Source organism: Bufo bufo, chromosome 1 (genome assembly GCF_905171765.1).
Source record: "Bufo bufo chromosome 1, aBufBuf1.1, whole genome shotgun sequence".
Taxonomy (NCBI): Eukaryota; Metazoa; Chordata; class Amphibia; order Anura; family Bufonidae; genus Bufo; species Bufo bufo.
The window spans coordinates 713,369,432-713,513,610 of record NC_053389.1 but is presented as its reverse complement, the minus strand read 5'-3'; the positions used below and the strand labels follow the sequence as shown (position 1 = coordinate 713,513,610).

The window sequence follows — 144,179 nt, the reverse complement described above, 5'->3', positions numbered from 1 at the left end:
GAGGGGTAAGGATAGGAAGACCCGAGCAGTCTAACCAATACCCTAGTCAAGTGAGGCCGGACTAAAAGCGGAGCTAAAGGGAGGCCAGCATGACGCTGGTTTGGTTGGCGAGGAGTCAGGCGGTGGAAGGGTTAATTTAGGTTTGCAGCCGGGAGATGGAGGGGTTGCCGGGGTAACGAAAGGGGGTGTGGTGAGGGGTATATATAGTAGGGGGGAAGAGGGGTTCGGGGTGCCATTTTGTTTGGGCGGTTTAGCCAACTCCCACCCACCCGCCCTTATTTGCAGGGTATCGGGGGGACGGTATTTTTAAAGTAAAAAAAAAAGCATGGGGATAGTGAGCGAGGGTGGAGGAATGGTGGCATGGAGATGGTCTGGTATTGTCGCAGCAGTCGTGGCGGTGGGAGGTCCTAGAAGTTGGTGGATATGGTGTTAGTGGAGAATGGGAGGGCCCCCACGGGTGGGGCTGGACTCTCATCGGTTATCAGGAATCAAGGATTAGGCGCCCATCACCTGGTGCCTCCGAGCTGGCGTTCATCGGCTGGGTGCAAGATGGAGTTGCCATTTGGTTTGGTAATTTATCTTATGTGGGCTTCTAGGACTTCCCTCGTCATTTACTTGGTACTGGAGTTAATGTTAAATTATTCATGTGCTGTTATGTTATGTAAAAAAACGGCTGCTGTGGCCGAATTTAATCCGATTCTTGAGTCTGACTCTTATTTGGTAAACAGGGTGTTGGTAAGAGGGGTAAGGATAGGAAGACCCGAGCAGTCTAACCAATACCCTAGTCATGTTTATAAACCTGTCAGACCTCTGTTCTGCTAGGCATAAGCTGTCTAAAACCACTGCTAACACTTTCTGCCCCCCGACATGACCACACAGAAGACAACCAGTGTCAATGCGCCACCACATGTCACAGAAAAGTATACAAAAGTCACAATAATATTGCAAGGAGGTCAGCAAGGATAGTATGATCACAGGGTCGTTACCAGTTGCTGACCTGCCTGCAACAAGCAATACAAGAAACAACTGACAGTGGAGCAGCCTATACTGACCAGGAGAGGATGAGGTGATGGCTCCTAGCCCGACGCGCGTTTCGCCTTGCTTCTTCAGGGGGCGTATACAGGGAGTGCAGAATTATTAGGCAAGTTGTATTTTTGAGGATTAATTTTATTATTGAACAACAACCATGTTCTCAATGAACCCAAAAAACTCATTAATATCAAAGCTGAATATTTTTGGAAGTAGTTTTTAGTTTGTTTTTAGTTTTAGCTATTTTAGGGGGATATCTGTGTGTGCAGGTGACTATTACTGTGCATAATTATTAGGCAACTTAACAAAAAACAAATATATACCCATTTCAATTATTTATTTTTACCAGTGAAACCAATATAACATCTCAACATTCACAAATATACATTTCTGACATTCAAAAACAAAACAAAAACAAATCAGTGACCAATATAGCCACCTTTCTTTGCAAGGACACTCAAAAGCCTGCCATCCATGGATTCTGTCAGTGTTTTGATCTGTTCACCATCAACATTGCGTGCAGCAGCAACCACAGCCTCCCAGACACTGTTCAGAGAGGTGTACTGTTTTCCCTCCTTGTAAATCTCACATTTGATGATGGACCACAGGTTCTCAATGGGGTTCAGATCAGGTGAACAAGGAGGCCATGTCATTAGATTTTCTTCTTTTATACCCTTTCTTGCCAGCCACGCTGTGGAGTACTTGGACGCGTGTGATGGAGCATTGTCCTGCATGAAAATCATGTTTTTCTTGAAGGATGCAGACTTCTTCCTGTACCACTGCTTGAAGAAGGTGTCTTCCAGAAACTGGCAGTAGGACTGGGAGTTGAGCTTGACTCCATCCTCAACCCGAAAAGGCCCCACAAGCTCATCTTTGATGATACCAGCCCAAACCAGTACTCCACCTCCACCTTGCTGGCGTCTGAGTCGGACTGGAGCTCTCTGCCCTTTACCAATCCAGCCACGGGCCCATCCATCTGGCCCATCAAGACTCACTCTCATTTCATCAGTCCATAAAACCTTAGAAAAATCAGTCTTGAGATATTTCTTGGCCCAGTCTTGACGTTTCAGCTTGTGTGTCTTGTTCAGTGGTGGTCGTCTTTCAGCCTTTCTTACCTTGGCCATGTCTCTGAGTATTGCACACCTTGTGCTTTTGGGCACTCCAGTGATGTTGCAGCTCTGAAATATGGCCAAACTGGTGGCAAGTGGCATCTTGGCAGCTGCACGCTTGACTTTTCTCAGTTCATGGGCAGTTATTTTGCGCCTTGGTTTTTCCACACGCTTCTTGCGACCCTGTTGACTATTTTGAATGAAACGCTTGATTGTTCGATGATCACGCTTCAGAAGCTTTGCAATTTTAAGAGTGCTGCATCCCTCTGCAAGATATCTCACTATTTTTGACTTTTCTGAGCCTGTCAAGTCCTTCTTTTGACCCATTTTGCCAAAGGAAAGGAAGTTGCCTAATAATTATGCACACCTAATATAGGGTGTTGATGTCATTAGACCACACCCCTTCTCATTACAGAGATGCACATCACCTAATATGCTTAATTGGTAGTAGGCTTTCGAGCCTATACAGCTTGGAGTAAGACAACATGCATAAAGAGGATGATGTGGTCAAAATACTCATTTGCCTAATAATTCTGCACGCAGTGTATATACTTTTGTATACTTTTCTGTGACATGTGGTGGCGCATTGAGACTGGTTGTCTTCTGTGTGGTCATTTATAGGTATTCGTTACCATCTATCACATCAGCACAGACAATATTCTGTCTCATTCGGCCTTGCATACTATCTGACTTACCAGCTTAGGACTATTGGTGGCTCCGTGCACTTGTCACTTTATCCTCCTGCATTTTTTATCACTGACTGCAAACCGCTGTATTTGTATTACTTGTCATTTGTTGTCTTTCTATTAATAAAGATTAATTAACTATATATGTGTGAGACTTTTTAGGTTTTCTGCACATTTATTGGCTGCATAGCAGCCAACAAATGTGCGGGGAGGAGATTCGAGCATCGCGCTCGAGCACACGCGCTATTCGGCCAAACACTACTCACTAACTTTTAAGCACCACTGTAGCTTGTCACTTACAGTCTCATGTGGGACTGTGCTTTGAATAAAATTGCAGCGTCCCACTCATGTACATGGGAACTGCAAAGTTGTTATATTAAATGTTGTATAATGCTGTATTGCACTCTTGTATAAAGATCCCTGTTAAGAGGCTGTTAGGTGCACTACACATATTCCACCACTAGATGGGGATAGCACTAATATACAGTCCTGATCAAAAGTTTAAGACCACTTGAAAAATGGCAAAAAATCCTATTTAGTATGGCTGGATGTTAACAAGGTTCCAAGTAGAGCTTCAACATGCAACAAGAAGAAATGGGAGTGAGACAAAACATTTTTTGAGCATTCAATTTAATGAAAACAACAAATAAACTGAAACAGGCTGTTTTTCAGCTGATCAAAAGTTTAGGACCACACCTCCAAAAAAAAACGAAACCCCCCCAAAACAGAAATCCAACTTCCAAACATGAACTCAGTAATGAGTAGCTCCGCCGTTATTGTTGATCACTCCTGAAATTAGTTTCGGCATGCTTGATGTAAGCGTTTCCATGAGGTGAGTGGGAACATTTCTCCAAGTGGTGAAGACGGCCGCACGAAGGCCATCTACTGTTTGGAACTGTTGTCCATTTTTGTAAACTTCCCTTGCCATCCATCCCCAAAGGTTCTCAATTGGATTTAGATCAGGGGAACACGCAGGATGGGCCAAAAGAGTGATGTTATTCTCCTGGAAGAAGTCCCTTGTCCTGCGGGCATTGTGTACTGTAGCGTTGTCCTGTTGAAAAACCCAGTCGTTACCACACAGACGAGGGCCCTCAGTCATGAGGAATGCTCTCTGCAACATCTGCACATAGCCAGCGGCCGTTTGACGCCCCTGCACTTCCTGAAGCTCCATTGTTCCACTGAAGGAAAAAGCACCCCAGACCATTATGGCGCCCCCTCCACTGTGGCGCGTAGAAAACATCTCAGGTGGGTTCTGCTTGTCATGCCAGTAACGTTGGAAACCATCAAGGTTACATTTTTTCTCATCAGAGAATAAAACTTTCTTCCACCTTTGAATGTCCCATGTTTGGTGCTCTCTTGCAAAGTCAGTGGCCAGTGGCGTAGGGATCGCCATAGCAGCCATAGCAATGGCTATGGGGCCCTACGCCACTGGGGGCCCGCCGCCGACTGAGGATTAAAAATAAAAATAAAAAATGTGGCGAGTGGGCCGGGCGTGGCGCTGTGATAGGGGGCGGTCGGACTCGGAGCCGGCGGAGGTAGAGAGGCAGTCTGGGCGGCGGTTCGCCGGTTAGTGGAGGAGGCGGGGTCGCAGACTAGGAGCGGCACGTACTAGGAAGCTGCGAGTTGAGCTGTTGGAGTGTCGGTGGCTGGCTGGCTCGGCGGGCGGCGCATGCGCAGTACGGGGTACAGTTCGGTTGGTTCAACTTCAAGTGGCTGAGGTGAGGGCTGGCTGGGGAGTGGGACTGAGTCTGACTGAGTCTCCGACCGAAGCGGCAGGCGGCAGCGTCAGTCAGTGGAGAGATGTGGAGACTGGAGTACTGTAACTGGAGTCACTCTGGAGACTAGTGTAGTGGACAAGTGGAGGAGACTGGAGTTATTTCATCTGTACATGTGAGCTACCGCCGGATCTCAGCATCTTCCCTATTCACACATATACCTGCTCAAGCCTGGCAGGCGCAACTGCGCCTGCATTATTTAATAGTGTGGTGTTGTAATGGTTAAGGGCATTGGCAAAGACACAGCCACCTAATCCTATCTGAGGGGTCTGTGACCCCTCAGATAGGATTAGGTGGCTGTGTCTTCGCCAATGCCATTAACCATTACCACACCACCCTATTAAATAATGCAGCTGCGCCTGCGAGGCTTGAGCAGGTATATGTGTGAATAGGGAAGATGCTGAGATCCGGCGGTAGCTCACAGTGAGGTACAGCCAGATCTCAGCATCTTCCCTAATCCATATTCACACATATACCTGCTCAAGCCTGGGAGGCGCAGCTGCATTATTTAAAGGGATTCTGTCAGATTTAACCCCTCTAACCTAAGCATATGCTCATGTCCAGACTAATAAAAAGAATCCTAAGCTGGCCTTATTAAACCTCACTGTGGCTCTATTTGCCCAAAAAACTGGTTTTTATAACCTGTCAATCCCAGGCGCGGGATCTGGCAGAGGGACGGGGAGGATTGCGGAGGCGGCGCTGAGCTGTAGAAGGTGGCGCTGAAGACAGGGAAGGCGGCACTGGGCAACGGACAGCAAGGGGTGCGGCCGGGCACCCTGTATTAACAGACCTCACCTTGGGCACCTTAAGTAAGTTATAAAAACCTGTTATTTTGGGCAAATAGAGCCACAGTGAGGTTTAATAAGGCCAGCTTAGGATTCTTCTTATTAGTCTGGACATGAGCATATGTTTAGGTTAGAGGGGTTAAATCTGATGACAGAATCCCTTTAATAGTGTGGTGTGGGGATGTTGGGGTGGGAGGTCCGAGAGGTATGTGGGGGTGGCAGATCTGGGGGGGGCCCATATATATTTTTTGCTATGGGGCCCAGTCATTTCTAGCTACGCCCCTGTCTGTGGCGTTCAAGGAGACGAGGTCTTTGAAGATGTTTTTGTTTTTGAAGCCCTTCAGTCTCAGATGCCGTCTGATGGTTATGGGGCTGCATTCAGCACCAGTAAGGGCCTTAATTTGGGTCGAGGATCGTCCAGTGTCTTGACGGACAGCCAATTGGATCCTCCGGCTCAGTGCTAGTGACATTTTTTTGGGTCTTCCACTTGACTTTCTTGTTCCATAACCCTCAGGATCATTTAAGAAATTCCAAATGACTGTCTTACTGCGTCCCACCTCAGCAGCGATGGCGCGCTGTGAGAGACCCTGCTTATGCAGTTTAACAACCCGACCACGTTCAAAAAGGGAGAGTTTTTTTGCCTTTGCCATCACAACGTGTGACTACCTGACAGAAAATGACAATGAATCCACATCTTTGCACAGATTTGGCCTTTTAAAGGCATGTGGTCCTAAAATTTGGATCAGCTGAAAAACAGCCTGTTTCAGTTTATTCGTTATTTTCAATTAATTGAATGCTCAAAAAATGTTTTGTCTCACTCCCATTTCTTCTTGTTGCATGTTGAAGCTCTACTTGGAACCTTGTTAAGATCCAGCCATGCTAAATATGATTTTTTGCCATTTTTCAAGTGGTCTTAAACTTTTGATCAGGACTGTATATATAGGAGTGAGAGTGCACTTGCTAGCAGTGTTAGGCTACTTTCACACCTGCGTTCATGTGTCCGCTCGTGAGCTCCGTTTGAAGGGGCTCACGAGCGGTCCTGAACGCAGCCGTCCGGCCCTAATGCATTCTCAGTGGAGGCGGATCCACTGAGAATGCATCCGCCTGCCAGCGTTCAGCCTCCGCTCCGCTCAGTGAGCGGACACCTGAACGCTGCTTGCAGCGTTCGGGTGTCCGCCTGGCCGTGCGGGGACGGACACTATATGGCTCGATCTTCAAACGGATCCGCCCCCATTGACTTTCAATGAAAAGTCCGGACGGATCCGCTCAGGCTACTTTCACACTTAGAAATTTTTCTAAGTTATAATGCAGACGGATCCGTTCTGAACGGATGCAAACGTCTGCATTATAGGAGAGGATCCGTCTGATGAAACATCAGACGGACCCGCTCCGAACGCTAGTGTGAAAGTAGCCTTAGTGGAGTTCAGCTCAAGTGAGAAGGAGTGGATAAGGCCACAAAGGACAATAGCCATTTTACCAGGCTTTAAGAACCTTTGGATTTAAGGTGAAGGATTTATTAGCCTCTGGCAGCCTCACCATTAATAAACTGGAGAAAAAGTGCCAGATTCAGGACTAAATACCAGTAAGTACACAATCTCCTCCCATAGCCTGAGATGTAGCCACATATACAGCATGTTACGTGGATTTACAGCATTCAACCTCCATATTCATGAGAGACTGTTTATATCTGGATGTAAATTGCTGTCAAGATCCTGTCTTCAGTAAAGTTCTTAGTTGGATTCGAACCCTGTCTCATTCTTCCATCTCCATGCTACAGCCACTCTCATCATTTTGCACCACCAAGGTGTTGGCGTCACGACATTACCTAATTCAGGGGCCCAGCCGCACAAGCACCCAGAAAATCCAGTCACCATCAAGGGCACCTCAATCACCACCTGGCCGGTGTCCCCTGTAACCGAGTGTGCCCCGGAGAATCTAGTGCTTCACTGCACTACTGACCCAGGGAGGCATCTGCTAACTGTGAGTACATGAACTATTGCACCCATCGGCCCACCGTGAGCCTCACGTTTTTCCCCCTGCGGTCCGGCACGCTGTAAATGGAGAGGCTGCAGCACTGGTCTAAGTACTACTGCCTCTGCAAACAGCTGATCTGCAGGGGTACCTGGAGTTGGACAACCCGTCGATCAGATATTGATGACCTATCCGGGCAACAGAAACAGGCTTATTCTCTCTTCAAGCTTTGCACCCATCTTTTGATGACAAGACTTTGTCTCGGAGTCTCCTTCTTCTTGACAGCAATGTAGAGGACTCTTGCTTTTTGACAAGCCACAGCAAATCTCTTTGTGGTGTACTCTGCACACATTTCTCATGTGTTTCTACAGGTTGTGTATTCTCTCCACATGCGGAGCTAAAGATCACTCTGCACCGGCGTCTATACTATGCAGAGTATTTTTCTCCTCGATACATGCTCCATGAACTTGGACTTGTATGCCACTCTCTACACCAGGGGTCAGCAATCTTTGGTACTCCAGCTGTTGGGAAATTACAATCCCCAGCATGCGCCATTCATTTCTATGAGAGTTCTGAGAAGAGCAGGACAAGTATGCATGCTGGGAGTTGTAGTTTCACAACAGCTGGACTGCCGGATGTTGCCTACCCCTGCTCTACACAGACATTTTTTTCTGGAGGCAAGCTGACCGGTCTTATACTCCTGATCTGTCTTCTGATATTCAAGGGTGTGGGTGCTAGACAGTGCAAGTCGGCTACCCCTGCTCAAGACCACTTTTCTTTGCTGTTGTTCTTCAGCTTTAGCTGCTCAGACTCTGTCTAGGCCTTGGATATCCAGGACCAATTGGAGTGTGCCACTTACCTCTATTTTGCTGCTCACTACCATGCAAGTTTGGCCGGCTCTCTTTTGTCCAGCTTTAGCAGTTCCTGGCACTCTTTAAAAGCTGTCTGCGTACTGCTGACCACAAAGTCCTGTTGGTTTTACCCACCTCAAACTTGCCAGGTAATTCACGCAGGAAGTTATGACCACCCTCCCAATAATTATTGTAACTGATTTTTTGTTTTGAGTTATTTATTGTATTTTTCTTATAGATGTCACAGCTGGCGGTGGGGGAGGATCTTGTACCATTTCTATTGTGGAATCACCCCGATGAATGACAAGAACATGCTCATCGCCAAGGTGATGACAGGCATCCAGGTGAATAATGGTCAGGTGCTCAAAACAAACATGTGCAAATGTATTTTTAATATAGAAATAAAAAAAAGCAAATAACAAAATATTATTTAAATAGATGCGTAGATACATAAAAAACACAATAGGTGTAATCTCATAAAACCATACCAGTTCGTCTATGAAACTGCAGGCCCTGCGGTTATGTACTCAGGTGGATCCACATTAAATAAATAAATATAGCAGTGGCAAAAATACTAATTGAAATAAATAAAAGAAAAAGAAATAGAAGTCACAGATCAACAACGTTACTACCGGTATATCCTTTTCTATAGTGCTTATTAGTAAAACAAAAGGTTTAAAAATGTGAATACGGTGTGCCTATATTAAAACGTAAAAAGAATCTGCAGCAGTTCACACACTGCGATATTTATCTCAGATGTGGCGTTTTCAAGATGCAACGACAAGGAACGCCGATATACAGTACAGACCAAAAGTTTGGAAACACCTTCTCATTCAAAGAATTTTCTTTATTTTCATGACTATGAAGGCATCAAAACTATGAATTAACACATGGTGGCTACTTTGAAGAACCTAGAATATGACATATTTTCAGTTGTTTCACACTTGTTTGTTATGTATATAATTCCACATGTTAATTCATAGTTTTGATGCCTTTAGTGTGAATCTACAATTTTCATAGTCATGAAAATAAAGAAAACTCTTTGAAGGAGAAGGTGTGTCCAAACTTTTGGTCTGTACTGTATGTACCAGAACCTAAAAGAATAGCATAACCAAGGTTATTATTGTAGTGATATAGAACATAATTAATGGGTGGAGACAAAAATGTCACTTTGTTTCAGCTGGAAGATATCAGCATAGCTGTAGATCTGGGTTAGTTGTAAAACCCCAACACTTTCATTTCATTCAAGTATCTGCCGATCACTAAGTTAGGGCTCATGCACACGACCGTATGTATTTTGCGGTCCGCAAAAAACGGATCTGCAACAAATATGGATGACATTCGTGTGCATTCCGTATTTTGCGGAACGGAACAGCTGGCCCCTAATAGAACAGTCCTATCCTTGTCCGTAATGCGGACAATAATAGGACATGTTCTATTTTTTTGCGGAACGGAAATACGGACATATGGAGTAACTTCAGTTTTTTTTGCAATTGTAGCCCGGGTACTCCATTAGTGGCAAGAAATTCAACATCAGAGAGTACTACACATGTCGATCTAAGTATGTCATCTACATGATTGTCTGTCCATGTAGTTTAATCTATGTGGGTGAGACGACCATGGAGGTGTGGGAGCGTATCAATAAACACAAAAGTACCATAAGGAAAAAAATGCTAGACAAGCCAGTGGCCAAACATTTCGCTGACTGTGGACACTCTGTCAGCCAATTGAGATTCCGAGTCATCGACTCTGTGCAGATTCCCAAGAGAGGAGGTGACAGGGAACGTATGCTAAAGAAAAAAGAGCTCAAATGGATCTTTACCTTACAAGCTCTCCAACCCCAGGGATTGAACATAGAGTTTAATGCAAACAATGTAGACAGACAGAGTATTTCCTTATATGTTGATGTCCTCTTCAAAATATCATGTTTTTACTGGATATTTTAAGGTTTATATTTACATATTTGTTATACACCCCTTTATTCACCTTTTTTAAAAAAAAAAAAACATTTTCATTTACATCACCTGTAGGATCATCTGCTCCCCAATGTACATGGTTACTAATTGTTTTTTATATATTGTTTTTCATATATATTCTTTCTGGCGTCCGAATTAGAGTAATATTTGTGGATAATGGCAATGCTATTTTCCCCATATATGATCAAGTGGTCGATTATATCGACACTTTACACTAAGATACATATGGGAAATATGATTGCGCTTTTTGTGCATTGAATATATAATTGTGGTTTACATAATAGATTTATTATCATCTTCTTACGGCGTTCCAGGTCCTTTTGCGGGTCAGGTGATGGTCACGTGACTGATGACGCGCCTGACATGTGACCGATGGCAGCGATGTTTATTGGTTCACATGCGGTGCTTGTGTTTAGATGGGTGCAGCTTTCTTGCTGTTTGTGGCGACGGCGCCCCGCCCATGCATCTACGCGATGACATCACGGAAATGCGCAATGGGCCCATGGAGACACCGACATGTATGGCCAATACGAGGACGCTGTTGGAGTTTGTCTAATGAGCACCAGGTACATTTGATTTTGGGGCAACATTTCTATTGGCAGCAGTGATCATTTTAATCAACACACAGGTGTCATTAAATAGCAGCTTGAGCTTATTGGGTATATGTTGTCACATGGGGGGCTTATTAGGGTATTTATATGTTTGATTGATTTTGTACCAGTATACTTGAGAAAGGCTACTGCGTAGCCGAAACGTCGTACTTGTGTGTGCACTCTTGGTCCCCAATAAAAAGTCACACTGGATATGCTGCTGTGAAATCTTCTGTCATCTACTTATACATATGGGACGGCGATGGATTGGCTGCTCCATCACGGCTGATGCATTCCAGACAGGTCAGAAGGTCCGTTTTGTGCTGCTCTACAATACTTCTTACTACTATCCTGAGGATAGGTCATTAGTATTAAAATCTAGAAAAGCCCTTTTAAGTGCAGGAAACATACAACTGAGCTAGCTGATTCAATAATGTAACATAAAGGATCCATCATTGGAGTTTTCTTCAGTGAAAAGTCACATAACAGTTCAACTTAGATGGTATGGCCGCCATAACAGGGTCAAAAGGTTTTTAGCCCTCTTAACCCCACCAGTTGAACTGTTGTCTGTGACATCCTGGACTACAGAAGAGTACGCCTATAATGCATGTTCAGTTTTTGCATGCCATTAAATCTCTCTCGTTTAAAGTGTGTATTGTAGCTTGCAGTGACGTGATATCTTACATTTAATGTCATAGGTAACATACTGTATATACTGTCTGGTCTTAAACTGCTGGAAGTAAAACCCCCAGCATGTCCCGGGCCTGGGCATAGCTTTCTGATGGTAAGAAGTCTGTTATGACATATCATATTATATGATACTAGCAGGAGGGCCCGGCTTCTCACGGCTATATTTAATTTATTTAATTTAATTTAATGTTTGTGTGTGTTGTTAAAAGATATCGACAGTATCCCCCATAACAGTGACCTCTACAGCACCCTGCCCCTTTAACAGTGAACTCCACAGTCCCCCACCCCTTAACACTGACCCCCCCTCCACAGTGCCCCGCCACTTTAAAAAGGGAACCTCCACAGCAGCCCATACCCTTAACTTTGACCTTCACAGCAGCCCGCCCCTTTAACAGTGAGTTCCACTGCACCCCACTCCCTTGACAGTGACCTCAGGGACCCGCCCCCTTAACAGTGACCTCCACAGTACACCGCTGCCTTAACAGTGACCTCACAGTACCCTGCTGCCTTAACAGTGACCTCCACAGCAGTTGCCCCTTTAATAGTGGCCCCTACCTCCTTAACAGTAACATCCAAAGTGAACGCCTCTTTAACAGTGACCTCCACAGTGCCTGCCCCTTTAACAGTAACCTCCACAGTGAGTAAGAACGACACCGTTCGAAACGCGTAGATCGTGGGGAGCAGTGGGGTCCTCGTGTCACTGTTGCTGTCTGTACCTGTATTTTGGTGAAGAATAAATAAAGACCGGGATTTTTTACACAGAACGTCCTTGAGTGCCGGAGCATTTTTTCATTTTATCTACTTGCAGCGTACTCAAGTTGTGTGCAATAGGTGTTTCTGGGTGATGTAGTGCAATAGACACTAACCTGGTACGGCTGACTCTCTGCAAGGGCAGGTATAGGTAAGGAATAGTTCGTGACGCCAGTGCCAAGTAAACGGTGGCACGCCGTTTGCGGATGCAGGAATAAATTGAGGAACACGTGGTATTAAAACCAAACTCCAACTTTAGTAGTCATCATCAATACAGGGACATTAATGGAATCACAGTTCCTTTGCATACAGTCGATCTTGCAATACGGTTGATGCAGGCAATTACAGTTTTAGCAAGGTGATTACAGAGTGTTGAACACAGGACTTGCAGTACAGGAGCTTGCACTCTATTTCTGTCTGTTCCTGGAATATAGCAATTCTTCACCAAGGCCCAATAACCTAGTTCTGGCTTTATATCCTTGGCTATAGCTTTATAAAAGTACCTCCTCTGTTATTCTTAGTACCTCTTGCTTTTCTGATCTTTGCCTCTGTCCCTCTCAGCTTCCTCAGGTTCTTGAGCTAAGATATTCCTGTTTCTGCATATGGGAATTCAGGAGGGAATCTTCTCCTGGACAGCAGGCTTCAGGCCTGGACTTGTCTCAGACATTGTCTAATCTCCAACTGTAGATTACAGACACTAGACTCCGTCTCCCCTCTACTTCCCTGTCTGGGCCTTATATAAACTAGGGCTCTCTAGCTCCCTCTAGTGACTAGAAGCTGGAATGACACCCCTAGCAGGCCTGTACATGCAAGTGTCATAGTAACAGGGAAACACATAGCATTGCATTACATGACATTTTATAAAACTGACATATACCAACTTCTCCATAACTAAGGAGGGACGACAGCACACCAAGTGACACTTTGGTAGTGACGGGTATTACAGTCCCCGTACACTACATACCCCACTGCTTTAAGCTGAGTACGACCTCGTACTCCATCATGGGTCGCCCAACTGGAATCTCTACCTGAAATAGAAAAAGAGACATGCAGGCATACATACATGTAGTTCATCTGCATTTACATTTACATCCGGTCCAATTGGCAAAGGTGCAGGGTAGTGACAAGGGGTGTCGTTCTCTTCTCTCAGGATAATGAATGGAACGGGGGCGCTGACCTGGCACAGCGTAACATTATAACCAGGATAGTCCATGACAATGAATAAGTCCATGATAGAACAGCAAAATGGATAAAACAGTATAAAAGTTCTTGGAGGCTCAAAGAACAAACATGAGTCCGTACCCAGGTTATTTCTTATTAAATCACAGAGGCTCTCATGCGGTGGAGTCCATCTCTGGGCACAATACTTTTAAAAGAATAAGAATCTCAGAGGCTCAGGTACTTTTGAGTCTGTCTCCGGGCACGGTTCCTTAGTATGAAGTTGCACAATAAAAGGACAGCAAAGACAAGTGCTGTAATACCCCTGATCAACCTGAAAAGGGGGTGAAGGGTAAAAGGTGCAACTAAAGGAACAGGCACAACTTGGCGTGGGGTAGCAAAAGCAGGCAGGAGATCCTGGAAACAAACGTGGCCTTGCTGACTTTGTGATTTCAGTGGTCAACACCTACCACTGAGCCGTGGACAAACTGGCAGCCGCAACAAAGGACCAGAAACATAGGACTCCTGTCCTGGAAGGGTTAACATCAAACTTCTGCAGTGAAATAAATCAAAGGCCTAGCAGGCTGATTACAGTGGCATATCATAACCACTTGGCTCCGCTGGCAGGTATCGTCTATAGTATTCTTCTACAGGAGGGTGTGCCCACATAACTGTATCAGGGGGCAGCTGTAGGGTAAAGGGGCCCCTAATAGGTATTGGCCCATTAGGCCTAGGGGTAAACCCTCTGGTGGACCGTGCCGGTCCTTGCATGATCACTGCAGGGTGTAACGGGCTGGGCACCGCCGCAGCAAGCGGTCCGGTGCTCTGGGTGCAGCAGTTTACGGCAATCGCGGGTCCGGTCTGGGGCACTGACGGAGCGGTGGCAACAGAAGGCGGTCTACGGGTGGTGACAGGCACCCTTACCTCATCCTTCCTCGGCGGTGTCTGGATCCTGGCGGTGTATCTCTTGCGCAACTCCCGCAACTTCTCCTCTAGCCGGACGATCTGCTCACCGATGCTCTCTGTGTCGGAGTCGCTGTCCTCTGCTGGCGCCGCCGGCGCAGGTACAGTCACCGATGGCGCGGACTCGGCCTCTGCAGGTTCAGGCGATGCGTCTGGTCTCCGACCCATCCGGATGTTCTTAAAGGTAGCACTAAGTCCTTTTAACTGTTCCAGCTCTGATATGGTCCTCTCCCGACGAGGCAGCTCGGGGGAAGGATAGGGGCTCACCCATTTCTCCAACACGGTTGGCTGCCAGAAGACATTAGGCCCAATGAAGGAGCTCCGCTCCTGGAAGGCGTGATGGGCCGGCTCTGGAGAGCGTTCAGGTTCCCGCTCGCAGCCAGAGTAGTCTTCTCCTTCTTCTGCCTCCCAGTCCTCAGGTGCTCGCTTGGGACGGGTCACAGCAGTCGCATAAGGGCCTCGCAGGCTCTCGGCAGGGGTGTACTCCACTTCCTCTCCCTCGCGGAGGCTGTGCTGGTACGAAGGGAGGTAGTCTCTTTTGACAGACCTTCGATTCACATAGAGGTCTCTGCCAGTTAGATAGTCCTGGATAAACCCGTAGCCACGGGATTTGTCAAATGACAGCACCACTCCCTTTCTCCTTTCCAGGCGGGGTTGGGTGTGCGTATGCTTCTCATGTATTGTCTTAGTTAGTTCCTCATAGATGATTTTGGTCTTTGTATTCCGCTTTATAGCGGCCTCTCGGATCTCCGCCATCAGGGAGGACCATTTGAAAGATGGTTGGAAAAAGTCTCTCCACGAGCCATAGTAGGGCTCGGGTTCTTTCTCCCTTGGGCGGCAGGCGGGTTGCTCCGGTCCCGGAGAGTAGGCCGGTGGAGCCTCTTCTGGCTCTACACCGATATCAGTCATCTTTGCAATTTCAGGTGCGGACGCTGCAGTAACACTCTGCTCACTATCCAACATGCTCGATCCTTCTGAGGAGAGCGATAGGGTCGCGTCAATTAGAGTAGCCAGCTCCTCCCACTGCACTGGGAGGCCGCCCCCCAGGTATTCCAGTATATGGAAGGCGGTGTCCATGCTGGCAGACATGCAAATATCCAGATAAGCCGTGGCGCCTGACCTTGTCCTTCTTCCCGCTTTTTCCTCAGAAAGGCGCCAATTTTTCCCGCCTTTTCGGGATGAAGGTGACGCAGCAGTAAATTCAGCAAGCTCAGCGGCCATTTTTAGCAAAACGCTGTCCATTCACTGACAGCAAGCAGGATTGTAAAAAGTCCACAAAACCACACTCCAATGTGGCGATTTTCTTCCTCTGTGTAGCGCGACACTGCACAGCGCTTTTTAGAGTTTTTTGGTACACTTTGGGTATGATTTTCAGTCCACAAAGTCTACTTTCAATAAACAGGTAATTTGTCACTTTGGTCACAGGGCAACTGTATAAGGCACAAAGTTCACGCTTCTTGCACTGGAAAGCGTGCGTATCCTGTTCGTGACACCAAAAGAGATGTGCAGCATACTCAAGTTGTGTGCAATAGGTGTTTCTGGGTGATGTAGTGCAATAGACACTAACCTGGTACGGCTGACTCTCTGCAAGGGCAGGTATAGGTAGAAATAGTTCGTGACGCCAGTGCCAATTAAACGGTGGCACGCCGTTTGCGGATGCAGGAATAAATTGAGGAACACGTGGTATTAAAACCAAACTCCAACTTTAGTAGTCATCATAAATACAGGGACATTAATGGAATCACAGTTCCTTTGCATACAGTCGATCTTGCAATACGGTTGATGCAGGCAATTACAGTTTTAGCAAGGTGATTACAGAGTGTTGAACACAGGTCTTGCAGTACAGGAGCTTGCACTCTATTTCTGTCTGTTCCTGGAATATAGCAATTCTTCACCAAGGCCCAATAACCTAGTTCTGGCTTTATATCCTTGGCTATAGCTTTATAAAAGTACCTCCTCTGTTATTCTTAGTACCTCTTGCTTTTCTGATCTTTGCCTCTGTCCCTCTCAGCTTCCTCAGGTTCTTGAGCTAAGATATTCCTGTTTCTGCATATGGGAATTCAGGAGGGAATCTTCTCCTGGACAGCAGGCTTCAGGCCTGGACTTGTCTCAGACATTGTCTAATCTCCAACTGTAGATTACAGACACTAGACTCCGTCTCCCCTCTACTTCCCTGTCTGGGCCTTATATAAACTAGGGCTCTCTAGCTCCCTCTAGTGACTAGAAGCTGGAATGACACCCCTAGCAAGCCTGTACATGCAAGTGTCATAGTAACAGGGAAACACATAGCATTGCATTACATGACATTTTATAAAACTGACATATACCAACTTCTCCATAACTAAGGAGGGACGACAGCACACCAAGTGACACTTTGGTAGTGACGGGTATTACAGTCCCCGTACACTACATACTTACCGCTGGACTGGCTTGAGTCCGCCCCGTGCACCATCGCATAGGATCGACAGGTGAGCTGGCTGTAACCTTTTTCTATTATACCTCCACAGTGCCCTGCCCCTTTAATGGTAGGGCTACATGACAACAAGTGTCGTGCGAAATTTTGTCTCAACAATTCTTATAATGATAGGCTATGGTGTCGCACTGCGACATGCTGCGACTGCGACACGACAGTTGCAAAAAATCCATTCAAGATGGATTTTTCTGCGACTGTCGCATCGCAGTCGCAGCATGTCACATATCGCAGTGCAACACCATAGACTATCATTATATTATCATTATCAATGTCGCGCGACACGTGTGGCAGTGTAGCAGCAGTGAAGTAACATGGCTGGGTTGTTATGGAAACCTGGAGTAAAACTGTGTGCATGTGGAGACTAAGGGCCTGTGAGCTTCTATTGGCTGATAAGGGACATGTGACCGTGTATATGCCAGTTGGGATATGAAGTGAAAGACCTGCAGGCTTGTATTGGCTAATGCAGGTAATTTTTTGGGAATATCTCAGGAACGGTATGTCCTAGAGAGCTGTGATCCCCACAAGATTTCTTTCCAGGTAGCAAGGGATGTGTATACCAAAATTCGTTGAAATCGATGGTTGCGTTTTTGAGTGATTGCGGAACATACATACATATATACGTCCTTTTTTATATACACTGCGTGCAGAATTATTAGGCAAATGAGTATTTTGACCACATCATCCTCTTTATGCATGTTGTCTTACTCCAAGCTGTATAGGCTCGAAAGCCTACTACCAATTAAGCATATTAGGTGATGTGCATCTCTGTAATGAGAAGGGGTGTGGTCTAATGACATCAACACCCTATATCAGGTGTGCATAATTATTAGGCAACTTCCTTTCCTTTGGCAAAATGGGTCAAAAGAAGGACTTGACAGGCTCAGAAAAGTCAAAAATAGTGAGATATCTTGCAGAGGGATGCAGCACTCTTAAAATTGCAAAGCTTGCAAGATCATCAATAATCAAGCGTTTCATTCAAAATAGTCAACAGGGTCGCAAGAAGCGTGTGGAAAAACCAAGGCGCAAAATAACTGCCCATGAACTGAGAAAAGTCAAGCGTGCAGCTGCCAAGATGCCACTTGCCACCAGTTTGGCCATATTTCAGAGCTGCAACATCACTGGAGTGCCCAAAAGCACAAGGTGTGCAATACTCAGAGACATGGCCAAGGTAAGAAAGGCTGAAAGACGACCATCACTGAACAAGACACACAAGCTGAAACGTCAAGACTGGGCCAAGAAATATCTCAAGACTGATTTTTCTAAGGTTTTATGGACTGATGAAATGAGAGTGAGTCTTGATGGGCCAGATGGATGGGCCCGTGGCTGGATTGGTAAAGGGCAGAGAGCTCCAGTCCGACTCAGACGCCAGCAAGGTGGAGGTGGAGTACTGGTTTGGGCTAGTATCATCAAAGATGAGCTTGTGGGGCCTTTTCGGGTTGGGGATGGAGTCCCAGTCCTACTGCCAGTTTCTGGAAGACACCTTCTTCAAGCAGTGGTACAGGAAGAAGTCTGCATCCTTCAAGAAAAACATGATTTTCATGCAGGACAATGCTCCATCACACGCGTCCAAGTACTCCACAGCGTGGCTGGCAAGAAAGGGTATAAAAGAAGAAAATCTAATGACATGGCCTCCTTGTTCACCTGATCTGAACCCCATTGAGAACCTGTGGTCCATCATCAAATGTGAGATTTACAAGAAGGGAAAACAGTACACCTCTCTGAACAGTGTCTGGGAGGCTGTGGTTGCTGCTGCACGCAATGTTGATGGTGAACAGATCAAAACACTGACAGAATCCATGGATGGCAGGCTTTTGAGTGTCCTTGCAAAGAAAGGTGGCTATATTGGTCACTGATTTGTTTTTGTTTTGTTTTTGAATGTCAGAAATGTATATTTGTGAATGTTGAGATGTTATATTGGTTTCACTGGTAAAAATAAATAATTGAAATGGGTATATATTTGTTTTTTGTTAAGTTGCCTAATAATTATGCACAGTAATAGTCACCTGCACACACAGATATCCCCCTAAAATAGCTAAAACTAAAAACAAACTAAAAACTACTTCCAAAAATATTCAGCTTTGATATTAATGAGTTTTTTGGGTTCATTGAGAACATGGTTGTTGTTCAATAATAAAATTAATCCTCAAAAATACAACTTGCCTAATAATTCTGCACTCCCTGTATTATAGTGCAAGCATGCGTAATGCCAGGCACAGGAGCAGAGAGGAGGCATAGGATTGCCTGAGACTGGCTGGGAACTGGAAGAAGCTGCAGATTCCTGTGTGTAGCTAGCTAGCAGTGAAGGTGAGTGACTGGCCACAAAGTTGCGCCATTTCGGTGCCTAGATAGGGCAAAGACACAACTCAGCACCACAAAGGAGTTGAGGGCAAAACTGAGGCGTAGAATAAAGCTGCCTGGCCCACACATACATGATAGCAGCTACGGCCTATAAAATAGGCTTGTGACTAAGACTTGCCAGTCTGCCACCTGTAAGCAGCCCTGTGTGAAACACTGTGTAGAAATACTGCGGTACGCCAGACCTGCAGGGTAATGCGATTGTGAGGTCACGGTTAATGGCAAGCGAGGGTTACTCACAGTTCTATAAGGAAACCCTGGGCAGGCATATAGCAGTGAAGGAGAGGCTGGCACAGGAGTCCTCTGGGGCACACTCTGTATTTAGGGACCAGGCCTGGTGATGGATGAGGTGCCCTGGATGTTGCAGGTGTTTTATGTGCCTGGGGCAAGGTCCATTTAAGGTACGTGACGCCAGTGCCTGTAACGGTGGCACACCGATGGATGGTCTTAATAAGCGAGGAACACAGATGGTATGGTGAACCAAACTTTGCTTTACTGTAATCAATTCCACTTTATACAGTTAGATGACAACTCAGTTCCACATATCAAGTACACTTCGCAAGCAGGGTTTCACAATTATGGCAGGTATACTGTTTCCTGGCAAGATACACAGAGGGTAAACATCCACACGCGCAGAATCAGGCTGTACAGACTCCTCTGAGATAGTGTACACTGTTCCTTAGAACTCCTGTCTGGCTTTGATCCCAAGGCCCGGATACCTCAATGTAGGCTTTTATCCTTGGTAAATAATCCTCCTCAGGTACTCATTCTTGCCTTACATTTCTACCCTTTCCGCCCTTCAGCTTACTTGTATCAGCTGGACATGTTGACTCTGCTTGACTTGGTGGGAACTACAGGGTTTCTCTCCCAGGAGGTAAACTCTTCCCTTGGGGAACATCTTCTGAGCTAACCATGGCTCTCTGGATCAGTAGGTAGACTAGGATCCCTCTACTAGTCTACTGGTAGCAACTAGAAGCCTGGGCTGTCTAGTTGCATGTCAGGAGAAGGCTCTGGCTTGTGCCTTCTAACTTGTCTCTGCAGACTCCTGACCCTGCACACCTTCTCCCTGTCTGGGCCTGGACCTTTATACTAGGGATTCTCTAACTCCCTCTAACGTCTGGGATGACTAACTGCATCCAACTAGGCCTGATATTGCATATTACAGGGGGACATTGCATACAAACAATACCTCATAAATTACATAAAATGCACAATTAGAGATAACATTCCTGTCCCTAGTGAGGAGGAGTAACGCACACACCAATTGACCCTTGTGTAGTGCCCACGCTTATTTAGTGGGGACACTACATACCACCACGCTTTAACGTTGCCTGACCTCGGCGCAACATGGAGGGGCCCTGCCCAGCTGGATACTGCACCTGAAAAAGAGACCATAATGCAAAGCAGGAGAAATACATCTACATTTGCAGAAGCACATTACATGCATAAATTAGGCAGTCCACTGGCTTAGGAACAAGTAACGGTGAAAAGGGGGCGTCGTTCTCTTCTCTCAGGATCATGTGAGGGAACAGGGGCGCTGACCTGGTGCAGCGTAACATTATTACCAGGATAGTCCATATGTGCAAATTGTCCTTAATAGAACAGCAGGAAAACGTAAACAATTTAAAAGTTCTTGGAGGCTCAAGGAACAAATATGAGTCCGTACCCAGGTTCCTTTCTTACTTAGAGTGAGTGTCTGCCACCAGTAAGGTAAAGTAGCAAATCACAGAGGCTCAGGTACTTTTGAGTCTATCACTGGGCACGTATCCTTAGAATTCAGTTGCACAATAGAATGACAGCACATGAAAGATAGTCCACACTTTTCAAATGGCATAATATAAAAACAAGTGCTGTAATACCCTTAATCAACCTGAAAAGGGGGTTAAAGAGTTAAAGGTGCAACGTAGGAACAGGCACAACTTGGTGTGAGATCGTAGAAGCAGGCAGGAGGTCCTGTAAACAAGATGGTTCTGCTGACATTTTTATTTCAGTGGGTGACCACTACCACTGAGCCGTGGGTAACTGGCAGCAGCAACAAAGGACCATAACAAAGGACTCCTGTCCTGAAAGGGTTAAATCTACTGGAAATAAATCCCTTGGCAAAGCAAATAAATCATGGGCCTAGCAGGCCAATTCACAGGGGCATATCATAATCACCTGGTACTTCAGTGGTGCTCCCTGGCTCTGCTGGCAAATGAGGCCTGTAATAATCCTCCACAGGCGGATGTGCCCACAACACAGTATTAGGGGGCAGCTGCAGCATGAAGGGATTCCTAATAGGTATTGGCCCCATAGGCCTAGGGGTGATGACAGTTGCTGACCGCACCGGTGCAGGGATGACAATCGCAGGTGGCGCTTGCCTAGATACCGCCGCCGCAAGCGGTCCGGTGGGCGCTGGAACAACTGGCTCTGCGCAGCAAGTCACAGGGTGAGAGGGCCTTCTTGGGGGCCTCAACGTAGCTGTGGTAGCAGAAGGTGGCCGACGGGTGGGGACAGGCACCCTTACCTCTTCCTTCTTAGGCCGCGTCTGGATCCTGGCGGTGGCAATCTTACGCAACTCCCGCAACTTTTCCTCCAGTCGGACGATCTGGTGGTCGAGGCTCTCGTTCTCAGGATCGCTGTCTTCCGCTGTCGCCGCCGGCACAGGTACAGTATATGATGCATCGGACGCGGCCGCTGCAGGCTCCGGTGGCGCATCAGGTCTCCTACCCTTCCGGATATTCTCCAGGGTGACGCAGAGTCCTTTTAACTTTTCCATTTCTTGGATTGTTTTCTCCCGGCGAGGCAGCTCGGGGGATGGATAGGGACTCACCCATTTCTCCAACACGGTTGGCTGCCAAAATACGTTAGGGCCAATGAAAGAGCCCCGCTCTTGGAATGCGTGATGGGCCGGTTCTGGAGAGCGCACTGGTTTGCACTCGCAGCCAGAGTAGTCCTCATCTGCCTCCCAGTCCTCCGGTTCTTTCTTGGGACGGGTCACAGCAGTAGCATATGGGCCTCGCAGGCTCTCGGCAGGGGTGAATTCCACTTCCTCTCCCTCGCGGAGGTTATGCATATGCTCGGGGAGGTAACCCCGCTTGACGGATCTCCGGTTTACGTATAAGTCTCTGCCGGTAGTATAGTCTTGTATAAACCCGTAGCCACGGTTCTTGTCGAAGGCCACAACGAACCCCTTTCCCCTTTCCAGGCGGGGTTGGGTGTCAGTGTGGCGCTCGTGAACGGTCTTTGCCAGTTCTTCGTAGTATATCTTGGTCTTGGTATTTTTATTTATTAGCGCTGACCACTTGAACGAGGGCTGAAAGAAGTCCCTCCAGGAGCCATAGTAGTTCTCCGGTTGCGTCCCCAGTGGCGGGCAGGCGGGCTTCTCCGGTCCCGGAGAGTAGGCCGGTGGAGCATCCTCTGGCTCTACACCAACATCATGCATTTCCAGTAAATCAGGCGCAGACATCCCAGCAGAGCAGTCTTCACTCTTCAACATGCTCGATCCTTCTCCGGAGAGCGACAGGGTGGCGCCAATAAATTCAGACAGATCCTCCCATTGCTCTGGGAGGCCGCCCCCCAGGTACTCCAGTATGGGGGAGGCGGAGTCCATCTCCGCAGACATGCAAATGTCCAGACAGGCGGTGGCGCCGACTTTGAGCTTTTTCCCGCTCTTCTCAGCAAAAAGGCGCCAACTTTTACCGCCAATTCAGGATGAAGATGACGCAGCAGTAAACTCAAACAAGCTCAGCGGCCATCTTTAGCAAAACGCTGTCTATTCACTGACAGCAAGCGGTTGCTTAAACAAGCAGCAAAACAGTCCAGAAGACACTATTTTCACACCGCTACTTAGGACAGTCCTTTGGGCCCAGAAATTTTCAATAAAACCATTAGGGCTTGTCACTTTAAGGCAGTCTTTAGCACACAGTTTTTATATCCGCAATGGCGCAGGAATGTTCCGTATCCTGTTCATGACGCCAATTTATGCGGTATGCCAGACCTGCAGGGTAATGCGATTGTGAGGTCACGGTTAATGGCAAGCGAGGGTTACTGACAGTTCTATAAGGAACCCCTGGGCAGGCATACAGCAGTGAAGGAGAGGCTGGCACAGGAGTCCTCTGGGGCACACTCTGTATTTAGGGACCAGGCCCTTTATGTGCCTGGGGCAAGGTCCCTTTAAGGTACGTGACGCCAGTGCCTGTAACGGTGGCACACCGATGGATGGTCTTAATAAGCGAGGAACACAGATGGTATGGTGAACCAAACTTTGCTTTACTGTAATCAATTCCACTTTATACAGTTAGATGACAACTTAGTTCCACATATCAAGTACACTTCGCAAGCAGGGTTTCACAATTATGGCAGGTATACTGTTTCCTGGCAAGATACACAGAGGGTAAACATCCACACGCGCAGAATCAGGCTGTACAGACTCCTCTGAGATAGTGTACACTGTTCCTTAGAACTCCTGTCTGGCTTTGATCCCAAGGCCCGGATACCTCAATGTAGGCTTTTATCCTTGGTAAAAATTCCTCCTCAGGTACTCATTCTTGCCTTACATTTCTACCCTTTCCGCCCTTCAGCTTACTTGTATCAGCTGGACATGTTGACTCTGCTTGACTTGGTGGGAACTACAGGGTTTCTCTCCCAGGAGGTAAACTCTTCCCTTGGGGAACATCTTCTGAGCTAACCATGGCTCTCTGGATCAGTAGGTAGACTAGGATCCCTCTACTAGTCTACTGGTAGCAACTAGAAGCCTGGGCTGTCTAGTTGCATGTCAGGAGAAGGCTCTGGCTTGTGCCTTCTAACTTGTCTCTGCAGACTCCTGACCCTGCACACCTTCTCCCTGTCTGGGCCTGGACCTTTATACTAGGGGTTCTCTAACTCCCTCTAACGTCTGGGATGACTAACTGCATCCAACTAGGCCTGATATTGCATATTACAGGGGGACATTGCATACAAACAATACCTCATAAATTACATAAAATGCACAATTAGAGATAACATTCCTGTCCCTAGTGAGGAGGAGTAACGCACACACCAATTGACCCTTGTGTAGTGCCCACGCTTATTTAGTGGGGACACTACAATACTGTGTGAAATACTCCATCCTGAAGAAGGACATACAGAAACTGAGTGCAACTGTGCAGACTGTGTGGTACTGCGCCACATGAAAAAGAAGCCATGATGATAACTGCAGATACAACCATCTTCGTTGCGTTGAGGAGACCAAAGCCAGAGTGTTGAAACCTGGACAGCTGGGTGAAATGCAAATCAATGGGAGAGTGAATTGTTGCCACTTAAAGGGACTGTGTTACATTTGCCGGTTGCCTTAAAGAGACGGTGTAATTAATCTGTTGTCTCTATTCAGTTTTGGAAGACAAAACCAGGAGTGAATTCAAAAAAGAGGAGAAGTTGTATGTGTCCTGTATACTTCTCTTATTTTATGATCGACAAAACAACATCAAAAAGCCTGACAGTGTGGCCACACACTAGGACTATTCTCTCACTGAGAAACTGATTGAGAAACTGCAACCACTAAGCCTGTTGCGTGTCAAAAGACTATTGTAATCACCAGTAACTTTGCTCCATGTAAAATTCAGAGGCTATGCATATACCTACACAGAAGGGCACAGCCACAGTGGGGAAACCATTTCATGCAGTTTACTGACTGGTGTCCAGCTCTGTGGAAGTCACAGGGACGGAGGGAAGTATTTTTTTCATTACATGTAATGAATTAATCCTGTAATTTTTAAAGGGGTTTTCTGGGACTCAAACATTAATTAAGTCATCAATATATGATCAGTGTGGAGGTTGGAGTCCCAGCACCCCTGCCAATCCATTGTTTGAAGAGGTTTCGGCATGTGTCCCAGCGATGTAACATCCTCATTGTATACAAAGCACTGTCAATTATAGTGGCTGTGCTTAGTATCGCAGCTCACTTGAATGGGACTGAGCTGCAGAAAACCCATGTGACTGATGGATATGGCATCACCGGCCTAGGAAGAGGCAGGTGAGTGCCTTGGCTTCTTCTAACAGCTTTTTGATGGGGGGCTGTCAGAGCCCCACCGATTAGATATTGATGAGAATGAGGATAGATTATCAATTATTTGAGTCCCGGACAACCTAATTTACCCATTGCAGCATGCTGGCTGGTAAAGTACTGGGGGAAGGGGTGTATATCTCACCACAATGCTCAAATTGGTGAGGTAAAAGAATCCAGAAATGCTTAGTTGGTTTCAGAAAAAGTATAGTTTGCGGAGTGACTTTTTTCTTTAAAGTGTTTTATGAGACTGGATTTTTATGTAATGGCATGCAGGCCCTGATGTACCATTCCCTCCCCACTCCAGTACAACACTTTCCTCTGGCCTGAAGCAAACACAGGTATGGCTTTTGGACTCATGGTGTCAAATTCAACAACTTAACATTAATAAATATTATAAATAAAGACATACTACTGATATGGATTAAAAAGTCTGCAGTCTTTATTAAAATGGGGGTAACCATAAATATGAGAAACAAAAATATTGAAAAGGACGCTAAAATGGAGCAAAATAATAATGGTTTTATTAGTGCTCATAGGAAGGGGGGTGAAACCTATATGAATCAAAATGAGACTGATCCGTCTATCCTGATTGGTCTAACCTCATGTGGATTCATTGACACTACCTAATGTATATATAGGAGGTCTAAAGAAGGTATCATGAGGGGATAGTCGGACTGAAATATCTAAAAAACCGCCGCACTGACACACGGATATAATGCTCCGACCGGCAAGGTAATGCCGGTGCAATGTGCTGACGGAGATGGATACTGTGTGTGTATAATCCCTGGGGAACTGGGATTCCCAAAGTTATTCACAGGAATTGACACACACTACAACCAAATGACTGACCAGTGACCACATGTCACTGAGCAGAGGCGGTTAGAGTGAGGAGCGGCTGTGCACTATGCCGACTCACAGACACTATCCACCAAGTAGGTGAGTTAACTACATAGACCACCGCTGATGCCGGCTACCAAACCGCACCGGCAGCAGCAGGTCTACACACACTGAGCTACGGCTCTACGCGTTTCTGTGCAAGTTGGTACATGCACGTCATCAGGAGCCAAGTAGCCACTACACCTAACTGCCTAACGCCGATAGCAGAGGTTTGAAATCGGCTTGCTAACAGTGTTTGTCACGCTGCACCGAATCCTGGTGTGGGAGACGGTGTACTAATAGTTGCATGTAGTCTCGGCTCTGTACTGGCCGCAAAGCGGCCAGGCAGACGCCGTGATTTAAAGAGGGACACCACGCCCCCAAGAACACGCCTCCTGCCGGCAGCCAATCCGCCAGATCAAACAATCATATTGGGCTGGTCCACTGACGGCTATGGAGGAATGAGGATGCGTTCAGGGGGGGTCAGCGCAGCAGCGCTGTATCATAACAAAATAGCAGGGACATATCAGCGGCTTACTATATGACAGGCAGCAATATTAATGGAGCAAAATCGGAAGCCCTAAAGGTAAGCAAGCAGTATCAAATAATGGTTAAAGTTATAGAGAATGACTATACTGAACTGTATGGAGGATATCCATATACATATTATGATGAATAGTTAAAGTGAAGGTAATATTGCAGAAGATGACATATATTGATAAATATATGATGGATGTCCAAATGTATGTTGCAGTGAATCATCATCAACATATATCAATGGATGAACATGTCACCCTTTCACAATGACAGATCAATGCCAACATGTCTATCGACTAGATATCATCAAATAAAGGACGCACATAGTCAAATAAACGGAACATAGGAGATGGCATCATTTAGACCACTAGGCTTGATGGTACCCAGCCTAAAAATCCATTGTGCCTCCTTTTGTAAAAGAATGCGGTCCAAATCACCGCCTCGCGGTGATCTCTTCACGGTGTCAATGCCCTGAAATTTGATAACGGAAGCATTACCGCTATGGCATTCAACCACATGGCAGGCGATAGGTGTGTCCTGACATTTGTTGATATCAGATACATGTTCCCCTATCCGCCGTCTTAGCTCCCGTATCGTTTTGCCAACGTATTTCAGGCTACATTTACATGTCATCAAATAGACCACGCCAGTAGTTTTACAATTCACGAATGGTCTAATGAGGAATGTTCTGTCAGATGCATAACCAGAGAATGATTTGTTCTTGTTGATATAGCCACAAAACTTGCAAGAGCCACAAGGAAACGTTCCCGAAACGGGATTATGTAACCAGGTATGTTGTCTAGGACTCTGGTACATACTATGAACCAAAATGTCCCGCAAATTTTGGCTGCGACGGAGGGTAATTGCTGGTTTGTCCGGGATATGATGACCAATATCCGTATCGGATCTGAGGATGTCCCAATATTCAGATAGCACGTTGCGCACTTGATCATGAGCGCTATCAAACGTGCCGATGATCCGCACACTCTCCATCCCTGATGGAATTGATTTGGGAGATAGTAGCGAATCTCTGTTGAGACTCAAAGAGTGATGGTAAGCTTCCTTGAGTAATTGGGAAGGATAACCTCGAGATAGAAATCTATCTTGAAGGTCACCAGCAGCTTTTCTGAAATCCGATAGCTGGGAACAATTCCTGCGGGCCCTTAAATATTGTCCCTTAGGAATCCCTCGTTTGAGAGCTTTTGGATGACCACTCTCCCATCTGAGTAGGCTATTTGTAGCCGTGGTTTTTCTATACATGCTGGTGACGATATCACCAGACGTATTAAGTTTAATGGTCAAATCCAGGAATGAAATCTGACTCTCATTTATTTCCGAGGTGAAAAATAAACCCAGCTCATTGTTATTCAGAGCTGCCACAAATTCATGGAACAAAGTGGAACTGGCCCCCCAGAGGATCAGCACATCATCTATGTATCTGATCCACAGGGGGACAGCTCCAACGAAATGCTCCATGTCATCAGAAAAAACCAGCTCCCTTTCCCACCAGCCCAGGAAGAGATTCGCAAAAGTAGGGGCACAGGGACTGCCCATTGCGACTCCCCTGAGCTGGTGGAAAATCTTACCATCAAACAAAAACACATTGCGCGTCAATATGAACTCAAGGAGTTCCATGATAAAGGCATTATGGCCTAGCAGGTGTTCACCCCTCTGTTGGAGAAATGAGAGGACCGCTCTACAGCCCAATTGATGGGGAATCGAACTGTAGAGGGCCTCCACATCTAAACTGGCCAATTTAGTACCCTTATCACAGTGGATACCATTGAGCCTTGCCATGGGACGGCAGGCTGGTTACGAAAGGTCTCAAAATAGTATCCACATAGGTGCTGATGTTAGCAGTGAGACTACCTGTACCCGAGACAATTGGCCTACCTTTCAAAGGCTCAAGGCCTTTGTGTACTTTCGGTAGGCTATATAGAGTGGCGAGAACCGGAAAATCAGGAAGCATAAAAGCAAATTCCGTTTTATCAATCAATTTGTTCGCCAACGCTTTCATTAAGATGTCTCGTAGTTCGAGTCTAAACCCTTCAGATGGATCAGATGGAAGCTTCCTATATGTGGATTGGTCACTAAGGATGTTCAGACACATCTGCTGATATTTATCATGTCCCATCACCACAATATTGCCACCTTTATCAGATGGTTTAATGACCAATTCAGTATCCATCTGCAGTTTTCTAAGGGCCTCCCTTTCGGGCCAACCCAAATTATCAGCACTACCCTTAGGTATGTCCAATTGACGGAGCTTATTAGTCACCACAGACACGAAAATGTCAATGGGTGTGTTATCATTTAGTGGAGGCATTTTCTTGGAAGGAGGTCGTAAATCCGTAAAAGGACCATCGCCGGGATTTCGTAGGGCTTCAGAGTATAGGTCTGACAAAATCTGCACTTCAGGGAGATCTGATGGATCTATCCCTAATTCCTCACATTTGCGTCGATCATGAGTGGCAAAGAATTTACGCCACTTCAACTTACGAGCAAAGAGGTGCAGGTCCTTTACCCAACCAAATAGGTCAAATCTGCGGATGGGTACAAATGATAAACCCTTCCGAAGAACTTGTATTTCCAGAGGGGTAAGGGGACGAGGTGAAAGGTTGATAACCTGTAGTTCTTCCAAATTACTGGCAGAGGACGCTTGTGGTAAAGCTAGGGTCTGATGTTCGTGGAATTTTTGTTCCGAAGTAGGTACTGAGACACTGGGGGAGTGTTGTCTAAAAAACCAACCCTTCCACCAGTATTCCCACCTCTACCCTTATTCCGTCCCTTACCTCTACCTCTGCCTCTACCTTGTACATATATTTAGCTGTATTTTGATTAACCATAAATATGAACAAAAATCCATCCATCATTAACTTCTTAAAATTCCCCATATGTTAATTAAAGTCCATTACTGAACTGATCCTCGGTCCACCCAGAAGTCTGGGCGACTAACCCCCAACAGCCAAGTGCGGCATCAGCCAAAATTGCCCCCCCCCCCAACAAAACCGCGGCCCTTTCAATAACTGAATGTAAACCAATATTAAAAACGTCTAAACCAATGTCAGAGAGGTGAACCAAATCATCCCGATAAAGACCCAAAACTGAACCATCTAATTCGAAACGACCACCCATTCAAAACCGGCAAGAATTTCTTTAAGCCCCTATTGATCCTCTTACGGATCCTATCCAAAAAACAAAGATGCGAGTTATTCCACACAAAACGAGGGATAATTTCGGAAGAAAACTAAATAACTCCTGGCAACAACTGACTAATGTTTGCCAGATCCCTTTTCATGTCCGCCAGTAAATCTAATGTTTTCTTTTTTCCCAAATCATTACTTCCCTAATGAAATATAAGGACGAGACTGCAATTTTCCTTTAATAATAGCAATGACTTGGTTCCAATGCAACCCCCTAAACCCTAACCAATAAATAGAGACAGAAGGAATTTCAAAGAATAATTGCTGAGCATAATTACTAGCTGAAGCCCTCTTCTCTGCCCAGAAAACAAAGAAGTAACCCCGAATCCATACATTGATCTGCTCAGAATCTGAAAAAAATCTATGAATTACAGTAACACTAAATTAGGTTTAATGTACAGCTTGAATCTATCAGATTATCAGATTCCCATCTTCCAATTCTCTTAATTAAAGCATTATCCAAACCCATCCTAGACGCTTCAGTGGCTGCGCCAATACTAAAGGAATGAGATGAATAAGGCTCCAACTCCAAACCCAGGAAAGAAACATTTTTTAAAGACAGCATTAAACTGAAATTTAGAAAGTGAAGAGCCATCAACATGCATTAAAAAGGAACCAGATCTTGGTAGCCTCACTTCTAAAAACTCCCTTACCGCTAAAACTGGACAGATCACTGAACCAAAAACCTGACTCAATGTAATAACCGAACCATTCCCTAACTGATCCGTTTTGGACATTCTAACCAAATCCAAACGCTAGAAGACAATAACTTAACGCACCAAAAAATGCCAACACAAAGGCAGGCCTAAACAGATTAAACTCATAAACAGAAGCTGAACAATAATGTAAAGTGGATATTAACCTAGATAATAACTCAACAGTAATAGGCCTGCGAATGTCAGGACGAACACTCCCTCTTTTGAAACACTTTATAAATTGTCTAACAGCAAATGAACTATTGACAGGAGGAAGCCCTGCTAACTTATAAAAAAGAAAGACACCCCTGCCAAAGTCTTCTGCACCGCTGAACACCCCAAACCTGCCCTAACTAAACTACAAATAAATTCCATAATCACTCCAATATCACCTTCAAAAACATTACGGTAATTTTATTAGATTTGCAAAATAGTGCCAATTTATTCCAAGATAACTCATACCCATACCAAGTATTAGGTGCCAAAGAATTCCGGATCTGCTCACACATCAATGTCAAATTAGACTCCACAGGTAAGGTGGACACAGGATGCCTTCTTTCTCCGCATTTAGAACCAAGGCTTAGAACTTCTCCCACTGTATGCGAGAAAGAGTATCTGCTATTAAATTAGATCTACTAGGAATATATGCAGCTTTAAGCCATATATTCTTAAACAAACAACAGCGAATCAAACAACAAAGTAACTTCACCACCATCTCATTATTAGACGACAAGCAGTTCACCGCAAATAATAAACCTTAGTTGTCCGTATAAACCAAAACTCTCTTATCGGCAAGCTCCTGCCCCCATACCACTAGCGACACAACTAATGGGAATAACTCGAGTAAAACTTAATTCTTTGTGATGCCAGCTACCTTCCAAGACTCATGCCATGGCTCAGCAGTCCATTGACCCTGAAAATATGCTCCATAGCCTCATGAACCTGACACGTCAGTAACAAGGCTTAATGCCTCAGAATCAACAAATTCACGCTGCCAAATACTAGCCCCATTAAAGTGAATCAGAAATTCCTCCCAAACCCTCAAATCATCTTTTAATGATTTAGATAATCTAATATGAGCAAATTGAGACTTAAGTCCCCTAATTGCCATGTAAAGTCTCCTGGAAAATACTCTCCCAATATGAATTACCTTGGAAGCAAAAACGAACAGACCTAAAAAACTGTGCAATTCCCGCAATGTGGTTTTCTTAACAGATAACATTTTTCTAATAAGCTCCAACAACTTCTGTACTTTCTCCACAGGAAGTCTAAATTCCATTGAAACAGAATCAATTGTTATACCCAAAAATTCTATTTCACAAAAAGGCAAAACCGCTTTTTCTTCCGCCAAAGGTATATAAAAAAACTTGCAAACTTCACAAAAAACACTTCAACAATAATAAACAGACATCAGAACTAGAGGGACCTACAAACAAAAAATCATCTAAATAATGTAACAAACTACCACCTTAACCGAATACATAGTAAACCAATGAACAAACGATGAAAAATACTCAAAATAAGAACAAGATAAAGAAAAACCCATTGGCAAACATTTATCAAAATACAGTAATACCCTCCCTTAGGCCTCATGCACACGACCGTTGTTCGGGTCTGCATCCGAGCCGCAGTTTTTGCGGCTCGGGTGCGGACCCATTCACTTCAATGGGGCCGCAAAAGATGCAGACAGCACTCTGTGTGCTGTCCGCATCCGTTGCACCATTCCGTGGCCCCGCAAAAAAAATATAGCATGTCCTATTGTTACCGTTTTGCAGACAAGAATAGGCATCTCTACAATGGGCCGCCCTTTCCGTTCCGCAAATTGCGGAAGGCACACGGGCGGCTTCCGTTTTTTGCAGATCCGCGGTTTCCGGACCCCAAAAAACGGCACGGTCATGTGCATGTAGCCTTAACCACAGAACCATGTTTTCCAACTTCACCGGAGTCAGTGATTTTTTGAAAATCATAACTGGTAACGGCCTGCTGGGTTCCAGCAACCATTTTGAAACAACGGAACATAGGGTGCGGACCCAAACAAACTATATTTACAAGAGTTTAAAGGGTTTCTGTCATCAGAAATACTGTTATGTAGCTGACTGACATTAGCAATGTGCTAACGTCCGCACTACATAACAGTATGCTTTATATAACTCCCTGCCTGCCGCCGTTCTCTTAAAATAAAGACTTTTAAAATATGCTAATGAGCCTCTAGGTGCTACAGGGGCGTTGCTTCAGCACCTAGAGGCTCGGTCTACTCTCTCTTTGGCATGCCCAGGTCCCATTGACTGTCGAGTTCTCCTCATTGTCATGTAAATCCCGCGCCTGCGCCGTCCCATTTAGTATTCAGCGCAGGCGCAGTGAGGGAAGGACGCGCTTCTGGTGCTGGCTTCCTCACTGCACCTGCGCCGAAGGAAGGAAGCCGGCACCAGGAGCGCGTCCTTCACTCACTGCGCCTGCGCCAAATACTAAACGGGACGGCGCAGGCACGGTATTTACGTGACGATGAGGAGAACTCAACAGTCAATCAACGAGACCTGGGCGTGCAAAAGGGTGCGTAGACGGAGCCTCTAGGTGCTGAAGCAACGCCCCTGTAGCACCTAGAGGCTCATTAGCATATTTTAAAAGTCTTTATTTTAAGAGAACGGCAGCAGGCAGGGAGTTATAAAGCATACTGTTATGTACTGCTGACATTAGCACATCACTAATGTCAGTCAGCTACATAACGTTATTTCTGATGACAGAAACCCTTTAACCACTTACACGCTGACTCATTAAAAGCAAAGCACAGCCCCTTCCTTATAACATTGTGAGATTGATTGGCTTGCTGCTTCAATACTCCGCCAGATCTTTGAGGAAGCATTAAACTCAGCCACAAACCCACATCCTTACTTCCCCATTTTAAACCAGGATGAACAGCCAGTTTTTGCCGAAATGTTTCATCATATTGAAACCAAGACAAACCACCGAAATTAAGGTAGGCCTCATAAAGTCAACATGCTGAAACAAACCGGAACATAATTGAGGATACTTAGACCCCCAAATAGATGCTTAAATACAAAAAGCTTGCAATCAATTATTAAATGATCTGGGGACTGTCCTTTTTCTTTCTTCCTCTGCTTTTTCACCCGCCCTTTTACGTATCTGACTTAAAAACCTCTTTGGACTAAGGAAGCAGTGACAATATATCAACGTACTCCCTCCGCCAAAGCCTTTCTTTGACTGAATTGGGCAAATGGAATCCCAGAGGAGAAACCTCCCATGCCATTACTTCTTTTAAACACGACTCAGACACTCCCACAGCATTGGCCAAAACCGGCCCACCCTCACCAGGAGCAACCTCGGGAACAGATGAGGGACGGCCAGTCCAGGCTGCAGCCGGTGAGGTAACCACTGCCCTATTACCAGAAGCAGCACCCTGGGCCAGAAAAAACCTTAGCCAAACCCTGTAGAAACGAAACATTCATGTTATCGTTAAAATCAACACTGGCAGGCAGGAAAAGGTACCTGCCTACAAGTATTCTCACAAAAATTCCGGTCTGACAAATCTCCAGTAGGCTGCCTAGCTATCTCCTCAAAACCTGGCTGCGAGACCGCCAGGGCCCACCTAATCCACAGCTCTGTTCTCCTGAGGGTGAATAGGCAATCCTTGGCCTCTTCCTCCGTCCTGATGCTCTGACCAGCGCCTCCTGATGACGCGATCCACCTTGCTGGGTTATTTCCGGGTCAGCACCGGAAGCACATTCAACGCTGCGCTGGGCCCTTGAATGACGTCTGCTACGCCGTACCTCCTCTTGTGTAGCGCTGCCTGCTCCATCTTCCGCTGCTTGTGCTGCGGGCCCCGGCGGCACCGCCTCAGCTACACATCTGCGCAGCCACTCCTCCCCGCCACAGTTATGAGCTCTTTCGAAAATCTGGCTGAGCAGCACCTCTATAGCGCCCGCTTCACAGCAGCCACAGCCTGGACATTGAATGCCAATCACTCAGCTGCCTCTCACTAACTCCGGCAATGACTGCTTTCTTCCAGCTGGGGCACCGCCGCTTCTATTCCGCCTCCTGCCAAATCTTCTCTCTTCGTGTCTGCGCTTCTTCCGCTGTCGCTGCCAATGCCGCCGTCACTTGACACGCAGATAATGGACGATCTTCCTGCTTGGATCTTCAGACGTTGACAGGGCTCCTCATGGTGAGTATCACCTATGAATACCCCAAATTCCCGCCACAAATGGCCCTTGTCCAATCCACATCAAAGGTTAAAAATAGCACAATGCCCAGCAACTGGTCAGCAACCATTTAGGCATATTAAAACGATGTCCTTGAATGCCCAGCAACCGGTCAGCAACCATCTTAGCCAGTCAAAACGCTGTCCTTGTCACCGGCTAACTTGAACATCTGAGGAGAATAGAGAAACACAAAAAACAAGGTGGGAGGGGGGGGGGAAGAAACCATACAAGAAAATACTGTGTCTCATTGACACCATGAGGGGCAAATGCCAAGGCTTGCCTGCCCCTGTCATTACTGTGGGGATAAATACAAGGCTGAAAGCCTCATTCAGTGTCAATGCCTGGAAGCTGCATGACCTGTGGGCTGTTCAAAGCCTGATTGCCATGTTTGTATGGGAGTGACTAGGTGAGGTAACAGATGTTTAGTGTCCAGGCGGGCAGATATTTTGTTTCTTTTTGTGGTTTGTGTTCAATACCTGTGAATTGCTCAAAGTGACTGCTCAACTTTGATGTCACTGTGTCATTTCATCCAAAATAAAACCTTATTTGGACTTTTAACCTGTTGGAGACTATGAATCTGTCATCGATGACTCCGATCCCATGCCCAGATCGTGATACCATCAACATCTGAGGCACTTATGGGACATCTGTGGAAGGCACATCCTGTGATCAGGATGCTTGGGCAAGTACCGTAGCTGCAATGCAAAAATTCTGTGTAAGGGCTCATTCAGACGGCCGTATGCTGTCCGCAAAAATACTGAATGCTATCCCAACGGACCCACAAAAAAATGGATAGCATTCAGTATTTTTGCGGACCCATAGACTTCAATGGGGCCATGTCCTGATTTTCACGGACAAGTATAGGACATGTTTCATTTGTTTTGCGGAACCGTGGAATTGAATAGGGCCCCATAGAAGTGAATGGGTCAATATCTAATCCGCAAAAAAAAACGGATCCGCATTTTTGCGGATAGCATACAGCCGTCTGAATGAGACCTAAGGGTAAGTGTCACCATATATAATAACATACATTTTTTATTCACAGATTTTTTCTAAGACATTGTAGATTGGCATTTGTTTTTCATGTGTTATTTTATAGTCTTTATGAGTCACACTTTTGGGCCAGGACTGCAGCACAATGCTGGAAGGGAGTAGGGGCACTGATTTCCTGTGCTATGATTTATTGTGGTTCGGTACTGTTTGCCCTTCCGGCTAATAACTAGTTATGTAGGAAACAGTTTCCTGATACATTTTTTCAGTGTGTACAGATGATCAGTCTTGTCATCTCACGGACATGTGAAAAATTTGCACAGAACCGAATAGTGTCGGGGTGTCTGCAGTCCTGTTGTTTTCTATCCACTTGTACATTATGGCAATGTGTGCTCCAGCACTACTCTAATACATGAGCAGTGGTTTACCACCGATGAAACTACAATTTCAGTATACGTTATATCTACATAGGCGACTGCAGTGTTAAATGAACCAATTATCTTTCTGAGATTCACTGAAGATATATGCACAACAGACGCCGAGACCCCCACAGTTCATGAGAGCAGCAGCCCCATGTGCTGGTATGAATGGAGCAGCAGGCCGAGCCTGTGCTTGGATGCTCCATTTATTTCATATTTTCTCATGCAGTTTTCAAAGCCAAAAATAAGAGTGGATCGAAAAAAGGAGAGAAATTATAAAGGACCGATACAACTTCTCCTCTTTTTTTAATTCACTCCTGGTTTTGGCTTCCACAACTGCTTCAAGAAACCTGACCATGTGGCTGTAGCCTAAGACCCCCAGCAAACAGCTGATATAACCAGGAAGTTGTGGCCAGACACAGAACATTAGAGGAAAAAAAGAGACAATGCAGCAGCACTCTGCAAATCAGACAAAGTACAACAATGCTTACAAAAATTAGGGTGCTAATACTACGCTTATTTATAAAAGCGAGATGCTTGGACAATGCATTTTGTACAAAACCATCTAAGCCCGTCTGCCGAACGTCAAAGCGATCTCTGTTAGACGGGTCCTAACACTAAATAAAACCTGTTATGCGCCATAATGACCGCCATAAAATTCAGGGAGTGTTGGACCCACATGCATGTTGGATCCACTCTGCCTTTTTCAATTTTTTGTGCCAAAATGGCCTCCATTACAAGGGATGCAGGTACCACCATGCATGCTGAGCCCACTCTATACCCTTCCTGGTGCCAGACAGCTTCCAATGGGAGGTGCTGACTAACCCCCTTTTTTTGCACAGACACAGAGCATTTCCAGCACTCAGGAGTTAGATAAACCTTTCTGCTGGAGCCACCAATACGTTAAAGCGAATGTGTAATCAGAAAATTACCTATTGATTAAATCATATTTTTATGTTAGAAACATATTTTAAAGAGTTTTGGTGACACTATTGTTAGTTTTCCATATTGTTGATTTTCCTATCTATATTTATGAAAATCATAAATTCCTGCAGTTTTCGCACAAGCCGAATGATAGGCATTACTTCCTGGTTTGTTCAGGTCTTTTTTCAACAGTCATCTCATTATTATCACAGACAGGATTCCAATGACAGATATAGATACAGTCCTGATTAAAAGTTTAAGACTACTTGAAAAATGGCAAAAAATCATATTTAGCATGGCTGGATCTTAACAAGGTTCCAAGTAGAGCTTCAACATGCAACAAAAAGAAATAGGAGTGAGACAAAACCTTTTTTGAGCATTCAATTTAATGAAAACAACGAATAAACTGAAACAGGCAGTTTTTCAGCTGATCAAAAGTTTAGGACCACACCTCCAAAAAAAAACTAAACCCCCCCAAAACAGAAATCCAACTTCCAAACAGGAACTCAGTAATGAGTAGCTCCGCCGTTATTGTTGATCACTTCTAAAATTCGTTTCGGCATGCTTGATGCAAGTGTTTCCATGGGGTGAGTGGGAACATTTCTCCAAGTGGTGAAGACGGCCGCACGAAGGCCACTTACTGTCTGGAACTGTTGTCCATTTTTGTAAACTTCCCTTGCCATCCATCCCCAAAGGTTCTCAATTGGATTTAGATCAGGGGAACACACAGGATGGGCCAAAAGAGTGATGTTATTCTCCTGGAAGAAGTCCCTTGTCCTGCGGGCATTGTGTACTGTAGCGTTGTCCTGTTGAAAAACCCAGTCGTTACCACACAGACGAGGGCCCTCAGTCATGAGGAATGCTCTCTGCAACATCTGGACATAGCCAGCGGCCGTTTGACGCCCCTGCACTTCCTGAAGCTCCATTGTTCCACTGAAGGAAAAAGCACCCCAGACCATTATGGCGCCCCCTCCACTGTGGCGCATAGAAAACATCTCAGGTGGGATCTGCTTGTCATGCCAGTAACATTGGAAACCATCAGGACCATCAAGGTTAAATTTTTTCTCATCAGAGAATAAAACTTTCTTCCACCTTTGAATGTCCTATGTTTGGTGCTCTCTTGCAAAGTCCAAACGAACAGTTCTGTGGCGTTGAAGGAGACGAGGTCTTTGAAGACGTTTTTTGTTTTTGAAGCCCTTCAGTCTCAGATGCCATCTGATGGTTATGGGGCTGCAGTCAGCACCAGTAAGGGCCTTAATTTGGGTCGAGGATCGTCCAGTGTCTTGACGGACAGCCAATTGGATCCTCCGGCTCAGTGCTGGTGAAATCTTTTTGGGTCTTCCACTTGACTTTCTTGTTCCATAACCCTCAGGATAATTTAAGAAATTCCAAATGACTGTCTTACTGCGTCCCACCTCGGCAGCGATGGCGAGCTGTGAGAGACCCTGCTTATGCAGTTCAACAACCCGACCACGTTCAAAAAGGGAGAGTTTTTATGCCTTTGCCATCACAGCGTGTGACTACCTGACAGAAAATGACAATGAATCCACATCTTTGCACAGATTTGGCATTTTAAAGACATGTGGTCCTAAAATTTGGATCAGCTGAAAAAAAGCCTGTTTCAGTTTAATCGTTATTTTCAATTAATTTAATGCTCAAAAAATGTTTTGTCTCACTCTCATTTCTTCTTGTTGCATGTTGAAGCTCTACTTGGAACCTTGTTAAGATCCAACAATGTAAAATATGATTTTTTTGCCATTTTTCAAGTGGTCTTAAACTTTTGATCAGGACTGTATATAGATAGTCAGGTACAAGAAACAGGACCCACCGTTCACTATAGGGGATGTCCCTCCTGACCTCTGCACAGGTCACAGTGCATGACTAGAGAACTCTATCAAAAAAGTCAATGTGGTCCCCTCCAGTCAATTGTGACTATGGCCCATATGGCTGCTTTAAAGGTTATGTTCACCTTGGGACTCATTTTTTAACCCCTTAAGGACTCAGTCCTATTTCACCTTAAGGACTTGGCCATTTTTTGCAAATCTGACCAGTGTCACTTTAAGTGCTGATAACTTTAAAACGCTTTTATTTACCCAGGCCGTTCTGAGATTGTTTTTTCGTCACATATTGTACTTCATGACAGTGCTAAAATTGGGTCCAAAAAGTTAATTTTTTTGCATAAAAAAATACCAAATTTACCAAAATTAGGAAAAATTAGCAAATTTCAAAGTTTCAGTTTCTCTACTTCTGTAATACCCCAAAAAATTGTGATGAATTTACATTCACCATATGTCTACTTCATGTTTGTATCATTTTGGGAATGATATTTTATTTTTTGGGGATGTTACATAGCTTTGAAGTTTAGAAGCAAATTTTGAAATTTTTCAGAAATTTTCCAAATCCCACTTTTTATGGACCAGTTCAGGTTTGAAGTCCCTTTGTGAGGCTTACATAATAGAAACCATCCAAAAATTACCCCATTCTAGAAACTACACCCCTCAGGGAATTCAAAACTGTTTTTACAAACTTTGTTAACCCTTTAGGTCTTCCACAAGACTTCATGGCAAATGGACATAAAATTTAAGAATTTCGATTTTTTGGAAAATGTTCCAATATAATCATTTTTTTCCAGGAAAAAAACAAGGGTTAACTGCCAAACAAAACTCAATATGGGTTGCCCTGATTCTGTAGTTTGCAGAAACACCCCATATTTGGTCGTGAACTACTGTTTGGCCAAACGGGAGGACATAGAAGGAGGGGAACGCCATATGGTTTTTGCAAGGCAGATTTTTGCAGGACTGGTTTTGTTTATACCATGTCCCATTTGAAGCCCCCCGTTGCACCCCTAGAATAGAAATTTCAAAAAAGTAACTCCATCTAAGAAAGTACACCCCTCAAGGTATTCAAAACTGGGTTTACAAACTTTGTTAACCCTTTAGGTGTTCCACAAGAGTTAATGGCAGATGGAGAAACAATTTAGAAATTTCTATTTTTTGGAAAATTTTCCATTTTAACCCATTTTTTCCAGTAATAAAGTAAGGGTTAACTGCCAAACAAAACTCAATATGGGACATGGGGCACAGAGAAGAGAAAAGTACCTGTGTCGCTGGATGTAGGTCCGGGAGTACTTCTAATCAGGATTCGATTTCTGTAGGCACTAATCCGGACAACACAGAGAACACAAATCTCAATAATCCTATGGATTCTCCAATCTCACTGACCCCGAGAAATGTTGACATAAACACTAGCTATAGTGCGGTGACCAAAATCCACCTACGCCCCAAGGCGATACCTAAAAAAATTGATAAAAAAACTGACAAAAGAAGGGTTTAAAATTTGGTTCCACCGCCAAATTCTGCCCCTTTGATGCCTTCATAGGGGTAAAAAAGTTTTTGAGAAACCTTGCTTTAAAAAAATATTTCATGAAGAAAAATGATAATATGTATCAGTACCATCTCTCAAAAACCCCAAAAAATCAAAATAAGGTGACAGAGTTTAAATATAAAAATGGAAAAAATAAGCATACACCATGCTCTGACAAAATCCTAGTCGAGCCACCCCCTTCCCCTCTTATAGATACCACGCAAATTAATAACATGGGTTCGAATATCACACCAAAACCTCCCATACACACAGCACTTAAACCCAAGTCTCACTTTAACCCCTTGAATGAGTACTCTAACGCCTTCACAGCATTCCAGACTCTGGTATTACGTGACCTACGTAAGACCATTCTAAATAAAAAACGCAAGGTGAGGCAAAACCTATCCCAAGAGGAAATAAAGGCTATCCGCTCGCTTCAAACTAATAACGATATAGTTATTAGACCCGCGGATAAAGGGGGGGGGGGGGGATAGTTATCTTGGATGAGAAATCCTACCATAACGAATCTATTCGACTCCTAAGTGAGAAAAAAACGTATAGAAAACTGGACCTCGATCCAACTAATAATTACAAACACCAATTGAACCAATTAATGAAAAGAGGAAAATTAAAAGGTATATTAACCACAGAAGAAGTGGCATATATGAACAATCAATGTCCTAAAATCCCCATTTTTTATTATTTGCCCAAAATCCACAAACATCGGACCAACCCCCCTGGGCGCCCTATTATTTCGGGTATTGATAGCTTAACATCCAATTTATCCAGATATGTGGACACTCTATTACAAAGCCACGTACAAAAACTCCCGGGTTACCTTAAGGACACCAAACACATCTTACAACTACTGGGAAATATTAAGTGGGAGGACGGCTATATTTTAGGTACCCTGGATGTAACCTCATTATATACCGTTATAGAAAATTCCAAAGGGAGATCCGCAAGTGAATATTTCCTGGAAAAAGACGGAATGATGCCTAAGGACCAGATCACTTTTATTGGGGACTGCATTATGTTCATTCTTACCCACAATTATTTTAAATATGATCGTGACTTTTACCTGCAGACATGGGGTACAGCGATGGGGACCAGATTCGCACCAAGCTTCGCAAATTTATACATGGGTCGATGGGAAGAATACGCCATCTTCCCGTGTGGCGGGCTTGGCGCGGGTCTGGTCCTTTGGAAACGTTTTATCGATGATATTGTTTTTATTTGGAGAGATGGAGAAGCGGAATTGGAAAAGTTTTTAAAGGATTTAAATAAAAATGAGTTCCATCTACATTTTACGCCACATTATAGTAGGGAACAAGTAAATTTTTTAGATTTGACAATATTTATTAATAAAGGACTCATTCAGACCAAAACATATCATAAGCCCATTGACTGTAACAGCTTTATACCAGTTAACAGTTGTCACCTGCCCATCTGGTTGACAAATATTCCACGAAGCCAATACGTAAGGATACGCAGGAACTGCACTGAAATCACCCACTTTGAAGAGGAAACTAGGGAATTAAATAACAAATTGTTGGAAAAAGGGTATAATAGCAAGGACCTGGAACTAATTGTGGATCAAATTCGAGAGGTTGACCGCAAAGTACTCCTACAGGATGCGAATAAAAAGAAACAACCTAGTGAGGAAATTGATTCTAGTAATACCCTCATTAAAATCCCAATCATTTCTACATACAGTGAAGGATCATTCATTCTCAAAAAAATTGTCAAGAAGCATTGGGAGATGCTACGCCAAGATAAATTGATAGGGGAAAGAATTCCAACACACCCGACATTCATCTTTAAGAAGGCACCGAACCTAGCTAATGCAATAGCACCATCATGTAAAACATCTAGCCATGCGAAAAATATTAAAACTACTCAGACAGAGAGGAGGGGCTTCTTTCCCTGTAAACTTTGTAAAAATTGCCATAAGATAAAACCTGGTTTAATTAAATATCCCATAATAGAGATTGGCGATACCAATCTCACCTACAAAATGAATCAATATATCTCTTGTAATACCAGGGGTGTAATATACTTCATCAAATGCCCTTGCCAAAAATTATATATAGGTAGAACTAAACGGGAACTAAAAACTAGGATGGGTGAACATCTGAATAATATAAATAAAAAATATGATGGTCACCCTCTGTCCCGTCATTATAATGAACATCACGGGGGCACCTTTTCTGGCTCATTTTTTGGAGGCATTGAAAGAGTTAAACCCAATACAAGAGGTGGTGACTTCATCCAACAGATGTAAATGGATCTTTAGATTGAACAGCCTAGCCCCAAGGGGCCTAAACCAAGAAATGGAACTATTTGCCTTTTAATAGTAAAACACCGCTAATATAACATCCCTGAAAAAAGCACATCTTACACAGATAAGTAAAAATAAAAATAAAAATAACTCTGAATTACCGGGACGCATCCCGTATCCTCTTCTAACAGGTAGATTGAAAAACAGCAGTGTGGGAGTGGACAATAGTTACCATGGGAACCGGACCTCTATTTACTCCACAGGACTGATCACATTAACCATCCCTGACGAAGAAGCCCGTTGGCTTCGAAGCGCGTAGGATTATTTTTGGTCCTTGGAAGTATCCGTACCACGAGTGTGACGTCACACGCAGCGCTTTCGGATTCCCTTACCAGCACGCTCCTTCGTGCGCGCGCCAGCTGCCGGCCGGAGCGGCACGCGCTTTTTTGAAGTGTTAAGCAAGAAGAACTACTGTCCCTCCTGCACATATTAGTGCCTACAGAAATCGAATCCTGATTAGAAGTACTCCCGGACCTACATCCAGCGACACAGGTACTTTTCTCTTCTCTGTGCCCCATGTCCCTTTTTTTCCAGCGCTGATACTACACTTTTATATTTGAAATTTATTCATCCTTCGGATCGCGGCAACCGTTATCCCTCAGGTATTCAGCAGCGGCTCTGTGTACAGCTGTTCACAGAGAAAGGACATATTGTGACAGCGCAGATACAACTATTGAAATTTCAAAACTCAATATGGGTTGCCCTGATTCTGTAGTTTGCAAAAACACCCCATATGTGGTCCTAAACTACTGTTTGGCCAAACGGGAGGACATAGAAAGAGGGGAACGCCATATGGGTTTTGGAAGGCAGATTTTGCAGGACTGGATTTGTTTATACCATGTCCCATTTCAAGCCCCCCCTTGCACCCCTAGAATAGAAATTCCAAAAAAGTGACTCCATCTAAGAAAGTACACCCCTCAAGGTATTCAAAACTGGGTTTACAAACTTTGTTAACCCTTTATGTGTTCCACAAGAGTTAATGGCAGATGGAGAAACAATTTTGGAATTTCTATTTTTTGGAAAATTTTCCATTTTAACCCTTACTTTATTACTGGAAAAAATGGGTTAACAGCCAAACAAAACTCAATATGGGTTGCCCTGATTCTGTAGTTTGCAGAAACACCCCATATGTGGTCGTAAACTACTATTTGGCTAAACGGCAGGACATAGAAAAAGGGGAACGCCATATGGTTTTTGGAAGGCAGATTTTGCTGGACTGGTTTATTTACACCATGTACCCTTTCAAGCCCCCTGATGCACCCCTATAGTAGAAACTCCATAAAAGTGACCCCATCTAGGAAACTACGGGATACGGTGGTTGTTGTTTTGGGACTATTTTAGGGTAAATATGATTTTTGGTTGCTCTATATTACGCTTTTTTGAGGCAAGGTAACAAAAAATTGTAATTCTAAAATTGTTTCTACATTCGCTATTTAGTTTTCTGGAACACCTAAAGGGTTAACAAAGTTTGTAAAGTAACTTTTGAATACCTTGTGGGGTGTAGTTTCTTAGATGGGGTCACTTTTTTGGAGTTTCTAGTCTACGCTAAATCAGGGGGGCTTCTAATGGTACATGGTGTAAATAAACCAGTCCATCAAAATCTGCCTTTCAGAAACCATATGGAGTTCCCTTCGTTCTATGCCCTGCCGTGTGGCTATATAGCCATTTACGACCACATATGGGGTGGTTCTGCAAACTACAGAATCAGGGAAATAAATATTTAGTTTTGTTTGGCTGTTAACCCTTGCTTTATTACCGGAAAAAAAGGATTCAAATGGAAATTTTGCCCAAAAATTGGTGTTTTGGCACAGTTTTTATGTTATATTTTTAACGCTGTTCATCCGAGGGGTTTGGTCAAATGTTATTTTTATAGGGAAGATTCTTACGGACGCGGCGATACCTAATATGTCTATATTTTAAAATGCAGTTTTTTGTTTTTTTTGGGCGACTATCTAATGTAGGGGCTCATTTTTTGCAGGATGAGATGGCGGTTTTATTGGCACTAATTGGGGGTGCATATCACATTTTGATCGCTCGCTATTACACTTTTTGTGATGTTAGGTGAAAAAAAATGGCTTTTTTTACACTTTTTTTTTTTAACGCTGTTCATCCGCGGGGGTTTGGGTTAAATGTTATTTTTATAGAGATGATTTTTACGGATGCGACGATGCCCAATATGTATGGCTCTCAGACTTTGGAGACACTAAGCAGGCATCCTCAAACTGTGGCCCTCCAGATGTTTTAAAACTACAATTCCCACCATGCCCTGCTGATGGCTGTAGGTTGTCTGGGCATGCTGGGAGTTATAGTTTTACAACATCTGGAGGGCCGCAGTTTGAGGATGCCTGCACTAAAACTAATATTTTTTTGGGGGAAAAAAATTGTTTCCGTGTCTCCAAAGTCTAGGAGCCATAGTTTTTTATGTTCTCTAGGGGACTGTTGGGGATTATAAAAATTTAGTACTCCATGGAAGTGTGATACTCCCTGAAGCAATCGATAACGCAGAGGCCCGGATGATCGGGGCAAGTGTCACATTGAGTGGTGGTGTCCTTCCGTATCCCCCTCTTGTGACACACTCTGCATCTTTTTTGGGTTCGTCCCTTCTTTCCAGTATGGGGGACCACACCTGGAAAATGTTGGCCAGGGACGATCCGGGCGCCTCCAATTCCCGAGGTACTCCGGCCTGCTCTTTCCCGGTCTGAAAAAATCAGGTCTTTGAGGACTGCCTCATAGAATTGGAGGAATGTCCCTGTGCTGCCAGCGCTTCGGGATAGTACAAAAGAGTTGTACAAGGCAACCTGTACCAAGTAGACCGCAACTTTTTTGTACCATGCCCGAGTTTTGCGCATGGCATTATATGGCTTGAGGACTTGATCAGAGAGATCAACTCCTCCCATATACCGATTTGGGGGTGGGAGGGCAAGTGGCAGGGGGGTCTAGGGTCTCAAAGCAAAAAAACACTAAGTTTTAGATACATTATTTTATTTATTTTTTTCCTAACTAACTTTTCCCTTCTATCCCTGCCTAACGGTGCCTCTCCCTCACTGACCCTAACCTACCTGGAGGGTGATGGGTGGAGGAGGGTGATGGATGCCGATTAGGGGGGACTCAGGAGCGTGGTGAGGACGGTGCTGCAGGGTGCTCGTGCAGAACAGGAAGAGGAGGGGAGAGAGGAGCGCAGGAAGTTTGAATCTCGCGCCTCTCTCCCCTGCACCAATCTGCACCCTGGACAGCGGCCATCAGCACCATGGCCAGCACCGCCTCTCCAAATCTTCGTACTGCGATTGGTGGTGTGTAATCATGCCACCGATCGCAGTCTTTTTCCGGTTCATCTGGTCACCGGAGACCCGAATGGACCGGAAACGCAGCAAACCGCAGGTCTGAATTGACCTGTGGTTTTCTGCGATCGCCGATACGGGGGGCTCACATGACCCTCCCTGGCGTTGTTACAGGATGCCGGCTGAATGATTTCAGCTGGCATCCTGTACCGATTAACCCCCGCGACGCCGTAATCGCATTTTAAAGTCATGATGTACCGGTACGTCATGGGTCCTTAAGGACTCGGGAAACATGCCGTACTGGTACGTCATGCGTCCCTAAGGGGTTAATGATTGCATTTTGCTTATTTTGGGCTAAAAAATTTTTTTCAATTGCTCTTTATTCAGCAATTCTGTCAGAAAGGGTTGTGCGATTTTGTTCTTTCACTTTGTGCTGTTCATCTAATAAACCTTATGTCTATATTACTAAAAGGAAATAAACACTTATGTAAGCCACATTCTTATCAGTAAGCTAAGAACTGAGCTATAATGAGTGTTTAGGAGGTCAGATAGCAGAGATAAGGAGCCATCAGCTGAGCTGTCTTATGGAACAAATTAAAAATACTGAGTTTGCTAATAGAGAATCTCAAAACTGTATAGAGAAAGGGGCTCAACATTTTTGAAAAAAGACCAATTTAAAAAAATTATTTTTAGCTTAAAATTAGTGCAATGCAAGAATTAAGATGTAAGATGACTGCCCCATAATTATTTTCAGGAAATACATAAAGTAAAGTAACATAAAAAAGTATATTAGTCATTATCAGGTTTTCACTGGCAATTTTTTTTTATAGGTGACACATTCCATTTAAACTAGCCCTGATCGAGACTATGCTCCATATAGAAGGTACTAAAGCTACTTTCACACTAGCGGCAGCCTTCTCCGGCAGGCTGTTCAGTCTGGGGAACAGCCTGCCGGATCCGTGCTGCCGCTAGTGCACCATGCCGCCCGGCAAACATGCCGAGAGGCGGCCGGAATCAAGTGAAGATTATGTCGCCCTGGATTATTTATTTTCATTTATTTCACTACATTTTTTAATAAACCAATAAACCATGTACATGAATCATTAATTAATTATCACAAAAAATATTGGCAGGTGTTAAAAAATGTAGTGAAATAAAATAAATAATCCATGGAGACATGATCTTCACTTGATCTGCAAATTTATCAATGTATTTATACCAATTGTCTTGTGTAAATGAGAAATACGGCATTCAGAATCAGCATCACATTTATGAAGCACCTATTCCACTTTTTCTGACACAGAAGTCAGATAAGTCCTGTTTCACACTTGCGTTGTGGCATTCATTGTCAATGGGGACAAACTGATCAGGATGCATTCTGTTCTGTTTTGTTGTGTTTTTGACCGGTGTGACACAGTGAGGGGTTGTGTATGGCAAGGCAGGTATTTTCCTCCCAGCATGTGTGGCTGGGCTGGTTACCAGCCAGATGAGGTCAAATACCGGACCGAAGTTTAAGTGCCGGTCCGGGTTTTGGCAGCACCTGGCTGTCCTTAAATAGGCAGCTGGGCTCAGCTGTCATGGCCTTTTGTGTGCGCTGTGACACTTATGCCACGCTTGCTGTTGCCCGTGGCAACGTGTTGCTGTTTCAGCATGTGGGGGCAGTGTCACGGCCTTTGTGGTGTGTGCCGTGACATGGTTGCCTTGCATGTTATTGCCTGCGGCAACGTGTAGCTTTTTATGCTGGTGTGTGCACTTCCCCTTTCAGTTGTTTCCTCCTCTGTCCGGTGCTGGAGGGGTTAACCACCTTGTTGGGCGTGGTCACTAGGTGCTTCATCTTACCTGGGGCTAGAGGCCAGGAGTCAGTGGTACTCCAGCCATGGTGTGTGTTGGAGTTATGCTCCTGGTCTTCATGTTCCATCTCCCAGAGTGAGGTCCTCCTAGTGGGACATCGAGGTCTTCAGCGACATCTTCTCTCCCTTACATGTGTTGTATGTTTGGTGTGGGGTTTATGATTTGGTGTGTCGTAATGTCTAGCTTGGTGTTCCTTGTCTGGTATGTTTGGTGATATCTTCCATCATGGTTGCTAGACTTCCTAGCCTGTATACAGTGCCACCTGGGGCTGCCATGCAACTTGCGGCATGGGGGTCCTAGCAGAGTCTGGTGTGCTGGATACCTGTGTGAGTTGCTGGTATGGTGTCCTGTTTGGTGTTAGGGCTCCGGTACGTATTTACGGGTTCCAGTTGTGGTGGCAGCGGCAGGTAAGTGCGTTGTCTTGTTTTCTTACCTGCCGATTCTCTTGCTGCATATGGTATTTTCCTTTCCCCTGCTTCTAGGCCTTTTGAGACTCCTGTTCTTCCGTGTCCTGGAAAAACAGGGCGCCTCTCCTCAGCTCCTTTTGTGAGGGATTCTCAGGGCGACTCAGGGCCTTAGGTATCCAGGATATGAGCCGTACTACCATCCAGGTCCGCTCATACGGTGAGGAGTTAGGGTTAGGTATAGGGATGCATTAGGAGGTGACCTGCTCTCTTATCCTTGTGTTCAGGCCTAGTTGCTTTCCTTATCCCCCAGTCATCGTACGTTTTTCCCCACTCCCCACCGTGACATCAGCAGAGATGTCTCTGTTTTTGGGATCTGAGGCTTGGTGCCGTGCTGGAGGGCTGAGAGCCGCATGCTGGGGAAACAGGCCCCCTAAAGCCTGCTGTGGACTACTGGAGGCAGAACTGCCAGCAAGGTAACTTGTGTTATATGAACTTTTGATTGTGTGTGAATTAACACCAAGACTGCAAAGTTACGTGATGTTTTGTGCAATGTGAAATTACCTCAAGTGTGAATAAACACTGACGTTTTGAGTTAAAAACTTGTATTTTCCCTCTGTACTGCACCCGCTTACCCTGTCTACCAGAGCAAAACCCCACACCAGACAGAATACCATTGCAAGCTGCGGTTTTGTGTCCGGTCTGCGAAATGGAACAAACCGGATATGGCATAAAAATCAATGTAAGTCAACGGATTCGGCGCCGATTGACTTACAATGATTTTCATACTGGATCCTGTTTGTTTTGTTTTGATTTAATACAACTGGATCCAGCCAAAATGGATGCATCTGGATGTATTAAATGGCACGGATCAATTTAATTCCGGTTTTGAGATCCTCTGCCGGCTCTCAAAACAAGAACAGAATGCCACAAAGCAAGTGTGAAACAGGCCTAAAGTGGGTGAGGTGGAGGGAAACGTTATTTTTTTACTAGTTTGTTTTTATAAAATTTTACCAGCTTTATTACACAGTAGCCAAGATATGTGCCCCCTCACAGTAGATATGCCAATATATATGCCCCCTCACAGTACATATGCTAAGATCTTGTGCCCCCTTCACAGTAGATATCCCAAAATATGTGCCCCCTCACAGTTGATATGCCAAGATGTGTGCCCCCTTCACAGTAGATCTGCCAAGATATGTGCCCCCTTACGGTGGATATGCCAAGATATGTGCCCAGTGCCCCCTTCACAGTGGTTATGCCCAGATGTGCCTTCTTCACAGGAAGTGAAAAAAACAAACAATAAATACTCCTCGCCTCAGTCACCTGGCTCCTCCCATGACCTGCGCTCCCCAGCAGCAGCAGCAGCATAGGTGTGCGCAGCCTATTGCATTAGGGTGTGCACCCTAAAGTACAAACACACACCCCGCGCACTTGTGTATGTATGTATATATATATATCTGTATATATTATATACATACACACACACAGGCCGGGCCTAACCCTAGCGTTGCCGTGACTCTGTGCATTGGCGACTCTAGGAACAATATACAGTATAGGGGGGCACATAAGATATCACAGTGAAAATGGGGGGGGGGGGGGCACTAATAATTTTCACCACTTAATTATACTACTGAAAAAAGCAAAATAAGTATATATAAAAAAGATTACAAAATAGGAGAGTATTGCGGTATGCAGGGATATCTTTTTATTGTACTATCCTAATACTTAAAAGACAAGCTTTCAAGAGTTTTCCTTTCTTCCTCGGTATTGCTTTAGACCTGAGAAAGAGAGAAACACTCTCCAAAACTTTTCTTTAGAGTTTAAAGCAGTTTCAGCACTATAATAAAATAATTTACTTACAAAAAAAGCTATTCAGTCGTCTGCTGTGCTGTCCTCTGCTTGCTTCCACGGATCTTCCCCTCTTTTCAGTCTCTCCATAGTGCGCAGGTGCACTGTTATGGGAGATCTGTGGATGACACTTATGGGGGATCTGTGGATGACACTTATGGGGGATCTGTGGATGACACTTATGGGGGATCTGTGGATGACACTTATGGGGGATCTGTGGATGACACTTATGGGGGATCTGTGGATGACACTTATGGGGGATCTGTGGATGACACTTATGGGGGATCTGTGGATGACACTTATGGGGGATCTGTGGATGACACTTATGGGGGATCTGTGGATGACACTTATGGGGGATCTGTGGATGACACTTATGGGGGATCTGTGGATGACACTGTTATGGGGGATCTGTGGATGACACACTGTTATGGGGGATCTGTGGATGACACACTGTTATGGGGGATCTGTGGATGACACACTGTTATGGGGGATCTGTGGATGACACACTGTTATGGGGGATCTGTGGATGACACACTGTTATGGGGGGGATCTGTGGATGACACACTGTTATGGGGGGGATCTGTGGATGACACACTGTTATGGGGGGATCTGTGGATGACACACTTATGGGGGGGATCTGTGGATGACACACTTATGGGGGGGATCTGTAGATGACACTGTTATGGGGGCATCTGTGGATGATGCACTGTTATGGGGGCATCTGTGGATGATGCACTGTTATGGGGGCATCTGTGGATGATGCACTGTTATGGGGGCATCTGTGGATGATGCACTGTTATGGGGGCATCTGTGGATGATGCACTGTTATGGGGGCATCTGTGGATGATGCACTGTTATGGGGGCATCTGTGGAGGATGCACTGTTATGGGGGCATCTGTGGATGATGCACTGTTATGGGGGCATCTGTGGATGATGCACTGTTATGGGGGCATCTGTGGATGATGCACTGTTATGGGGGCATCTGTGGATGATGCACTGTTATGGGGGCATCTGTGGATGACACTGTTATGGGGGCATCTGTAGATGACGCACTGTTATTAACAGTGCGTCATCCACAGATCCCCCCCCCATAACAGTATCATCCACAGACCCCCCATAACAGTGTCATCCACAGATCCCCCATAACAGTATCATCCACAGATCCCCCCATAACAGTATCATCCACAAATCCCCCCCCCCCCCATAACAGTATCATCCACAGATATCCCCTTAAGAGTCTATTAATAGGATATCTGTGGATGGCACTGTTATAAGGGCATCTGTGTGGAAGCTAACACATATATCTCGGGGGGATCTGTGGATGACACTGTTATGGGGGGCTAGGGGGGATCTGTGGATGACACATATATAGCAGCATCTTCTTGTGCTATATATGTGTCATCATCCACAGATTCCCCCCCATAACAATGTCCTTGACAGTGAGTCACCCACAACTTTTACCAAGTTGTGCAGCAGGATACTGTGACACATCACGCTGCTGTGTAGGAGGAGCAGAGGCTGATTCCCAGTCTGCCCAGCTCCTCCTCCTACACAGATCAGCAGGATGATGTGTGAGAACATCGTGCTACTGCTGCTGTGGAGCAGGGAGCAAATAGTTCCCTGCTTCAGTGCCGTGCCCCTTTACAGTGTAATAAAATAGGACATACATATTTACAAACAAATAAAATTACATATATTGTAAGAGAGCAGGAATATGGAGAAAGGTCCCTCCAGTTCTAGGAATCAAGGTGCAATAGTACAGCTCAACAGTCACTGTGCATAATAGCATGAACCACTTAATTAACATAGTATGGTGCCAAACGGCCTCCTAAAAGTTAAACAATAAAGAGACAAGAGACAGTGCTGTACCCATCTAGTGGAACAACCGAATCACCTAATTGTGGACTGAGAGCGATAATAGAATAAAATCATAGTACCAACCGAGCTGGAGGGAACGGCCCAACATCCGTTTCGCAGTCGCGCTTCTTCACACGGCACAACCCACACATCGTCTTATCCCCCTTTATATACCATCAATAATTAACATGTAATGAGTACACCGCCTAATACAGGTGCGCGTCCTTATGAAATCATGATGTTTTATTGTATGTAATTGTGATCATTACCATACATTGTATGTATAATATTATGTATTTTATAAAAAATTCCCTTATATTTAGTATTTTTATTATCATTCAGCGGTTTCTTATATGCTGCTATTAGATGCACTATATATTATTTGTTGGGAATTGTTGTATGGGGGTAGCAGAGGGTTAACTTATCTTATTCCGGTTGTGTCCATTTAGCATGCCGATCCAGGCCGATCCAGTGATGATCAGGTGACCTGGCTTGGTGTACACTGGGTCGTGTCACGTGGGAGTCCATGTGATAAGCCCCACACTGAGGTTTAGTATAATACCGCGAGACTTCGGGCGACAGGTCATTCATGAAGCGCCGTGTTATCGCGGTGATTGCAGATGTCCAGGTGCGTGTTTAACGATTAACGCGCGATTAACATGATTTAACGTGATTAACGCGCACCTGTATTAGCCGGTGTACTCATTACATGTTAATTATTGATGGTATATAAAGGGGGATGGGACGATGTGTGGGTTGTGCCGTGTGAAGATGCGCGACTGCAAAACGGATGTTGGGCCGTTCCCTCCAGCTCGGTTGGTACTATGATTTTGTTCTATTATCGCTCTCAGTCCACAATTAGGTGATTCAGTTGTTCCACTGGATGGGTACAGCACTGTCTCTTTATTGTTTAACTTTTAGGAGGCCGTTTGGCACCATAATATGTTAATTAAGTGGTTCATGCTATTATGCACAGTGACTGTTGAGCTGTACTATTGCACCTTGATTCCTAGAACTGGAGGCACCTTTCTCCATATTCCTGCTCTCCTACAATATACAGTCAGGTCCATAAATATTGGGACGTATGCACATATGCAAACTGTTGTAATTCCTACACCGTTCACCTGATTTGGATGTAAATACCCTCAAATTAAAGCTGACAGTCTGCAGTTAAAGCACATCTTGTTTGTTTCATTTCAAATCCATTGTGGTGGCGTATAGAGCCAAAAATGTTAGAATTGTGTCGATGTCCCAATATTTATGGACCTGACTGTATCTATTTATCTGTCTATCAATTAATCTATCAATCTATCTATAAATCTATCTATATCTATCATGTGTAACTTCACTTACTGTACATTTTCCAACCACATCTGATTGGAGTTTGTTCTAAGCCTCTACTACTCTTTTGGTATAATAATATTTCCTGACACTGGTTTGATCTTCCCACCAACTACTTTTAGATTGTGCCCCCTTCATAATAATAATCCCCATTGTGCCCCCTTCATAGTAATAATCCCCATTGTGCCCCCTTCATAGTAGAAATCCCCATTGTGCCCCCTTCACAGTAATAATGCCCACTGTGCCCCCTTCATTGTAGTAATGCCCTCTGGCTCTGTGCCCCCTCCATAGTAGAAATGCCCATTGTGCCCCTTCACATTTGTAATACCCTCTGTGCCCCCAACATAGTAGAAATGCCCTCTGTACCCCCTCCATAGTAGTACAGACCTCTGTGCCCCCTCTATAGTAATAAAGTCCTCTGTGCCCCCTCCATAGTAAAAAAAGACCTCTGGGCCCTCTCCATAGCAATAAAGTCCTCTGTGACCCCTCTGTATTAAAAACAAAAAAACACAGTAACTACTCATCTTGTTCCGCTCCTGAAGCTCACATACCTCTCTTCCCTGCAGGCACAGACCGCTCTGCAGCACTGTGTGGGCATAGCCTATGCAGATTACCGGGCTGCAGGCTGCGCCCACACAGGCCGGCAGCGTGATCTGTGTCTGCAGGCTGAATGGTGGAGTGGGGAGAAGTCTTCCTGATTCACCATTCAGAGTGCGGCTGGTCTGAAGGAGGCGAGGAGCTGAGCGGTGAGGGACAGGACCCAGCTCCCTGCGCTCCAGCAATGAGCGCTGCCATCTGTATTGATGGAAGCTCTCATTGCTTCTGGCCTCTGGCAGCTGTTCTGTGGGCCCCTGCAGGAGTTGTGGACCCCGGCACTTACAGTACCCGGGTATGCCGGGTGCTGACGCCGGCCTTGCCTGCCATACACACTGTTATATTCTCTATTGCTGCCCTTTATCTATGTACAGCTCCAATTTTATTTCATGATTTCATTTATTCAGCTCAAAGGAGGTGTAAAAAACAGAAAATGCCAGCTTGCTAACCACTTCCTATAGCAGCGGTATTTCCTCCTACAAGAAGCCTCATGACAGCTCAGCACGAGACAACGCTTCACCCCAAATCCTAGTGTTTTCTGTCTCTATATCAAGATCCCATGAATATTTTTCAGGAAAATAAACATTATTTTATTTAGTAAGTCACAGAGATCCCCCAACTTTTTTTTAAAACAAACTTTTTTATTGTGATTTTATTGTTAAATAACAAACTGATCTCTTCACTAGCAAGATGGACCATGAATCACAAAAGCCATAATGTGCAAGGGTTCAGTATTAGGAATCAAGTTCAATCAGCAAAGTTGTTTGAGTCTGTCACGTTAACCAGTTATGTTAGCGAGGTCATACCAAGCAGTAACACGAAAAGGAGTCACCATGCTGATTTCCACATCAGCCAGAAAGGTGCATATAAAAGACTTCCAGTTCTTGAAAAATGGTTTAATGACTTCCTCTGACGCTCCCCCCAAAGTTTCTTCCCCGTGAAAGTTGCTATTACAGAGATTCTTTGCTATCCCCTACTAGGCCACAGCTTAAGAGCGAGCTGCCATCACAACAGAGCAGTGTGGTCACTTGGCCAAATGGTTAGCATAGAAAAGATACATATAATTTAAAGGGAACCTGTCACCAGGATTTTGTGCATAGAGCTGGGGACATGGGCTGCTAGATGGCCGCTAGCACATCTGCAATACCCAGTCCCCACAGCTCTCTGCTCTTTTATTGTGTTAAAAAACCTTTTTGATCAATATGCAAATGACCTGATATGTGTCCTGTATCCGGAGATGAGTCCAGCGGAAAGGAGCCCAGCACCGCCCCGCATCCTCCGAATCTCCTCCTTGCTGGCTGACGTCACAGAGCTGGAGCGCCGAAATCTTGCGATGCGCGAGCTAGCGCATGCGTAGTTCGTTCCCTGTGCTGATGCCAGCACAGGGAATGAACATGATGCCGACACTGCGCATGCGCTAGCTCGCGCATCGCGAGATTTCGGCGCTCCAGCTCTGTGACGTCAGCCAGCAAGGAGGAGATTCGGAGGACGCGGGGGCGGTGCTGGGCTCCTTTCCGCTTGACTCATCTCCGGACACAGGACTCATATCAGGTCATTTGCATATTGATCAAAAAGGTTTTTTAACACAATAAAAGAGCAAAGAGCTGTGGGGACTGGGTATTGCAGATGTGCTAGCGGCCATCTAGCAGCCCATGTCCCCAGCTCTATGCACAAAATCCTGGTGACAGGTTTCCTTTAATACTGATGACTATCCCCACTGCATGATACCAGTTGGACACTGAGGATAATGGGGCTTGGAAAATGTATCTTTAATTAATTTTTTTTCTTTAATTTAGTTTTTATATTAGGCCTATGATACATGATTATCAGCTGTCAATTTTAACACTGGGAGAGGCTTAGGCTACTTTCACACTTGCGGCAGAAGAGTGATCCGGCAAACAGTTGCGTTGGCAATCTGCATGCAGCAAATGGACCGCATTTGTATACGGATCCGGATGCGGATCCGTCTTACAAATGCATTGCAAGAACGGATCCTTCTCTCCGGATGTCATCCGGAGAAACAGACCTGTTATATATTTTTTCACATTTTTACGGATCCGGCTTTGCGGTACTTTTAATGCTGGAACCGCAACTAATACACTGCCTGTCAAAAAAAAAAGTCGCCACCTGGATTTAACTAAGCAAATAGTTGTGAGCCTCCTATTGAATAATTACTGCATGGGCGATTATCTTTCAGCTGGCAACAAGTTATTTAACCCCAACTGGTGCAATGAGTTGCTTCTCATTTCTTAATCAACAATGTCGAAAGACACATCTCGTGGTCGTGGAAAATATGTTAGTCTGTTTGAGAAGGGTCAAATCATTGGCATGCATCAAGCAGAGAAAACATCTAAGGAGATTGCAGAAACTACTAAAATTGGGTTAAGAACTCTCTAACGCATTATTAAAATAGGATAGTGGGGAACCATCGTATTTGAGGAAGAAATGTGGTGGGGAAAAAATCCTGAATGATCGTGATCGACGATCACTTAAACGTTTGGTGAAATCAAATCGAAGAAAAACAACAGTAGAACTCAGGGCTATGTTTAATAGTAAAAGTAAGAGCAATTCCACATGCACAATGCGAAGGAAACTCAAGGGATTGGGACTGAACAGCTGTGTAGCTGTAAGAAAACCACTAATCGGTGAGGCAAACCAGAATAAAGGCTTCAATTTGCTAGGGAGCATAAAGATTGGACTCAGAAGCAATGGAAGAAGGTCATGTGGTCTGATGAGTCCGGATTTACCCTGTTCCAGAGTGATGGGCGCATCAGGGTAAGAAGAGAGGCAGATGAAGTGATGTACCCATCATGCCTAGTGCCTACTGTACAAGCCTGTGGGGGCAGTGCTATGATCTGGGGTTGCTGCAGTTGGTCAGTAGAGATGTCCCGAACTATTCGCCGGCGAACATCGCTTGTTCGCGTTCGCTGCGACGGGCGAACATATGCGATGTTCGGTCCGCCCCCTATACGTCATCATTCAGCAAACATTGACCCTGTACCTCACAGTCAGCAGACACATTCCAGCCAATCAGCAGCATACCCTCCCTCCCAGACCCTCCCACCTCCTATCAAAAAGCAAGGACAGCATCCATCTTAGATTCATTCGGAAGCTGCAGTGTTAGTGAGAGGAGGGACAGTGCAGCTGCTGCTGATTTAATAGGGAAATCGATAGCTAGGCCAGTGTATTCAGTGTCCACTCCAGTCCTCAAAGACTCATCTGATCTGCTGTAAGGACAGCGTCCTGAAAGCACACCAAAAAGCCCTTTTTAGGGCTAGTACATCAGTCTGCCTTTTTTTTTTCTCTGTAATCTCATTGCAGTTGCCTGCCAGCGTGTGTATCAGGGCTACAACGTGTACTGTGGCCACTACTGCCAGTGCCCAGTGCCACCACTCATATCTGGTGTCACAGTAGCTTGCTTTTTAAAAAAAAAAAAAAAAATTTTCACTGTAATATAATTGCAGTTGCCTGCAAGCGTGTGTGTCAGGCCTACAGCATGTACTGTGCCCACTACTGCCAGTGCCCAGTGCCACCACTCATATCTGGTGTCACAGTAGCTTGCATTTTAAAAAAAACAACAATTTTTTCACTGTAATGTAATTGCAGTTGCCTGCAAGCGTGTGTGTCAGGCCTACAGCGTGTACTGTGCCCACTACTGCCAGTGCCACCACTCATATCTGGTGTCACAGTAGCTTGCATTTAAAAAAACAAACAATTTTTTCACTGTAATCTAATTGCAGTTGCCTGCCAGCGTGTGTGTCAGGCCCACAGAGTGTACTGTGCCCACTACTGCCAGTGCCCAGTGCCACCACTCATATCTGGTGTCACAGTAGCTTGCATTTAAAAAAAAAAATGATAAAATCAATGTAATATAATTGCAGTTGCCTGCCAGCGTGTGTGTCAGGCCCACAGCGTGTACTGTGCCCACTACTGCCAGTGCCCAGTTGCACCACTCATATCTGGTGTCACAGTAGCTTGCACGCATAGTACAACTATTCGGAAAAAAAATGATAGGCCGAGGCAGGCCACCCAGCAGGGGCCGTCGTGGTGCTGTGATTTCCTTTGGCCCTAGAATAATGCCCAGTGTTCAGAGGCCACGTACCCTGAACTCGAAAAGTTCTGAGGACATAGTTGACTGGCTAACACAGGACACCCAATCTTCTACAGCTTCCGATTGGAACCTTGACGCACCATCCTCCTCCAGCTCAGCTTCGGGCACCTCTCAAGTTACCACTCGCCCGCCTGCCGCCACCACCAACATTAGCACCACAGCTGCTTCACTTGATCTGTCAGAGGAGTTATTTACACATCAGATGGAAGAAATGAGTGATGCGCAACCATTATTGCCAGAGGATGTAGATAACAGGGATATGTCTCAGTCAGGCAGCATTACACACATGGACGTACGGTGTGATGATGATGATGTTGTACCCGCTGCTGCTTCCTTTGCTGAGTTGTCAGATACAAGTGAAGCGGTTGATGATGACGATGTGTCCGTGGATGTCACGTGGGTGCCTGCTCGAAGAGAAGAAGAACAGGGGGAAAGTTCAGATGGGGGGACAGAGAGGAGGAGGAGACGAGTTGGAAGCAGGGGGAGGTCATCGCAAGGAGCTAGTGGCACAGTCAGACAGCATGTATCGGCACCCAGGGTCAGCCAGACAGCACGCCAATCAACGCATGCTGTTGCCACCACCAGAATGCCGTCATTGCAAAGCTCAGCAGTGTGGCTTTTTTTTTGTGTGTCTGCCTCTGATAACAGCGATGCCATTTGCAACCTATGCCAAAAGAAGCTGAGTCGTGGGAAGTCCAACACCCACCTAGGTACAACTGCTTTGCGAAGGCACATAATCTCACATCACAAACGCCTATGGGATCAACACATGATGAGTACAAGCAGCACACAAACTTAAAGCCACCATCCTCCTCCTGGTCCAGCATCTTCAGCCACATCAACCACTGCTGTCCTCCTTGCCCCCTCTCAACCATCCGCCATTCCGCCTCTCACATTCAGCAGTTCCTGCTCATCTGCCCACAGTCAGATGTCTGTGAATGAAATGTTTAAGCGTAAGAAGCCAATGTCACAGAGTCACCCCCAAGCCCGGCGTCTGACAGTGTTGGGGCAAGTGTCCATCTGACCACTGATACCTGGTCTGCAAAGCTTGGTCAGGGCAGGTATATCACGTACACTGTGCATTGGGTAAACCTGCTGACGGCTGCCAAACATGGAATGCGTGGCTCTGCAGAGGAGTTGGTGACACCGCCACGACTTGCAGGCAGGCCTGCTGCCACCTCCTCTACTCCTCCTACTTCATCCTCTTCGCTAACCTCCTCGGCTGAGTCCTCTTCTGCTGCTGCGTCTTGCTCCACATCAACTGCACCCCCCAGCTCCCCAGGGGCTATTCCACATCCCGGATACAACAGTGTCACGCCGTCTTGGGGTTGACTTGCCTGAAAGCAGAGAGTCACACCGGACCAGCACTCCTGTCCGCCCTGAATGCACAGGTGGATAAGTGGCTGACTCTGCACCAACTGGAGATCGGCAAAGTGGTGTGTGACAACGGAAGCAATTTGTTGGCGGCATTGAATTTGGGCACATGTGCCGTGCATGGCACATGTGTTGAATCTGATCGTACAACGCTTTGTGCATAAGTACCCAGGCTTACAGGACGTCCTCAAGCAGGCCAGGAAGGTGTGTGGCCATTTCAGGCGTTCCTACACGGCCATGGCGCACTTTTCAGATATTCAGCGGCGAAACAACATGCCAGTGAGGCGCTTGATTTGCGACAGCCCGACACGTTGGAATTCAACACTCCTAATGTTCGACCGCCTGCTCCAACAAGAAAAAGCCCCCCTATTTGTATGACCGGGGTGTTAGGACAGCCTCTGCAGAGCTGTTTTTTTTTGCCACGTTACTGGACGCTCATGCGCAATGCCTGTAGGCTCATGCGTCCTTTTGAGGAGGTGACAAACCTAGTCAGTCGCACCGAAGGCACCATCAGCGACATCATCCCATTTGTTTTCTTCCTGGAGCGTGCCCTGCGAAGAGTGCTGGATCAGGCCGTAGATGAGCGTGAAGAGGAAGAGGAAGAGTTGTGGTCACCATCACCACCAGAAACAGCCTTATCAGCATCGCTTGCTGGACCTGCGGCAACGCTGGAAGAAGAGTCTAAAGAAGAGGAGTCAGAGGAGGAATGTGGCTTTGAGGAGGAGGAAGACCAACCACAGCAGGCATCCCAGGGTGCTCGTTGTCACTTATCTGGTACCCGTGGTGTTGTACGTGGCTGGGGGGGAGAACAGACCTTCAATGACATCAGTGAGGATGAGGAACGGGACATGAGTAGCTCGGCATCCAACCTTGTGCAAATAGGGTCTTTCATGCTGTCATGCCTGTTGAGGGACCCTCGTATAAAAAAGCTGAAGGAGAACGACCTGTACTGGGTGGCCACGCTACTAGACCCCCGGTATAAGCAGAAAGTGCCTGAAATGTTACCGAATTACCGGAAGTCGGAAAGGATGCAGCAGTTCCAAAACAAGTTAAAAAGTATGCTTTACACAGCGTATAAGGGTGATGTCACAGCACAACAGGAATCTAACAGGGAAAGAGGTGAAAGTAATCCTCCTCCTCCGACCACGTCGGCAAGGACAGGACGCTTTACAGACGTGTTGTTGATGGAGGACATGCAGAGCTTTTTAAGTCCGATGCATCGCCACAGCCCTTCGGGGTCCACCCTCAGAGAACGACTAGACCGACAGGTAGCAGACTACCTCGCCTTAACTGCAGATATCGACACTCTGAGGAGCGATGAACCCCTTAACTACTGGGTGTGCAGGCTTGACCTGTGGCCTGAGCTATCCCAATTTGCGATAGAACTTCTGACCTGCCCCGCTTTAAGTGTCCTGTCAGAACCTTCAGCGCAGCAGGAGGTATTGTCACTGAGAAGAGAAGTCTCCTAGGTCAAAAAAGTCTAGATTACCTCACCTTTATTAAGATGAATGAGGCATGGATCCCGAAGGGACTGACAGTGGGGGATGCATTTGACTAAAAAAGGCCTGATGAGATGCCTTGGGCTATAAAATGGTCCACACGCTGCTGTATTTAATCTCTGCATGTCGGATGACTTGCGTGACTTCTCCGCCACCAACTAGGGTTCAAGCCGCAATGTTTTAGTGCACTTTCTGCCTGGAAAACATCAATTTTTCCGGCCGCTGCTACAGCAGCGGCTGCAACAATACCAAATTTTTCAGGCATGTGTACATGCCTAATTTTTCTGGCCTCTGGTGCTGCACTGTGGCTGCAAAAAAAAAAAAAAAAAAGGCACATACATGTGTCAATTCCCCTTCGTGATCGTTACCTTGTTGGGGTGAAGGGGCTTGCGTATCACAATGAAGCGATCACCTCTATGAGTGTGTTGGCAATGGCAATGTTGGCACACCCCAGATGAGATAAGGTCGTTGCTTCATTGTGAACAGACCAAAAGCGATCGGCTGGATAATTTTGCATAGAAAAAACATTAATTTTCTTTGTGATCATCTAAGGTGATCATTAAAGCCTACTAGGCCAACAATGGGCCCAGACTGCAGAATCATTGTTTTCTGGGTCACTTAACTGTCACTGAACTACCTCAGCATGACCGTAGGCTTTGAAAAACCGCCATCGACTGCAATCTCCCAAACGTGTGCACGAGCACAGTCATCACTACACCAAGATTGACGCATAGAAGAATAAAATTTATGTCATGAGTGTGTCAACTATTGACAACTCTTTGCGGTTGTCTAAACTCTATTCCATACACCGGCCCCTGATAGGGGACGTAACAGGGATTAAACTGATAGGAATAGTACTACTTAACATACCACTCATATCTGGTAGCACAGTAAATTGCACGACGCACGCGCAGTGCCCCAAATTGGAAGTAAGAGGACCAACCAAGCATCTTTTTCCATCTCCCGGTTCCTAAAATCTATTCCACACACCGGCCCCTGATAGGGGACGTAACAGGGATTAAACTGATAGGAATAGTACTACTTAACATACCACTCATATCGGGTAGCACAGTACATTGCACGGCGCACGTGCAGTGCCCCAAATTGGAAGTAAGAGGACCGACCAAGCATCTTTTTCCATCTCCCGGTTCCTAAAATCTATTCCATACACCACACCGGCCCCTGATAGGGGACAAAACAGAGATTAAACTGGTAAGAACAGATTTTTTTTTATTAAAAAAAGAGCACAGCCTCTGCGGAGCTGGGTATTTTTTGGCCGCGTTACTGAACGCTCATGCAGACTGCTGGTATCTAGGGAAGAAGGGGAAGGGGACCACCATTTACTCACCTCTGGCCCCTTTACCCAACCTTGACCCATAACAAAAACACTGACAACTGTATCACTTTTATTGCTGGGTGGTGATTGGCCACAGCTTCTTTATTAAAGCGGCAAACCATAATAAACCAAATATCGGAGCGATATGCCAAACGCTGGACTCCCAGCGGGCAAGTTAAACCGTAATCATCAGAGCGATGTGCCAACAGCTGGACTCCCAGCGGACAAGTACGCCATATGCCACAACCATATCTCTGCTGAACTCAAATGCCGCTGTGACTTTATAAACTTGACCATAATTCGTCTTTCTCCAAAGCCGTAATCTCGGAGCGATGTTCAAAATGCTGGACTCCCAGCGTGGAATCTTAAGAATAGAAAAAACAAAACAAAATAACCAAATCTCCATAGCCAAACATAACCCCGAACCCTGATCTGCCTCCAAGGATCACCACAGAGGGAGGGAGGGAGGGCCAATCTGCTTCCACTGGCAAGAGGAAGTGCCAGCATCGGGAGGGAGTATATGTATCTCCAGGATCCCCTGAACCGCCCACATCCTGTGTAAGAAGGCTCCCCAGTGCATTAACCCTTAATGGCCCTAAACAACCACCTTCTTAAGCACTAATGTAATGGGGCCAGCTCCCTAAACGCCCTAAGGGGGGAAAGGGGAGGGGGGACCATCAGTCCCAAATCACCCTCCTTATACAGTCGGGTGCTTACCAGACTGCTGGTATCTAGGGAAGAAGGGGAAGGGGACCACCATTTACTCACCTCTGGCCCCTTTACCCAACCTTGACCCATAACAAAAAACACTGACAACTGTATCACTTTTATTGCTGGGTGGTGATCGGCCACAGCTTCTTTATTAAAGTGGCAAACCTTAATAAACCAAATATCGGAGCGATATGCCAAACGCCGGACTCCCAGCGGGCAAGTTAAACCGTAATCATCAGAGCGATGTGCCAACCGCTGGACTCCCAGCGGGCAATTACGCCATATGCCACCACCATATCTCTGCTGAACTCAAATGGGGCTCCGACCACCACCCAGCAGAGCCGAGTCTGTTGAAACCCTTACAACAAGCCGAAAAGAATTGCCCCAACTAACATCCAAGCGGAAGATGCCAACGGTTCACCTTATCAAACCAAAGCCAATAAGATAATGGGTCACATGACAAACGGGAGGCCTAGATGCCCGTGATGAGAACATAGCCCTACCACCTCACACATCAGACCACACATGGAGGACTGTGTACAGTTCTGTGCCCTCGGGCTGGAGAGGGTTCAAAAGAGGGCAACTAAAGAGATAACTGAATGGGGCAATACAGTACCCTGAAAGATTATCAAAATTAAGGTTATTCACTTTAGAAAAAATTTACTAAGGGGAGGTTATAATAACTATGCCAATAATAACAAAGAACCATCAAAAGACAACTTCCCATCTATTTATCCCCAGGACAAAGACTAACCATGAAACCTCCTCTTATCTGGAGGAAAGAAGGTTTATAAACAAACATAGAGGAGGATTCTTAACTGTAAGAACAGTGAGCTAACAAAGGAACTCTCTGACTGCAGAGGTGGAGATGATAAGTCCACAAAAAGACTTCCAGCGGGGCCTGTATGTACTTCCGGAAGGTAATAATAATACAGGTTATAACCAATTAGAGAGGGGTTGTTGATTCAGAAAACTGTAACCAGTACACTATATCGCTGCATCTTCCCGATAGCGGCACCGGACTACCACCCATTGTACTAAACCATCGTATAGTATAACTAACCCTTCCCCCGTATGACCAAAACGACCAACTCAGGAAATGACACCAACCCCCCCAACTAGAATGTCAGGACACATAAGGTCCTGAGCTCCCGGATGACCAAGGGGCAGCAGCATAATTGCACCCGGGTGCAAAGCTATATCAACCACTTCCGGAAGAAGTTGTGACCACCTGAATTCCTGGATCCCTGTCCAAAGACTTCACCTCTCGAAAACATGCGATCCTCGCTGCACTGGAGATATATGAAAGTTCACCATCAACACGCTGAAAGCCCAGGACCTAAAAGAAAAAACAATTAGACCAAAACTCTACCCACAAAGAGGATCATAAAATTAGGTCTAAAATAGATATCACTAATAAAACACTGTTATATACATATACCATTACTATTAATATATAGCTATATGGACATAGATTTTTTATTTATTTTTTATACATAAAGGAACACCACAAAATCAAAGAGGAAACCATCCTAATGTAAAATTAGAGCCCACCATATGTGAAGATAACGAATATAACGAACCTTACCTACCAAACCAACCCAGGCGGAGGGGAGGTACCCGCCCAATATTTTACCGAATCACCATGAATGACGGACCCCCAACTCAAGAGTACTAATATTCCTTACCCCGACTGAAGTAACAACCGAAATAATAATAATTATTATTATTTTTTTTTTTTATTATTCATTATATACAGTTATACATTTATGTATTCATATTGGGTGAGAGATTCCCAACCCAAGAACACTGCAAGAAAGCAAGCTGCTAAATCACAGACCTACAGCTGCAGACTATGCCACGCATATACAATGAAAAGACAAACAGCCTGGAGAAATTATCAATCAGCCAGAACAGAAGGCCGAAGGGGGCGGCAGAGCAGAATTTTTTATTTATTTTTTAAACCCCAAACTATACCCGAATCGCCTATGAAACTTTGGTAGAGATACCACAAGGTAGGTGGCATACATGTGTTGTGAGGGCTGTGCATCCTAGTCCATCCTTGACAAGGGGGGGGGGGGGGGGCTAAGCTCCCTTCTGTCAACCAACCCAAAGAAACTGATGCATCTCTATCACCGCTGCCCAGAGTGGGATACGAACCCATGCATTCAGAAACGACCTGAACTCAGTGACTTAGACTGTTCGGACATCCAGACCAAACCGTACAGTGAAATGTGTCATGTAGAAAGATGCTTAGAGGATCACCATGCTGACCTGTGAAGACCTACAGGAGGACCATTCAGTGTTTGACACGTACAAACATAATAAGAAAACCCGAATGTCTCCAACAAAACCCAAGGAATAGAGCGTATGTAGAGGGATTACTACTACAGCCCCCCCCCCCCCCTCCAGAAATATAAACTAAGAATGTCATATCATTCTTGGAAGCCCAAATAGTGGTGTTTTTTTTTTTTATACCTCTTCCCAGGTAGAAAGGGGTTTTGTGAGCTCCAGGCCCACTGATCAGGAGGCGATGACACTAGCCCTAAACTAGTAACTTGACACAAGCAGGAACTTAACATGGAGTACTACTTTCAACCGGAAATCACCCAAATATACCGCTCTCATACTCCCAATGTGCATCATACATATATCTAGAAAGAAATAAAAATATTTTTTATTTATTTATTTATATATATATTTATTTTTATATATATATATATATATTTTTTTTTTATTTCCTTAGAAAAACAAAACAAAACCGAATTCGACTGCAGCATAAAAGGTTTTTATTTTATTAATTATGAACTGCAGGAAGTAAACTACTAAACTCCTAAGTTTCTCCTGGGATTCAAACTCACGACCTTTTACATCAGAGGCATAGCATTTACCCACACAGCTATGAGAGCTGTATATAAGCTGAAAGGGGAATTGGGAGAACACCCGGCGGGACTGATGTATACCAAAAAACATCCGCACAAAAGGCCAGCCAATAAACAAGCACAGAATAGAAGCAAGGCTTCTCACGCAGGAGGCTATCAACATACGTAATTAATTTATATATAGATCAAACCTGTGTATTTATTTATATATGTATTTTTATTAAAAATATATATATATATTTTTTTACATTTATTGTAATATATATATTCAAATTATTATTATTTTTTTGTTATCACCTATAAAATTACTTTGTTAAATTATTTATTATTAGTATCATTTTATTTTTTTTAATCACGTTTTATAAAAAAAAATATTTTAAATACATATATATACTCAGTTCCATTTATTAATTTTTTTATAATCCCTTTGTTATCCATTTATTTGTTCATTTTAATGAAATGTAATTTATTTATTTTTTTAAAGACTGATAGGGGTTATGAACCCAAGAACCCTATAATATATTAATTTGGTTATACATTTTTTATTTTTTTTTACTTAACGTATAAACAGAGAAAACCTCCATATATGCTAATGATATCCCGTTGCTCAGGGCTGCACCTGAGTTGCCCAATCTCCAGGAAAAATATGCGTGGGTAACCTACAGGCTCTGTAAACCCACCCTGAAGCCACTGGGCCACTGAAACCATCGAGATCGTTGTTTATCTTTTTTTTTTTTTTTTGCTATTAAGCAGGGACACCGTCTCTACCAGTGATTCTAAATCTGCACAAGAACCACCCTCCCCGCAGTACTCACCAGTCACAGAGAGGGACAGCACCTCCAAAGGAGCGGGTACGGGCTGCTGCGACCAGGCCGAGCCCTGGAGTGACGGTCAGGCAACAGCCTCGTACGGTGTTTGTATAACCAGACTCCTCCAATGCGCCTGACATTCCGTCCTAAAGACGATGGTAAGCGCCACCTGAGGATCTGGAGCGGCCATTTCTCCCGGAAACCCAGGAACGGCGACGGGACTGGCGCATGCGAAAAACCGCACCTGCGTGAAGGGGAGGAAGGGGGGGGGGGGTGGGGCTAACGCCATAATGGACTACAAATAAGACCCAGAGAGTCTCATTGTACGGAAGGGGCTCTGCTCGCAAAGCCGAGACAGTAGGAATACCCCTCAAAAGCCCATAGGCACAGGTGCACCACAATCAGACATGGCAAGCACAAGGGGTTAATCTATAATACTGGACAGGAGACTGGGGGGAGCTACAACAAGCACCACATATAAAAACTCTCCTGCCCAGCAGGCAAACACTGCAGGGGAAGGGGGCGGGGCTAGGCGAAGCGACCTAGCGCCATGGGAGCAAAAGGAGCCCGTCTAAAGCAGCAGGGGGAGGGGTGAGGACTTCATATTGCCCTACATTACCGGGGAGACCAACAATCCCGCCCGACATGCTTAGCCCTAACGACATGGAACAGAAGCTGGGAAAGGGGGGGGCAGAGCCACAGCGCAGCACCACAGACATCTCTAGGATGGGTCGAAAGAAACGGCCCGCACAGCGCACACACGCGGGCAGCTGGGGGATAATAAGAGTCGGGGGGGTTTAGGAGGAGCGACGAGCAGACCACCGGACCTTCGCTGAAGCACTGGAGCCGCATGCATACCGCAGCAGCAGCTCCACAAAGCCCTAGAAGCAGGCACAAGGGAGGAGGATGGCAGGGTAGAGCTCAGGCTGCTCTAACAGAGCACAGCTAACCCTCCCCTCCTCATGTAACTCACCAGGGAGCAGCCAAAAGGGGGGAACCACCTGTGGACTCCTGGTGTGGACAGAACAAAGGGGTATGTACATACCAATCTGCTTCCACTGGCAAGAGAAAGTGCCAGCATCGGGAGGGAGTATATGTATCTCCAGGATCCCCTGAACTGCCCACATCCTGTCTAAGAAGGCTCCCCAGTGCATTAACCCTTAATGGCCCTAAACAACCACCTTCTTAAGCACTAATGTAATGGGGCCAGCTCCCTAAACGCCCTAAGGGGGGAAAGGGGAGGGGGGACCATCAGTCCCAAATCACCCTTCTTATACAGTCGGGTGCTTACCACAATGGCTGTAGGCTCATGCGTCCTTTTGCGGAGGTGACAAACCTGGTCAGTCAAACCCAAGGCAACATCATCGACCTCATCCCATATGCGTTTTTTCTGGAGCGTGCCCTGCGAAGAGTGCTGGATCAGGCCGTAGATGAGCATGAAGAGAAAGAGTTGTGGTCACCATCACCACCAGAAACAGCCTTGTCGTCGTCGATTGCTGGACCTGCGGCAAGGCAGAGAGAGGAGTCTGAAGAAGAGGAGTCAGAGGAGGTGGCTTTGAGGAGGTGGAAGACCAACCACAGCAGGCGTCCCAGGGGGCTTGTTGTCACCTTTCGGGGACCCTTGGTGTTGTACGTGGCTGGGTGGAGGAATTGACCTTCAATGACGTCAGTGAGGACAAGGAACGGGACATGGCTAGCTTGGTATCCAACCTTGTGCAAATGGGGAGTTTGCGGTTGTGCAAATGGACTGTTTGCGGTGCGTTAAACGGGGAGTTTGGTCTGTCATAGTTTGGTCTGTCACTGTGAAGCGGGCGTAACCCTTACACTACCTGATCGATACAACATCATACCTGATGTTTTAAAGCACGTTATTCCAAACAATTTAGGAATGTTAGGTGATTTATGCCCTTTATGGATTAAAACCTGACTCTGCGTCAACTACGTAATTTTCCATGGGAGTTTTGCCATGGATCCCCCTCCAGCATGCCACAGTCCAGGTGTTAGTCCCCTTGAAACAACTTTTCCATCACTATTGTGGCCAGAAAGAGTCCCTGTGGGTTTTAAAATTCGCCTGCCTATTAAGGTCTATGGCGGTTCGCCCGGTTCGTGAACATTTGTGGAAATTGCGAACACATATGCGGAAATTGCGGTTCGCGAACGGAAAATTTTATGTTTGCGACATCTCTATTGGTCAGGTCTAGGTTCAGCAACAGTATGTGCTCCAAGAATGAGGTCAGCTGACTACCTGAACATACTGAATGACCAGGTTATTCCATCAATGGATTTTTTCTTCCCTGATGGCACGGGCATATTCCAAGATGACAATGTCAGGATTCATCGAGCTCAAATTGTGAAAGAGTGGTTCAGGGAGCATGAGACATCATTTTCACACATAGAGTGGCCACCACAGAGTCCAGACCTTAACCCCATTGAGAATCTTTGGGATGTGCTGGAGAAGGCTTTGCGCAGCAGTCAGACTCCACCATCATCAATGCAAGATCTTGGTGAAAAATTAATGCAACACTGAAAGGAAATAAATCTTGTGACATTGCAGAAGCTTATCAAACAATGCCACAGCAAATGCGTGCCATAATCAAAGCTAAAGGTTATTTTTGATGGCGACTTTTTTTTTGGACAGGGAGTGTACATTTCAATTTAAATGAATGCCAGATCCGGCATTCCGGCAACTGATCCAGAATTTTGGACGGAGATAATACCGCAGCATGCTGCGGTATTTTCTTCCTCCAAAACGCCATTCAGTGACTGAACTGAACACATCCTGATGCATCCTGATCAGATTTCTCTCTATTCAGAATGCATGGGGATAAAACTCATCAGGTATTGAGCCCCTATGACGAAACTCTATACCGGAAAATAAAAACGCTAAAGTACCCTTAGTTGTGTGCACCTGCCCACTGTCATCTATACATGAGGTATATTTCCACTGGACTCGGGGGTCGAGTGGAGGGGTGGACCATAGGCGCAAAAAGCGCAACCAGAGTTTTTACAAACCTAATGGTTTGTAAAAACTCTGGTTGCGTTTTTTGCGCCTATGGTCCACCCCTCCACTCGACCCCCCAAGTCCAGTGGAAATATACCTCATTCATTGACCCAGACGGCGGCTTGGCCCCCGCCAAAGGTGAACGCGGACGCAATCGGCAGCACCAACCAGCGAGACGTAATCACTCTTATTCACCTCCATTTCAGTTGCACCGAACAATAGGTGCAGCAACAACAGGTGAGCAGTACCACTCTTCCTGTTTTTGGAGGCTCGTTTTTAACTTATTTACCCTATGAGTGCCTTTTTCTTCCTGTGGCCACATTTTTCTGTCATCTATACAGGGAGAGGTCATTTACATATGGCTGACTCCTTTACTGGCCTGGAAACATCTCTGGATTCGTGATAACAGCCACCCAATGCAAATAACAGAAAGCAAAAATTCATAAATTTTCTGGTGTAAATACATCTAAGCAGTTTACAGAGGGAAGGGGCTCCCTCTGTATCCCATTGGGCCCTCAGCTACTTGGTCACAAGGTTCCAATGGTGACCTTGGCAAATGGAGGCCTAACAATAGCCTGAGAAGTTGCCATGTACAGAAGTCGATTAGACACCACCCGAAGCAGGCTTTCATAGGCGAACTGTGAGTGTAATACTGACAGATAAAGTATACCCAAAAAATTATATATTACACCCAAAAAGTTATATATTACACCCAGAGAGTTACACCCAAAAATAAATCGCTAACTTGTCATGCAAATGGTGTTTGTGAAAAACTTTTACTTTTTTGTACATCACTTTTCTGTTGGGCGGAGGGGGTTTTAACATTTCCGATCAATATAGCATACCCATCAGTAAACTCCATGCATAAAGACCAGACAAAGTAAAAATTGTAGCTTGTGCTAGAGAGCACTACAGCACAGAAACAGGTTCCCAAAATAAGAGATATGTGAAGCATAGAAAGTGAGTCTGATGTAAAACAGGATCCTGGGTGCTGTTTGTGAGTCAAGTAGAAAGTAGAGAAGAGAAGAATGTGGTGCAGAGCACCAAAGAGAACCAGAGCACCAAAGGGAACCAGGTTCAGTAGGCAAATGGCAACAGAAAGTGGAAATGATGTGGGGCAGTGGCAGCCTTCCAATCCATGTGTAGTCTACTTCAGAAAAGTGGAGCCTGCATATTGGTTGCATCACCACCAGATCAGTTGGGCCACTAGTGTGGATAAGAGAGCCAGAGGCTGCATTGACCAGCCAGTCAGTGTGAGAAGCTACAAAGCTTATGGTGACACGTTTCTGCAGTGGAGTTCACCAAAAAGCAGCAGGTACCTGCTGTACTAATGATGTGATTAACTGAGACATGTGGGCATTGTTGTAGACTGTTACACCCAGGGGCCAAAGCGACTACACCGGATTTCTATACTTTTTGGGATCTGGAACCCAACATAGTGATTCACTATTTGGCAGCATCTCTGCACAATGTGCTACTTTCGTCCCTGTTTTGGAAGTCACCAGCACTAAAGATATGAGTATTGGGAAAGAATCTTATTCCTTTTTAAACTGATGTGGTTTACGCAGCAGGCAGAGAGTATGTACAGAAGACATGGTCTCCCAGTGAAATGTTTTCTTTTCCAAAACTCTTTTATGACATATCAATTAGACATATCATAATGGTCTGACCAATTTGGGTCCAGTGCAGGGGTTTCTACATATAGTGCATTCAGAAATTCTTCATACACTTTCACTTTTTTTACATTTTGTTATTTGAGGCCTTGTCCTGAGGCGGGGACGGAGATGAGCCTCCCTAGCGTCAGCCGCATTTTTATAGTTTTGGATAACCCCTTTAATAGGGGTCCCCGGAAAATAAGCTGAACACAAGGTGTCCCACAAATTTAATCTACAGGGGAACCTGTAGTGCCGACATAGGAGAAATGAAGCGTGGCACAGGGAGAAGCCAATCTCTGCTCCAGCTAATTGATGGAGCTTGCAAATGAAGGGAATTTCCTCTATTAACTAAGAAAGTTCTAATAGGGTACCTGAAGATGGCTTTTCTAAAGGTTGCTTAAATATGCATCAACCTGTGACTGAACATGAGATGGTTACATTCTTCTGGCGTGCTAACAGAATGAAACTTTTTCTGCTGATTTTCTGGTGGGAATCCTGTGTCCTTGCTGCAGCATAAAGCCTCATTGTTACCATCTCTCCATCTTCTGGCAGCACAGACACTGAGCTGCTGTTTATCGTATTGTTGTTGGCAGTAATATGCTGCTGGGAGCGAGGGGGATTCCACTGCTGGGCTGTACCAGCTACAGGATGAGGGATGGCTGCACCTTCCTGTCTCAGAGCAGAAAGTCAGTGTCATAATAATATGCATCTCTTACAAAGAATTAGTATGCTGCAGAATATGATAAAATCATTTCTCATGAATGCATATCAAAACCATAACAGTATGTCCACCTTCAATCAAGGTAAACATCTATTTAAAGGAGTTGTGCAAGAATGGGGGTGAACCTCCCAATTGTCATAGGCAGGATCACATCATTACCATCTATTGTACAGCACCACACTACATAGATCTGCAAGTGGTGGCAACCAGTTTTGCTCACATTCTAGGACAGATTGCTGGAAGCCATTGTAAATTCATTCCTGGAGAACCCCTTTAAAAGGAGTCTGTCAACAGTTTTCACCATGATAAACTGCTGACAGCGCTAGGTAGAGGACGGGGAGATGTAACGATTAGGGGGTATGGAACCACTGTGTCAACGAACCAGTATGACTGGGCTAAACCTAAGGCCATTATCCTGGCAGTCCCTGGTATTCACCATTTAATCCCTATAAAGGGATCTAAACTTCACTTCAGCCACTAGGCTGCTACCTTCTGTAGTAGACCTGGTGTGGTTATTAGCTGACCCATGGGGGTCAGAGACACTGGTGAGGGTCAGGCAAAACTTTAGTATGCAACAGGCCAAGGTTAGGGCAGGCAGATTTTGTGCCGATTCGTGGAACAGGCTAAAGGTCAGGGCAGGCAGCAAAGGGTCAATACGGTAATTAGGCACAGTTTAGGTCAGGCAGTGGAGGGTCAGAGTCAGCAATCAGGCAAAGATCAGTGCACTGGTAGATAAACAGAACAGCACACCTGATGCAGGGACTAGAGAGCTAGATACACCTATTGCTCAGGCACCTTTCTTAAGGGAAAGGTGCCTTAAATACCCACAAGTGCCCAGCCAATGACTAATAAAGACTAGGGTGCATGTGTGCTGGCCCTTAAAGAGCCAGGGAGTGCATGAATGCCCTGCTGCACAAGCAAGGAGGCCTGGAAGACAAGCGCAAGCTGTGGCCTGCAACAGTGGTCTCTGGCTGCTGGAGGGCAGAGGAGGGCCATCGGGACCCGACCAATGGGCAAAGGCAGCAGCGACAGCAAGGTGAACCAGTTCCGTGCCTGCAGTTTTTTTTTGTGGAGCATTTATCATCAGGAGTAGTATGAATATAAAGACTGAAGGTGTTGAATGCAGCATGCCATAAAATGTTGATAATTTATTTTCACATACTACAATCCAGGTAGAATAGCTGTCACACCGGTGACAGGTTTTAGAAGGTCTGAAAGATTATCTGCACATTAGTGATCTGACAGCCTCTTTTGGTTTTGGTTTCACTTTGTGTGTTGCTTGTATGTCCACACCTCCTGTTCAGGTGTGGATCATGTGACCTTTACCTCCCCCTATTTAGTCTGACTTTACCCAACACTCCTTGCTCTGGATAGCTTCATTTGGTTGTTGGAAGTGGAGTGTGGTTCTAGTTGAAGTCCTGTTCATCCATCATCCATCAGCCTCAGAAGTTAAGTGTTCCGCTTGTTGTATTTTGTATACCCCCCACCTTTGTTATTTACTAGGCCTCAGCGAGACGCTGGTTCCTTTACCAGGGAAGGAGCGGGTTGTCTCTGCCCTGTCATTACCATTAGGGCATCCGAGGGCCACCAGGGTTTTCTAGGTTCCTGTGTATGGGCATCTCTACCATCGAGAGGTGCCCATACGGATAGGAGTTAGGGCCAGGAGCAGGGTTTTATAGGTGGTGGCCCTTTTCCTTCCCTAGGGGTGAGGCCTAGTGTCTTTTCCCTTCCTTTTTGTTGTCTTTTGGTGTTCTCCCCTACTACATCCGTACATTATCCAGAGCCAATACCGCCATTTTTTGTTCTGACCTATGCAGCTATGGATGCTATGACTGCACTGGTCGAACAGCTGCAAAATCTGACTTTGGAGGTAGCAGACCTCTGTGTGATAGTTTTGCAGATTCAGAGTCCACAGGCTGGTGGGTTCCAGGCCTGCCCTGAACCGAAGGTAGCTCTCAAGGACAGGTTTTCCGGGGGTAGTGACAATTTCATCCGGTTCAGGGAGTCATGTAAATTATACGGTCGGTAGATGAATTCTTTAGAGCCTTGGGTCTTATCTATGATGACCCGGATCGGATCTCTCAGGCCGAGACCAAATTACGGTGTTTGCGGCAGGGAGAGCGTTCTGCGGAGACCTATTGCTCTGAATTTAGGAGATGGGCTACGGATACAGAGTGGAATGATTCTGCTCTCCGTAGCCAATTCTGCCAGGGTCTCTCTGAGAGACTGCAGGACGCATTGGCTTTTCATGAAAATCCTTAGTCATTGGAAGCAGCTATGTCCCTTGCTGTACGTCTTAATAGACGCCTTAAGGGAGAGATCTAGGGGTCCTCACCTTCAGGATATACTGTCCAATAAGGATACTGCTTCCTTTGACACTTATGGTGGAGAGACACAGGTGGTTGTGCCTTGTGATGAGCCTATGCAGTTAGGAGGAGCTACTCCTGGAACTACTGGCAAAAGCTTGGGTCATGTGAAAGGAGTCTGCTTTTGTTGTGGCAAGAAGGGACATTTTGTGAATATTTGTCCGCACTTGCAGCATCAAGGTGTAAACAAAAAGAAAAAAAAGTTTAATCCCCAAATTACTATTGGTAGTGTGGGTGGGGAGCAAGAAAACCTACTTTTGTCTTTTACTTGTAGCACCCGTTTTCTCCTGTCTGCCGAGGTGGCGCTAGAGTCCAAAACTGTGAAAATCAAAGCATTTATCGACAGTGGGGCAGGAGTTAACTTGATTGATGGACAGTTTGTACGCATTCACGGGTTGACTACTAATGCATTAGAGAATAGTATATCTGTCTTTGCAATTGACTCAGCACCTCTCGCCCAAAAATGCCTGTCGCAAGTAGATTTACATCAGGAATCTATCTCCTGTTATGTGTTGGAGGGTCTGCCTGCTCCGTTGGTATTGGGCTTACCATGGTTAAGCAAACATAACCCTAACATCGATTGGCAAGCTAGACAGATTCTCGATTGGAGTGATTTTTGCATGGACAACTGTCTTAATGCATCGTTCTCTAGGGTTAACACTAAAACTGTACCCTCGTTCATTTCTGAATTTTCTGATGTGTTTTCTGAGAGTGGTAATCAGGAGTTGCCTCCGCACCGGGAGTATGACAATCCCGTCAATCATATTCCCGGAGCTAAATTGCCCAAATCTCGGTTGTATAATCTTTCGGAACCCGAAAGAAAGGCTATGCGAGAGTATATCACCGAGAGTTTGGCAAAGGGACATATTAGACCATCCAAGTCCCCAGTGGCTGCTGGATTTTTCTTTGTAAAGAAAAAGGATGGTACCATGAGATCATGTCTGGACTTCCGTGAGCTCAATCGTATTACCGTCCGTGATCCTTACCCCCTTCCTTTGATTCCGGATTTGTTTAGTCAGATTGTCGGTGCCAACGTGTTCTCTAAATTGGATCTGAGGGGGGCATATAATCTGGTAAGGATCAAGGAGGGGGATGAGTGGAAGACCGCATTTAATACCCCTGAGGGTAATTTTAAAAACCTGGTCATGCCCTTTGGGTTAACCAATGCTCCTGTGGTTTTTCAACACTTTGTCAATGACATCTTTTATCATCTGGTGGGGAGGTTTTTCGTTGTATACCTTGATGACATACTAATTTATTCGCCTAATATGGAGACTCATCAGGATCATGTGAGACAGGTGTTACAGATCCTAAGAGAGAATAAGTTGTATGCTAAGATGGAAAAGTGTGTATTTGCTGTACAGGAAGTGCAATTTCTGGGTTACCTGCTCTCATCTTCAGGTTTTCGTATGGATCCCGAGAAGGTCCGTGCCGTGTTGGACTGGGATCGACCCGAAAATCTGAAAGCGCTTATGCAGTTTTGGTGGTTTACCAACTACTACCGTAAATTTATTTTGAACTATTCATCGGTGGTTAAACCTTTAACAGACATGACTAGGAAGGGTGCTGATATTTCTATCTGGTCTGATGCGGCATTGCAGGCCTTTTCTGCTGTGAAAGAATGTTTTGCTTCGGCCCCTATTCTGGTGCAACAGGACGTGTCTCAGCCATTTATTGTTGAGGTTGACGTGTCTGAGGTAGGGGTAGGAGCAATATTGTCGCAGGGTCCTTCACCCAGTAAATGGCGCCAATGTGAATTTTTCTCTAAAAAACTCTTGACTGCTGAAAAGAATTATGATGTGGGGAATAGGGAATTGCTGGCCATTAAGTTGGCGTTCGAGAAATGGCGGCATTGGTTGGAAGGAGCAATTCATCCTATTACGGTAATTACGGATCACAAGAATCTGGCCTACTTGGAGTCGGCTAAGCGACTGAACCCAAGGCAGGCCAGATAATCATTGTTTTTCACCAGATTTAACTTCATCATCACTTACCGACCTGGAGTTAAGAACGTCAAGGCGGATGCTTTGTCACATAGCTTTCCTGGGGGGGTGAGTCTAATGACCCTAGTCCCATTTTATCTGAAGGGGTGGTTATATCCGCTCTTTATCCTGATCTCGAGGCCAGGGTGTTGGAGGCACAGGAGGATGCTCTGGACTCTTGTCCTTAGGGGAAGTTGTTTGTTCCCTCCGAATTACGTCACAAGATGTTCGAGGAACATCACTGTACGGTGCTTGCTGGGCACCCTGGGAGTAGATCGACTGTCGATCTCATCTCTCGCAGATTCTGGTGGCTGGGGTTGCGTAAGTGTATTGAGGACTATGTGTCAGCCTGTGGTACCTGTGCACGTGCTAAGGCGACACATACTCGGCCTTCCGGATCTCTGCTTCCATTGCCCATCCCGTCCAGACCTTGGACCCATTTGTCCATGGATTTTATCACGGATTTACCGAATTCTTCGGGAAAGACCGTGATTCTGGTGGTTGTCGATCGTTTTAGTAAAATGGCACACTTTATTGCATTACCTAGTCTACCCAATGCTAAAACTCTTGCGCAGGTGTTTGTCGACAACATCGTGAAACTACATGGCATTCCCTCTGATGTGGTGTCCGATAGAGGGACTCAGTTTGTTTCCAGATTCTGGAGAGCGTTCTGTACTCGTCTGGGTGTACAATTGTCCTTCTCGAACGGAGCGCACTAATCAGAATCTGGAGAGTTACTTGAGATGTTTTGTTTCAGAGAATCAGGAAGAGTGGTCTTCATTTTTGTTGTTAGCTGAGTTTGCTATAAATAACCGTAGACAGGAATCCAGTGATAAGTCGTTGTTTTTTGGGGCATATGGGTTCCATCCACAGTTTGGTACATTTTCTGGTGCTCATAATTCTGGCATTCCTGAGGAGGAACGATTTTCCTCTTCTTTGTCTTCTATTTGGCGGAAAATTCAAAATAACCTGAAAAGATGGGCAACAGGTATAAGCGTGCGGCTGACAGGAAACGTATAAATGGTCTGGACCTGAGAGTGGGTGATTCTGTGTGGCTGTCTACAAGAAACATTAAACTTAAGGTACCTTCTTGGAAGTTGGGACCAAGATTTATTGGTCCATATAAGAACACTGCCATTGTTAACCCTGTAGCCTTCCGTCTTGAACTTCCTCAGGCATTGAAAATCCATAACGTTTTTCATAAATCGTTGTTAAAGAAATGTGTTGAACCTGTTGAGCCGTCCTCCTTGCCTCCCGCTCCTGTCATGGTGGACGGCAATTTAGAATTTCAGATCAGCAGGATTGTGGACTCCTGAGTTCTCCGGAGATCCCTCCAGTATCTCGTTCATTGGAGAGGGTACGGACCAGAGGAGAGGATGTGGGTTCCAGCGACCGATGTTAATGCTAGTCGTCTGGTGAGAGCATTCCAGAGAGCTCATCCTGATAAGGTCGGTCCTGGGTGCCCGGAGGTCACCCGTAGAATGGGGGGTACTGTTTTAGAAGGTCTGAAAGATCATCTGCACATTAGTGATCTGACAGCCTCTTTTGGTTTTGGTTTCACTTTGTCTGTGTGTTGCTTGTATGTCCACACATCCTGTTCAGGTGTGGATCATGTGATCTTTACCTCCCCCTATTTAGTCTGACTTTACACAACACTCTTTGCTCTGGATAGCTTCATTTGGTTGTTGGAAGAGCTGGAGTGTGGTTCTAGTTGAAGTCCTGTTCATCCATCCATCAGCCTCAGAAGTTAAGTGTTCCGCTTGTTGTATTTTGTATTCCCCCCACCTTTGTTGTTTACTAGGCCTCAGCTAGATGCTGGTTCCTTCACCATGGAAGGAGCGGGTTGTCTCTGCCCTGTCATTAGCATTAGGGCATCCGAGGGCCAGCACAGGGTTTTCTAGGTTCCTGTGTATGGGCATTTCTACCATCGAGAGGTGCCCATACGGATAGGAGTTAGGGCCAGGAGCAGGGTTTTATAGGTGGTGACCCTTTTCCTTCCCTAACGGAGAGGCCTAGTGTCTTTTCCCTTCCTTCTTGTTGTCTTTTGGTGTTCTCCCCTACTACATCAGTGACACTAGCACTCTTGTTAACATAGTGGGGTTGAAACATGTCGGCTCTGAAATGTTCCAGAGATAAATAAATAAAATTTCCCAGGGCGCAAGAAAGCCGACCACAATCCAGTCTAGGTGGTAATGGTAAAGATGATACTTTATTGCAGAAGTACAACGCGTTTCGGGGAGTAACTCCCCTTCATCATGTACAGAACACTGCAAATTAAATGTTAACAGGAGTGCTATTGTACCTGGATTTTAGGGCTCATGCACACAACCATTTATATTTTGCAGTCAGTACATGCAGTTTTACTGCCACATGTGACACACTGGCCCACTGAGACCCCTTCACCCACATAGAGTAGGCTCTACTGGTGTTGTTATCAATTTAGCATTTTCACAACTGTTGGGACAGCAACCCCTCTAAGGAAAAGTGGCATCAAAGCAGACAAAGTTAAATGAAAAAAAAGCTTTAATGATTTTTTTTTCTTCACAGAGCGATAGTCATCACAAAATAATTTATATGCATAGGAAATCTTTTGTAAAAAAAAATTGTAGAAATATTGTGCCCCGTTTATGTAGTCTATGTACAGATGTGCCCACCCTCTCTTTTCCTTGAATCTGGTTAAGGACTGAAGAAACTATTTCAACACAATATTGTGACATGGTAGCAAAACCCTTGACAGACTGCAATTCACAACACAACCACTGGGTGGCCATACACAGACACATATAGAATATACAATATAGACACATCTTGCGAAATTGTGTTTTTTTTCTAAAGCTGGTCAACTTGCGCCATACATCTAAGGATATGGTGCACCAAGAGGAAAGTTATGGAAAGACACATCTGAAATTACAATAAACTAATGAGTTGGCAAAAAAGAATGTGTACATACTTGGTAGTAGTCACGTTTCAAGACCATCTCATCAAGAAAAATTAAACTATCTCCAGTAGGACATTTCCCACAGTGAAAACAATGGCAATGGCAGACTATGGAATCCCAGACATTTAGTTGAGTCTTTCCCAGCTGTTAAACTGGATCTGAACCAGCAGAAATGAACAGCACCAGCTGAATGAGATCCAGGGCCAAAATCCACTCCTGGCACCAAATCTAAATAGAATGTGTAATTTGGTGCCAGACTGGTAACCAGTTACCATGAAATACACAGAAAACAATGCAATGTAAGTCTCAGGGTCAGCAGACTGCATCTCATTAGATTACTTATGTGTATTACACTATTCATAAAGCCTTTACAGCTAAGGCATGCTTCTAGCAAGAGGCAAAAGTAGAATTCCAAGGGACTCTTCTAGTAATGGTTCAGACTGTACATCTTATTCTTTCCAGCTCAAAGCTAATCACTTCCTAAGCAAGATGTTTTTATTGTACATTATATGTACTTACTGTAATCTAGAAAATCAATAGTACAAAATGTACTAATTTGGTTAGTAGAATTCAGTTCTGCTTGAAACCTTGTCAGATCCCCCTGCACTTAAAGGGATTGTTCTATGAAGGCAAATAATTTCCATATTACCTATTAGGGTATACACAGTAGATGTCATAAAGGAGGAAATACTCCTCTTGGGACTCCTCTATTACCCAGAGAGCAGTGGGTGCAGAGGTAGCAGTCGCTACCGGGCCCAAGAGCCTGAGGGGGCCCAAAGACCCTTGTGCTGCATAAGAAAACACCCGTATTATAGAAAGTGCATGCTGGTCAAGTTACACCTCTGGCTGGAGGGAAGGGGTTAGGTCAAGAATTTGGAATGTTGGGGGAGCCGTTTCAATTTTTGCCTCAGGCAGCATGAAGGCTATGTGCTTCCCTGCCCCTGGCTACATAGTACTGAGGGAAGGGGGGCCCAAGCTGAACTCTTGCACCAGGGCCCATAGGCTGTTAGCTACGCCCCTGCCAGAGAGTGTTGCTGCTACCCACACATTACATTGTTGGCTATGGCAGGAAACATGTGTGGTTAGTTGCACCTTCTTTGATGATTACATCTGGTCACTGAGGGTTTCAGAAGCAGATTTTTGAGGCCATCTTCAATATATAAAGGGGTTGTTTTGATAAGACAGCAACACAAGATCTGATATTTAGTGGTGATTGTAAAACCTTAAAACTAAGGTGATGTTCACACATGTGTAGGAGGCTCCATTAACCATCTTACGAGACCTAATGACAAGAATAGCGCAGCATGCAGCGCTACTTTCGCTGTCCAAACTCCTGAAACCACAATCATACCCCTACTTTGCATTGGCGCTCCCTTGGAACTAGCAGTTGGACATTCTGACTGAAGGCTCTTCAAATGCATTTTACTATTGGTAATATTCTATTACTGCACTTCCAGTATAGCAGTGTTCCTCAACTCCAGTCCTCAGGGCCCACCTGATTTGAGAATATCCCACAGAATGAATACCTGTGGTAAGTTCTGATGCATGGACACTAATGATATCACCTGCTTAATACTAAGGAAATCCTGAAAATATGACTGGAAAGTGGGCCCTGAGGACTGGAGTTGAGGAACATTGCTGTAGAGCACAAACATACATATATTGCGATGTATTTCCTTGTGCTGTTCCACAATAATTAAAGGGAATTAGTCACCTCCATAGTAATCCAAGTCAAGTGTCAGATGTGCTCTATTGTCCTGATCACAATGCTTTCCCTCCCATCCCGATAAATGCCTGCATTCATGGGAAATAACTGATTATTGCATATGCACAGGAGCTGTTTGGTGAAACGAGGGCATCAGCGTTGCACCTCATTCCACCAAAAGCTTGACTTCTTATCACTTCGAGCCTTGCCGCCCCCCTCGGGGCCAGGGAAGGGCCAGACAAGGGAGAGGTAATCTCGCCAGGCCCTGTGTTGCATGTGTGTCGGTGCTTCAGGAGTCGTGCATGCACAGTGCAGCCCTGTTGCTCGCTAGGGCTGAAGTCATCTGTACTACGCAGCCATGGCACGTGTGCACCAATTTCTAAAGCACTGGCACATATTCAAGTATTGCAATGGTGGTGTCACGACTGTGACTGATCCAGACAGGTCTGGGAGGAGAAGGTCGCAGCGACTTGCTACTCGCGATAGCTTGTGAGTTTGCTCCGTGGTTCAGGGTATGTCATCTGGGTTTTGCCTTGTGAACCTTTTTGTCCTGACTGGGAGTTTGTAGGCATCCTTCTCAGGTGAGTCCTGTCTGCCACTCCCAGATACTATATTAGTTTCACTTTCACTTGCAGTCATTGCCAGATATAGTCCTTACTTCCAGTGCTACTCTGACCTTGGAAGGAGATCGTTTGATGGTGTTGCTGTGGAGCTCTTGTCCGGCGTGGACTGTCGTGTTTGGGATCGCCTTCTCTGCTCGTGACTGGATAAGTCTATCTCTGCTGTTGTTTGTTTGTTGCTGTCTTCCCCTGTTGTTTTCCTAGACGTGAGTGATGGTGACTAGCGCTCCCATCGGCCTTTCCCCAGTCCAGTCTTGTTAGGGCGACTGAGGGTTTAGGCATCCTGCTCGCCGCACGGGTTCACACCCCGTCTAGGGTATCAGGGCAGACAGGTGCCAGCTTAGGGTTAGTCAGGGGTGGCCATTCTATTTCCCATCCGTAGATTAGGGTCCCCCTTCCCCTCCGTCTGGTGCGACACGACTGCTGCTGGGTTAGCGGTCGTGACAGGTGGCCCATGCAGGCCGGGTGCCATCTCTCATCTGTCTTCCTCTCCTCTGTCGGTTGTCAATGGTAACTAGAAAACCTAAAACTCAGGCACCTAGGGGAAGGTGCCTTCAATAATCAGAAATGTCCAGCCATTGGCAGGATGAAACTAGGGTGCTCGCTGGCCAGCTAGGAAGCATGCGCATGCCCTAGCGATAGGCCGGGAGGCCTTCACTGAGAAGCATAGGCTGCGGCCTGCAGGAACCACATGGAACGCCGGCTGCCAGAAGTATGCTTTTTTGTTGGTCTGTCTGCGTACTGACCTCTGCCTGTTTACTGACTCTGTATCTCAGCTTGTCACGGTGGAGTGATCCAGCTAATAGACGATCATAAGGCGCATAACCACAACCCGATGCAGGATACAACAAAGTATATTATGAGATAACGCGTTTCGGGGTCTCGACGACCCCTTTATCAAGTCTACAAGGAACATAAATAGTAAAAAATATAGTAGAAAATAAATAGTAGAAAATATATGTATGTATAAAAGTCGTATATAGAATTTGATATATAGAGATCTATGGATATATACTTGCATGAATAAATAAATACATAGGTAAAATAGAACACTTAATTGAGTGGGCAAATACATCAATGAGTGTAAGAAAGTATATATAAAAAGAGATCTGTAGGTATATGCTTATGTACATAAATAGATAGATGAATAAGTAAAAATTAAAATACTTCATTGAGTGAGTAAATACATCAATAACATAAATTCATCAGTAAATATATATAATAATAGTGTATACATAATTCATTATCCACATAACTAATGTATACATAATTCAATATGACGAGACGTTTTATGTTGGTAGGACTGACATACGTTAATACACATTGACAAAAAATGTTTACGTATTTAAAAGTACCTGTGTCACCCCAGTTTAAGTGCAGCTGGGTGTATACTGCCTGGTTCCTTCTAAAACTGTTACATATATTCAAAGGTCCACTTCTCCAAAACAGTTACATATATATAGAGAAAAAAAGGAAAAAAGAGAAGGGGAAAAGGGAAAGGTATATACCTTTTAGTCTACCCTAGTCAACTTTCTAAAAACATTCCCTCTCTGTTTTACATGACCGCATAGGCACCGACACACGCCATTTTTAGAAGGAACCAGGCAGTATACACCCAGCTGCACTTAAACTGGGGTGACACAGGTACTTTGAAATACGTAAACATTTTTTGTCAATGTGTATTAACGTATGTCAGTCCTATCAACATAAAACGTCTCGTCATATTGAATTATGTATACATTAGTTATGTGGATAATGAATTATGTATACACTATTATTATATATATTTACTGATGAATTTATGTTATTGATGTATTTACTCACTCAATGAAGTATTAAAATTTTTACTTATTCATCTATCTATTTATGTACATAAGCATATACCTACAGATCTCTTTTTATATATACTTTCTTACACTCATTGATGTATTTGCCCACTCAATTAAGTGTTCAATTTTACCTATGTATTTATTTATTCATGCAAGTATATACTGTATCCATAGATCTCTATATATCAAATTCTATATACGACTTTTATACATACATATATTTTCTACTATTTATTTTCTACTATATTTTTTACTATTTATGTTCCTTGTAGACTTGATAAAAGGGTCGTTGAGACGCGTTGTCTCGTAATAAACTTTGTTGTATCCTGCTTCGGGTTGTGGTTATGCGCCTTACGATCGTCTATTAGCTGGATCACTCCACTGTGACAAGCTGAGATACGTTTTCCAATTTTTACCCGAGTGGCGACCTGGCCTTCGCCCCAAGGGTTTCCTGACGCATCTGGCAGCACCAACCTGTTACCTACAAATCTCACAGCATTCCTTCAATACGGTTGCACCTGATTTCGGTGCAACCAAAAACAGGTGAGTTTATTATATCCACATGTTTTTGAAGGAAGCTGTTGTATCTTGACTTATTTACCCTATGAGCGCCTCTCTCACCCTGTGGCCGTAACCTTACTGTTTACTGACTCTGACTCTCCACTGCCTGCCGAGACCATTACTTGTTCACTGTTTTGACCCTTTGCTGCCTGCCCTGACCTTGGACTAGATTTGCATGAACTCTGCCACCCCTGACTCCTGATTTCAAGTATGGCCTGATCCCTAGGAACACAAGGACAACATGCTTAGGTCTAGCTCAAAGTCAAAGACAATTGGTTGGCGTAGTGGTTTCACAACCACAGTCCATAATAGCGAGAGCACAGGAAAAGGAGAGATTACTTCTCCCCTGCCTGGATCTGTCACTCAAAGCCTGGGTGTGGGCAGAGCTGAACATGATAAGGAGTGGAGCTTTTGGTGCAGCAAAGTAAATCGGTGATGCCCTTGTTGCACCAAACTGCTCATTTGCATATTTTTTTAAAATCAATCACCTATCAGGATGGGGGGGAAAGCATTGTAATCAAGAGACTAGAGCACATCTGGATTACTACGGAGGTATATGGTGACAGATTCCCTTTAAATTACTACTCCATGCAGGGACTGCTGGAGCTCAGCTTTACTGTGTTCAGGCTTTGCCATCATTCAGAGTACGGACTATAGTGTGGAGTTGATTTAATCCAGCATCAAATAATCCAGAAAGTCTAATAATCTGCAACATAGACATATAATATACAGTAATGCTGAATTTCACAATGCAGAAGATTGAGCAAGACAATGTTATGCCTTGTGCATACATACATTTTGTTGCATTTTTCCTTTAAAAAAGGCAATAAAACAACACTGTGTAAACACGACCTTAGGGAATTGTAATTTTTACATGCAATATTCCTCCCACGTTCTTCCTTTTTCAACTCAACTGGGAAATATGTCACTATATGAGCTGCTGTATGTGAATAAGATTTTCAACAATAAAATTATAACAGGTAAATACATTAAGTAGTCACACATTAATATATCTGTTCCAGTTTACAACCAATAGGAATGTTGGGTACAATAATAGATTATTACCACACAGCAGGACATATGTCTCTGGTCTGAGAGGTGAAGTATTTTCCAAATGCTGACATGGCAAGACGCATTCAAATCTACCCTCAACAACGACATATTCCATATTCAAGGTGCAATGACGTGTACAATAAAAATTTTAAACTGTCCGTGTAGTTACATGCCATGGAAAGGCAATAAAAAACTATTACATGTCTATAAGATGTCATAAAACACAGATCAGTGGAGGTCTGCCATTTGGGAACCTCTCCAATAATGGATCCATCATATTTGTCATGACTCCTGTGAAACCGGAAATCATGACCAAGTGTGAACAGAGCCTTAAACTAATGTTGTAATTGTATGTAACAAATTTTTCAGTTTTCAGAATCCTAATTAAATGCTTAGAGCTTTTGATATATTCTCTCTAGGTACAAAGTCAGTTTGTCAAGATGAATGCTGTGAAACTTTTGGGACTTTATATAAATAAGATATTTAGAAGAGCAACAAGGACAGATCAATTTTATATCAATTAGTTGCTGTTGAGACCCTGGGAGTATTTACTTGTGTAGTCCTCAAGGTGCAAACAGAGGCTGATTATATATAAAGTGCTGAAGCGATTTGTGCTGTATACTATCTACAAGTATTTCTGCTTTCCAAGTACTAAAAATGAACAGTTCTCCTTTGGAGTGCAAGTAATTCCTTCTGCTTCTCTTTTTGCTTATCAGTCACTCCCTCTTGTGTTGCATTTTTGGGTCCCTTGATCTCCATCAATGCATCAGAAGCTTCTTGAAGGTCTCTCATCACCTTATTTAGAAGTCTTGCAGAATTAACATTTAGCCCATTGCCCTCTTCTGTTGTTCCACGTTGCCCATTTAAAACCTGGTTTAAGAGAGTTTCTGTTCTCTGTCTGCCACATGCCAGCTTCATTTCCACTCTGTTTAAACGGTCCTTGGTTAGCTGTAAGGCAGAGCCATCCTCTTTACTTTCAAAGTCTATATTACTATCAGACAAGAGGTCTCCCATGGAAGATGCCTTATGTTTTTTATCAATGGAATGCCTTACTGTTGGCTTTTGATAGTCTTCACTTTTGCTCAGTAATCTGGGAGACATATTTGTGTCATCCAAGAGAACATCGGTTAATGATTTTTGAGTATTATTTGTCATTTCGTTCTCATCAAGAATGTCTTTTTCTTGTTCCTCTGTGTCTTCAGTTGTCCTTTCTATAGACATATAACTCTCCATATAACTATCTCCTGTATCATTTTGGTCATCATCCGCATTATTTGATTTGATTTCATTTTTCTCTTGTAGGCTGTTTGTACTGTCTTTCTTCTCCTCTATTTCTATATCATTAGATATTATAATTTGGGGAGTACTTGTTTTTTCTGGATTGTCAAAGTCTACCAGGTTCTCTTTGCTTTCTTTCTTAACTGATAGGATCTCTTTTTCCACCAAATCTGAGGATGCCCCTTCCCATTTAATCTTCATCCTGTCTGACAAAATTTTTGGTGGGGGTTTTGGTGGAGAACTTACTACGTTACTTACATTTTCTTCACTCGTACTAGTAGGAGCTTCATGTTCTGACTTATTTTCCATATTTGCCTCTGCATTTTCAGAGAGAAGTTTTTCACGAGCATAAATATTTTCTTTTAAGATTTTGGGTGGAGGAGCTGGCACATGAGGTGCTTGAACATTACTATCTGTTTCAGATATGGAAGGTTCTGTTGTTCGAAGATTGTTTTGCTTTGTGGGTGGCTTTGGGATCTTAACTGGTTCCTTCCGGGGTTTAGCTTCCTCAACATGTTCTTTAGGAATAGGTGGAACTACTGTTAAAATTTCAGTGTCCAAAGCTTCCAGGCCTAATCTTATGGAATCATCAGCAGCCGCATCTGCCACCTGCAGGAAGACAAATTACCAAATATAAGTGGTGGTTATTGATGAGACTTCACAAACGTTACATTCAGCCATTTTCTTTCAATATGGCCTGCTAAACAGTTGTTCTGTACAGCTAGGTTTTAAGGAACTAACATAGGGCCATCTCTTTTCTAACTATGTTTATTCTTCAAGAAATATGCAAACTTTCAGGAAACTACTGTATGCCTAGTCTTTCTAATATTGTCACAGCTAAAACTTGTAGCATATTCCCTGCATTTTGAGCCATCTTATAGTGAGCACCGCTAAAAACCCACATCTGTATGTTACAGGGAGAGGACTTTCTTGGTGAAAATGCTATTACAAATGACGACAATACTTAAAGTTTTAGTGACTGTGATCTAATTTACTAAATTATCCAAGTTAATTTCTATCAGTCTGAAAGATATTTTTCTAAATGTTTTCTCACAAACCTCTTTGAGGTGGATTCTAGTGGGAGGTCTTCTCTTTGCAGCTCCAACCTTAACACGATCCCGAGTAACATGTTCTAGAGAACATTTGGGGTCTACCTTGACCTAAATGTGAGCAACAACAAAACAATATTAAGAATTACTGATGGAATTTGTTCCTAGGAGAATACAGAACAAGAGGCAAGAAGTGAGGTCTGGAAGTATGAAAAAAATGTAATCACCTATTATATAAATCTAATAATATTAGGTAGGCACTCTGCATCTGGTTCAATATATAAAACACTCGTTTATTGTCAGAACAGAAAATAAAAATTAAAATATATGCATGCAAATCAATAATATTAATAATGATAAAAAAAATGATAAAAAATTCACAATAAAATGATATTAAACTTGATGTGTCTCATATAGCTGGTCGTTGTTTCTTTGAGCTCTATGAGACCACCCAATCAGTTGTGGCATAAAATACCATATGCGCTGATATTGCGAAAATCCACTCCTGAGGAGGATAATAGTCCACCTATAACGTATACTTATATAGGATTTGGACTCTCCTGGATATTGCTATCTGTAAACAGTAAAATAACCTGCAAAGAGGTCCACGTTATGTGTTTATATAGACCCAGTGTCAATATTTAGGTTGAATCCAGTAGTATCATATAATATCCTATAGTAGAGACATGTGACGTTTTCCTTTTTGTAATGCAGACGGTGTGGTAACGTGGTTCAAGTTCAACTCGCACTCTCAGTTCACATAGTATACATCATAGTTGTATACTATAGATTGTTCCAAAAGTTATGGGTCTACGGAGAATTTGTTATTGAGTGGTCGGCAGCTTACAGTCCTCTCCTCAGGATAATGCAGACAGTGCAGTGACCTATTCAGCACGCACCTTTACTGTTCAGATGGTATAGGCTGTATATGCTATTCCTTAATCTATTCCAAAATAGGTGGAAGATGTTGTGGGTATACGGTATACGAGAGACACAAAGTTGTTAAGCGGTCTTTATAATCAATGACTGTCCCTTTACTTACAATTTGACGAGCTTGAGCGGAGGTAGGTGCCTGCCGTGGCATCCCACGTGGTGTTCGGCTTTTAAGATCTTACCTCGCTGTGTCGTCTCCAATAGTAAGTATTGCTTTGTTGCAGTGCTATGTTCGCCACTTGTGGTATGCGCGTGATGTCAGCGCTCCGCTTGTTGGAGTCTCCACGTCCCCACGTCTTCCCGATTAGGTACAAGTTGGCAACGTTGTATTCATATGGAATATTAGATACCGGTATGCAATTTGGAGCGCTCCCTATTGTTTATCCATATGTTATAGGTACTTGGGCATATACCAGACGCGTTTCGGAGTATATAGACTGACTCCTTCTTCAGTGGTGGATTTTTCTATTGCCTATATACCTTTTAAATATTAGCTTGCAAAGTCCAATTAGGTGGATCCAAACTGTGGTATGGATCGGGCTTGGAATGGCTAATAGTGATGTCGCGAACATAAAATTTTCCGTTCGCGAACGCTGAACGCGAATTTCTGCAAATTTTCGCGAACCGCCATAGACTTCAATAGGCAGGCGAATTTTAAAACCCACAGGGACTCTTTCTAGCCACAGTAGTGATGGAAAAGTTGTTTCAAGGGGACTAACACCTGGACTGTGGCATGCCGGAGGGGGATCCATGGCAAAACTCCCATGGAAAATTATGTAGTTGACGCAGAGGTGGATTTTAATCCATATAGGGCATAAATCACCTAACAATCCAATTTTTTTTTGAACAACGTGGTTTAAAACATCCAGTGTGTGTATACGATCAGGTATGATGTTGTATCGATCAGGTAGTGTAAGGGTTACGCCCGCTTCACAGACATTGACAGACCAAACTCCCCTTTTAATAACCCTCAAACAACCGCAAACAGTCCATTTGCCCAACCGCAAACTCCCCATTTGTTCAAGGTTGGATACCAAGATAGCCATGTCCCGTTGATGTCATTGAAGGTTTCTTCCTCCACCCAGCCACGTACAACACCAAGGGTCCCCGAAAGATGAATTGAATTGATTTTTCGAACGGGGAGATGGTTAAAAAAACGCTGGCTCCCTCCCCTTTGTTTGAATCCACGGTCACTGCGTCTGTGCCGTGCAATTTACTGCCCCACCCGATATGAGTGGTATTTTCTGTAGTTCTCTCTTCTCATCAGTTTAATCCCTGTTACGTCCCCAATCTGGGGTCAATTTATTAGATAGATTTTTCGAACGGGGAGATGGTTAAAAAAATGCTGGCTCCCTCCCCTTTGTTTGAATCCAGGCCACGGTCACTGCGTCTGCACCGTGCAATTTACTGCCCCACCGGATATGAGAGGTATTTTCTGTAGTACTATTCTCATCAGTTTAATCCCTGTTACGTCCCCAATCTGGGGTCAAATTATTAAATAGATTTTTCTTGGAAAGGGGATTAGATCACAGAAAAAAATTAAATAGAATTTTTTTTTTATCTGCGAGGTATTTGTAAGTAAATGACAGCCAGTAAAGGTATAAGTGGAGGTCTAGCCACTAGCCAGTGGCCACAATACAGTCTGTGTGGGCCTGACACACACGGGCTTGCAAATGGGATTAGATCACAGAAAAAAATTTAATAGAATTTTTTTTATCTGCAAGGTATTTTCTGTCACACCCTGTATGAATGGTGTGCACACAGTACTGTCTGTGACTGAGCCTGCAGCCTCTCACACACGGGCAGGCAACTGCAATATATGTATATATAAAAAAAAGCAGACTGATGTACCAGCCCTGAAAAGGGCTTTTTAGGGTGCTGTCAGGACGCTTTCCTTACAGCAGATGAGTCTGTGGACACAGAACACTGCCCTAGCTAACGCTTTCCCTATTGAATTAGCAGCAGCAGCACTTTCCCTCCTCTCACTGAGAATGCAGATTCCGAATGAATCTAAAATGGATGCTGTCCGGGAGGTGGGAAGGTCTGGGAGGGAGGGTCTGCTGCTGATTGGCTGGAATGTGTCTGCTGACTGTGAGGTACAGGGTCAAAGTTTACTCAATGATGATGTATAGGGGGCGGACCGAACATCGCATATGTTCGCCCGCCACGGCGAACGCGAACAAGCTATGTTTGCCGGGAACTATTCGCCGGCGAACTATTCGGGCCATCTCTACCAGCTAATAGTTGGTTCCAAGTTTTCTATGTATAGCTTAACTTCGTATATACATCCGAGATCTAAATATAATTCCCCTACAGTTCATCCATTATATAAGGAAATAAAAAATATGTATAAAAATCAATAATTATACAATTCACGAGCATATAATTTAACACTCAGTGTATTTACACCATCACTTGTTTCTATAGTTTTTTATTTTTAATATTTCTTATTTTTTTTATTTTTGTTTTTTATTTCAGAATTGTCATCTCCCCTCAAATAAGTAAAATAAGAAAAATCTGGCTGTAACCTGGCAGCAAAGGCTGGCAAGTCTGGAGGCAAGGGTGTGGAGGAAAGGCTACGGAAGGTGTGGGTTGAGGCCCCCCACCAAAGGGGGATCAGGGTGCTGATCCTTCTGGACTTTTGAATTTAACACACTATTACCTGTAGGCCTCAATGCGGAATTAGAAATATTCTGCATTTTATAGAAATGTTCAGCTGAATCAAAGGGTGTGTGCCCTTCACCGACGAGGGATCCAATGTTTTATCAGCACCCCGATCCTCCCTTGGTGAGAGGCTCCCACCCACACCTTCGGTAGCCTTTCCTCCACACCCTTGCCTCCAGACTTGCCAGCCTTTGTTGCCAGGTTACAGCCAGATTTTTCTTATTTTTATTATTTAAGAGGAGATGACAATTCTGAAATAAAAAAAATAAAAAAAATATAAAAAATATAAAAAATAAAAAACAATAGAAACAAGTAATGGTGTAAATACACTGAGTATTAAGATGCTATATACCCTGAACCTAGAAGACTATTACAGAAAGTGATAATAAAAAGATTAAATACTCCTTTGAAAAAAACGCTTGAAAATCACAAATAAACCGCATTATGGGGATACAGCAACAATGATTAATTTGTATGTTTGCTAAATTATATGCTCGTGAATTGTATAATTATTGATTTTCATACATCTTTTTTATTTTATACATAGAAAACTTGGAACCAACTATTAGCTGGCTATTAGCCATTCAAAGCCCGATCCATACCACAGTTTGGATCCACCTAATTGGACTTTGCGAGCTAATATTTTAAAGGTAGTAAAATCCACCACTGAAGAAGGAGTCAGTCTATATACTCCGAAATGTGTCTGGTATATGCCCAAGTACCTATAACATATGGATAAACAATAGGGAGCGCTCCAAATTGCATACCGGTATCTAAAATTCCATATGAATGCAACGTTGCCAACTTGTACCTAATCGGGAAGACGTGGGGACGTGGAGACTCCAACAAGCGGAGCGCTGACATCACGCGCATACCACAAGTGGCGAACATAGCACTGCAACAAAGCAATACTTACTATTGGAGATGACACAGCGAGGTAAGATCTTAAACGCCGAACACCACGTGGGACGCCACGGCAGGCACCTACCTCCGCTCCAGCTCGTCAAATTGTAAGTAAAGGGACAGTCATTGATTATAAAGACCGCTTAACAACTTTGTGTCTCTCGCATACCGTATACCCACAACATCTTCCACCTATTTTGGAATAGATTAAGTAATAGCATATGCAGCCTATACCATCTGAACAGTAAAGGTGCGTGCTGAAATGGTCACCGCACTGTCTGCATTATCCTGAGGAGAGGACTGTAAGCTGCCGACCACTCAATAACAAATTCTCCGTATACCCATAACTTTTGGAACAATCTTCTTGTCTATAACTATGGTGTATACTATGTGAACTGAGAGTGCGTGTTGAACCAAGTTACCGCACCGTCTGCATTACTATAGGACATTATATAATACTACTGCATTCAACCTAAATATTGACACTGGGTCTATATTAAAACATAACGTGGACCTCTTTGCAGGTTATTTTACAGTTGATTACAGATAGCAATATCCAGAAGAGTCCAAATCCTATATAAGTATACGTTATAGGTGGACTATTATCCTCCTCAGGAGTGGATTTTTGCAATATCAGCGCATATGGTATTTTATGCCACAACTGATTGGGTGGTCTCATAGAGCTAAAAAAAAAAACAAGGGCCAGCTATATGAGACACCTCAAGTTTAATATAATTTTATTGTGAATTTTTTATCATTTGTTTATCATTATTAATATTATTGATTTGCATGCATATATTTAAATTTTTATTGTCTGTTCTGCCAATAAACGAGTGTTTTTACATATTGAGCCAGATGCAGAGTGCCTTCTTAGATTGATACGTTGCATGACAGGGTGGGTCATATAGGTATGAGCACCAATTCCGTGTAAACTATTGGGTGAGCCACCTAACAGATTCTCTAATCCATGCACAGAAGGCACAAGATTATGACTAGGTGAGTCATAAACAGACACCCAAGGAGAAATTGAGGAAGAAGGAGGGATTGAGCAAGATACATACTAATATGCACCCTTGTGACTAGGTGACTATGACTTGCAACTCCAAAATGGGCTTCTCACTTCCTATCCCCATTTAGATTAAAATTAGCAGTTTCTCATGACCAACTGGCACATGGCAATTATTTAAGAAGAGTTTCTCCTTTACTTGATTCAGTCATATGCATTGTGCAACACTACCTCATCACAAACTACTACCTCATCAAAAACTTTGTTTTTGCCTCTGTTAATTCCTTCATTCAGAGCCTGGATCCATACATCTCTTTCTTCTGTATTCTTAGCTTGGAATTTCACATCTTGCACCTAAAATAATCATTTTCATTATTCATTGTGTTCAATACATTAGCTTATGAAACAAACTGACTGTGCAGGCCAGATTTATCACAAATGTTATCATGTCTACAGTTATCGTAATCTCATCCAAAAAAGGGAATGCATATGGTCACTTTGTATCATCTTCTACTCTTCCGCTGCTGGCTAATATACTTGTTAACCCAATGATGTCATCAACAGTCAGAGGAAAAAAAACACTGATAACCTTCATCTGTATCTACTGTATTACTGTAAGTGAAATTTAACTGTATAATGCTACTATAAAATATGACCAACTGCAGCAGTTGCAAAGGAATATAGTACTTGTTGAAACACGGAAAAACAATTAAACATGAAAATCCAATAGATATATAAAGTGGTGTTTTAAAGTTTGTGAATCCTTTCCATAGTTATGCATACATTTCACCTACAACTACATCAGATTTTCACACAGTCCTAAAAATACAGTAGATACAGATAACCAAATGAAACAAATGAGTCAAAAAAATCAAAATTGGTAATTTATTAATTGAAGAAACTGATCTAATATCACATAGTGGTAAAAGTATCTGAACCTTTAGGATTAGCAGATCATTTGAAGTAGGGGTGGGCGGTATAGGCGATATATGCGATATAAATTTGGGCCACGATATGGATTTTCGCCATATCGCCTATATCGCCGGACCGCGATATGATCGCGCTCTCTGCGCGCACCATTTTCTCCTGAGCCCGCCGGCCGGCACAGTGGAGACTGGAGAAGGAGGGAGTCCCTCCCTCCCCACTGTGCGCGGCTGCCGCTGAACACCAATGAGGACAGAGTAGGAGGAGGAGGGGAGGGACTTTGGCCACTGCACCACCAATGAATGTGCCGGCCATATCCCACAGGGTCCCCCTCCTCATCCCCATCATTGGTGGCAGTGGGCAGTTCCGATCGGAGTCCCAGCAGTGTAATGCTGGGGCTCCGATCGGTTACCATGGCAGCCAGGACGCTACTAAAGTCCTGGCTGCGATGGTATGTTAGTGAGCAGCATTATACTCACGTGCGCCGTGGCCGCCGGGCGCTCCTTCTTCTGTCTGTGCGGCGGATTGCTAATGCTTATAGCATTAGCAATGCGCCGCACAGACCTATGAGAAGGAGCGCCCGGCGGCCACGGCGCACGTGAGTATAATGGTGCTCACTAACATACCATCGCAGCCAGGACTTTAGTAGCGTCCTGGCTGCCATGGTAACCGATCGGAGCCCCAGCATTACACTGCTGAGACTCCAATCGGAACTGCCCACTGCCACCAATGATGGGGGGGAGGAGGGGGACCCTGTGGCCAGATCAGGCTGGGGCAGATCAGAGGCTGGGGGGGGCACATCAGAGGCTGGGGGGGCACATCAGAGGCTGGCTGCCATGGTCAGCTCCCTGCTGTTGTGTGCACAAAGCACAGGGCAGCAGGGAGAGTGTAAAGTCCTATTCACCCTAATAGAGCTCTATTAGGGTGACTATGACAAGGGTTCTAGCCCTTAAGGAGGCTAATAGTTATTAAATAAAAAGTAAAAAAATAAAAATAAATTTTAACCCCCCCCAATATAGAAAACAATATATTGCAATATATATCGCATATCACACATGCTTAAAATTTTATCGCAATATAGATTTTAGGCCATATCGCCCACCCCTAATTTGAAGGTGAAATTGGAGTCAGTTGTTTTCAGTCAATGGGATGGCAAACAGGCGTGAGAGAGTGAACTGTTTTATTTAAAGAACAGTGATCAAAGTCTGATCTTTATAACACATTTGTGGAATTGTATAATGGCACGAATAAAGAGGATTTCTAAGGACCTTAGAAGAAGAGTTGTTGATGCTCATCAGACTGGAAAAGGTTACAAAACCATCTCTAATGAATTTGCACTCCACCAATCCACAGTCAGACAGATTGTGTACAAATGGAGGGAATTTAAAGTCATTATTAGCCTTCCCACTGGTTGACCAACAAAGATTGTGTCAAGATCAAGATGTGTAATAGCCTGCAAGGTCATTAAGGAACCTAAGGTAACCTCCAAGAGACCTTTCTCACATTAGCTAATGTTAATGTTCATGAGTCCACCATAAGGAACACACTAAACAACAATGGTGTGCATGGCAGGATTGTAAGGGGAAAGCCGCTGGGCTCCAAAACAACATTGCTGCCCATATGCAGTTTGCTAAAGATCACCTGAACAAACCAGAAGTCTATTGGAACAATGTTTTATGGACAGATGAGACCAAAATAGAACTTTTTGGTTAATTGAGAGGCATTATGTTTGGACAAAGGAAAACACTGCATTTCAGCATAAAAACCTCATCCTATCTGTGAAACATGGTGGTGGTAGTATCATGGTTTAGACCTGTTTTGCTACCTTTGGGCCAGGACAGCTTGCCATCATTAATGGAACAATGAATTCTGAATTATATCAGCAAACTTTAAATAAAAATGTTGCAACATTTGTCTGTGAGCTTGTAAAGTGCAAAACATGTGGAGGAAACTGAAAGAGGTTTTTCCTTAAGATAGGATCTTACTGTAAAACTGGCATTAAATAGTAGATAACACCTAGAACAGAGGAAATTAATATTCAACAAATAACTCTGGGTTAACCCTATCTTCGGCCGCACACCTGTGTAAGGGGAGTCTCCCTCTCTCTCACACGTCGTCTCTCAGGGTATAGCAATGAACAATGTCTCTTAAACAACAACTAAGACACTGGAATCTAATTCTGAAATGACAGCGTGTCTAACAAACTTAAACAACCTATATTCTCTGTCCTGGGGAATGCTATGCTCCCATTGCTGCCTGTACATGCGTCTCACTATGGCCCTCACTAGGTCCTCTCAGGACTCCCTGGCAATCTGTGGTGTGGACTGCACAGTTCACCTGCAGCCTCTGTCGCTATCGGTAAACCAGCCTCGGAATCTCATATTCTGGCTTTCAGTCAAGTCTGTGGCCTTCTAATAGAGCCAGAGCTCCTTGAACCTGCTCATTCAGCAGCTTCTACTGTCTCACATGGCACACATGTACCTATCTCCCCTGGATCCTGGCTTCTTCCAGGTTGCTGTATACATCTCACACATCTCCATCTGCTGGCTTGGGGGTAATCCTGTGACATTACAAGCTGAATTTAAAGAGAATGTGGGTTATGCAGCAAGACAATGACCCTAAGCACAAACAGGTAAACCATTCTACCAAAGAATGGTTAAAAAATAATAAAGGTAAAGTTTTGGAATAAAAAAAACTCACTGAAAAAAGTGGCCTAAACGGGTGAAAATGCTCCAAACCCATACACTGTAGCGTGTCTATAACCGGGGGAGAAATTCCTCCGCATGGGGTCCGCAGACAACAGCAATCCCCAGCAAAAAATGCGTACAATCGAGGATGCCGAGGGCGGACCGCATGCCTCCATAGTGGCATATCACCAATGCACTGTGAGGTAGGATAAAGCTGTGGGTGCGGCTCACAGCTTTATCCTACCTCACAGTGCATTGGTGATACCACTATGGAGGCATGTGAGAGTCTGGCTGTGAGCTTGTTTCTAGCACTGATTGAGACCCTGTTCACACCCCACGGGCAGTTAAGGGGTAGAACCCCATGCGTGCTGAGACACCGTGACATGGTGCATGAGGGGCTCCGATATGTTCCTGACTGGAACATATTGGCAAAGTTCTCAGCTTTTAACATCGGCCTGAGGAATTAGCTAGTATTGTCAGTTGCGTAAAGTTTTGGAATGGCCAAGTCAAAGTCCTGACCTTTATCCAATAGAAATGTTGTGGAAAGACCTGAAGAGATCAGTTCATCAGAGGAAACCCACCAACATAACACAGTTCAAATTGTTTTATACGGAGGAATGGACTAAAATTTCTCCAAGCCAATGTGCAGAACTAATCAACAAGGTTCACATACTTTTGCCACTCACAGACATAAAAATAGATAATTTTCCTCAATTAATGAAAGTCTAATATTTTTAACTGTTTTGTGGTAGCAAACCGACCTTCTGATGTGTCCTTATAGTTCTGAAGGCGAGTGAGCCGGCTCGAGGTCATGACACAGAGACACATACAAGATGTGTTCCTCGTAATGCCCTTTTTTCTATTGTAATGAGCAGTACACGTATTAATACACACACAAATGCAATAAAAGTGTCCTAGTGTCAGGGCCGGTACAAGGCAGGGGCCGAAGGAGCGGGTGCCCTGGGCGCTACCATTTGCGGACAGGAGGGGGGCGCAGGTGAAGTGCCAGCCACGGCCCCCCCTACATCATGCTGTGCCCCTCCTGTGCCCCCCCAACTAAAATGACCCCCCCCCCCCCCCAAGTGAGCAGCCGCCGCCGGGCACAGGGAGATGAGCGCTTCCATTGCGCTCATCTCCATTGTAAACGATAGGCTGCAGGCAGGCACCGAAGTGGAGGAGAGGCCCCGCCCCCTAATTACTCCTGTTTACCTTTCTAAAGCTAAAGGACCTTTGATGATGTCATCACAGGTCCTGTAATGGAACTGCACAGTGTAAAGTGTAGTTCCCAGGTTAGAACAGTGCATCTGCCAGGACCTGTGATGACATCATCTTCAACATCACAGGTCCTGCAGAATCTAGCAAAGGAACTGCACCAAAAATGGTGTAGTTCCTAGGTTTCAAAGGTACATCTGCCAGGACCTGTGATGACATCATCACAGGTCCTTCAACCCCTAACAGCAAGTATTAAAAGTTCACAAGCAGCTCTGTATTGATCCATACAGACTGGAATGGAGAGGTAAGAGGAGGTCCTCCACTTTTCATCATTTACCCCCCCCCCCCCTCCATGCCCTGTTTTTACTCATTGCTCACTCATGTATACTACTTCAGACAGTTACCACTACCTCATGTACCTCACAGTGACTATAATGCATAACTGACCACATATTTCTATAAACACTGCATCTACAGTATTATACCTTCTATGTGTCACATCAATACACTGCTCTGTATATATATATATATATATATACACACACATACATGCACACACACTGCATATATTACACAGTATTATACATGCAATATGTACAGATATATAGTATATACCGCAGTGCACTGATATGTGAGGTATGAGGTATAATAGATGCTGTGTGTACAGATATCAGTACACTTCTGTATATACTATATATGTGAGGTACGAGGTATAATAGATGCAGTGTGTACAGATATATAGTATATACAGCAGTGTACTGATATGTGAGGTACGAGGTGTCAATACACTGCTGTATTTACTATATACCTGTACACACTGCATCTATTATACCTCGTACCTCACATATTACACTACTGTATATACTGTATACACTGCATATATTATACCCCGTACCTCACATATCAGTACACTGCTGTATATACTATATACCTGTACACACTGCATCTATTATACCCTGTACCTCACATATCAGAACACTAGGGAATATACTATATACCTGTACACACTGCATCTATTATACCGCGTACCTCACATAACTGTACACTGCTGTATATAATATACATCTGCATCTATTATACCTCTTTTGTGTGCCAGGGCTGTTTTGTAATCCCATTCCGGCCCTGATGGCATAAATTATAAAACGCAGCAGCAAGAATAGTTCATGGAACAAAGGGAGGGGCTATAAAAGGGGAATGGGGGCCCAATTTAGATTCCTGCTATGGGGCCCAGTGATTTTTATGTACGCCCCTGGCTGCAGGCACTAGGCCGGCAGCCTATCAGAGGCCGGCGCAATGACGTCATCGTGCCGCCTGAGCCTTACATTACAGCGTGGGACACAGGAAGAGGCTGCATCGCATCGCTGACTCTTAGGTAAGTATATGTGTTTTTTTTTTTTTTTTTTTTACAATAGTGTTACTGGCACATTGGGGGGGGCTTATTACAAAACTGGCACATGATGATGGGGGGGACTTTATACTGGCACATGATGATGGGGGGGAACTTTATAGTGTCTGTGACTTTCAAAGTCCCACAGTCCTTTGTTCTATTGCTTTAAGTATATTCTTGTTTTGAAACAACATTGATTCTTTCTTAAAAACGGGGGGGGGGGGGGGGGGGGGGCGCAGTTTGCCATCTTCGCCCTGGGCACCAAATGGCCTTGTCCCAGCCCTGCCTAGTGTAGACAAGCTTTGAGTTACTATGTTTGGTTTGAGATAAGAAAATGAATGGTAAGCATTAATGGATTAAGGGCCCACTGTGGTATTCCTGCCTTCCAAGGCTAAATCCCCCTCCTATCTAAGTGCAGGTTATACATAGATATAAAATGAATACATATACCAAATGGACGCCTTTATGCTTTCCCTCACAGTTTGATTTGGTTATCTTTATCTACTTTTAGGACTTGTGTGAACATCTGATGCAGTTTCAGGTCAAATTTATGCAGAAATATAGAAAATTCTGAACGGTTCACAAACTTTAAAGCACCACTGTAAAGGACAGATAGCATTGTTTTACAGCCATCATTACTTTTACCGTAAGAATGGCAAAATGTATTTTGTCTTCCCATAGATACTTGGCATGGCTGTAGGCAAAGCAATCAAAAAATCTTCCCCAGACTGTTGAATGGTATGAATGCTTTCCCTGCTTTTACACTAAGCATTTTTGAAGTAGCAATCTAAGTACAGATTTCAAATGTGGAAGAATTTCAGAGGTTCCTCAGTGGTGATAAGTTCGAGACATTTTGACATATAGCAATGACTTCCATTCTCTGTATGAACTTAAATGGGGTATTCCAGGATTTAACTATTTATGGCCTATCATCAGAACAGGCCATCAATATCTTACTACTGGGTATCTGAAAACTCAAACCCTTGACAATCAGCTATTTCAGAGTAGATCCGATAGTGGAAGTCCGCACTGGAACTACATGGCTTTGCCTGTTGTTTAGTGGACAAAGCTGGTAACTGCATTGCTGCTCCGATCCACTTCAATAGGATCAGCACTGCAGTTACTAGCTCCTTCCACTACATAATGGATGAAGCTGTAGTTCCAGTGCTGGAGCCCCTGTCAATCACCTGTTTAAGAGTAGCTAGGATAGGCCATCAATATTAAAATTGGAATACTCCTTTTAAGGTGGCCATATAAATGAGATGAATGTTCAGGAATATTCTTCTGATGCCTGGACACACACTGCAGAATGCCAATTTTTTTTGGTACACTGCCCACATCCCATGTTTGAAGAGTGGTGGAATAGCAACCTGTTAAAAAATAAGTTTAAATACCATTAGGGTGACCATCCTGATGGTTGCATAGCATTGCATTGCTTTAGAAAGAAGTGCTACACCCCATGCCTGGATGCTTAAGTACAAGTCAGCTAGAGAAGCATAGTGTAAGTAAGACTACTTACCTACTTGGTCTATCAACTAACTGTGCATCTGTGAAACCAGTAACATCTGTGAAAGTGCATTTTGTGTACCAACTGCCAGTGCACTGCATGCTAAGAACTGTCCTGATGTGTTTTCTTTGGATTCTTCAATAAAGAACTGTTCTACTGTGCGTTGCCTCCTCATTGCTTCCTGCACCATAACATTGAAAAGTGTTGTCGTCACGAACCGGAACCCTGTCCTGCACCTCAAAACCTTCAACACCAAAGGCACCTTAACCATAATCAGGCAAGAAAACTCCAGATCCAAAGTGTGCCTCAAATGGAAGAAAGATGCGCCATTCAACATTACGGCATGGGCCCAGGGACTGTCAGAACTGTGACTACTACTCCCAATTGGCCTACCATACTCGTGCATGCCCCTGTAGCACGCTGCACAAGGAGAAACCTAGTCCTGGAAACCTTAGTCCCTGAGACTGGAAGAGCTACAAGAGAGAAGCAAAAAAACTGAGAGTCTACCCCTGAAAGGTAGAAAGCCTGAAATTCATACTGAAGGTTTAGAACCCTCAAGACCATGCTGAAGTCAGTAAGGTAGCACAGATTTATGGCAAAGGACTTTACTGCTCTTGGAAAGTGCATATTTCTTCAGCACACACTACACTTTGAGATGGACTGGCCATCTGAATATGAGATCTGCACCCTGCAGCCTGTGTATTGTAGGAAGTATTGATGAGAACAGAAATGCACGTTTGTGATTATTCGGAAAGATTGCTAGCACTTACAGAGAGAGATGCGAGGAGGACTACTACCATCATTGCTACTGCCCATATGCAACTTAAACAAAAAGCCTGCTCTCTAATATACCTCACACATGTGCTATTGCTGCTAAGTGTACTGCAACTCCTGTCATCATTTAGTAAAGGGAAACTAGATTTGTTCCAGACAAACAGGCCTGATCATTGACTCTACCAGGGTGTGCTCCCTGCACAACCCCAGGGAGCATTGGATTGAGGATAGCCACTGTAAACTACCACCACTATCAGTGCCACAACTACCACTTCTCCCGGCTCTCCCCCTGCAGGTCGCTACAAAGCTTTTTCCTGATAAATTGATATTTTTTTAGTCTAATTATCAAATCAATTTACCTTAGTTCCTTGCAATGGCATCAAATTAAAATGTTTTTTTCGTTTCAGGAAGGTTCTTTGGTCTTGGCACCGTTCATAACTGGCAAGCTCCAATGTCTCTAGACACTTCTGCTCATCCTGTGGAAATGGAAAAAACTGAAAATTTTAAATCCATTTTATCAAGAACTGCTGTAGATTCTTAAATATGGTGGAGTAACAGACAAATAAACCCTCGAGTTGGATCCAAACAGGTTTTTCCAGTTTCAGAATCTCTTGTAAAAAGAATACAATAAAACTGGGACACTAACCAAAGGTCCACAGGTTAAAGGGATTGTCTTATTTCAGCAAACAGCATTTATCATGTAGATAAAGTTAACACAAAGCACTTACTAATATATTGTTATAGTCTGTAAGCACGGCCACCGCTGATGGATTGCAGGGAGGTCATAACCATGGAAACAAGCAGTGTATAATGTGATGAAAAATGAATACAGCCAAAAAACGAGGCAATATGGACAATCACAATAAATTAGTAAGTGCCTTGTGTTAACTCTCTCTACATGATAAATGCAGTCTGCTGAAGGGAGACAACCGCTTTAATGCTTTGGGACTGAAAGTCTATTCACAATGATAAGACTGAGTTCACATCTGCGCTGTAAATTCCATTTTCTATGCCTTTCAGCATGATACACAGTTTTTTTTCCTTAGCCTAAATTAGATTTATAAGATTTTTGTGTATACAGTGAGAGTAAGATTTTTTAAAAATATCTGGTAAATATGCCAGATAGATCTCATGAGGTCACTCTGATGTAGCGACTCTGTCCATGCTGATTGGACATTGTCAGATTTGCCCCCTTTGACACTGGCGGTGGAAACTGTCCAGTTGGCCATTTATTCATTAGTTAACATACTGAGCAAAAGTAAAGCCACTGATTGTAGGGGAACAGAGAATACTGGGTATATCTGGGTATTTCGTTACAGTGCCTTGGGGCATTAAACTGGACCATTGTACTGGAAGAAGCAAAGCCTGGATACTACTCTGCATCTTAAGATAATGGTTTGCATCAAAAGGGGCAAAAGTTTTTTTTTTTTTTGCCTTCCTCTGGATCAACTTGCAGGATAACAGGCCGAACTGGATGGACAGATGTCTTTTTTCAGCCTTATAGACTATATTACTATGTAAACAAACATGGGTATTAAAGTGTTACTTAGATAATCATAGAGCTCACTCATGGTATCCAACATATATTAAAATAATAAGATCCACCAACAGCAGCAATCTTGCTTGTTGAGTTTCACAAGCGGCAAAGGGACATCTTAATTGCTTGGACAGTAAGAGAAGCTTGTCACTTCTCTTGACTTGTCTATTTTAGTAAGTACTACATTTCCCAAGTAAAACAATTCTGGAGCTTCTTTTCATAACTCTGTGTTGTGCCATTAATTGCCAGCAGTCTGCAATAAAAGTCCATCTGAGTTGTGGGTGTGCCTTTGTGCTGCCAGTGTCAGACTGTGCAGGGACACACACCCCACTGGTGTCACCCAGCTGGACCTTTATTGATGACAGGTCCTCTTGAAATTAAACGAATCTAAATATTTCACATTTGTTAGAGGTGTACCAATTTACCAAAATTTAAATGTGGATCCAGCCAAAGTACAATTTCTTGCACCATATTTTAATGGCAATCACGTTTTTTGTGATAGAAATGGCCTCAGCAGAAATGGAAGTTAATCTTTTGCAGTACTTCATGAATAGCATAATTTGACATTTTTGCATGAAGGTTTAGCCCACATTCATGAGAGATGATCCAAAACGTAAGTGAATGTAGAAGATCTAGTAAAGGCCATGCAGAAAAGGCCCTAAATTTGCGACTTCTGTTCAAACATTCATTAAAATCCTAAAATTTTGGCTACCTGCAGCCAGCGCCAGTTTACTTCATATGCTTTTATACTATTAAGGCCTCATGCACACGACCGTATTTTTTTGCGGTCCGCAAAACGGGGTTCCGTTTTTCCGTGATCCGTGACCGTTTTTTCGTCCGTGGGTCTTCCTTGATTTTTGGAGGATCCACGGACATGGAAAAAAAAAGTCGTTTTGGTGTCCGCCTGGCCGTGCGGAGCCAAACAGATCCGTCCTGAATTACAATGCAAGTCAATGGGGACGGATCCGTTTGACGTTGACACAATATGGTACAATTTCAAACGGATCCGTCCCCCATTGACTTTCAATGTAAAGTCAGGAGTTAATATACCATCGGATCTGAGTTTTCTCCAATCCGATGGTATATTTTAACTTGAAGCGTCCCCATCACCATGGGAACGCCTCTATGTTAGAATATACCGTCGGATTTGAGTTACATCGTGAAACTCAAATCCAACAGTATATTCTAACACAGAGGCGTTCCCATGGTGATGGGGACGCTTCAGGTTAGAATATACTAAAAGAACTGTGTACATGACTGCCCCCTGCTGCCTGGAAGGTGCTGCCAGGCAGCAGGGGGCAGCCTTCCCCCCTGTAGTTAACACATTGGTGGCCAGTGTGGCCGCCCCCCCCTCCCTCCCCTGTAGTTAACTCATTGGTGGCCAGTGCGGCCGGCCCCCCTCCCTCCCCTGTAGTTAACTCGTTGGTGGCCAGTGGGCCCCCCCTCCCTCCCCTGTAGTTAACTCATTGGTGGCCAGTGGGCCTTCTCCCCTCCCTCCCCCTCCTAATTAAAATCTCCCCCCTATCATTGGTGGCAGCGGAGTGTACCGATCGGAGTCCCAGTTTAATCGCTGGGGCTCCGATCGGTAACCATGGCAACCAGGACGCTACTGCAGTCCCGGTTGCCATGGTTACTTAGCAATTTGTAGAACCATTATACTTACCTGCGAGCTGCGATGTCTGCGTCCGGCTGGGAGCTCCTCCTACTGGTAAGTGACAGGTCATGTCACTTACCAGTAGGAGGAGCTCCCGGCCGGATGCAGACATCGCAGCTCGCAGGTAAGTATAATGGTTCTACAAATTGCTAAGTAACCATGGCAACCGGGACTGCAGTAGCGTCCTGGTTGCCATGGTTACCGATCGGAGCCCCAGCGATTAAACTGGGACTCCGATCGGTACACTCCGCTGCCACCAATGATAGGGGGGAGATTTTAATTTGGAGGGGGAGGGAGGGGAGAAGGCCCACTGGCCACCAACGAGTTAACTACAGGGGAGGGAGGGGGGGGGCCCACTGGCCACCAACGAGTTAACTACAGGGGAGGGAGGGGGGGGGCCCACTGGCCACCAACGAGTTAACTACAGGGGAGGGAGGGGGGGCCCACTGGCCACCAATGAGTTAACTACAGGGGAGGGAGGGGGGCCCACTGGCCACCAATGAGTTAACTACAGGGGAGGGGGGGGGCCGACCGCACTGGCCACCAATGAGTTAACTACAGGGGAGGGAGGGGGGTCCACTGGCCACCAATGAGTTAACTACAGGGGAGGGAGGGGGGCCCACTGGCCACCAATGAGTTAACTACAGGGGAGGGAGGGGGGGGGGGGGCGGCCGCACTGGCCACCAATGTGTTAACTACAGGTGGGGGGCTGCCCCCTGCTGCCTGGCAGCACCTGCCAGGCAGCAGGGGGCAGTCATGTACACAGTTCTTTTAGTATATTCTAACCTGAAGCGTCCCCATCACCATGGGAACGCCTCTGTGTTAGAATATACTGTCGGTTCTGAGTTTTCACAAAGTGAAAACTCAGCTATGAAAAAGCTTTTATGCAGACGGATCTTCGGATCCGTCTGTATAAAAACTAACCTACGGCCACGGATCACGGACACGGATGCCAATCCTGTGTGCATCCGTGTTCTTTCACGGACCCATTGACTTGAATGGGTCCGTGAACTGTTGTCCGTCAAAAAAATAGGACAGGTCATATTTTTTTGACGTACAGGATACACGGATCACGTTCTCGGCTGCAAATCGGTGCATTTTCCGATTTTTCCACGGACCCATTGAAAGTCAATGGGTCCGCGAAAAAAAACGGAAAACGGCACAACGGCCACGGATGCACACAACGGTCGTGTGCATGAGGCCTAAACATGATAGTAAATCCATTGACAGTAATCCTAAGTGATGCAACGAGGCAGAATTTTACCATTTAGCAGCACAACAGTGTAAAATAGCGCAAGGGATTTCCAGATCTTTAACAGAAAATAGAGCTTCAACTCCTAAATAGATAAATATCTATTATACAATTAATCATGGAATTGGGAATTCATTCTTCTTTAAAAAAAAAAAAGGAAATATCTAATTAAAAGTGCTATAACTGGATAATGAAGACTATATTTATGCCCATAATGACACATTTTGTAAATGGCGTTCAGGGAGATATCAGAGTTTTCAGTAAGAAGCAGTTTTGTGAATACACACTGCAAAAACCACAAACCCCTCAGCCATTTGCCGGTGACACCAGTGACCCTCCCCCTGTCCAGTGGTTGTCATTTCCTGCCGTAAAAAATATGGATGACATCCATTTGACGTCCGGGTTGCATAAAAAAAAAATTTGCGGACCCATTGTAACAATGCAAAATGGACAAGAATAGGAAATGTTCTATCTTTTTTGCGGAGATGCGGAACGGACATACGGATGAGGACAGCACACAAAAAATGCGGATCGGATGCAGAGCAAAAATACGGTCGTGTGAATGAGGCCTAAAGATGTTTTTGTCTTAGATGTCTAATGTGCATGATTGCAGAAGAAGGACTTTTATTCCCCCTTGACCCCTTCCCACCCCATAGCATTTGATTGACGGCCTTTGGTATACTTTCGGGTGTGATTCCATCCTCACATCTGGCATATTTGCCATTTGATCACATTTCTGGTGCCTGCTCATTGCTCTTCACTGCAGTGTTCCTGTTTTCTAAGGCCTCTTTCACACCGGCGTTCCGGGAATATGTGCGGGTGCGTTGCGGGAACACCCACGATTTTTCCGCGTGAGTGCAAAACATTGTAATGCGTTTTGCACTCGCGTGAGAAAAATCACGCATGTTTGGTACCCAAACCCGAACTTCTTCACAGAAGTTCGGGCTTGGGTTAGGTGTAGATGTTATTATTTTCCCTTATAACATGGTTATAAGGGAAAATAATAGCATTCTGAATACAGAATGCTTAGTAGGTGATCAATTGAGGGTTAAAAAAAAATAAAAAAATTAACTCACCTTCTCCTCTTGTTCGCGTAGTTCCCGGTCTCTTCTTTACTTCTTTAATAATGAGCTGTGGGCTAAAGGACCTTTGGTGACGTCAGATCACATGCTCCAATCACATGGTCCATCACCGTGGTGATGGACCATGTGATTTGGAGCATGTGTTCTGACGTCACCACAGGTCCTAGCCGGTAGTTCATTATTAAAGAAGTAAAGAAGAGACCGGGAACTACGCGAACAAGAGGAGAAGGTGAGTTAATTTTTTTATTTTTTTTAACCCCTCCAGCTCTATTGTACTATGCATTCTGTATTCAGAATGCTATTATTTTCCCTTATATCCATGTTATAAGGGAAAATAATACAGTGAATAGACTGTCACCTAGCAACCATGCGTGAAAATCACACCGCATCCGCACTTGCTTGGGGATGCTCTGCGATTTTCACGCAACCCCATTCATTTCTATGGGGCCTGCGTTGCGTGAAAAACGCAGAATATAGAGCATGCTGCGATTTTCACTCAACGCACAAGTGATGCGTGAAAATCACCGCTCATGTGAACAGCCCCATAGAAATGAATGGGTCGGTATTTAGTGCGGGTGCAATGCGTTCACCTTACGCATCGCATCTGCGCGGAATTTTCGCCCGTGTGAAAGGGGCCTAAGAGTGATTTAGATGCACGGCAATGTTCTGTGGGGCACTCGCACATGTGAGTCTGAGCCTGCGCATTGACCTGCTGAAGACAAGTACACTGCAGCGCGGAACAATGCGCAGGCGCCAGGAACATGATCATACGGCACATGTACGAGATGTAAGGATGGAATTGCACCCTTAAAGTATGCCAAAGGCCGTCAATCAAATGCTAAGGGACGGGAAGAGGGCTTCAATACCCTCATTTACAAACGGCCTCTGGGGGAATAAAAGTCCGTTTTCTGCGATCATGCACATCAGACATCTAAGGCAAAAACAGCTTTAGAAACATTATGACAACATCTTTAAGGTATGGCTCATTTTGTAGCTGACAAGTTCCCTTTAAAGCAATGCTGTATATAGTGAGTAATATATTCAGAGAGAAAGGAAATTCGAATTCATTGTGGTTTTCCTGCACCTTATCAGCACTCTGGGTATATGCTGACACCGCTGCAGAAGTGTCTGTGTCTAAATGGAAGCCTGCATTCTGTTGATGGACTTTTATGGCTACAGCCAATAATTTGGTTTTCTTATCACAGCCCTGCTCCGTTGTGGGATCACCCATCATAATATTCTTACTTGCAGTTATTTAATATACAAGCAGAAATAAAAAACTTGTAGAAAAGACAGTTTCATTTTCCAGGATGTCCTGTACAGGTCAAATTCATGCCCTCCATCCAAACGTTTCCTTCCTTTCCTGTAACTTGGATCTTCTATTTCATGTCCCAGCAGCTTTTTTTTGTGTCAGGTTTGCTCCTACTATAGGTATACGTCGTAGTAGAGAACTTACAGATTCCACTGGTCATGTGCTACCAAGGTTGTAGTATGGACTAAATGATGTGTTAAATATTGCATCAATTTTTTTGTGCCATTTTCTTCTTATTTTTGGTGGACCTTATAGGTCTTTGACTTTTTTTTAATGCAGAATGCTGTAGGTAAGACTTTTTTCAGGCAAAAAAAAAAACATGAACATAAAGGTCTGTGTAGAATGTGTAACCAAAAAAGAGCCACCAAAATTTTTTTTTTTGTTAAAAAGCATACATTTTGTGGTATTGTTTTAGAAGTCTATGAAAAAAAACTGCCTAAAAAAAGAATGTATGAAAGAAGCTGGGGTCATGATTTTATTGCAGTCATAGCACAGTGATGAATGAAATGAATCTGTATAGACATGTCATTGACGTAAGATGGTTCCACCAGGTTTCCATTTTTTGCTTGGTACAATGGCACAGAAGACCAGGCTGGTCTGTATCAGGGACGATGGATACCTCATGGAATGGAACCATGATGCGATATACAGTATATATGTATATATATATATATATATATATACACATAGTAGGCACACCCAAATGTTAAATTTTTTCTTTTGCATTCGTTAGACCTGGGAGTAGTGCACCCCTATTCCATATCAGCAATAAACGGTGAGCCACCAATTTTCTTTTTCCTCTATATATGGACAGAAGTTGAATTCTTTAGTCACTCTTTTCGAGTTATGATAATATTTGAACTTTTTTACCTCATTGTCTAAAACCAGGAGCTGAGTTTGCAGAATCTGGATGTAGCGATCTTTCCACAGACCCAGCAGCCCACTGCTTTTCTTCAGCCAGCCAGCCTTGTGGATCACTTTAGATTCCTGGGGAGAAACGCTGCTTCCCTTGACACCCTTAAAGAAGAGCATACGCACATATATGTTAGATTTACATGAAAGAAAAAGCAGATCTCACAGATACATACCATATGATATAACGTGGCTGCTGTCCTAGATCATTTTAATTTTAGTAATCAGGAAATTAATCAGGAAATTAACCAGGAGGCACCTGGACTTGGAAATTTGGAAGAATGGCAAATCCAAGTGTGGCCTGGTTTTTACCGGTAAATCACAAGCATTATCCGCGTCAGGCTGTCGCACCCTACATGTTGAAAATAACAGGTAGAATCCTTTAAAAATGGTCTTCACGGAACACATAGCTGAGGACATCACCTTCTTTTAATGAGCACAATCTCCTGGGACCCCTTACAGCCAGCTAATATCACTGGTGAAACCACTCAGTGCTGTATTATTTCCCCTGCAACAATGGGAAAAAGCATTGCATGGTAACCAGTAATGTCAATGGACATCTGCACAGTTTGGGTACCGGTTTTTCAGCGTGGATTTCCATGTGGAGAAACCGCAGTGTAATACAGTACCAGTAAAGTGAATGGGATTAGACAAATCTCATATACACTTTCCTTATTTTTTTCCATGTGGAAAATGACCTGCATTGCAGATTTCGAAATTCCCAGCATGTCAGTTCTTTTTTAGAATTTTTTGTTCAGATTTCACCATTTTCAGTGCAAGGGTAAGATCTGCGGAAAATCGGCATCAAAAATGCAACAAAATCCGCAAGTAACACATACAGTTCTTGGTGCGGATTTCATGCGGAAACTCACAGAAAGCTTAAGGCTGGGTTCAGACCTGAGCGTTTTACAGCGCGTTCAAACGCGCTGTAAAACGCTCAACACATGAAAACCAATGCTTCCCTATGGCCCTGGTTCTCACTTGAGCGTTTTACAGCGCGTTTGAACGCGCTGAAAAACGCCCTACGCTCAAACAAGTTCTTGAGCTTCTTTGGGGCGTTTTGACGCGAGTTTGTGGCCATAGGACACTGCAGTCAATCACACAAACGCGCATAAAAACGCGCGACAAAAACGCATATCAAATACGCTCAGGTCTGAACCCATCCTTAAGGGCTTCTGTCACCCCACTAAACAGTTTTTTTTTTTTTGGGTTACTTATAATCCCTATGATGCGATTTATGCATACATACTGTAATTAATCATTTTGGTTCAGCAGATTCTGTTAAAAACGTACTTTTAAAATATGCAAATTACCTTGCTACCAGCAAGTAGGGCGGCTACTTGCTGGTAGCAGCCGCATCCTCCTATCCTAAAGACGCCCCACATGTTGATTGACAGGGCCAGCGGACGGGATCTTTCTCTGCTGGCCCTGTTTGCATTCAGAATCTGGCGCCTGCGCCGTACCTGTCTTCAGTCGGCGCAGGCGCACTAAGAGGAGGACGCCCGCTCGGCCGCTCTTTCCTCAATACGCCTGCGCCGGGTATAGATGTGACGTCTTCGGCGCAGGCGCATTCAGGATGGAGCGGCCGAGCAAGCGTCCGCCTCTCAGTGCGCCTGCGCCGACTGAATACCGTTACGGCACAGGCGCGAGATCTTAATAGCAAACAGGGCCAGCAGAGAAAGATTCCGTTCCCTGGCCCTGTCAAGCAACATGCGGAGGGGGCGTCTTTACACTGCGTGCAGAATTATTAGGCAAATGAGTATTTTGACCACATCATCCTCTTTATGCATGTTGTCTTACTCCAAGCTGTATAGGCTCGAAAGCCTACTACCAATTAAGCATATTAGGTGATGTGCATCTCTGTAATGAGAAGGGGTGTGGTCTAATGACATCAACACCCTATATTAGGTGTGCATAATTATTAGGCAACTTCCTTTCCTTTGGCAAAATGGGTCAAAAGAAGGAGTTGACAGGCTCAGAAAAGTCAAAAATAGTGAGATATCTTGCAGAGGGATGCAGCACTCTTAAAATTGCAAAGCTTCTGAAGCGTGATCATCGAACAATCAAGCGTTTCATTCAAAATAGTCAACAGGGTCGCAAGAAGCGTGTGGAAAAACCAAGACGCAAAATAACTGCCCATGAACTGAGAAAAGTCAAGCGTGCAGCTGCCAAGATGCCACTTGCCACCAGTTTGGCCATATTTCAGAGCTGCAACATCACTGGAGTGCCCAAAAGCACAAGGTGTGCAATACTCAGAGACATGGCCAAGGTAAGAAAGGCTGAAAGACGACCACCACTGAACAAGACACACAAGCTGAAACGTCAAGACTGGGCCAAGAAATATCTCAAGACTGATTTTTCGAAGGTTTTATGGACTGATGAAATGAGAGTGAGTCTTGATGGGCCCGTGGCTGGATTGGTAAAGGGCAGAGAGCTCCAGTCCGACTCAGACGCCAGCAAGGTGGAGGTGGAGTACTGGTTTGGGCTGGTATCATCAAAGATGAGCTTGTGGGGCATTTCGGGTTGAGGATGGAGTCAAGCTCAACTCCCAGTCCTACTGCCAGTTTCTGGAAGACACCTTCTTCAAGCAGTGGTACAGGAAGAAGTCTGCATCCTTCAAGAAAAACATGATTTTCATGCAGGACAATGCTCCATCACACGCGTCCAAGTACTCCACAGCGTGGCTGGCAAGAAAGGGTATAAAAGAAGAAAATCTAATGACATGGCCTCCTTGTTCATCTGATCTGAACCCTATTGAGAACCTGTGGTCCATCATCAAATGTGAGATTTACAAGGAGGGAAAACAGTACACCTCTCTGAACAGTGTCTGGGAGGCTGTGGTTGCTGCTGCACGCAATGTTGATGGTGAACAGATCAAAACACTGACAGAATCCATGGATGGCAGGCTTTTGAGTGTCCTTGCAAAGAAAGGTGTCTATATTGGTCACTGATTTGTTTTTGTTTTGTTTTTGAATGTCAGAAATGTATATTTGTGAATGTTGAGATGTTATATTGGTTTTTACTGGTAAAAATAAATAATTGAAATGGGTATATATTTGTTTTTTGCTAAGTTTCCTAATAATTATGCACAGTAATAGTCACCTGCACACACAGATATCCCCCTAAAATAGCTAAAACTAAAAACAAACTAAAAACTACTTCCAAAAATATTCAGCTTTGATATTAATGAGTTTTTTGGGTTCATTGAGAACATGGTTGTTGTTCAATAATAAAATTAATCCTCAAAAATACAATTTGCCTAATAATTCTGCACTCCCTGTAGGATAGGAGGATGCGGCTGCTACCAGCAAGTAGCCGCCCTACTTGCTGGTAGCAAGGTAATTTGCATATTTTAAAAGTACGTTTTTAACAGAATCTGCTGAACCAAAATGATTAATTACAGTATTTATGCATAAATCGCAGTATAGGGATTTATAAGTAACAAAAAAACAGTTTAGTGGGGTGACAGAAGCCCTTTAATAATCCTCCAGAGACTCTCTAGTGACACTCTATGTTTTTGAAGTGTTCTATGTCCCTTTCTAAAAATATCCCAAAATCATGCAGTTTTCACATTGGCCACTAGGCCTAAAATATGTCAAGACTGAGGGCAGACACCCTGGCCATAGACACAGTAGACAGGAGGGGACTTCAATGACTTCTATGAGAGAGTTTAATAGGCATGCCCTCTGACCTGTGCAGAAATCAGGAGGGTGTATATACAGTTGCAAGAAAAAGTGTGAACCCTTTGGAATTATATGGATTTCTGCACAAATTGGTCATAAAATGTGATCTGATCCTCATCTAAGTCACAACAATAGACAATCACAGTCTGCTTAAACTAATAACACACAAAGAATTAAATGTTACCATGTTTTTATTGAACACATCATGTAAACATTCACAGTGCAATGCAGAAAAAGTATGTGAACCCCTAGACTAATGACATCTCCAAGAGCTAATTGGAGTGAGGTGTCAGCCAACTGGAGTCCAATCTATGAGATGAGATTGGAGGTGTTGGTTACAGCTGCCCTGCCCTATAAAAAAAACACACCCGTTCTGGGTTTGCTTTTCACAAGAAGCGTTGCCTGATGTGAATGATGCCTTGCACAAAAGAGCTCTCAGAAGACCTACGATTAAGAATTGTTGACTTGCATAAAGTTGAAAAGGGTTATAAAAGTATCTCCAAAAGCCTTGCTGTTCATCAGTCCACTGTAAGACAAATTGTCTATACATGGAGAAATTTCAGCACTGCTGCTACTCTCCCTAGGAGTGGCCGTCCTGTAAAGATGACTGCAAGAGCACAGCGCAGACTGCTCAATGAGGTGAAGAAGAATCCTAGAGTGTCAGCTAAAGACTTACAAAAATCTCTGGCATATGCTAACATCCCTGTTAGCGAATCTACGATACGTAAAACACTAAACAAGAATGGATTTAATGGGAGGATACCACAGAGGAAGCCACTGCTGTCCAAAAAAAAACATTGCTGCACGTTTACAGTTTGCACAAGAGCACCTGGATGTTCCACAGCAGTACTGGCAAAATATTCTGTGGACAGATGAAACCAAAGTTGAGTTGTTTGGAAGAAACACACAACACTATGTGTGGAGAAAAAGAGGTACAGCACAGCAACATCAAAACCTCATCCCAACTGTGAAGTATGGTGGTGGGGGCATCATGGTTTGGGGCTGCTTTGCTGCATCAGGGCATGGACGGATTGCTATCATCGAAGGAAAAATGAATTCCCAAATTTATTCTCTAATTTAGACATTTTGCAGGAGAATTTAAGGCCATCTGTCCACCAGCTGAAGCTCAACAGATGATGGGTGTTGCAACAGGACAACGACCCAAAGCATAGAAGTAAATCAACAACAGAATGGCTTAAACAGAAGAAAATACGCCTTCTGGAGTGGCCCAGTCAGAGTCCTGACCTCAACCCGATTGAGATGCTGTGGCATGACCTCAAGAAATCGATTCACACCAGACATCCCAAGAATATTGCTGAACTGAAACAGTTCTGCAAAGAGGAATGGTCAAGAATTACTCCTGACCGTTGTGCACGTCTGATCTGCAACTACAGGAAACGTTTGGTTGAAGTTATTGCTGCCAAAGGAGGTTCAACCAGTTATTAAATCCAAGGGTTCACATACTTTTTCCACCTGCACTGTGAATGTTTACATGGTGTGTTCAATAAAAACATGGTAACATTTAATTCTTTGTGTGTTATTAGTTTAATCAGGCTGTGATTGTCTATTGTTGTGACTTAGATGAAGATCAGATCACATTTTATGACCAATTTGTGCAGAAATCCATATCATTCCAAAGGGTTCACATACTTTTTCTTGCAACTGTACTATAAGCTGTGACTTAATCTATTGTAAATGGTTGATCCTGTGTTACTGTATTTATACAGAGTTGATAGTGTAGTACCCCAGAGGGGGCACTACTTTTCCTACACCTAGCTACTGTCTCTAATGGCTAGCAGATAATTTTATTTGTATTAATAATTCCAGGTCCGCTGATACTGTGCCTTAATAATATTGTTATGCAACTGTTATTACATATAATGTGCCTGGTTGTCCAGCAGGTGACAGTGTATCTGGCAGAGAGTACCTTTAGATAAAATGGAACTTACCATTCCATTCTCACCACTTTTTGGGCAGAAGTCTTTCAGGGGTAGCAGCTCGTAGAGCACCCCAATTCCTTGCAGTTTATAGACTGAGTATTACGAGGGGGTCAACGACCAAAGTCATCCCATTCAAAGTTTTCAAAACTGCTAGAAAGTCCAGTAACCAGACTGAAGCCAGAGATTAGCTCAGCAGAGAAAGAAAAAGAAAAGTATTCAAATTCACCTGCCTGTTTCCCCTTAGCCTGCTGAAGCCAAGAGAAAGATCAAGCATTGTTTGGATGACACAAGGTTATTGCAAGTTTATTTAAGTAAAACTATTGAACTTCACCAAGTCTGTACTGTACGTATTTCACCAACTGCAGCTTTCTTTGTTGCTGCGGAGCCTAACCCTGGGGAGCAACAGTATCCAAGTAGGAGCACCATGACAGAAACTATTAGGGCCACAACACACAACTCGGCATTATTAATACAGGACCTCCTTATACTAAATAATATAAAATTTGTTCAGTAGTCCAGGTACAGTAAAGGTTCGGATAGCTCTGGCTGGGTATAGCCAATTGTGTCTCAGTGGAAGTTTTTAAGTGGAAAGACAGCTTATATCACTATTTACCTAGGTACTCTGACCCTGTAGACACTAGTTTTATGAGTGGGGAGCACCTCAAGTGGCTGTCGTCGGAGCACCCGCTCTAAAAAGAGTGACCCCCAGCCTGCTGGAACCTTGGACCTGTGCTAAATTACTGTGTTGCTTACTAGACCCTCATATCCCCACTGCGTTTCGCCGGGTCCTCCGGCTCATCAGGGAGCAGCGTCACGGGTAGTTGCAGTACAGAATGGTAGTGGCCATACCACTCGGCATTCCTACACACTGGGACCCCGATCGGCCTTTTGGGGGCGGCACTTTGCAATAGCTGTCATTGTAATCCTTCCTGTGGTGATAATGCGATGACTGCTGAAATGTGATCTGCACAGAAAAGGAAACTTCAACATATTATTTGATCTAGTGGCCAATGCGAAAAATCACCAAACAAAATATAGGCGTATGTTTAACATAAAAATGCACTTTAAACAATAGGTCATTTTTCTTTTGACACATTCCCTTTCAGCTTTTTGCTGAAGTTTTCATTAGGAAAAAGAAACCATAACCTATGATGCTATCTTCATATATATTTCTCCATGGGGGGCTTGTGTTCTCAGCTGCAGTGCTTCCTGCTGCTCTAGAATGGATTTAACCCCTCAAGCAAGCACACAGTTGTGTATGTGAAGGTTACACACATCAGGGATATTACTGAAATTGTAGGTTACAAGTTGCAGAGTTTAATACTGTTTGTTTGAGAAGATGATGGGGGAAATTACCAGGTTAAGAGAGACAAAGGGAAAATCACATAGAGGAAGTCAGGCAAACAATGAGATAGAGCCAGAAATAGCAGTGAGGAATGGCTGCATAGATAAGCCACTGGGAGAAATGTCATCTACACATGGAAAGTGCCATCAGTCTTTTCTGTGGCTAAACTCCAGACCTGTATAAAAATCCGATTTGATGCTACAGTGCATTAAAATACATCTGTCAGCATGATTCCTGTTTGGTGCTTATATGGGGCATTTTGGCCTCTATATAAAATGGAGAAAAAAAATGTTTCTCCTGGGAACAAGGGACTGTATATTAAGACTGACACTAGTCCTAAACTCAGGGGTCGACTGGCCTAAAGTGGAACAGGTGAATTCCTCAGTGGACCCCTCAGTAAGGGTGGAGCTCCTAGTCCCCCATCGCCTATATAATGGCACATGGCACAATAGGGTGACGGTGCTACATGCGAATAGGCAGCTTACAGAATCTTAACCAGACTATGTGTCAATATCAAAAATTAGGTGGATTATTTAAGAAACGACCCAGTTTTATTTTTTTTACTATAGATGCATTGGGTGGCGGAGAAAATTTCTAGGCACAGAGGCACGCCAACCAGTATCCTCTTTCTCCAGAGGCGTGCCTTCTTGATGCCACTGCAGGGACCCCCATAATCATTCATCTTCATCATCCGTGTGCTGCAGTGTGAGCATTTGCATGTAGCTGTACAGTTGGCCCCCAGAACGAATTTTACCAGGTGGGCCCTAGGCACCCCAGTCCGACACTGCTTAAAATTGGCCAAATCTATTAAATGTGGAGTATTTGGGCTCTCTGAAAGACAGAACAAGAAACCTGACGCTCTCCGCTGTGATTGGACCACGGCACAGCCATGGAGAAGGAGACGCCCATTGAGAAACCCTGGCGTCTCCTCCTCCCTGTATTGATGCTCAGGATTAACACACTGAGCGGGAAAACTGCGGTGGGCACAGCAGGGTGTAGGAGCGATATTTAAAAAAAAAAAACAGGCAGGGTGGCAGCATCAGCGGGGGGTATCCTGCAAGTAAAGGTATTTATCTAAACTAAAAAAAAAAAAAGGTCCTCTTTAAATTGACCTGGCCATTTTGTTAAATCTTGCACTGAACGGCTCCAGCTCTGGAACTGTTCAATACACACCCCAAGCCAATGTATCCTGATAGTCACGGGGTCCCAGCTCCTCCTGCTGATGATTTACATATTTTACTGCAATCAGCAGCCGGAGGGAGATGGGGGCCGGAACCTCGTGAATATCAGGACCCACTGGCATACACTTTGTATTAAAGAGCTCCAGCACTAGAGCCGTTCAATACAAGATTTTAGCAAAAATGGCCAAATAAAGAAAGTGACCCAGCATTTTGCTACAGTTATCTGTCACTGCTTTATGCCGCCTTTTTTGTTAGGGTAGCAAAAAACTGCCGACAGTCCCTTTAAAGGGTACTAAACCTAAATCATACTTTATTCTGGGTGGAGCCATTTTAGGCCTGGGAGAGGCAATGTGTATCACTCATTTTTTTCATGTATTGCCACTTCTGAGAGCCCGCAGATACATTTAGAAAGGTACATGATAATTATATTAGCAGCTTTATTTATAGACTGCACACGGTGGCTCAGTGGTTAGCTCTGGTGCCTTGCAGCGCTGGGGTCCTAGGTTTCAATCCAACCAAGGACAACATCTGCATGCAGTTTGGATGTTCTCCCCGTGTTTGTGTGGGCTTCCTCCCACACTCCAAAGACATACTGATAGGGAACGTAGATTGTGAGCCCCCATTGGGGACAGGGGCCGGAAAGCGCTGCGGAATATGTCAGCGCTATATAAGTGCATAAAATAAATAAAAAATTTGCTCACTTGGTTATAGCCATGTTTTTTCTAATAATGACTCTTCATTTAGGATTGTAATAAAGGTCAATGGAGTCTCCATACTGGGACCCCAAATACAAATAGCAGCTCAAGGAAACTGGGACTAGGAACCGCTCATTCTCAATATTAGGTGGGTCCCAGCAATGTGATATTTGCAAGATGAACTGCTGAAAAATAAAGATGTTTCAGAAGGTTTCAGTGTCACTCATTTCTCAGAAGGCTTCTTTATTTATCCTCCCACTTCCTCCCAGATTGTTTTTCACTTCTGTAACCCAATGGGTCTCGTATTGGATCACTGCAAAGAGCATTTATAGAATTCCTATGCTACTATTTGTTAAGAGGAACTGTAGCAATATTTTTAGTTACCATTTTGCAACATTTCTGCTTTTGTCTTCTGTGGAAAATGTCAAGGTAAACTAAGTCAAGAAATGCAGGAAAAGAAATAAAAAAGATCTTGGCTTGGCACAATCCATAGTTCGTGTCCGTGAAAAATACCCCCCTGAAAATATAATATAAGGTTATAAAGTTTGTATAAACAGTCTTGACTTTGAAAAAGGAAACAACAGCAATTTTACAGGAAGTTTCATAATTTGCATAAATGTAGAATGATGAATTTCAAGACTTTGCAGCAACAGATTTGACATGACTCTTATACATGGAGGCAGCCCTAAAAGGCACTACGTTTAGTTAAAAATACAGTGGCGTACCTACCATGCAGGCAGACCATGTGACTGCTATGGGGCCCATCTTCTGTTCCCAACATGGAAGCATTGTCACACAGCTGCCAGTATAGGGAGCTCAGTGCAAACAGATTTTACTGCCTCTATTGAAGTCAATGGTAACTATATTAATTCCTATGCACTGAGCTCCCCCTAGTGGTGGCTTCAGGCAGACAGTTTTGTAATATACTGCGTGGAAAGCCACAGACATAGAGCTATATGGGGAAATTTGTTAATGTATTTACGCCAGTACAAAATTGGAGAAGAAAAAATGATAGTATTTACGCCACTTGTCTGGTGTAAATTCTTTGAGAAATATGGTGTTCAGAATGAGTGGTGTTTTTATAAAACAACTGTTCCACTTTTTCAGACAAAGAAGTCAGATAAAATGTGTCAGGCCATGGGCAACCCTTTTTTTATAATTTTTTTTTAATTAAAATTTCTTAGCTTAATAAAAAAAATCATAAATTAGTCAGAGATCTAATTATTGCGCTTTGCATTCCGCTTTGCCTGGGAGTGTTTGAAACACACATGCTGAAAAAATGGGGAAGACTCATACTATGTTTTGTCATGGAGTCCTATGAGACCAGTGTATGCTTCCGGTTACAAAGTGATTTTGGAGCTGACAGACTGCCTTTAAGGGCTCATCCACACAATCATATGTATTTTTAAGTCCGCAAAAAATATGGATGACGTCCGTGTGCATTCCGTATTTTGCAGAACGGAACAGCTGGCCCCTAATAGAACAGTCCTATCCTTGTCCGTAATGCAGACAATAATAGACATACGGAAATACAGATATACGGAAACGGAAAGCACATGGAGTAACCCGTTTTTTTTGTGGACCCTCTGAAATGAATGGTTCCGCATACAGTCCGCAAAAAAAACAAATGGACACGGAAAGAAAATACGTTTGTGAACCTGACCGTATGTATTTTGAGGTCTGCAAAAAATGGATCCGCAAAAAATACGGATGACGTCTGTGTACATTCTGTATTTTGCGGAATGGAACAGCTGGCCCCTAATTGGACAGTCCTATCCTTGTCCGTAATGCAGACAATAATAGGACTTGTCCTATTTTGTTGCGGAACGGAAATACGGACATACGGAAACAGAATGGTTCCATATGCGGTCTGCAAAAAAAAGCAACAGACACGGAAAGAAAATACGTTTGTGTGCCCTTAAGGCCGAATGCACACGGCCGTGTTCCGCGGCCGAGAGCGGTCCGTGGTATGCCGGGCTGGATTCCTGTTCAGAGCAGGAGCGCTCAGTTGCAGCCCGGCATATCACGGACCTCTCTCGGCCGCGGAACACGGCCGTGTGCATTCGGCCTAAGGCTGACATTTCATAGGCCAGACTGCAACTGAAGATCGTTGGTGTTAAATGCACCAAATTTGTTAAAAGATACTCATTATTTGCAACATTTCTCCTTAAAAAAACTAGCCCACATGACATGATAATTCCCCCTATGCTTTATCTGAAATGCCGCAGTGTAAGGTACAGTGGATTAAGGTTATTATTTACCAGAGGAGATCTGAATATATGAATAACACCCCTTCAGGCTACATTCACATATTCCGTTTTTTAAACATATTAATTAGGCCATTCACAGTTGCCCCATAGCATTGGCAGCTACAATGTCTCCATCACACTCCCAGCTACTAAATCAAGGGCGTACATACCATAAGGCTCAGTTCACACCTGAGCGTTTTGAAAGGAGCGCTCTGTATGCGCGATTGTACGGGCGTTTACAAGCGCGCATACAGAGACAAAGTGAACACACATTGTCGCGCGTTCCCGAAAGTCTATGTACGGGAACGCGCGACAAACGCCCAAAAAAACGCTCATGTACTTGTTTGAGCGTCGGGCGTTTTACAGCGCGATCGTATGCGCTGTAAAACGCCCAGGTGAGAACCATTCCCATAGGGAAGCATTGGTTTCTCCTTGTTGAGCGTTTTACAGCGCGTAGGAACGCGCTGTAAAACGCGCTGTAAAACGCTCAGGTCTGAACTGAGCCTAAAGGTGGCAGCCCATACAGCTGCTAGAAGAGAAGAAGCTTAGCTCAGGCTAAAAAGTGTGGAGGAAATGACCAAAGAGTAATGCTGCCCTTACCTCCTCCTACCAGTGGTGGGAAAGTGATAAGAAAACATCATCCTATTCCTAGATGTTAGGTTGTCGTGCATGACACCGCATCGAAAGGCCCCATTTTAGGTTTCAGGGTCCTCTTTTCTCTATTTTTTGGTATACCTCTGCAAAATACCTTTGTAGCAAAAAAGGCCAAAGCACGCAACACAGCAGTGCCAACCTCAATACCTCCAAATGCAAGTACCAGCCACAATACCTCCAAATACCAGTGCCAACCAGTAGGAACTGCAGCATCTCATTTTCCAATAGGAGTCAATGGGAAAATAGGTTTCTGAGATAGACTTGGCCCTTTCAGAGCACCTGATGCAGTTGACTGCACTTAAAACTTGTCCAGCCACTTGCAGCTGCTGGCCGCATTGGATATACAGTAGATCAGCCGCTTGTGGTATAGACAAGTGGTTCTTAAACCTTTAACACAGGTATAAAGTTAATCAGAATGCTAAAGATCCAGAAAAATTCACAACAGCAGTCCACAAACAATCACAGTCAAGATACACACCCTAAAAGCTTGATAATACATGGGGTAACCACATGTGTATCCTAACTGCAGCATGACCGCATCGTCTAGTCATACCCATTGTAAACATATTGGACGTATGTGCTTTCTCTGTGGTTCTATTAACCCCTTCAGGACCAAGTCATTTTTCACCTTCCTGACGCGGCTTAATTTTGCAAATCTGACATTTATCACTTTATGTGGTAAAAAACTTTGTAATGCTTTTACCTATCCACGCAATTCTGAGAATGTATTTTTTTTTTTTTGTGGCACATCATACTTCATGTTAAAGGTAAATTTGAGTGAATATGTTTTACCTTTATTTATTTAAAAAAATCCAAAATTGACATATAATGTTGATAAAAATGCAATTTTCTAAATTTGAATTTCTATGCATTAAGGCATCGTTCACATCACCGTTCAGCCTTTCCATTCTCCTGCTTCTAAACGGAGAAGGCTCATAACTGAGCCAAACGGAGCGCTTAGGACCCCATAGACTATAATAGGGTCTGTTATGTTTCCGCTCAGAAGATGATTTTGAAGCGGAGACAAAAATCCTGCATGCACAACTTTTGTCTCCGCTTCAAAATCATCTTCTGAGCAGAAACATAACGGACCCCATTATAGTCTATGGGGTCCTTAGGCTCCGTTCGGTTCAGTCATGTCCCAAATCCGTCCTTTCCGTTCTCCTGCTCCTAAACAGAGCAGGTGAACGGAAAGGCTGAACGGATGTGAACTTAGCCTTAGACAGATAGTGACACCTTATAAAATAGTTATTAATTAATATTCCCCATATGCCTACTTTATGTTGGCATTATTTTGTAAATGCCATTTTATTTTTAGGACGTTAGAAGGATTAGAATTTTAGAAGCAATTTTTCAAATTTTCAAGCACATTTCCAAGACTGACTTTTTCAAGAACCAATTCAGACTTTTGAGGGGCTTGCATAATAGAGACCATCTATAAATTTACCCATTTTAAAAAACTATACCCCTCAAATTAAAAGTGTTATCCAAAACGGAATAACCTCCACTGCAATTCCCTGGCCTGCAACACTGCGCATATTACCTCGTTCTCCCAGATCGCTCCACTGCCTTGTTCGCATCTCCCCTGCCTGCAGAAATCCACGGAGGACGTGCAGCCAATAACAGGCTATGGCGGTGACCAGAAGTTCGGGTTTGGGTTAGGTATTCTGTAGATTGTATTATTTTCCCTTATAACATGGTTATAAGGGAAAATAATAGCATTCTGAATACAGAATGCATAGTAAACTAGCGCTGGAGGGGTTAAAAAATAATAATTATTATTTAACTCACCTTAAACCACTTGATCGCGCAGCCGGCATCTCTTCTGTCTTCTTCTTTGCTGTGCATCAGACCTCAGATCCCCCATATCAGACCTCAGACCAGACCCCCATATAAGACCCCCAGACCCCTATATCAGACCCCCATTAGACCTCCAGAGCCCCATATCAGTCCCCCATTACATCTCCAGACCCCCATTAGACCTCTATACCCCCAATCAGACCCCTATTAGACTTACAGACCCTCATATCAGACCTCAGATCCCTCATATCAGACCTCAGACCAGACCTCCAGACCCTTATATCAGACCCCATTAGACCTCCAGACCACCATTACACTTCCAGACCTCCATATCAGACCTCAGACCAGACCTTCATACCCCCATATAAGACCTCCATCAGACCCCTATATCAGACCCCCATTAGATCTCCAGACCCCCATTAGACCTCCCCAGCCCCCTATCAGACCCCCATTAGATCTCCAGACCCCCATTAGACCTCTATACCCCCAATCAGACCCCTATTAGGCTACTTTCACACCTGCGTTAGATGCGGATCCGTCTGATATCTGCACAGACGGATCCGCACCTGTAATGCAAACGCTTGTATCCGTTCAGAACGGATCCGTTTGCATTACCATGAACAAAAATAATAATAATGCAAACGGATCCGTTTTGACTTACATTGAAAGGCAATTGGAGGCGGATCCGTTTTCAATTGCACCATATTGTGTCAGTGAAAACGGATCCGTCCCTATTGACTTACATTGTGTGTCAGGATGGATCCGTTTGGCTCAGTTTCATCAGAAGGACACTGCAGGCAGCGTTTTGGTGTCCGTCTCAAAAGCGTTATAAAGACGGAACGGAGGCAAACTGATGCATTCTGAACGGATCCTTATCCATTCAGAATGCATGATCCGTTTTGGGCCGCTTGTGAGAGCCCCGAAATGGATCTCACAAGCGGACCCAGAAACGCCAGTGTGAAAGTAGCCTTAGACTTACAGACCCTCATATCAGACCTCAGATCAGACTGTAAAATAAATAAATTACCTTATCTGTCCTGCTCCACCGCTCCTTTCCTGGTCCGGTGGTCTCCCCGGCTCTCATCTCTTCTCAGGGCCCGCACTGTACAGTCACCTGACTGCCTGCAGCATCAGGTCACAGCGCGCTCTGTACATCCTGACACTGCACGCAGCCAGGACACAGCAGCGCGGGACCCGAGAAGAACAAGCAGGAGGAGGGGTCAGTACCGTACAGCGCTCGCAGCGCTTCACTCCCCGTCTCCTGCATACTAGTGAACGCTTCCATAATGGAAGCACTCACTAATATTCCCTGCATTACATCTTATAAAAGGAAAAGTACAGCACCACTGGCAAGTGGGGCATTGGCCACAGGCTGTGCCAATGCTGCACCTTCAAAGCCAGCACAAGAAGCCACCTGGCAAAAGCGGCCTGACTGAGGAGATACGAGCCTGTAATCGGCTTTTTTTCACTGGATTAAGCCTTGATTAGTTAGTCTGCACAGACTAACCCCCGACAAGGGACCATGCTGATTGGTCTCTTGCTGGCATCTCCAGAGTCACCTGTGCAGTGACACTTCCTTGTGTAACAGCAGCGTTTAAAAGTTATTGCTCACCAAAGTGCACAAAGTTAGTGCTCACCTGGACGTACAGTTACATCGAGGCGTGGGAAGGGGTCAATGGTGGTGGTCCTGGACATAGCAAGCAATAGAAACATGAGTCCGTCAGCATGAGCCTGGCAATTATCTGTGGTAATGAATGAGTAGAAGTGCAAATAAGGAGTCCAGCTCACTAATTTTTATTTTCCTACTGCCCTCCAATTCTCCATTGTTGAAATACATTACATTGTCAGGACTGCTGGAGTCCTCTCCATTATGTAAGCACAGCAGTCCTGGCTGAGTATTTCAGTTTAGCTTTCATTGCTGCCAGTGGGGAACGAAGTGCAGTAGGAAAATAAAAAATAGTGATCTGCATTACTACTCATGTATAACCTCAGAGGAAAGTCCAATCCCTCTAAGAAAGACATACATTATTCCATTCCGTTGAGTCTACTATGAGGTTGATCCAGAAGAAGATAAAAACGTTAATGAGGCAGAAGACAGTTTTCCTCATCTTAGGGGAAAAAAATCCTACCTGACTAAATCTAGTAATCAGAATAGCTCCCTGGATCAGCGACCCTTCTCCAGAATTCTAATAGCTATAACTTTGGATCTCTGTACAGGATTCAAACTAAGTTTTGACCGAAGTGACTTTAGATGTATGATCCGAAGTGCGCTTCGCTCAACCCTAGTAGTGATTATCGGCAGTGATTGCCATCAGCCAACTAAGGAATGTTTCTGTGATCCAAAGAGATTAAAAAAAAATGGCACCAATAAAAGCTACGGCCCGTTCAAAAACAAATTCTTTTTACAAACTTCTTCAAGGCTACTTTCACATATGCATTTTGGTTTCAGGTTTTGAGGTTCCGCAGAAGATCGCAAAACCTGACCAAAACAGTTCAGTTTTGATTACGCATCAGGATGCATCCGTTCTGCTAGGATGCGGTTGTGTGAAATCGAAACAGAACAAACTGGATCAGCCACCGAATACATTGAAAGTCAATGGATGATGGATCTGGTATTTTAGGATCCTAAAAAACCGGATCTGTCACCATGGACTTACACTCTGGCTCTTGGAATCTGACATAGAAAAAACATGGTCTGGTCTTTAAAGGGCACCTGTCAGCAGATTTGTACCTATGACACTGGCTGACCTGTTACATGTGCGCTTGGCAGCTGAAGGCATCTGTGTTGGTCCCATGTTCAGATGTGCAAAAATCGCTTTGAGAAATGATGTTTTAATCTATGCAAATGAGCCTCTAGGAGCAATGGGGGCGTTACTGTTACACCTAGAGGCTGTGATCTCTCTGTAACTTCTGTGTCCTCTCCACCTTGATTGACAGAACCAGGCAGTGAAAACCTCATCACATCTGGTCCTGTCAATCAAAAGTGTAGAGTGCATGGCAATTGCAGAGAGAGCAGAGCCTCTAGGAGTAACAGCAATGTCCCCGTTGCTCCTAGAGGCTCATTTGCACATATTAAAACATAATTTTTCTCTGCAATGTGAGCACATATGAACATGGGACCAGCACAGATGCACATGTAACATGTCAGCCAGTGTCATAGGTACAAACCAGCTAAGAGATGCCCTTTAAAGTGAATCTGCCACCATGGTTTTGATCTTTTACCTCCAGTAATACATGAGGATAAGGAGTCCAGATCACAATTTTTTTTTTTCCTACTGCCCCCTGTCCCCCCGCTGTCAGCTCTCAAACTTGCGCTGAAATACACAGCCAGGACTGCTGTGCTGAAATAATAGAGAGGACTCCTGTGCGCATGCACAGCAGTCCTGACTATGTATTTCAGCACAGCTTTAAACAATGAGAGTAAGGAAACAAGGGTCAGAAGAGAAAAATAAATCGATCTGGACTATCTATAGTACTACTCGTGTATTACAGCAGATCGTGGTGACAGATGCCTTTTTCACCGCCTGTAGAGGAATACATTACATTTATACATATGGAATACATGTAGAAGATGAGTACAGCACTGGGATTTTTTTTGCTGTTGAGTTGTGGTGTGAGTACTACTCAGTTCCGCTCGCTGAGTCACTAAAGTAACATCTTACATGTTGCTTCACCGTGAAGGAAATCGCACCATGGCGTAACAAGAAATAGACTTTCACAGTTCTGGACCTGGACGTGCAACAGTTTTCATAAAGACCGTCTCAGCAACTGAATGTTACCTACTGTGGAAAGCAGGGTGGAAAAGATGGAGTCTCTATTACTAGCACTACCTACGCATACTGGGAATATGACCACCTCAACAATGCCAGGTCCCACCACGACATTTTAAGACAAAGTGGTAGTAAACCAGTGTCACTTCCAGTGTGAATGTAAAACCACACTCTCAGACATATCAACCTTCATACACGCTGACCACCAGTTTCTCAAAGGAATTAATTTAGATAACCATTATAACTGCATTAAAGGGGTTGTCCAGGAGATTGCAAGTGATGGGCTATCCTCAGGATGGGCTATCACTATCTGATCAGCAGGGGTCTGACACCCCACTCCCACTGCCAATCAGCTATCTGTTGACTTCAATGGGGGTAGCACTGCAGTAACCAGGCTCCATGCACTACACAGAGGATGGAGCTATGTAGTTCCAGTGCTGACCTGCCCTCAGTGCACTTAAAGGGGTTGTCTGGGAATAAAAGTGAACTCTGTGAACACTACATGGTTAAAAATATCAGCTTTATAGTACAAGTAAAAAGTACACATATTTGGTAAAGACAAAAAACACCAGGACACCTACTAGGGTCAAAAATAACACAGACCAATGCAGATACGCCATAAAATGCAGGTAGTATAGGTACCAAGGCCACAATGGAAGAATACAGATATACAGACCCAGTAGGCGCCGCAAACACCAGCCCCAACACGTGCTTCATTAAAACTTAGGTATTCGCAGACAACTCCTTTAACGCTTAATTTACATATTTTTCTAAATGAGATTTCTACTAAATGCTACATGGGAATGGGAGAGAGAGTTTTTTTTTTAATAAGCTGGGGCAGTCCAAGCAGGCATTGTGTAGGGTGGCATGGTGGTTCGGTGGTTCATGGTGCCTTGAAGCGATGTGGTCATGGATTTGAATCCAACCAGGGACAACATCTGCATGGAGTTTGTATGTTCTCCCTGTGTTTGTGATGGTTTCCTCCCACACTCCAAAAATATACAAATAGGCAAATGGGCTTTCTATGAAATTGACCCAAGTGTGTGTTGGGGATGAGCACCTATACGACAACCATTGACTTCCCAGCCACACAACTATCCCTGCACTTTCAGTCCCTGAAACTAATGTTGATCCTGATGACAGATGCTCCTTAAGTGTAGGGTGGCTCAGTGGGCAGCACTGGGGTCTAGGTTTGAATCCAACCAAGGACAACATCTGCATGGAGTTTTTATGTTCTCCCCGTGTTTACGTGGCTTTCTTCCTAAAGACATACTGATAGGAAATTTAGACTGTGAGCTCCAATAGGGACAGTGGTGACAAAATTGAGTCTGTAAAGTGCTGAGGAATATGTTATATCTTTATATACGGTAAGCGAATAAATAAAAAAGAAGCCTTATGAGAGCCATTATGGCTGACAGGAAGCAGCTTCTTCTTGGATCAGAAAGTAAAGGCAGGTTATCTATGGAACACTTTTGTTGCAAAAAAAAAAAAGTCTATACAGTTATATATCTGTCATTGACCAATGTATAATAAACTTTTCGTTTTTTTGCTCGATCAGTGTTTCCTGTGGTGTTTTGCTGTGAATTTTTTATGTTTTGTTTAGTCTAAAATGATGTGACCAGATGTTAGCTGTAAGTACAGCAAGTGACAACAGAGTCAAATATGTCTATGTAACAGTCTTGGGTTTTAATGTTTTCGTCATGTTTTTTGGGGGCTTTTCACTTTCTGATCGGCAGGGGTCCAACACTTCAGTGGGTCCTTGGATTGCATTTAGAACATGTTTTATCCTTTGTGGAACGGACATACGAATGTGCATGATCCATGTGCTTTCCGTATCCATATGTCCATTCTGCAAAAATATAGAACATGTCCTACACTTGGCTGAAAAATGTGGACCACAGACCCATTGAAGACAATAGGTCCACAAAAAGTGCAGATGCAACACGGATGGTATCCGTATTTCGCGGGTCCACAATCTGCAGACTGCAAATTGCATGCGATCATGTGCATGAGGCCTTAGGGGCCATTCACATGGTGGTTTTTCCCTCAGAATTTTGGTGCAGACAGCTGTGCCGAAACTTCACAGAAATCCCACTGGTAGCCGTGTCCATTCATTTCAATGGGAGGAAGTGCTGAGGATGATGGAGCAGTGCCTTAAAGTTGGGGGCCACACCGAAAATGAACATGTCCTTTTCGCTGTGTGGCCGCAGCTTTAAGCTGCTTTTCAGCAATCCTCAGCGCTGCCTCCCATTAAAATGAATGTGAGGCATAAACTACGCCAGCAAAGTTTCAGCATAGGTGTCCGCACCAAAGTTCCATGGCAAAAGACGCTGTGTGAACATACCCCTAGGGCTGTTTCACACCAGCCTGAGCAGTCTGGAAATCACGCTCCGTGTGAGAGAGATCCTTCATCTGGACACTGCTCGTCTTGCAGGGGCGCATGACATTATACTGATTTATAATGCTGTGTGCCTCTGCTTGACCTTCCTTCTACAGATTTAGGCTAGAGCTACACGACGACAGTTGTCGCGCAACATTTTGTCGCACCAATGTCGTGCGACAATTTTTATAATGATAGTCTATGGTGTCGCAATGCGACATGCTGCGACTGCGACACAACAGTCGCAGCATGTCGCATGTTGCAGCGCAACACCATAGACTATCATTATAAAAATTGACACATGACTTTTGTGCGACAAGAAGTCGTGCGACAGCGGCCGCCGTGTAGCCCTAGCCTAAATCTCAGGCAAATTACCTTTCTCTGCCAATCATGCATCAGATGGGTGCTAGCTACAGTACTAACACCAGTCAGTACAGGCCTCTTGGGCTTTTTACCACTTTGTGCAAAATTGCTGCCTAACAACATTCTGGTTACACAAAGTAACCACAAACCCAGAAAAAAACAGCACAAGACCTGCATGTGTAAATACACCCTAAGCAGGGGCGTAGCTATAGGGGGTGCAGAAGTAGCAGTCGCTACCGGGCCCAGGAGCCTGAGGGGCCCCAAAGACCCTTGTACCACATGAGAAGACACCTGTTTTATAGAAGGTGCATGCAGGTCAAGTTACACCTCTGACTGGAAGGAAAGGGGTTGGGTCAAGAATTTGGTATGGGGGGGGGGGGTGCAGTTTCAATTTTTGCCTCAGGCAGCAGGAAGGCTATGAGCTTCCCTGCCCCGGGCCACAAAGCACTGAGGAAAGGGGGGCCCAAGCTGAGCTCTTGCACCAGGGTCCATGAGCCTTTAGCTATGCCCCTGACCCTAAGCATCCAACATCGCAAGTATGTAAATAGCATCAATTCTCCATAGCGGCAGAATGGAACTATGTACCATTATTCAGCTGTGAGTCAGCCTTGCATGGGCGCTGTAAGCTCTCCTACACACAGTTGCTCTGGGACTGGAGTTTTTTTTATCACAAAAAAACAACGCAGAAACTGCTTGCATTTTTTTTTTTCATATTAACATGTTTTTTTTTCAGTTAAATTTTCAGGAGATTTTTTGCAAAACCAATGTTTGAATGGCGTTAGATCAGGGGTATGCAGCCTCCAGCACTCCAGCTGTTGTGAAACTACAACTCCCAGCATGCATGCTGCCTCTGCTCTCATAGAGATGAATAGAGCATGCTGGGAATTGTAGTTTCACAGCTGGCATGCCAAAGGTTGCTGACCCCTGCTATAGAGAAGGAGGTGAGAAGATGTCAGGAAAAACCGCCAAAAGCTTCAACATGCTGTGAAAAATGACAGCAAAATGAAAAAGATCACCAATTAGAAAAAAAAAATTCACTTGGCAAAAAAATTTAAGAAATGCTTGCCTGCTTGTTATATTTCCCATAGGCCATAGACCAGGGCTGGCCAACCTGCGGCTCTCCAGCTGTTGTAAAACTACAACTCCCACCATTCCCTGCTGTAGGCTGATAGCTGTAGGCAGACTGGGCATGCTGGGAGTTGTAGTTTTGCAACAGCTGGAGAGCCGCAGGTTGGCCATCCCTGGCATAGACTTTCAAGTAATGTCTGGAATTTGAGTTTTTACAGCAAAAAAAACGCTTGTGCCAAAAATGACACTAAAATGACAGAAGTGCAAAAAAAGCCAAAGAGGGGAGAAGTTATCACAATCAGATTCCACCTTTCATTTTCCAAAGGAGCTCTGAAAAATCAAAGGTGGGATCTGGTTGGTTGCTATTGGCAGCTAAGCCAGCTCTCCTGTCTCTCCTATAGTTTTTAGGACATTTTTGAGGGGCTTTCAGTTTTTGTGCTTTTTTTATGGCATATTTGCTGCTTTTTGTTTTAGGCATAAAATGCCAGTTCTGTATGGTGCATGGAAGTCTAGGAGAAATATTAAATGCAGGACATTTTTGTAGTGGCATTTTTCTCAGCCTTTAGGGCCTCACGCACACAAGCGTATTTTGTTTCCGTGTCCGTTCCGTTTTTTTTTGCGGATAGGATGCAGACCCATTCATTTCAATGGGTCCGCAAAAAATGCGGACAGCACACTGTGTGCTATCCGCATCCGTATGTCCGCTCTGTAGCCCCTTTTGCGGGCAAGGATAGGCATTGACACAAAGGATCCGCAAAGAAAAACGGATGCCATACAGACGTCATCCGTTTTTTTTGTGGAACGCAAAACACATACTGTCGTGTGCATGGAGCCTAAGTTTGTTTTCGTTTTTTGGGTCAATGGTGCTTCAAAAATAACGTATTGGTGTTTTTAATGGCATGTTTGCATGGTATTTTTTTTAACAATGCTTTTTCTCCAATACAGCTCTACAGAAAAAGCGACATGACATAATTTATACTAAAAAAATGCCAGACATGCATTAAATGCCATTTAAAAAAAACACACTAGGAGACATTTATCATAACTGGTGTAAAGAAGAACTGGATTAGGTGCCCATAGCAACCAATCAGATTCCACCTTTCATTTTTTTTAGAGCTCCTTTGGTAAATGAAAGGTGGAATCTGATTGGTTGCTACGGGCAACTAAGCCAATATTCCTTGATAAATCTCCTTCACTATATGGGCAAAAAGGCTCAAAGGTGCCTCAAAAAACATTGATCAAGTCAAGCTGCAAAAAACACAAAACACCACTAAAAACCTACGTGTGACAGCAGCACCCTAAGGCAACTCTTGGGGTTTTACATAGGGCAGGTTATAGAGATTTCCGTATTATTGGGATTTATCGTGTCATTGTATTCATGTATTATCAGTATTATTATTAGGCACAATAAAGCTGAATTATTTGAAATTCTTTCCTGGCTTCTCTGGATTGCTTATGTGAAAGTGCGGTGGAGCTGGAAACTTTTAATCAGCTGAAAAACAGTGCTGACTAGAGAGTACAATCTGGGCTCTGCATGGAGAAGCTACAACAGCTTGACACACAGCTGCTGGTGTATTAACCCGTCCTGCGCAGCCAGAACATGAGCACTACTGGTCTACGAAGAACCCTTCTACCCTCTCTTCACATCTAGCCATTTCTCCACATTCAAAGCAGGGCTTTTAGCAATGAGGTGACCTCACTGCGGTTTGTTCTATTCCCTCATCACCACATTCGTAAGGCAAGACAGAGCAGAGCTAGGATATCTGGCAGATAGCACAGAGGGATCACAGGCGGCTCCTTGTAATACTTGTACTCAGCATCTTTAAGTACATAACCAGGGTTCTGCGGTGTGCAGAAGAGGACACCTACTTAACCATCTCACATCTGCACTGAGGAGGAAGTCATGCATCACATAGGGCAAGGAGCTCAATCACACTGTACGAGCTGGGCTCTGCACTGAGAAGCTACAACAGCCTAAAACTATTTGGTATGCTGCTGTTTGCTGGTTTTAGCATTTTCTAATGCTGTCCTCCCCTTTTTTCAGACCATTTCGCCGGCCGAGAAGTGGAAACTGAAGTTTACTTTTACAGTTGGACTTCTCAGCAATACCAGAAGATGAACAGCGACAGCATCACTGCATCCCTATGGAAGGAAAGGGTTACCAAGCCCATGCTGCTGCAGAGTAAGCACTGATTCGATAAACAGGTGACAATGGAAGAGGATGGGTTAATAAGAGAGACTGGTGTGTAACTTACATCTTCCATGGTGAGCCTGTCCCCAGGATACGCTGCCCAGCCCTAGGACTTCTCTACAGGAAGGGAAGCCAGATGTCGTCCTCCATGCACCCCCTTCCCCACACACCCCACCCACCCAGGCTGGACCTTAGGCCCTGACAGGCTGAGCAAGAGGAACCTTCTTAGCCTCAGCTCTCCTCCCTCTGTTCTGCTCGATTCCTCTTTCTCTGCTGCTACAAACCTTCTGCTTAAAAAACTTGGGTTTCCGGTGGTTGAAATGAAATTGAGTCACTGAACTGAAAGTACAGGGGATTGTAGCAATTCTTACAGAGGTCTGAAATGTCTTGACTAGGATAGTATGTTGCTTACATAAAAGAAAACTAACGTATTGTAGATGCAGCCTTACACGGAGGCGCAATTGTTCGTTATTATAAAAGTTTGGTCAAACCACTATTAAAAATGGTAAATTGACGTTAAATGCTAAGGCCACTTTTGTGTGTGGAGTTTTGGGCAGTATTTTGGTTTGGCTTACGAACACTGATACAAGATCCTACTACTGCCACATGAATGTGGCCTAACTCTCTGGCCCTCAGGAGACCCCAGATACACATCTGAAAGATCTGCTTAAATGGTAAATGCTTATTTTTCCCTTTGAACTCCTTTATACGCCTTAAACATACATACCATTGCCTTAATAATTTGAGAAACTTCAAATATACGTCTCTGGTACTGATGGTGATCTACAGGTTCAGTCAGATGATCTTGGTCTAAACCACCAAAAACCCAGTCTCAGAATACAAAGTCCTGGTGCACATTTCTTCTCTTTCCATCCACTATATATAACAATGGTAACAGGTCCACTAGAACAGTTCTTCTCTCACTATAGAAGGACGGAGGATGGAGTCATCATAGGCTGCGGCATCTGTCCATAGTCATCGTAGCATCTGAAGAGCCTTGGTGTAAAGTACTTACCTCTCCACACCTTAGCAATGCTTTCCCCTGTTCTGGTACATATGACAGTGCTGGCACGGATGCCAGGTGGCACATGCACCTTATGAGATGGTATGGCTGGTCTCAGGATTCTCGGACAGGGGACAAATCAAGGGACAGATATAACAGTCAGAAGCTCTGGTGATCTGTTTAACTTTCACTTATCTTTGGCCAGTTATTGCCACTATAACCTGGTGCTATTTTAAGTATATTTCAGATAAATATGATATTGGCCCAGCTTTTCACCTGACTACTCTTCTGCATTAACCCAATCTTGTCTGCCATTATTCTGAATATAGTATTAGTAGTATAATATATTAGTATAGTATTAGTCCATGTGTTCTTTTGTAGTCTCAGCCATGGTGACATGCTCCATTTTGGAGATTGGCGTTTGGAGATACGGTATGGCTGTTTCCATTTTGGTTGTGCACTCCTAACTAACCCATCCTTTCCACAGGCTGTTTTTAATTATTGCAGTATATATAGCTGTAGTCTGCTCTCCCTGAATTCAGAGACCTCCTGGCACAAAGAGAGGTAACATATAGAGCAGACACAGTATACATGTGGAACCTGCTTACCCTGAATTAACAGTCTGGATGGCACAGGGAGAGGTATCACAGAGTAGGTTCCCATCCAGATTGAGGTCACATTGCTGTAGTGGATGGGCAAAAATGATTTTTTGTACCATAGGATTCAATGTTTCTGCTGAAAAGCAGAAGGAAAATGGCAATGCTTCTTATGGAGAGAATACTAATGACCGCTTCCATCAGTGTACAGAAGGCACAGGGAGCGGTGAGTCTGGTCTTCTTTCAGACACAGCACTGCATGTGTCCTGACTGTGTACAGCGTTAGGGCCTAGGGCATGTAGGTGCACAATATGACCTAATGCTGTGCGACATCACGTCACAGTGCAGTGTGGAGCTGGCAGAAGACATGAGGAGCTGGATCTGCAAACTGGCAGCCTGGATCGGGAGCAGAAGAGATGCGTTTTTGTTGTTGTTTTTTTTTTTTTATCTGACAAAGGGGTCTGATGGAGATGGGGTCTGAAGCAGAGGTCTGATGGAGCATGGGGGTCTGATGTAGAGATCTGATGAGATGGGAGTCTGATAGAGGTCTGATGGAGCTTGGGGGTCTGATGCAGAGGTCTGATGGAGCTGGTCTGATGCAGAGGTCTGATGGAGCTTGGGATCTGATACAAAGGTCAGATGGAGCTTGGTGTTCTGATGGGGGTCTGATGAAGAGGTCTGATGAGGAATGGGCGTCTGATTTTGGGGTCTGATGAAAATTGGGGGTCTGATCTGATGTCTGATAAAAAATATTGTTTTCTTATTTTCTTTCCCTATATCCTAGGTGCGTCTTATTTTTCGGTGTGTCTTATTGAGTGAAAAATATTTGCATATTTATTTTATTATTACTTTTTTTTATTATTATTATTATTTATTAAAGCGCCATTCATTCCATGGCGCTGTACATATAATAAGGGGTATACATACATAATACAGACATTTGCACTAAGCATGAACAAGACGAGTTACAGACTGGTACATAAGGAGAGAGGGCCCTGCCCGTGAGGGCTTACAATCTACGAGGTAATATAGTATTAGTCCATATAGTCTATGTTTGCAGAGGACAGTTGCATTATGCTTGCTTTCACTTTTGATCATACTAACTCAGACTGCCTGAACTTCTATTTGCCTGACGCTGCACATGTGGTATTTCCAGTCAGCTCAAGTTGACTCAAGCTTTATTAGACGTCCATTATTTATGTCCAAGCTTGGGCCCCCCGGAGGATCCTCTGATACTCTGGTGGGCCAGTATGACCCAGCTGACGCTTTTACTTGTAGTACCCTCTGGTTTGACCTTGTGTTGAATCTGAGTTTGAATATCTCTTTGGGCTGATGTTTTCTCTGACTTTCCAATACCAACCAGGTTTTGTGTTTGGCTATGGTTTGTCACCTGCTTGTTCAACAGGTTGGTGACTACTCTACAGATGCAACCAGGAATGCCAAGCAGTTAAGTCCAGATCCTTGTATCTAGGAAAAGGGGTGAATTCCTAGGGTTCTAAAGACTCTGCTAACAAAAGTAGTAAAGTCTGACCAAAGAAGCTCAATTAAAAGCAGATGAGCTCCTGTTATTTCAATATACTTCCTGTACGTAAAATATGGAGTTGGAGTCCGTTGCACAACTTCCTATAAACTATCAGAAACATAAGCTATGGTCGTGTAGGCCAAAAAGTACATCAGGAAATCAGCAATGCAGCAAACAAAGGTTGATTGATACTCAGATTGACCGAAAACAAGGTATTTTGCTAAAAACTCTTAAAGGGGTTCTGTACTTTCATTTAACTGATGATCTAGCCTCTGGATAGATCATCAGCTTCTGATCGGCGGGGGTCCGACACCCGGGACCCCCGCCGATCAGCTGTTTGAGAAGGCAGCGGCGCGGCCTTCTCACTGTTTACCGCTGGCCCACTGACGTCACGACTAGTATCGACTAGCGTGGGCGTGGCTAAGCTCCATTCAAGTGAACAGAGCTTAGCCCCGCCCATGCTAGTTGATACTAGTCGTGACGTCAGTGGGCCGGCGGCCCGGCGGTATACAGTGAGAAGGCCGCGGCGCTGCTGGAGCGCCGCTGCCTTCTCAAACAGCTGATCGGCGGGGGTCCCGGGTGTCGGACCCCCGCCTATCAGATGCTGATGATCTATCCAGAGGATAGATCATCAGTTAAATGAAAGTGCAGAACCCCTTTAAGCTACTTTCACACTAGCGTTAGAAGAATTCGTCAGGCAGTTCTGTTCCTGGAACTGCCTGCTGGATCCAGAAATCCGTGTGTAAACGGATATCTTTTTTTCCGGATCTGGATACGTTAGGGTGCGATGTACGGTGCGGCAATGCAAACTGAATGCTGGAGGAACTATTCATTCCTCTCTCATTCTGTTTTATTCATTATCAGCATAGGGAGACGTACTGACGATAATCAGACATCTTTCATCCTGATAAAAGATGCCCAGCAGCTGATGAATGAGTGTTTGCTCATTCATTGGTTGATGGGCTGCTTGATTATACAAGCCAATTATCATGAACGAGCGTTTCGATGAACGCTTGCTCCCGATAAATTCACGATAATAATGCAGCCTAATAGGTACTTAACTTTCATACAGCTGCAGTTGGTTACAATATATCAGTGTATAAAGTGTGGAGGAGACCCACTGGATGCTTTCGGCACAGTCATAGGGTACTTTCACACTTGCGGCAGAGTGATCCAGCAAGCAGTTCCGTCGCCGAAACTGCCTGCCGGATCAGGCAATCTGCATGCAAACGGACAGCATTTGTAGATGGATCCGGATGCGGATCCCTCTCACACATGCATTGCAAGAACGGATCCGTCTGTCCGTTTGTCATAGGGGCAAACGGATCTGTTTCTATTTTTTTTCACATTCTTAAAGGTCTGCGAATGCGGCCGCCTCACCTAACTAAGTAAGTGGGGGAAAAGAGCCTTGGTAAGAGAGGTGATCCAATGGTCTCTCTGGCTGAGCTCCAAAGATTTTGTGTGCAGATGGTAGAAACCACGAGAAGATCAACCATTACTGTAGCATTTCATAAATAAGCTGTAGCCAGAAAGAAGTCTCTAAAGGACTCTCAAACTGTGACAAACAAGTTTCTCTGGTCTGATGACATCGAGATTGAACTTTTTGGCCTCAATTTAAGCGTCATGTTTAAAGGAAACCAGGCACTGCCCAATACTATCCCTACAATGAAGCATGGTGGTGGGAGCATCATGCTGCAGGGGTACTTTTCAGTGTCTGGGACACAGAGACTGGTCAGAGTTGAGGAAAAGCTGAATGGAGCAAAGCACAGAGATATTCATAATGGAAACCTGATCCAGAGTGCTCTGGACCTCAGACTGAGATGAAGGTTACCCTTCCAAAAAGACAATGACCCTAAGAACACAGCCAAGACAATGCAGGAGTGGATTAGAGACAACTCTGTGAATGTCCTTGAGTAGCCCAGCCAGAGCCGTGACTTGAACCCAATCAAACATCTCTGGAGAGACTTGAAAAGCGGCTGTCCTCTGACGGTCCCCATCCAACCTGACAGAGATTGAGAGGATCTGCAGAGAAGAATGGCAGAAAATCCGAAAATCCCAAAATCCAGGTGTACAAACCTTCTGGCATCATACCAAAAAAGACTGGAGGCTGAATGAAGGGCCTGAATACTTATGTCAATGCAATGTTTTAGTTTTTCCTTTTCAATAAATTAAAAAACTTTTCAAACATTCTGTAATCACATTGCTATAATGGAGTATTAATGGCAGAATCATGGGGAAATAATTGAACTTTTTTTATTTTAGCACAAGGCCGCAACATAAAATATGAATAAAGTGAAAGGGTCTGAAGACTTTCTGAATGCACTGTATACATAGTAATTAGATCTCCCCTCAGCCATGTTTTTTCTAAACTAAATAACCCTAAATTTTCTGGCCACTGTAGTCCATCCATTTCATTTATCACTTTAGTTGCCCTTCTCTGAACCCTCTCCAGCTCTGCTATGTCTGCGTTGTTCACAGGAGCCCAGAACTGTACACAGTACTCCATGTGTGGTCTGACTAGTGATTTGTAGTGTTGATTGAGCACAATGGAAGTCACCAAGCGTTAAACAGGCACCCCCTGCTCTGAAGAGGGGAGGGTGCCGGGTCCCACTGAGGTCTATGCAGAAGATTGCTGTACACTGAGGAAATCCCCCAGTGTGAGTCCGCGGCTTAGGAGTTCCTGCTCTGACTACATATATAGCTATGTCAAATATGGAGTCAGTGCTTGGGAACATCCAGTGTATTTAAATCTAATTTAGCCTCTATTTCTGAAAAGTTTATACCAGGATTTGAACTCACACCCTTCTACATTAGAGTCAAGGACTTTAATCACTCAGCTATAAAGCTGAATGATAAACTATGTCAGAAAAAAACTCATAGTAGTTTGTCATGTAGTAAGTATTGCTATACAGCAGAAGTATCATTTCATATTTCAGCACAGGTCAACATGTAACTGTATAGCGTAGTGGTTAAAGTTCTTGGCCCTAATGTAGAAGGTTGTGAGTTCAAATCCTGGCAGAAACGGTTCATAAATAGAGGCAAAATTAAATTTATATATTTTATATTTTTTTTTGTAATTGTAAAAAATGTATGGCACAAAATGTGTAATTACAAAAAAAATAAAAAATATCTGATTGAGCATGCATCGGATATATATCTATAGTCAGGTCCATAAATATTGGGACATCGACACAATTCTAAAATTTTTGGTTCTATACACCACCACAATGGATTTAAAATTAAACGAACAAGATGTGCTTTAGGCTACTTTCACACCTGCGTTAGGTGCGGATCCGTCTGGTATCTGCACAGACGGATCTGCACCTATAAATGCAAACGCTGGTATCCGATCTGTCTGCATAACTAAGTAAAAAAAAAGTCTAAGTGTAAGTCAAACGGATCCGTCCTGACTTACATTGAAAGTCAATGGGGGACGGATCCGTTTACAATGACACCAATATTGTGTCAATGTAAACGGATCCGTCCTCATTGACTTACATTGTAAGTCAGGACGGATCCGTTTGGCTCCGCACCGCCAGGCGGACACCAAAACGCTGCGAGCAGCGTTTTGGTGTCCGACTCCAGAGCGGAATTGAGGCGGAACGGAGCCAAACTGATGAACTCTGAACGGATCCTTATCCATTCAGAATGCATTGTGGCTAAACTGATCAGTTTGGGGCCGCTTGTGAGAGCCTTGAAACGGATCTCACAGGCAGACCCAGAAACGGCAGTGTGAAAGTAGCCTTAACTGCAGACTGTCAGCTTTAATTTGAGGGTATTTACATCCAAATCAGGTGAACGGTGTAGGAATTACAACAGTTTGCATATGTGCCTCCCACTTGTTAAGGGACCAAAAGTAATGGGACATAATAATACTCATAAATCAAACTTTCACTTTTTAATACTTGGTTGCAAATCCCTTGCAGTCAGTTACAGCCTGAAGTCTGGAATGCATAGACATCACCAGACGCTGGGTTTCATCCCTGGTGATGCTCTGCCAGGCCTCTACTGCAACTGTCTTCAGTTCCTGCTTGTTCTTGGGGCATTTTCACTTCAGTTTTGTCTTCAGCAAGTGAAATGCATGCTCAATCGGATTCAGGTCAGGTGATTGACTTGGCCATTGCATACCATTCCACTTCTTTCCCTTAAAAAACTCTTTGGTTGCTTTTGCAGTATGCTTTGGGTCATTGTCCATCTGCACTGTGAAGTCCAATGAGTTCTGAAGCATTTGGCTGAATATGAGCAGATAATATTGCCTGAAACACTTCAGAATTAATCCTGCTGCTTTTGTCAGCAGTCACATCATCAATAAATACAAGAGAACCAGTTCCATTGGCAGCCATACATGCCCACGCCATGACACTACCACCACCATGCTTCACTGATGAGGTGGTATGCTTAGGATCTTGAGCAGTTCCATTCCTCCTACATACTCTTCTCTTCCCATCACTCAGGTACAAGTTGATCTTGGTCTCATCTGTCCATAGGATGTTGTTCCAGAACTGTGAAGGCTTTTTTAGATGTTCTTTGGCAAACTCTAATCTGGCCTTCCTGTTTTTGAGGCTCACCAATGGTTTACATCTTGTGGTGAACCCTCTGTATTTACTCTGGTGAAGTCTTCTGTTGATTGTTGACTTTGATCTGGCCAACTGTTGTGAAGGGTGTTTTCTTCACCAGGGAAAGAATTCTTCGGTCATCCACCACAGTTGTTTTCCATGGTCTTCCGGGTCTTTTGGTGTTGTTGAGCTGACCGGTGCGTTCCTTCTTTTTAAGAATGTTCCAAACAGTTGTTTTGGCCACGCGTAATGTTTTTTCTATCTCTCTGATGGGTTTGCTTAGTTTTTTTCAGCCTAATGATGGCTTGTTTCACTGATAGTGACAGCTCTTTGGATCTCATCTTGAGAGTTGACAGCAACAGATTCCAAATGCAAATAGCACACTTGAAATTAACTCTGGACCTTTTATCTGCTCATTGTAATTGGGATAATGAGGGAATAACACACACCTGGCCATGGAACAGCTGAGAAGCCAATTGTCCCCTTACTTTTGGTCCCTTAACAAGTGGGAGGCACATATGCAAACTGTTGTAATTCCTACACCGTTCACCTGATTTGGATGTAAATACCCTCAAATTAAATCTGACAGTCTGCAGTTAACCCCTTAGGGACACAGCCTTATTTCACCTTAAGGACCAGGCCATTTTTTGCAAATCTGACCAGTGTCACTTTAAGTGCTGATAACTTTAAAACGCTTTGACTTATCCAGGCCAGTTTTTTCGTCACATATTGTACTTCATGACACTGGTAAAATGAAGTAAAAAAAAATTTTTTTTTTGCATAAAAAAATACCTAATTTACAAAACATTTGGAAAGATTTGCAAATTTCAAAGTTTCAGTTTCTCTACTTCTGTAATACATAGTAATACCCCCAAAAATTGTGATGACTTTATATTCCCCATATGTCTACTTCATGTTTGAATTATTTTGGGAATAATATTTTATTTTTTGGGGATGTTACAAGGCTTAGAAGTTTAGAAGCAAATCTTGAAATTTTTCAGAAATTTACAAAAACTCAATTTTTAGGGACCACTACAGGTCTGAAGTCACTTTGCGAGGCTTACATAATAGAAACCACCCAAAAATGACCCCATTCTATAAACTACACCCCTCAAGGTATTCAAAACTGATTTTACATACGTCGTTAACCCTTTAGGTGTTGCACAAGAGTTATTGGCAAATGGGGATGAAATTTGAGAATTACATTTTTTTGCCTAATTTTCCACTTTAACCCATTTTTTCCACTAACAAAGCAAGGGTTAACAGCCAAACAAGACTGTATCTTTATTGCCCTGACTCTGCCGTTTACAGAAACACCCCATATGTGGCCGTAAACTACTGTACGGCCACACAGCGGGGCGTAGAGTGAAAGGTGCGCCGTTTGGTTTTTGGAGGGCTGATTTTTATGGACCGGTTTATTTACACCGTGTCCTGTTTCAACCCCCCTGATGCACCCCTGGAGTAGAAACTCCCTAAAAGTGACCCCATCTAAGAAACTACACCCCTCAAGGTATTCAAAACTGATTTTACAAACTTTGTTAACCCTTTAGGTGTTGCACAAGATTTAATGGAAAATAGAGATACAATTTCAAAATTTCACTTTTTTGGCAGATTTTCCATTTTAATATTTTTTTTCCAGTTACTAAGCAAGGGTTAACAACCAAACAAAGCTCATTATTTATGGCCCTGATTCTGTAGTTTACAGAAACACCCCATATGTGGTCGTAAACTGCTGTACGAGCACACGGCAGGGCGCAGAAGGAAAGGAATGCCATACGGTTTTTGGAAGGCAGATTTTGCTGGACTGTTTTTTTTGACACCATGTCCCATTTGAAGCCCCCCTGATGCACCCCTAGAGTAGAAACTCCAAAAAAGTGACCCCATTTTAGAAACTACGGGATAGGGTGGCAGTATTGTTGGTACTAGTTTAGGGTACATATGATTTTTGGTTGCTCTATATTACACTTTTTGTGCGGCAAGGTAACAAGAAATAGCTTTTTTGGCACTGTTTTTTTTTTTTTGTTATTTACAACATTCATCTGACAGGTTAGATCATGTGGTAATTTTATAGAGCAGGTTGTCACGGACGCGGCGATACCTAATATGTATACAATTTTTTTTATTTATGTAAGTTTTACACAATGATTTCATTTTTGAAACAAAAAAAATGTTTTAGTGTCGACATAGTCTAAGAGCCATAGTTTTTTCAGTTTTTGGGCGATTATCTTAAGTAGGGTCTCATTTTTTGTGGGATGAGATGATGGTTTGATTGGCACTATTTTGGGGTGCATACGCCTTTTTGATCGCTTGCTATTACACTTTTTGTGATGTAAAATGACAAAAAATGGCTTTTTTTACACCGTTTTTATTTTAATTTTTTTTACGGTGGTCACCTGAGGGGTTAGGTCATGTGATATTTTTATAGATCCGGTTGATACGGATGGGGAGATACCTAATATGTATCCTTTTTTTATTTATGTAAGTTTTACACAATGATTTCATTTTTAAAACAAAAAAATCATGTTTTAGTGTTTCCATAGTCTAAGAGCCATAATTTTTTCAGTTTTTGGGCGATTATCTTGGGTAGGGTATGATTTTTGCGGGATGAGATGACGGTTTGATTGGTACTATTTTTGCGTACATGCGACTTTTTTGATCACTTTTATTACTTTTTTGGGAAGTAAGGTGGGCAAAATTTCAATTTCATCATAGTTTTTTTTTTATGGCGTTCACCATTCGGGTAAAATAACATGACCGTTTTATAGATCAGGTCTTTACGGACGCGGTGATATCAAACATGTGTAGGGAATTTAATTTTTTTTCACTTTTTTTTACTTTTTTTTTTACCCAGACCCACTTGGTTCTTGAAGATCCAGTGGGTCTGATGTCTGTATAATACAGTACAGTACAATATATAGTGTACTGTACTGTATTTTACTTACACTTTGTCTGATCAGATCTATGCCTTTAGCACAGATCTGTTCAGCACCATGGACAGCAGGATACCTGAGAAGGCGTCCTGTTGCCATGGGAACCTTCCCCATCTGCTCAGTTGTGGTCACAACTGCGCAGACGGGGAAGGGTAAGGATGGGGGCTCCCTCCCTCTGTCACCCCTGATGGGAGAGGGAGGGAGCTCCCGACTGTTAACCTCTGCTATTCCATACCGCGGTCCGAACGGACCGCGGTATGGAAAGGGTTAAACGGCTGACATCGCATCACAGATGTCAGCCATTTATACCAGAGTGTCAGCAATGTGCTGACACTCTGGTATACCACTTGCCCACCAACGATTATTCAAGAGGAGCCTCCCGCACCGCCCGCTACCCCCCCTTTGCACCTCCCGCCGCATGCGCAGTTCTTTCCCTGAGGCTGATGCCAGCACAGGGAAGGAACACTATACCGGCACTGCGCATGCGCGAGCTCGTGCATCGCGAGATTACGGCTATCTATCGTTGATGAAAGGAGGAGACATAGGCGGTGCTGGGCTCCTTCACAGGCGGGCGTAGCTGGGCACGGCTGGGCACAAGGAAGGTTAGTCACCTGAGGTAGGCGGATCGAATGAAAGGGAGGGCGGCGATTTCAGCTCAGAAGCCGGCGCTGGGCACCTAAACGGCCGGGCACCTTTCACCATGAGACGTCCCCTTAGACACATTTTTAAGTGATTGACAGGTGATATAAACCGCTTTTTTATAAATATAGAGGCACAGGGGCATTTGATAAACTCACTTTAGGATTCAGTGTTTTACAAGGGACATCGCCATATGTTTAGCTTATAGGGCTCATTTCTGATGACAGAACTCCTTTAAAGAACAATGTCCAATACTAATTGGGTGCTGAATCTCAAAAATTCCCGCTAATTATCAAAGGTATCAGAGAAGGCTAGGAATTAAAACTTAACTTTTAATCACTATAAATAGAAAATCACTTCATCTCGCTATACAACATATTAGACAGACATGGACCAAACCACCACCAGTGACATACAATAACATATAGGGGGAAGGGCGGGTACAATACTGCTAGGGAGAG

The 144,179-nt window shown here is 44.1% G+C and overlaps 1 protein-coding gene and 1 long non-coding RNA gene across 3 annotated transcripts; one reads left to right on the top strand and one right to left on the bottom strand.

Moving 5' to 3' along the window:
- Positions 1-80,215: 80,215 nt before the first annotated feature.
- On the top strand, positions 80,216-82,789 carry LOC120985999. The gene is made up of 2 exons (XR_005775625.1): positions 80,216-81,430; positions 82,085-82,789. It is a non-coding gene; the product is annotated as an uncharacterized LOC120985999 (long non-coding RNA).
- A 2,520-nt stretch (positions 82,790-85,309) lies between these two features.
- On the bottom strand, positions 85,310-132,924 carry PLEKHO2 (pleckstrin homology domain containing O2). 2 transcript variants are annotated; one of them, XM_040414256.1, is made up of 6 exons: positions 132,537-132,924; positions 109,112-109,258; positions 101,764-101,880; positions 93,163-93,267; positions 87,417-87,518; positions 85,310-86,967 (listed from the first exon to the last, which is right to left on the bottom strand). In XM_040414256.1, exons 1-6 carry the CDS (start codon positions 132,543-132,545, stop codon positions 85,732-85,734), a joined length of 1,716 nt encoding a protein of 571 aa, XP_040270190.1. In that variant the 5' UTR covers positions 132,546-132,924; the 3' UTR covers positions 85,310-85,731. The 2 variants fall into 2 exon arrangements, with proteins under 2 accessions (XP_040270190.1, XP_040270191.1); XM_040414257.1 differs by lacking the exon at positions 132,537-132,924 and adding an exon at positions 118,004-118,130.
- Between the last annotated feature and the right edge of the window lie 11,255 nt (positions 132,925-144,179).

Coding starts and splice junctions, on each gene's coding strand:
- PLEKHO2 (XM_040414256.1), bottom strand. Junction 87,519..93,162: donor AAAACAAAGTTTTTGATGAG/GTAGTAGTTTGT, acceptor GCTCACATTTAG/GTCAAGGTAGACCCCAAATG. Junction 86,968..87,416: donor CTAGAATCCACCTCAAAGAG/GTTTGTGAGAAA, acceptor GTCTTCCTGCAG/GTGGCAGATGCGGCTGCTGA.